At 34.1% G+C, this 102,893-nt stretch overlaps 4 protein-coding genes across 7 annotated transcripts; 1 reads left to right on the forward strand and 3 right to left on the reverse strand.

Annotated features, from left to right (window-relative positions):
• Positions 1 to 43,537: 43,537 nt before the first annotated feature.
• Positions 43,538 to 51,914, reverse strand: trdc (T-cell receptor delta constant). The gene is made up of 5 exons (XM_079379772.1): positions 51,909 to 51,914; positions 45,301 to 45,376; positions 44,674 to 44,952; positions 44,471 to 44,539; positions 43,538 to 44,353 (listed from the first exon to the last, which is right to left on the reverse strand). Exons 3-5 carry the CDS (start codon positions 44,846 to 44,848, stop codon positions 44,244 to 44,246), a joined length of 354 nt encoding a protein of 117 aa, XP_079235898.1. The 5' UTR covers positions 44,849 to 44,952; positions 45,301 to 45,376; positions 51,909 to 51,914; the 3' UTR covers positions 43,538 to 44,243.
• A 1,275-nt stretch (positions 51,915 to 53,189) lies between these two features.
• LOC306846406 (nonsense-mediated mRNA decay factor SMG7) lies at positions 53,190 to 76,116 on the reverse strand. 4 transcript variants are annotated; one of them, XM_079379774.1, is made up of 23 exons: positions 75,838 to 75,949; positions 67,307 to 67,338; positions 66,830 to 66,947; positions 66,605 to 66,737; positions 65,777 to 65,948; positions 65,537 to 65,608; positions 65,287 to 65,437; positions 65,060 to 65,195; positions 64,750 to 64,912; positions 63,646 to 63,802; positions 63,274 to 63,344; positions 63,131 to 63,191; positions 62,901 to 63,020; positions 62,179 to 62,596; positions 61,946 to 62,081; positions 61,470 to 61,843; positions 59,702 to 60,046; positions 58,023 to 58,169; positions 57,419 to 57,496; positions 56,948 to 57,104; positions 56,644 to 56,814; positions 56,114 to 56,268; positions 53,190 to 55,949 (listed from the first exon to the last, which is right to left on the reverse strand). In XM_079379774.1, exons 1-23 carry the CDS (start codon positions 75,861 to 75,863, stop codon positions 55,836 to 55,838), a joined length of 3,507 nt encoding a protein of 1,168 aa, XP_079235900.1. In that variant the 5' UTR covers positions 75,864 to 75,949; the 3' UTR covers positions 53,190 to 55,835. The 4 variants fall into 4 exon arrangements, with proteins under 4 accessions (XP_079235900.1, XP_079235899.1, XP_079235901.1 ...); XM_079379773.1 differs by having other exon boundaries at positions 61,946 to 62,087; XM_079379775.1 differs by lacking the exon at positions 58,023 to 58,169 and having other exon boundaries at positions 53,192 to 55,949; positions 61,946 to 62,087; positions 75,838 to 76,116.
• A 2,913-nt stretch (positions 76,117 to 79,029) lies between these two features.
• LOC306846409 (nicotinamide/nicotinic acid mononucleotide adenylyltransferase 2) lies at positions 79,030 to 87,457 on the forward strand. The gene is made up of 11 exons (XM_079379779.1): positions 79,030 to 79,242; positions 81,359 to 81,447; positions 82,578 to 82,645; positions 82,799 to 82,877; positions 82,962 to 83,079; positions 83,171 to 83,251; positions 84,080 to 84,124; positions 84,550 to 84,626; positions 85,732 to 85,833; positions 85,974 to 86,041; positions 86,118 to 87,457. Exons 1-11 carry the CDS (start codon positions 79,158 to 79,160, stop codon positions 86,218 to 86,220), a joined length of 915 nt encoding a protein of 304 aa, XP_079235905.1. The 5' UTR covers positions 79,030 to 79,157; the 3' UTR covers positions 86,221 to 87,457.
• LOC306846408 (laminin subunit gamma-2-like) lies at positions 87,333 to 99,064 on the reverse strand. Its single transcript, XM_079379778.1, has 22 exons — positions 98,899 to 99,064; positions 96,919 to 97,095; positions 96,219 to 96,342; positions 95,993 to 96,135; positions 95,774 to 95,905; positions 95,497 to 95,686; positions 95,152 to 95,264; positions 94,828 to 95,043; positions 94,563 to 94,739; positions 93,979 to 94,212; positions 93,490 to 93,623; positions 92,637 to 92,793; positions 92,350 to 92,555; positions 92,079 to 92,158; positions 91,493 to 91,630; positions 91,256 to 91,400; positions 90,917 to 91,066; positions 90,643 to 90,757; positions 89,782 to 89,978; positions 89,441 to 89,599; positions 89,249 to 89,348; positions 87,333 to 88,741 (listed from the first exon to the last, which is right to left on the reverse strand). The coding sequence occupies exons 1-22, from the start codon at positions 98,972 to 98,974 to the stop codon at positions 88,488 to 88,490; spliced, it is 3,417 nt and encodes a 1,138-aa protein (XP_079235904.1). The 5' UTR covers positions 98,975 to 99,064; the 3' UTR covers positions 87,333 to 88,487.
• Between the last annotated feature and the right edge of the window lie 3,829 nt (positions 99,065 to 102,893).

Genomic DNA, 102,893 nt, shown 5'->3' on the forward strand with positions numbered 1-102,893 from the left:
GGACACCATTAGTTTGAAAATATTAACTTTAAGCTTGGAAAACTTACTCTGTTGTACTTTGAGTTCTGTTCCTTTTCCAAATATTATTCGAACTCCAGTCACACAACATCTGATCCCATTACAAATATGTGCTAATGCTAACTTTGTCATTTTTTGTTCATTTAAAAATATACTAATACTAAGTTTGTTTTTTAATGATAATTGAAAGAATAGAAAGATATAATAGAAAGAATAATACTTTTTTAAAGTCTTTTAAAAACGATTTTAGAGTAGTTCTGCAATTGAATATTATAACGATATATTTTCATATTATAGTGTTAATAAAAAGCCTGTATAAATTATAATAAAATAACTTACTTGACTGAACAATTAATTTTGTCCCAGAGCCAAATGTGATCTTTCCAAATCCATCATTCACACAGTATATGTAGTCACTACATTAACTAGTGTACTATTGCTAAGATGAAGTGAACATATACTTTCTTCATTATATTTAGCATACTCCATTCTCGTTATATTAAGGTTGATACTGAATTTGCTAGATTATACCAAGTTAATCAGTGGGCTCTATATTTCCCGTTTCATGAATAAATAACCTGTTTTGCAATGAGAACTTGTTTTAGTTCATTTACGAGTAAGAGAAACTACTTAGGAATAAAATGGATTTGTTTTCCCTTTTATCGGATGTATTTTAGATTCTGTTTGGCTATTGAGGTCATGTTTGATTATTTCTTTAATGGACTTAAAAGTTGGATATCTTAAGACAAAAAATATGACTTACGTGCAGTGACAATTAATTGGGTCCCTTTTCCAAACACAATCTTATTGCCGGTATACACACAGCACTTAACCACAGCACAAAAACTGAATGTGCTATGAATGTGCTAATGAGCCATCAGTGGCAAAACATTGACAGAAATACTTTGCACATCATGTGTAAGTAAACATAACACAAATATTAAAATACTAATATGTTGGGCATTATACTCACTAATCTGAACTTTCAACCGTGTCCCGGCTCCAAATATAACTTTTCCTATTCCAGTTGATGTCACACACTGACATACACTCTATCAATAATTTATCATCTCTAAATAACTGTCCCTCTGTTATACTGCCAAATTTCTTGTTATAGCAGATTATTAAGCAAACATAATGCATTATATTTCTTGATATGGGTGGACTTTTAAAATACAGTAGTAAACATACTGTGCATAATTTGTGCTGTACTGAGTGATTTTTCAGTGATTCTATATTGCATTATTAGTAATTAGACGTAACAAATTAAATGATTTACAAAAATAATGAGCAGTGTGGTAATAATTTAAATTTTAAATGAATTAAATTTAATTTGATGGGGAAAAAAAATTATGCTTCTTACTGGATTCCACTGAGAGTAAAGTTCCACTTCCAAAAATGAGTTTGTATGTCCCGTCATACACACAATGCTGAAGCTCTCAACAAAAAGGGCATCCCAAGAGTCCCAAAAAACATTTAGAGTTCCAAACATATTATTTCTTATATAAGAGGATTATATCATATTAACGGGCCTAAACACTTAATGGGGTAAAGCGTATCATTTCTGAATTTCAATTAAATAATGTCTGTTTTCAAACAGGTTTCTTAAACATTCTCCATCATTTGCTATGCTTCATCTGTAGATATAAACAATTTTTTTTTTTTTTTGAGTTCATTGTTTCTAAAACAACAAACAAAGAAAACAAATGGACATTATTTTCAACTAAAAAGTAGTAGTTCTAATATAAGGGGAATAAAGTTATGTACAATGCCAACAATCGTCCACGATGAGATTTTGCCAAAATGTAGATGGGTTGGACATACACTATGTTGTTTTTAATATGTTCCCTCTATAGACAAGATCTCCTATAGCTCAAACAGTAGAGCATGTTGCATAAATTTATCAGCTGAATAAAGTGTCGTCCAAATGCTAATGCACATATAAGAGATTTAAGCCAACTATTAAAAAAAAAAAAAACATCACGCAGTAGTATAATATAGTAATGGTAAGGCTATATCACTCACTTGCTTCAACATGCACTTGTGTTCCTCTTCCGAAGATTAACTTGTAATTATTAGTCACACAGACAGTAACTGCATATCAAAAACTTCCTCAACTAATTGCAAATAACTGCAATCATAAGTGCAGGTCCACTATGGTCTTTTCTCAGTTTTTTCACTTAAATGAATAATATGATTCTGTTTTTGCCTGACTAATGTGTAAATGCAATTAATGAAACCGAAAGCTAAGGTTATAATGAAACCTCAGTGAATTTAAAGGGAATATAACAGCCCTAAATGGAACACAATAATTATGACTGAAATATTTGAATACTCACTGGCTACAACTGTGAGTTTAGTTCCTTCTCCAAAAATGATTTTTCTTGCACCAGTTGTCACACATTGTTATAACCATAGGCAATAACCTGTCCACCCTGTTTTTGGAAGCTGATATTAAGTACAATGCCTAATGCAATTTTACAATTATATTTCAGTTTCAATTAGTTGTTTTAACATCCTTAAATAGTACTTAGACTGAAATTTAAACATACATTTTGGATTGTCTTAATAAAATATAAATTAATCAAATTATGTTTTTGATTGTCTACTTTATAAGTGAACTTAAAAGGTTGAATGAGTTTGATGAAATAAATTCACTTACTTGACTCAACAATAAGTTGAGTACCACTTCCAAATATTATCTTTACTCCAGTTGTCACACAGTTATCTGGTTAACTACAAAAACTTGGTACATGACTTGGAAAAGGCACTGTAATACTTCTGGGAACATTATTACTATAAATGATTTCAAATTCATTTTAATTATAAGAAATAATACTGTATTAATTATTGTATTAATAACATGAACTCATAGAAAGAAATTAGTTTGGTCTTACGAGATTCCACAGTTAGCGTTGTTCCAGCTCCAAATATGATCTTGTTATAATTCACACACTAACAAAAGCCCCAGCAAAAACTCTCTAAGCACATTAAAAGAGCCGTGAAATGGTCAGTTTTGATTATCTTACAACTAAACTTCTGAAATTTTGGAAATTATTCTTGTTTTGTTTCTTTGTTATGATTCGTTAGATTCACAATTTTTTAATTTTTTTTTAATTATTCATTTATGATCTTGACTTTGGCATAGAAAGTGAGCCACTATACTGGTCACTCGCTTCGAAATGCCATTTGCATTTAAAATTATTTCACACCTTACCATTTTAAGCTTATTTTAAAATATTTTATAATGATATATTTATTAATATACCTTTTTTTCTTATCAGTATAAAAATTGCACTATCCTATCAATTTTGTCAATCAAATGCTGTCCTCTGGACACAAACAGAAGTATAAAGTAAGAAATTATGACCAGTCTCTTACTTGCTTCTACATGTAACATCGTCCCTTCTGCAAAGATGATCTTGTTTCCACCAAAAGTCACACAATATAAAGAGTCCTCACAAAAACTTACGGTTACAGTTTAGCTAATTACATCAAATACACACAGCTTCTTAGTGAAAACTTTAATTATATGCTCAATTGCTTTAATTGTAAAAAATATTATTATGAAATATTTATTTTATGTGTTTACACCTTATCAGTGCAGATTAGTAAAAGGCTTATTACTTTCAACTAACTAGAAAATATAATAATATTTAATATAATTTGCAAAACTAACATGACTTGTACATTACATATGTCACTTAATACAGGTCGGTTGTTTATTCTTTTCTTTTTTTTACTTAATTACTTTGAGCCAGATATTTAAAGGTAAACTAAGACATCATTCTAACAATGATAATTGGAAGATTATAGGGTCGGTTTTGCACATCTATGATATACTGATGAATAAAATTTGTCTTACGAGATTCAACAGTCAGTGTTGTTCCACTTCCAAAAATGATTTTGTTGTTCCCATAATTCACACAGTAACAAACACTCAGACAAAATGCTCTTCTGGAGGCCTTTCATTAAGTACAGTAGAGTACAGTTCAATTATGTGAATGTGATAAAAGATTATGTCTTGATGGCGGCTTATTAAGAAATAAATATAATTTTTATGAATAAATATTTTTTTTTAAGTTTATACTGTTTTAATGTCAATGTTTTAATGGCAGTTTTATCTTTACATATATTTATTTTTATTAAACCGTGGTATTAATCGCATTTCATTATTACTGAATGTATGTAAAAAGCTATTTAAAGATTCTTACTTGATTGAACTATTAAAGTTGTTCCTTGACCAAAAATGATCTTTCTCCCTCCAGCAGCATCCACACAACAGAAACAGTCATAACAAAAATGGGACCAGTTTCCCAGGAATTGGGACTAAAATACGTATTATGCTGTAGGTGCTGATAACACACTGTAAAACACTTTTAGTTCAATTATATTTTAGGGATTTAAATTTTAAGAGCATTTCTTTCATAATTTTAGCTCTAATTATCTTGTTTACTACTGAGTAAAGAGTTGAAAACATGTCTGTGTGGATGTTTATTTTGAATGGTCAAATATTGCTCATATGATTTTGAATGTGACTAAAACTGCAACATAATGTTACTCATAAATACTGAGAATGCCATTAATCAATATCCAATAAATGTGCTTACTAGAATAGACATGTATCTGTGTTCCCTGGCCAAATATGATTTATCAAATGATTTACAAATGTGTTTGTTATACATCATACTGTATCAAATAATGTAAAAAGTATTTATCTTTCTTAGCTACCTAAAAACAATATTAAAATGGGAATCTTACTTGCATCTACATGTAGCGTTGTCCCTTCTCCAAACAAGATCTTGGTAACCCCCATATTCACACAATAGAAATATCCCTCACAAAAACAAACTCACTGAAGACTCAGCAATAATTTTACATAGAAAGATAAATATTACTATTACATTATTAAAACTACGTATCAGGAATAGGCTAAATATACATAATCGCAGAAATAATAAAAAAAAAACAGATGTTTGTACTCACTGGTTTCAACAGTTAATTTTGTCCCTGTTCCGAATATGATCTTAACATTTGATTTCACACACTGCTTCGACCCTTAACAAATTCATGTTCCCCATTTTCAACTGCTGCCATGGCCATTGTTTTATTACTGAATTGAATTTCATCAATTAGAAATTGCTGTGTAATGTGTAACGAGTACTATGTGTAAAACAGAACAAAAGATTGTCCTACTTGGTTCTATGAATAGTCTTGTCCCAGATCCAAAGATGATCTTTTGTGTTCCATCATTCACACAGTAACAAACATCTCTTCAAAAAACTCTTCCTCAGAGGCAACAACGACTCTGCTGTACTTCAGTATTTTGCAACTAAATTTGAAGTTGTGATCAATTGCACATTTTAAGTTTTAATTTTAATTATCTACCACTGTTGATGTTACTTTAAAGCCTTAGATTTGTTTAGATGTGATCGTCTAGAGGTCAAAATGTGTTGCTATAAATGTTTCCATCTATGTACATGTGACGAAAAGCTTATTGATAAAGACTTGATCCAAATGTAATTTTACATTGCCTTCATAAAATATAAATGAACCAGATTTATTTTTTGATTGTTTACTTTAACAAATTGAAAGTACAGAAATAAGTGGGCTTAAGTTCAAATGTGGAATGAGTTTGATGAAATAAATTCACTTACTTGATTCCACAATAAGTTGAGTACCACTTCCAAATATTATCTTTTGTCCAGCTGTCACACAGTTATCTGGTTAACTACAAAAACTTGGTACGTGGCTTGGAAAAGCTTCTGCATTACTTCTGGGAACATAATTACTATAAATATTTTATTTATAAATAAAACCTACAGATTATATTAGTGTTTATTAATCAACATAACTAAACCCTACTAATTAAAATGTTAAATTACAAAAACTTTTTGGTATTCCATAATGTCAGACATGACAGCCATGAACTTTTTACTGTCACTTCGTTCTGTCTGTTACCATTAATTCTGTTGCTAACTTTTCTCGTTTAATAAAATATGTAACACTTTTTAAGTTTTATTCTTGGACTGTTACATGTCAGCTTAAGTTAAATGCAAAGCAAAAATTGATAAGAGTATTAACATTGTATTATTGACTGTATGAATTAATCCTGTATTAATTATTGTATTAATAAGATGAATTCATAGACAGAAAATGTTTGGTCTTACGAGATTCCACAATTAGCGTTGTTCCAGCTCCAAAAATAATCTTGTCATAATTCACACACTAATAAAAGCCCCAGCAAAAACTCTCTAAGCACATTAAAGTTAGTTTTGATTATCTTACTGATAAATGTCTGAGGTTTGTAAATTATTTTCGCAGATCATTTTTGTTTTTTAATATTTATGAATTTGACTTTGGCACAGAATGTGACTTAGAATTCAAATCGCACATCACAAACAGTAATGGATGCTATTTATACTTTTTAGACGCTTTTTAGACACTATACTGGTCACTCAGTTAGAAATGCCATTTGCATATACATTTTTAATTTCTTATCACTCTAAAAATTGCACTGTACTTACTGGAGTAAACATGAAGCTGTGTTCCCTGACCAAATATGATCTTGTTGCCATAATTCACACTGTGTTGAAAACCAGAGCAACAACGTCTGGATTCAACTGCAATGCCTAGGCGCTCATTATTTCTATGCATATTATTGCCTTAAAATCTGATATCCTAAGAATTCATTTACAATCTACAAATGCTGTCCTCTGGACACAAACAGAAGTATAAAGTAAGTAATCATGATCAGTCTCTTACTTGCTTCTACATGTAACATCGTCCCTTCTGCAAAGATGATCTTTTTTACACCAGAAGTCACACAATATAAAGAGTCCTCACAAAAACTACCTTTAGTACAGTTTGGCAAATTACATCAAATACAAGCAGCTTCTTAGTGAAAACTTCAAATACATGCTACATTTTTTTAATTGTAAAAACAATATTATTGAATATTTATCTTATCACTTTTTGCATGTTGTCAGTGTTAACACGTTAGTAAAAGGCCTACTATATTCAACTGTAAGTTAACTAGAGAATATAATAAAATGTTATCTAATTTGCTAAACTAACGTGACTTACATGGCACTTCATACAGGTAGGTTATTTATTCTAAATTTTTTATATCATTATTTTGACTTAAGGTAAGACAGATAGCCTACTTAGTGGTACACTAAGACATTATTCTAATAAAAGTAATTGATAAGGATTTTAAGGTCTGTTTGCACATCTATGATATACTGATGAATAAAATTTGTCTTACGAGATTCAACAGTCAGTGTTGTTCCACTTCCAAAAATGATCTTGTAGTTATCATAATTCACACAGTAACAAACACTCAGACAAAATGTTCTTGGGGAAGCCTTTCATTAAGTACAGTACAATTACTGCATGTTTATGTAATGAAAGATTTGATTATGTCTTGATGGCCTAATAATAATTAAATATAGTATTTTTTTTAAGTTTATACTGTTTCAATGGCAGTATTTGATTTTATATATTTATTTTTATGGTATTAATCGCATCTCATCATTTCTGAATTTATGTAAAAACTATTTAAAGACTCTTACTTGATTGAACTATTAAAGTTGTTCCTTGACCAAAAATGATCTTTGTCCCTCCAGCAGCATCCACACAACAGAAACAGTCATAACAAAAATGGGACCAGTTTACCAGGAATTGGGACTAAAATTTGTATTATGATTATGATATTATATTTTTGGGGACTGAGATTTATTTTAAGAGTATATATTTCAGAATTTCAGCTACAATCATCTTGTTTACTACTGAGTAAGCAGTCAAAAACATGTCTGTTTGGATGTTTATTTTGAATGGTCAAATACTGCTCATATGATTTTGAATGTGACTAAAACTGCAACATTATCCATTTTCATGTAAATTAAATATCACTGTATTTGAATTACTTTCAACTGCAACATATGATACTCATAAATACTGAGAAAGGCATTTATCGATATCAAATAAATGTATTGGATATCGATAAATGTCAATATCTTTGTCATACATCATACTGTATCAAATACCAAAGTAACAATCTTTCTTAAGATACCTAAAAACAATATTATCGGGAATCTTACTTGTTTGTACGTATAGCATTGTCCCTTCTCCAAACAAGATCCTGCCAGCCCCCATATTCACACAATAGAAATATCCCTCACAAAAACAAGCTCATTGAAGCCTCAGTAATATTTATCTTTCTATTATAAAATCATTACTGTTCCATTAGCTAAGACTACATAACAGGAATCATCTAAATATAAAAAGTAGAGATAATAAAATATCAAGATAGATGTTTGTACTCACTGGTTTCAACAGTTAATTTAGTCCCTGTTCCGAATATGATCTTAAAGTTTGATTTCACACACTGCTTAGATCCTCAACAAATTCATGTTGCCATTTTGAACTGCTGCCATGGCCTTTGTTTTATTACTGAATTAGAAGTTGCAGTGAAATATGTAAAGAGTACTATAAATGTGTATAAAACAGAAGAAAAGATTGTCCTACTTGGTTCTATGAATAGCCTTGTCCCAGATCCAAAGATGATCTTTCGAGTTCCATCATTCACACAGTAACAAACATCTCTTCAAAAACTCTTCCTCAGAGGCAACAAGGACTCTGCTGTACTTCAGTATTTTTGCAACTAAATTTGAAGCCATGATCAATTTCACGATTTGATGTGTTTATTATTATTATTATTATCTATCACTGTTTATATTACTTTAAATGTCTTAGATTTGTTTAAATGTGATAGTCTTGGAGGTCAAAATGTGTTGCTCTAAATGTTTCCATCTATGTACACATGAAGACTTGTTGATAAAGTCTTTTTTGAAACTGGTCTCTGAGGAAATTAAACAGTGGTAATAAAACCAGAAACTAAACGTCTCTTACTTGATTCAACTGTTAAGGTTGTTCCTTGACCAAAAATGATCTTCGTCGCAGAACCATACACACAACAGAAACAATCACAACAAAAACATGGCCAGTTTACCATGAACTGGGACAAACATGTTTGATTTGTGCGTCGAGTATAAATAGAAAAAATATTTAATAAAAAAACTATAATATTTTAGGATTTGCAAATTCATTTGAGATTACTTTTAGTAATTTTTAGTTACTTTCAAACATTTAGCCTATTATTGTTAAGTCTTAAAGGTTTTGTTATGTTTTAAAGTTATTGTAAACTATTTGAATGTATTTTACTCTACTTAAAAATAGCAATAAATGTCTTACTTGACTTTACATACAAAGTTGTCCCTTTTCCAAACTGAATCTTCCAAGACCCATCATTCACACAGTACCTGACCTCACCGCAAAAACGGTTTCATTCTCAAAACCTTATTTATATATCTATTTTTACCCAAGAAATATTTAAATATTCAATATGAATTTTTTATTTCAATTTATTTACCTGACAACTTTGATCACTTCCACATGTAGATATATTTATTTTTTGCCTTTGATTTTTTTAGTTGTGATAGTCTTGGAGGTCAAATTGTGTTGCTAATTGAAAGTACAGTAATAAGTGGACTTAAGTTCAAATGTGGAATGAGTTTGATGAAATAAATTCACTTACTTGATTCCACAATAAGTTGAGTACCACTTCCAAATATTATCTTTTGTCCAACTGTCACACAGTTATCTGGTTAACTACAAAAACTTGGTACGTGGCTTGGAAAAGCTTCTGCATTACTTCTGGGAACATTATTTCTATAAATGATGTGAAATTACTTTTAATTATAAATAAAACCTACAAATTATATTAGTGCTTATTAATCAACATGACTAAAACCTATTAATTTCAATGTTAAATTACAAAAAATGTTTTGCTATTACGTAATGTCATACATGACAGCCATGAACTTTTTACAGTCACTCAGTTCTGTCTGTTATCATTCATTCTGTTGCTAACTTTTCTTGTTTAAGAAAATATGTAGCAATTTTTAAGTTTTATACTTTTCAGCTTTTAAGTTAAATGCAAAGCAAAAATTGATGGTGAGAAGAGTATTAATATTGTATTATTTACAGTATGAATTATTATTGTATTAGTTATTGTATTAATAAGATTAATTCAAAGAAAGAAACTTTTTGGTCTTACGAGATTCCACAATTAGTCTTGTTCCAGCTCCAAAAATGATCTTGTCATAATTCACACACTAACAACAGCCTCAGCAAAAACTCTCTAAGCACATGCTTTGTAACGGTCAGTTATGATTTGTACTGATAAAAATTGAAATTCTTATATTTTGTTTCTTCTTTGGGTTTGTCACATTACATGTTTTTTTTTATGACTTTGACTTTGGCACAGAATGTGACTTAGAATTCAAATCTGACATCACAAACATGGATGTTATTCATACTTTTAGTAAAGATGCTATATTGGTCACTCAGAAATGTTGTTTACATTTTAAATTATTTCACACTTCACTGTTTTAAGCTTCCATGATATTTACAAATATTTTCTAATTATACATTAATTAATATACATTTTTAATTTCTTATCACTCTAAAAATTGCACTGTACTTACTGGAGTAAACATGAAGCTGTGTTCCCTGACCAAATATGATCTTGTTGCCATAATTCACACTGTGTTGAAAACCAGAGCAACAACGTCTGGATTCAACTGCAATGCCTAGGCGCTCATTATTTCTATGCATATTATTGCCTTAAAATCTGATATCCTAAGAATTCATTTACAATCTACAAATGCTGTCCTCTGGACACAAACAGAAGTATAAAGTAAGTAATCATGACCAGTCTCTTACTTGCTTCTACATGTAACATCGTCCCTTCTGCAAAGATGATCTTGTTTCCACCAACAATCACACAATATAAAGAGTCCTCACAAAAACTACCTTTGGTACAGTTTGGCAAATTACATCAAATACAAGCAGCTTCTTAGTGAAAACTTCAAATACATGCTCAATTGTTCTAACTGTAAACCGAAAAATATTAAAAAATGTATTTTATCAGTGTTTTCATACCAACACAGGTTAGCAAAGGCTATTTCAAACTATTTTCAATGGCTGGTTAAGTAGAAAATATAATAACATTTAACATTATTTGCATATTTAACTTAATACAGGTGGCTTTTTATTCTATTAACTTTTTTACGTCTTTACTTTGACGTAAGTTAAGACTGATATTTAATGGTAATCTAAGACATTGTTCTAATACTGGCAACTGGAGGATTTTACGGTCTAATTTGCACATCTATGATATACTGATGAATAAAATTTGTCTTACGAGATTCAACAGTCAGTGTTGTTCCACTTCCAAAAATGATCTTGTTGTTCTGATAATTCACACAGTAACAAACACTCAGACAAAATGCTCTTCTGGAGGCCTTTCATTAAGTACAGTAGAGTACAGTTCAATTATGTGAATGTGATAAAAGACTTGATTACGTCTTGTTGTCTATTTAGAAATAAAGATCATTTCATGAATGATTTTTTATATTGTGTACTATGTCAATGATTCACTGGAACTATTCTTTATCTCTTTTTATTAAACCATGTTAATTGCATCTCATTATTGTGAAATGTATGTAAAAAGCTATTTAAAGACTCTTACGTGATTGAACTATTAAAGTTGTTCCTTGACCAAAAATGATCTTTGTCCTTCCAACAGCATCCACACAACAGAAACAGTCATAACAAAAATGGGACCAGTTTACCAGGAATTGGGACTAAAATACGTATTATGCTGTAGGTGCTGATAACACACTGTAAAACACTTTTAGTTCAATTATATTTTAGGGAATGAGATTTATTTTAAGAGCATTTATTTCAGTATTTTAGCTCTAATTATCTTGTTTACTACTAATTAAGCATGTCTGTTTAGGTGTTTTTCCTGTGAATGAAATATTAATGTGTTTGTAGTATTCTTCAACTGCAACATATGTTACTCATAAATACTGACAATGCCATTAATCAATATCCAATAAATGTACTCACTGGAACAGACATTTATTGGTGTTCTTTGACCAAATATGAGTTTGTTATACATCATACTGTATCAAATACCAAAGTAATAACCTTTGTTAGGCTACCTAAAAACAATATTATTGGGAATCTTACTTGTTTGTACGTATAGCATTGTCCCTTCTCCAAACAAGATCCTGCCAGCCCCCGTATTCACACAATAGAAATATCCCTCACAAAAACAAGCTCAATGAAGCCTCGGTAATATTTATCTTTCTATGTAAAATCATTACTGTTCCATTAGCTAAGACTACATAACAGGAATCATCTAAATATAAAAAGTAGAGATAATAAAATGTCAAGATAGATGTTTGTACTCACTGGTTTCAACAGTTAATTTAGTCCCTGTTCCGAATATGATCTTAAAGTTTGATTTCACACACTGCTTAGATCCTCAACAAATTCATGTTCCCCATTTTGAACTGCTGCCATGGCCTTTGTTTTATTACTGAATTCTATCAATTAAAATTTCTGAGATAAATAAAGAGTACTATAAATGTATTTTTTTTTTAAAACAGAAGAAAAGATTGTCCTACTTGGTTCTATGAATAGTCTTGTCCCGGATCCAAAGATGATTTTTCGTGTTGCCTCATTCACACAGTAACAAACGTCTCTTCAAAAAACTCTTCCTCAGAGGCAACAACGACTCTGCTGTACTTCATTATTTTTGCAACTAAATTTGAAGCTTTGATCAATTGCACGTTTTGATTTTTTTTAATTATCTATCACTGTTGATGGTCCTTTAATAGCATTAGATTTGTTTAGTTGTGATAGTCTTGAAGATCAAATTGTATTGCTATAAATGTTACCATCTATGTACACATGAAGACTTGTTGATAAAGTATTTTTATTAAATTGGTCTCTGAGGAAATTAAACAGTGGTAATAAAAACAGAAACTAAACGTCTCTTACTTGATTCAACTGTTAAGGTTGTTCCTTGACCAAAAATTAACTTTCTTCCAGAACCATCCACACAACAGAAACAATCACAACAAAAACATGGCCAGTTTACCATGAACGTGTTCGATTTGTGTGTTGATTATAAATGGCAAAAATAAATATTTTTAAAAAAGCAATAACATTTTAAGATTTGATTCTTCATTTGAGATTACTTTTAGTAATTTTTAGTTACTTTTAAACATTTAGCCTATTATTGGTAAGTCTTTGTTATGTTTTAAAGTTATTGTAAACTATTTTAATGTATTTTACTCTACTTAAAAATAGCAAAAATTTCTTACTTGACTTTACATACAAAGTTGTCCCTTTTCCAAAATGAATCTTCCAAGACCCATCATTTACACAGTACCTGACCTCACCACAAAAACTGTTTCATTCTCAAAACCTTATTTATATATCTATTTTTTATATATATATTTAATATGATTTTTTTATTTTTATTATTTTAATTTTCTATATATAGCCTACATCTACAGTTTTTTACTGTGTCAATTAATTTTTTTTTACTTTATGTATATAGTTTATATAGTTTTAGACAATGGTGTTACAATATAAAATGTGAGCAATGATAAATGTTTAATGATTTAAATACTCACTGTAATTGACGTTCAGTTTTGTGCCTTGTCCAAATATAATTTCGTCACCAAGTGTCACACAGTAGTGCAAACCGTGGCAATATCTAATGCAGTTCTAGCAATATAATAAGGCCTTTTAATTTCATACCTAACACACAATTGTTACAAACAATTTATATTTGAAATCTTGAATTTCAAAGTACACAAAGCAGCTATAAATTGTATAGTGTTTTACTGTCCTAGAATAACTATACTCATATTTAGTACTTCAGTAGTAGCTTTCTTCGACTTCAGCAAATTTTACATTTATAAACTTGACTGTGCGATAAATACAGCTTTTTACTTTGTCAGTTAAATGTAATGGATTCCGTATACTTACTTGAATGAACAGTCAATAATGTTCCAGAGGCAAATGTTATTTTGTCCCCTGAATAAGTCACACAGTAGCTAATGCCTCAGCAATTACTCAGAGTGCTTTAGAATTAATCAAATCTATAGTCAAACATCTATACACAACGCAAACAATGTAAAAAAAAAAATTATAATAAAAAATAAAATGTAAATAAAAAGAGTATTAGTACATTTTACAGGAAAATACTACCTTCTTTGTATTTATGTGATGTTCACCAGCAATTTCTAATTGAAAATTTTTCTACACCAAATTGTTTTCAGTGTTGCTCTGAATAAACGCATGTTCCAAATGTGAACAAGATTTTTTTTTAAAGAATGAAATATTAAGTGTTTAAGTAGAAATGTGTCAAATGTTCATTTATATTTGGAGCAGGATACTATGCATGTTTTCTACATTACTTGATGCATATTTCTGCATTAGATGTCAGTAAAGTTTGGCAAAGTTTAAGAATATGTCATGCTATTAACTTTAAAAACTTTATATTTTGGTTCAAATTAAACAACATAGATCCAGTACACTTACTTGACTCAATTAGTAATTGTGTGCCTTTTCCAAAAATGATCTTGTCCAATCCCACATTCACACAGCAGGAAGAATCATTTCAAAATCTCAAGAGAATGGTTTTCAGAGATTGAATATACTTTCTAAAACTAATCCTAATCTCCAAACCTAATCTGAGACCAAAAATAGATTTATCAAACAAAACTCATTAGTAGGCAATAAACTTACGTGAATTTACTATCAATTTTGTTCCTGTTCCAAAGATAATCTTGTTAAATCCTCCAGTTTTCACACAACCAGAAACTTCACAACAAAAACTATCCGGAATGACGATGTAGAAATTTATCAACATGACTACAGAAACAAATACTAAAGCCTATAGCTGATTAAAAGATTATTACGAAACAGAACTGCCACTTTGATTTGGAAAGGAAATTTTATATAAATACAAAATAAGAAAATGAAAATGCTGTAATGATAGATTTGAACTATACCTGAATCAACAGTAAGTTTGGTCCCTTTCCCAAATATTAAACGTCCTACGTTGTTAGTCACACAGAGTTACACTGCTTTACAAAAATTTAAGATTATTAATAGTAAGTAATAGAGTGCCACTGTTTTAAACACATCTGCCACTGATTTAGTAAAACCTATAAGAACGCAGAAAGATTGATATTGCACTTCTTAGAACTAAAAGAGTTTTTATTTATGGAATTTCAAAGCAACTTTGAAAAGGTATTTTTAATGGTATATTTTTGAGGTTTTTTTTCAGAAATGTAAATGAAATGCTAAAAAGCTTGGATTATATCAAGCTTTTTATGTTTTGTATGTTGTTATTATGAAAATTAAGCACTACCTGAGTTAATGGTAAGTTTGGTTCCTTTTCCAAATATCACTTTCCATCCTCCAGCATCAGTCACACAGTTTTACATGGCAGTACTAAAACATACTAACTACTAATACAAAAAAAAATACAAAAAAAAACTCAACTTTAGACATCATGTGGATTAATGCTTTACTGAGTTCTACATATCAGGTCAAATGTTTTTTTAACTTTTTATTTATTTTTTGGTATGACTTTAGTATATGGACCAATTCTCACTATTAACTAGCTGCTTATTAACATATTGAGTGTTAATTATTATTTATAAAGCACATATTCTGCATGACCATTCTACATCCCTAATTTTACCCAATAACTAAACTTAACAACTGCCTTACTAACTATTAACAAGCAGCAAATTAGTAGTTTATCAAGCAAAAGTCAAAGTTATTGGTTTGTTAATAGCGATAATTGATCCTTAAAATAAAGTTTGGCCTTTTAATAAACAATTTAAACAAACTTACTTGTTTCAATGATTAACTTTGTTCCAGTCCCAAAGAAAATTTTGTTTGCTCCACTTCCATAATTCACACATTATTACACTGCACAGCAAAATCTATCAGACCTGACAAACAGGTCTTACAGAACTTTACAGATCCACAACTGAATTATATTACAAAACAGGACAATACTAGAATTATTTTGAACGGTGTGTCAATTGATAAATAAATAATTAAGATTGCTTTGTTTCTACTTACTTGAATTTATGATAACCTTTGTTCCTTGACCAAAGATTATCTTATTAGAAAATGACACACAGTGTTAGCAACCATACATATTACCTCTTTTGATTATTTCTACATTATACTGTCTGAGGAAAGGATTATTTTTAAGTTTTGCAATCAAAACAAAAAGATTTTTAAAAGAATAATGTTTCAGTTGAGTTTGTTTTTAGTTGGTTAGTTGTTTCTTATTCCCAGAAATGTAACTACAATACAACAATCTTTGGCAAATTTTATGTGTTTAAGTGTTTGATTTTTTACCTACAAACAAGCTACAAAACTACTTATGGGAAACTTATTACATTTCAGACATAATGTGTGTAATATTCTACTTAGAACCCAAGTATGATATCTAAAATGATATTTTGATGAAATTGACTTTGTGCCTGTCCCAAAGATTATTTTGTTAATTACACTTCTGTGTTTGTTAATGTATTTATCACTTACTTGTTTCAACATGAAGTTTAGTTCCAGAACCAAAATAGATTCTGTAGGTTCCATCCGCAGTCACACACTGCAGTCCCCCCTTGCAATTACTCTACACCCACAAAACACTTCATCTATATTCTAATAGACTGTGAGGATTCTACATATAAACAAGTGCTAGATTGTGGAAAAACTTTCAGAAGAAAAACAGCTAAAAGTATTGTTCCTTACTTACACTGCTGAATTTGTTCAACTTTTCTCTTTTTAGAAATTCATCATAGTAATTATTATTGACTTACTTGTTTCAACAGTAAGTCTGGTTCCAGAGCCAAAAACGATTTTACGGTTTCCACCTCCAGTCACACACTACATTTCCTCTTAGCAATTACTCTACACGATATTAGGTATTCAAAATTTTGCTATTGCACTTGGAAAATTAGGTGCAAATGCAGATCTATTTATTGTATATAAATTATCCTGATTGCTAAAGATTTTTAATAGAACAAAAATAATAGTCTTGAAATATAGATTAAAAAGATGACACAAGAAAGTTTGAAACAACAAATAAAATACAAATAGATGGATAATACGGATCTGGATACTCACTTGTGTGAATTTCTAATTTTGTGCCAGACCCAAAGATTATCTTTCCATATGAACTTCCAGAATCCACACAGTGCTAAACCTGATAACTAGAACTCTCTACAGAGGACTGTTTGACTCTTACCAAACTATTTAGCAAAAAATGTACGTATTATGTATTTAAAGCCCATGACACTTAGTCAAAAATCTATCCTCTATTATGCTTCAAATAAAATCATGTGGATTAATCATTGTATGATAATTTATAGCTTTTTACTGGCCGTTGTAATTTGATTTGCAAATATAACTGTTCTTTCGTAAACATTCTTTCTTTTTCCACATCATTTCATATTTGCTCTTGTCCAATTTTTAGTTTTTAACGACTTCCATCCCAAACATTGAAAATATTTTCTATATGTACTATGCATATCAAATAATGAATATTTTAGTATTGCAATACTTGCAAACAAAACCACTTACTTGTGTCGACAAGCAGATTTGTCCCTTGACCAAAAATGAGTTTCCCTCCATAGTTATTAGTCACACAGTGCTAAACTTCATAACATTTTCTGACTGCTCTTCCATTTCTCTCTTAATCGCCAAGCCCAGAGGTCAGTATCCAACTACACTGAACTTTGAAAGTATTGAAATTTTACAATTTCACAGCTTCATCTGGGAAATAGTGGATGTTTATTAATCAACTTCATGCCTCTCCCAAAATAAGCTTGTATATACCAGATGTATTTAGACAGTCAAAACTAGATGTACTCACACAATAAAAACACCTCAACAAATGTTTAATCCACACAACTAAACTACACCTGATAGCATATTGATTTACCTTCATATCCAGCATAAGAAGATGTCTCTAAACACTACCAAATCTGTGTACAATGAGAAATGAATATTTCATCTGATTTGAGGAGTTTGAGTGGATACTTACTAGAGTGAACATGTAATTTTGTGCCAGACCCAAAGATCAGCTTTCCAATTCCACCATCCACACACTGCTAAACTTCATACCTCTAACTCTCTCTATGTAGTGCGCCTAAGGGGCATTTGAATTAAGATAATACATCATTTTGTTTGACAATGCATGTATATCTACAATATCCATTATTGTTGTTGACATTCTTAAAGCAGGCACTTACTTGTATTAATAACTAGGTTTGTGCCTTCACCAAGTATAAATTTCCCTCCATAGTTTGTTGACACACAGTGTTGAGCGTCATAACATTTCATAACACTCACCTAAAGTTCTGCTAATAGTTTATTTTATTAACAGATTGTTTTTAATTTGTATATTTATTTGCATTAACAACCACATTAATAAAATGTTTAAATTTGTTGTTTTTTATTGTGTATTTTTTTTAAATATCAATTCAATTCTGAAACCAGCACATCTAACAGGATATTTTAGAGATAATATATTATTGTGCCATACCTGACTGTACTGTGAGCTTTGTTCCAGTCCCAAATATCATTTTAAATCCTCCAGTGTTAGTCACACAGGATTATATAGTTGCACAAAAACAACTCTGACTTCAAACTTTTGTAAAACGTATGTTTCGCTACATGCTAGCTTAAAGTGTAAACACTTAATACTAAATCAATTTACTTTTATTTTAATAGTTTTATTAAATTATTATTTTAAGACACATATGTGAATTGATACGTGAATAGGGATCCTAGATTTACCCATCAGGTTTAAAATCATTAACATTCATCATATATTTTAATAAAAATAAAAAGTTTTATTTCTTACTTGTTCCGATGATCAATTTTGTGCCTGTCCCGAAGAATATTTTATTGACGTTAACTCCAGAAGCCACACAGTATGTGACCACAGAACAAAAACTAATTAGCCTTAGAAACACACGACTATTAAGTTTAACGATCACTGTTTGTGCCTTAGACTAAAGATATTTTGCAGATTAAATACAGTGAACCCATAATGAATATGGGTTTGTTGAATTAACATTGGAAATACAATTTAATGTTTTCCAGTTAAGTTAAAAATGAGAAACAGGTACAGCTGCATGGAAACAAGGCAAGATTTTGAGGGCCATATTAAAGTTATTAAATGAAAGCATGCCAGAAACTACCATGCTGGCCTATAGACAATAAATCAGAAACATCTTCTTGAATGTGGACCAACATCATTTAGCTTGGAACAAATGTACCTTGAGAAGCTTTCCAGCAAAAAGACTAGCAATCATTTTTCAATGATAAACAAATGTGATCAATAAAGCTTTTTACTTTGTCAATTAATTCTAAAAATATATACACTTACTTGAATGAACAGTCAATGATGTTCCAGAGGCAAATGTTATTTTGCCCCCTGAATTAGTCACACAGTAGCTAATGCCTCAGCAATTACTTAAGAGTGCTATAGAATAAATCAAATCTATAGTAAAATACCAATACATAGCCCAAACAGTGCAAAAAAAATCATGGGTTCAATTCTCAGGGGATGCAAGAACTGATCAAATATATATCTTCAATACAACGACAATCAGTTTGAATAAACGCACTTGCTATATGTGCTTGTTAACTTTTTAGGCAAATACGTGTCAAACATGTTAATGTTTATTTTTTTATATTTGGAATAGAATACTATGCATGTTTTTCTACATTAATTGATGTGTATTTCCGCATTAGACTTCAGTAAAGCTTGCAAAGTTTAGTATCAGTAAACATCAGTGAAGCTTGCAAGAATATTTTATGCTACTAATTTAACTTCATGTTTTGGTTCAAATAAGACAATAGTGATACAGTAAACTTACTTGATTCTATTAGTAATTGTGTGCCTTTTCCAAAAATGATCTTCTCCATTCCCACATTCACACAGCAGGAAGCATCATTTCAAAAATCTCAAGAGAAAGTACAATCAGTCTCTAAAAACCTGTCTAAAACTAATCCTACACTCTTAAAAATAAAGGTGCTTCAAAAGGTTCATCAAGCGATGCCATAGAAGAACCATTTTTGGTTCCACAAAGAACCATTCAGTTAAAGGTCCTTTAAAGAACCATCTCTTCCTTACCTTTTTATAATCTGAAGAACCTTCTTTCACCACAAAGATCCTTTTGTGAAACAGAAAGGTTCTTCAGATGTTAAAGGTTCTTTATGGAACCATTTAGACAAAAAGATTCTTCTATGGCATCGTGAAGCACCTTTATTTTTAAGAGTGTAATCTCCAAACCTAATCTGACCAAAAATAGATTTATCAAACAAAACTCATTAGTAGGCAATAAACTTACGTGAATTTACTATTAGTTTTGTTCCTGTTCCAAAAATAATCTTGTCATATCCTCCAGATTTCACACAACCAGAAACTTCACAACAAAAACTATCCGGAATGAGGATGCAGAATGTTTTTAAGGACTATGAGAAATACCCCTGCCATTTCTTATAAATACATAAAATATGAATATGTATATGAAAATGCTGTAGATTTGAACTATACCTGAATCAACAGTAAGTTTTGTTCCTTTGCCAAATGTTATACGTCCTGCGGTGTTAGTCACACAGAGTTACACTGCTTTACAAAAACTTACGATTATTAATAAATTAATGAGTGCCACTGTTTGATTTAGTAAAACCTATAATAACTCATAAAGGTTGATGTTGCACTATTCAGAACTTCAGAAGGTTTTATTTACTGAATTTTAAAGCAACTTACTGAAAAGGGACAAAAAATATATAATATTATACGATCTTAACTGCAATAAACAGCCAGATTGTTCACTTACGTGTTGAAACTATCAGTTTTGTTCCTGTTCCAAAGATAATCTTCCCATATCCCGCATCAGTCACACAATAAAATACCTCGCAACAAAAACTAAGAATTAGAGACCGGCTACATCAAGATTTTACTGATGAATGTACTGACAAGCAATCTATTTGGTTCCAAAACATATATTTTACTTTAAAAATCAATAGAGAAAAGCAATTAACCTATAATAATCTTGAGTTTTCTAAATTACAAAATAGGACATTAGTATAATTAACATAAATGGTCTTATATCAGTATTTGTGGTGTGAAAACTACCAGAAAACAGACACTTCACTTCACATGAGAACTAAATAATTCAAATTAATTTGTTTACTTGCTTGACCTTATACTCGACCAAAGATCATCTTATCAGAATATCATTAGCAACTACATAAATTACCCTAGTGATTATCGGATGGTACTCTATGGAGAAACAATCCTTTTTAAGTTTTGCAGGCAAAATAAAATAATTTTAATAGTGCATTTTTAAGGTTTTGTGTGTGTGTTGAAATGCTGAAATCCTTCGATTATGTCAGAGCATTTTATGTTTGTTGTTGTTTAATATTGACTTATGAAAATAACCACTTATGAAAATTAGACACTACCTGAGTTGATGGTTAGTTTTGTTCCTTTTCCAAATATCACTTTCCATCCTCCTGCTGCATCAGTCACACAGTTTTACATGGCAGCACTAAAACATACTAACTACTAATGGGAAACATCCTAAACTTTACACATCATGTGCATTAATGCTTTACTTAGTCCTAAATACCAGATAAAGTTTTTTTTTTTATAATTCTCAACAAAAAGGAAAACAAACTTACTTGTTTCAATGATTAACTTTGTGCCTGTCCCAAAGATCATTTTGTTTACTCCACTTGCATAAGTCACACATCATTACACTGCACAGCAAAATCTATCAGACCTGACAAACAAGTCTTACAGAACTTTACCTGAATTCTTGTTTGAAAACGGCGTGTGAAAACAACAACAGACACTATACATCAAACGATAAATGAATAATAATTCAGGTCTGATTCTACTTACTTGAATTTATGATAACCTTTGTTCCTTGACCAAAGGTGATCTTATCCGAATATGACACACAGTGTTAGCAACCATACTTATTACCTCTTTTGATTATTTCTACATTGCATTGCCTGGGAATTACTTTATTTTTAAGGTTTGGTTTGGCTTTTTGGGTTTTTTCCCATTAATATGACGAATACTACAATCTTTGGGATCATTATATCAAGCATTTTAAGTGTTTATATATTTTACTAACTTTTACGATGCAAATTATTTATAGGGATGATATCGAAAATAATATTGTGATGAAAAGGTCTTAAACATTGAATGAAAAAACTTTTATTAATTTGTTGTCACCAACTTGTTTCAATTATCAACTTTGTGCCTGTCTCAAAGATTTTGTTGTTAATTACACTTCTGTGTTTGTTAATGTATTTATCACTTACTTGTTTCAACATGAAGTTTAGTTCCAGAACCAAAATAGATTTTGTAGTTTCCACCTGCAGTCACACACTGCAGTCCCCCCTTGCAATTACTCTACACCCACAAAACACTTCATCTATATTCTAATAGACTGTGAGGATTCTACATTTTTTGCAATTACGCTACAGAAAATGATTTAAATTTTATATAAATAAGATGAGTGCTGGATTGTGAAAAACTTCCAGAAGAAAAACAGCTGGTAGTACTTTGCCTTTCCTACACTGTTTCGCACTGCCCAAACTGTACGAGGTCCTTTTCTCATTTTAATTTAAAACTTATTATTACTGTAGTATTACTGACTTACTTGATTTAACAGTAAGTCTGGTTCCAGAGCCAAAAATGATTTTCCAGTTTCCACCTCCAGTCACACACTGCAGTTCCTCTTAGCAATTACTCTAAACGCGTGCATACACCCCCATAATCTACAAACATTCATATTCTACAAACATTTCTACTAGGAAATCTAAATTTTACACTTGGAAAATTAAAAAGATCGACTTACTGAATATAAATTAATGTGATGGATTTTTAATAGAACAAATAATCTTGTGCAGTTGTAACACAAGAAGTTTGAAACAACATACGAATAGATACGGATCTGGATACTCACTTGTGTGAATTGCTAATTTTGTGCCAGACCCAAAGATTATCTTTCCATATGAACTTCCAGAAGTCACACAGTGCTAAACCTGATAACTAGAACTCTCTACAGAGGACTGTTTGACTCTTACCAAAATATTTAGCAAAATATCTATGTATTATTTATTTAAGGCCATTAAAACACTGTTTTTAACATTACTGTACATCTACCAGGGTAAAAAAAATTACTACCCTTGGATTAATCATCATATAATCATTTTTTTATGGCCGTTATCTAATTTGATTTGCTAGTTTAACTGTCCTTTCTCATGCATTCTTTCATTTTTCATTACACACTTGTTATTGTCAAATTGAAACAATTTTTTAACTACTTCTATAACTTTGCAATCCTTAAAGCAAAACCACTTACTTGTGTCAACATGCAGATTTGTCCCTTGACCAAAAATGAGTTTCCCTCCAAAGCTATTAGACACACAGTGCTGAACTTCATTACATTTTCTGACTTCTCTTCCATTGTGCTCTCAATCACCAAGACCAGAGGTCAGTATCCAACTACACTGAACTTTGAAAGGACAGTTTTACAATATAACTTCATCTGAGAAATAGTGGATGATTATTAACTTTTTTTTTGTTGATAATTAATTAACTTTGTATGTATCCCAAAAATAAGCTTGTATACACCAGATGAAGTTACAATGCATAATTTTTTTTAAATTCATTTTTAAACATTCTTTGACAATGCATGTATATCCACATACATATATCCATTATTGTTGTTGACTAGGAATTTCAGTTTAACAAAATTACAAATTTTTTGTACGTTTCTTATTATTGACATTCTTAAATCAGGCACTTACTTGTATCAACAACTAGGTTTGTGCCTTCGCCAAGTATAAATTTCCCTCCATAGTTTGTTGACACACAGTGCTGAGCTTCATAACATTTTCCATTTTCACCCAGTCATTCTGCTTCCTCGCATGTTTTTTTTATTTTTATTAATTAATTGTTTTTAAATTTGTATATTTTTCCGCATTTACAATCAGATTACTTATTCAAAAACTATTTTTTAAACTTATGTTTTTTAATATCTTATAAATATTTAATATATGATATATAATATTTCATTTTAATTCTGAAACCAGGATATCTAACAGGATATTTTAGAGATAAATTGTGGAATATATTAAATTGGGGAATATATTATTTTGCCATACCTGACTGTACTGTGAGCTTTGTTCCAGTCCCAAATATCATTTTAACACCTCCAGTGTTAGTCACACAGGATTATATCGTTGCACAAAAACATTGCTGACTTCAAATCTCTGTAAATGTATTCTTTGGCACATGCTAGCTTAAAGTGTATAACAATAACTCAGTAATAATAAAAGTGAATTGTGTGCTTTTATGTGCACCCATCAGATTAATCAAAATCAACAACTTTCATAATATAATTAATAAAAGTAAAATAACTTTTTTCCTTCTTACTTGTTCCGATGATTAATTTTGTGCCTGTCCCGAAGAATAGTTTATTGAGATTAGCTCCAGTAGTCACACAGTATGTGACCACAGAACAAAAACTAATTAGCCTTAGAAACACACGACTATTAAGGGTAACGATCACTGATTTAGTAAACACTGAATTAATGTGGGTTTGTTAAATTAACATTGCATGGAAACATGGGAAGACTGATCAGCTTTTGATGGCCATATTAAAGATCATCAATTAAGACAGAAACTACTAAGCTGGACCACAGAAAATAAATCACGAACATCATCTTGAATGTGGACGGACATAATTTAACTTGAGAGAAATGTATTTTTCAGAAGTTTGAGCAAAAAGGCTAGCAATTATTTTTTCAATGATAACTAAAAACCGCTCAGAAGTCAAATCTGCACAAATACCATGCAACTGTACAAACATAAAATAACAGAAAAAAACGTACTTGTTTGAATTTCTAGCTTTGTGCCTGCTCCAAAAATAAGCTTTTGTCCACCTCCAGCATTCACACAGTATGAAACAATATAGCAAAATCCCTCAAACTATAACACTCTAGTTTTATCTAACCAAATTAATACAAATCTTCATGTTCACTAGTAATGTTCTCCATCATTATTAATCTGTTCAAAGTTACCACTGAAATTTTATGATTCAATATGTTTAATATCTAACTCATCATATTAAGTTGGTATTTCTATACTACTGTAAAATATATTGCTTTATGCATTAAACAACTTATATGGAGGAAATAATCATTTCCAACAAATCTTTCCACATTTTTCAGAAGTCACTTACTACTTTCAATGGTTAGTTTGGTTCCAGAGCCAAAATGGATTTTTGAGCTTCCACTTTGAGTCACACATTATATTTCATCTCTACACTAACTTCCTCAACAATATGTTGTACCTCTGCCACTGAAACGATAAAAGAAAGCTTATAAACTTCACTTAATGACCATGGTGTATTCATTACTTAATGTAAGGCAGGGTACAGGGTATCAGGTAAAAAAAAAAAAAAACAATATCTTAAAACTATGACCATCCTGCACATATGACCATCCCAGTACTAACTTTAAACTGAAAAGATTATTGATGCCATGTTAAATGACAGATCACAGATGAATTATAGGTTTACAATCATTATTGCTTTTGTTCTTCCAGAAACAAACTTTTTGGAACAAAGAAACAAGAATAAATAGCAAAATGGAAATCAGAACATATTAATTAGCACTGATAATCATGAACTTACTTGTTTCAACTATCAATTGTGTGCCTTTCCCAAAGAAAAGCTTGTATCCACTTCCAAAAGTCACGCAATGTATGACAACTAAGCTATAGCTTAAAGTGCATAACAATAACTGAGTAATAATAAAAGTGAATTGTGTGCTTTTATGTGCACCCATCAGATTAATCAAAATCAACAACTTTCATAATATAATTAATAAACGTAAAATAACTTTTTTCCTTCTTACTTGTTCCGATGATTAATTTTGTGCCTGTCCCGAAGAATAGTTTGTTGATATTAGCTCCAGTAGTCACACAGTATGTGACCACAGAACAAAAACTAATTAGCCTTAGAAACACACGACTATTAAGGTCAGTGATCACTGTTTGTGCTTTACTCTAAAGATATTTAGCAGATTTAGTAAACACTGAATTAATGTGGGTTTGTTAAATTAACATCGCATAGAAACATGGGAAGACTGATCAGTTTTTGATGGCCATATTAAAGATAATCAATTAAGACTTGCCAGAAACTACTAAGCTGGACCACAGAAAATAAATCACGAACATCATTACGAATGAGGACTGATAAAATTTTACTTGAGATAAACATACTTTTCAGAAGTTCTCAAGCAAAAAGGCTAGCAATTCTTTTCCAATGATAACTAAAAAAAACTCTCAGAAGTCAAATCTGTGCAAATACAGTGAAACTGTACAAATAAAAAATAACAGAATAAAACTTACTTGTTTGAATTTCTAGCTTTGTGCCTGTTCCAAAAATAAGCTTTTGTACACCTCCAGCATTCACACAACATGAAACAATATAGCAAAATCCCTCAAACTATAACAACTATAAGACTCTAGTTTTATCTAACCAAATCAATATAAATCTTCATGTACACTATTAATGATCTCCAATATTATTCATCTGTTCAAAGTTATCGCTAAAATTGTATGATCCAATGTTTTATATCTAACTCATTATCATATTAAGTTGGTATTTTTATCCTACTGTCAAATGTACTGCTTTATACATTAAACAATGTATATTATGGAGGAAATAGTAATTCCCAACAAATGTTTCAAAATTTTTTTTACAAATCACTTACTACTTTCAACGGTCAGTTTAGTCCCAGAGCCAAAATGGATTTTCCAGCCTCCACTTTGAGTCACACATTATATTTCACCTCTACACTAACTTCCTCAGTAATATGTTGTACCTCTGCCACTAAAAAAATAAATACATTTCAAATAAAACTAAAATAAATTTCACTTAATGTCCATGTGGTATTCATTCCTTACAGGGTACCAGGTAAATTTTGTTTTAATACCTTAAAACTATGACCATCCCAGTACTAACTTTAAACGGATTATTGATGCCATAATAAATGACAGATCACAGATAAATTATAAATTTACAGTCATCACTTGCTATTTCATAAACTTTCTATCTGGAACAAAAAAAAACAAGATTGAATCGTGTTAGAAATTAAATCAGAACACATAATTAGCACTGATAATCATGAACTTACTTGTTTCAACTATCAATTGTGTGCCTTTCCCAAATATAAGCTTGTATCCACTTCCAGAAGTCACACAATGTTAGACAACTAAGCAAAAACTACCTGACCAGAAACTTAATTCTCCTTAATAAATTTTAACGACTAATATGACAATTTGTAATTGATAAAGTATATTAAATATGCATTTTAAAGCATAATGATGAATGACTATTAGTAAACAGCACATTGGTAAATAAACATTTTACTGCTATATATATATTTTATCAGGAATGCAAATCTCATTTCATACCTTTTTACTAATCTCAAAAAACACTATGTATAAAACATGTTTTACCTCTTTACTAAAAAACACTTACTTGATTCAACAGTCAACTTTGTGCCTGTCCCAAAGAAAATCTTATAAGCTCCACTTCCAGAAGTCACACAATGAAAGACTACTAAGCAAAAACTATCTGAAAGACTAATGTGACAATGTGTATTAAATATACATTTCAAAGTGCATGACTTTTAGGAACATTTTGCCATTTTGCTAGCATAATGCATGTGAGGTTAAATATGGATTAGTTTCTAGTATGGACTACTTTATTCATATCTTAATACGCATTACTGATATATATATATATATATATATATATATATATATATATATATATATATATATATATATATATAAAAACGTTTTTACATCTTTACTCTCCTGTTAGCCTCTAAAAACACTTACTTGTTTGAACAATCATTTTGGTCCCAGAGCCAAAATAGATTTGCCTGACACCAGATGAAGTCACACAATAGCATTTACCAAACCAATAACTTTATGCTCCTGTAAAAAACTTGTCAATTTGTTAATGACACCTTCCCTTACTATATACATGAGAAACTATAATATATAATATAAATCTAACAGGACATTTCACATACTTTTACAGTAAAATACTATTAAGTGTACAGTTTTTGGAAGTGAAATAATAAGTAATATATTAGAGTGAAACATTTAAAACTGACAACCTCAGAATTCTTTGTGTGACACTTCGCATTTGATGGTTTTTCACTGTTTCTTAGTTTTTTCTTATCAATTATGTACATTACGATTATTATTTTTATTATTATTTTATGTATGTTTTGTATTTGTATGACGCCGTGCACCTTCTGTATATTAGTATTTACTTAACTTGTCCAAAAGCAACTTGAACGCAGATTCTACATGTGCTTTTTCATGACCACCTGTGTTTTATGGAGGTTATCAGTGTATTATAAGGGTAAAAAACAGATTTTAGTTCTTCAGTAGGTTGGTGAAATTAACAATCTATTACTAAATGATATATACATTGTGTGTGTGTGTACTGTAAATTAAAGTCCATAACACCTGAAATGTTGCTACCATATTTTAACTGTAAAGTTCTGTCAGCCACAGCTGCTGCTTTTTATTTTTTTTACAGTAATTTTATTTTTAATTTTTTAAAAGCCAAAGTAAAAAGCAAATAACAGCTCATACCAATAAACTAATATAATTATATAAATATAATATAATCATAAAATATATGCCTATGTATTAGCATTAATAAACTTACTTGATTCAATTATCAGGTTTGTACCTGCCCCAAAGATGATCTTATTTGCAGTTCCAGTCACACAATATAAGACCACAACACCAAAACCATCTAACACACCACTCTATTTTTATGAATCTACTTTTAGGCATTTTAAAGTTTAATTTAAAAAAGTTTTATCACATGCTATTTATATATGTTACACATGTTACAAAGTGAGTCAATGCTTGATTTTGTGTTATCTCTTGTAAAAAGAGAAATGAAAAAAAAAAGAAAGAGTTTTACCTGAATTTACAAAAAGCCTTGTGCCTTTCCCAAATATGACTTTTTTCACTCCAGTGTCAGTCACACACAGCTATATAGCTACACAAAAACATGCTGACTGCTTAAGGGAAACACAAATTCAATATAGAATTTAGTATAAAAATATAGAGCTTTAGTACAAAAAATTATTAGTTTAGGCTTCAAACCAATTTTATGCTCTCATGCTAGTAGATCTTGTCCTACTAATTACTAGAAGTTTTATCATAGATAAGAAAAACCAAGGCTTTCCGCAATACATGTCAGTGGTGCACTTGGAGTGTAATACAGAATAATTAACTTACTTGTTTCAATAATCAGATTTGTGCCTGTCCCAAATATAAGCTTATTGAATCCACTGTCAGTCACACACTACAAAACCAAACACCAAAAACTAGGGATACCTTAGATGCTTTAGATCACTGCGTCAAAATCAGAACCACTCTTTCCAGATAAAGGGAACTTACGGAAATTTTAAATCCCCTCTGATAATAAATTAGATGTGTGACCAACAAAAACAGAATCAGAATCTAGATCTATAATACTGGATTTGGGTGTAATGTGTAAAAAATAATATTTTACGTAGTGCATTTTTGCTGATATGATCCAATATTCCCATTGGTTTTAAAGTCAAAATAAATTATCTACTTATGCTGTAATATTCTTTAAACATCCATTATATTAACTGTCAAATAACTGCTTTCTTTTCATGATCAGTTTTTTTTTCTTTTCATATTCAGCTCAATGCTGTACCATCCCTCAGCGGTATAGGATTTTTGCTTCAAATTGATGACTGTTATAAAGGACAGATATCAAATATAATGAATTCATGACACATAATACTGAAAATCATGAACTTACTTGTTTCAACTATTAATTTTGTGCCTTTCCCAAAGATAATCTTGTCGTTTCCACCTCCATAAGTCACACAATGTAAGACCACGAAACAAAAACTATTTGGTCTGAGTGGCTCAATCAACCTTTCATAAATAAATAATTAGCAATGAACGGTTTTCACGTCACAAAAACATTTTTAAATCATTCTAAGCTATCCAGTATTGAAGTGCTGTCCAATATTTATGCACTATTTTGTTGGCATATTTTATATGTGTGTTAGTCTCTCGCAAGAATTAAATTGTCAAATATACTTAAGTTCTGTCAACCACAGCTGCCATTTTGTACTGTAATTTTTAGTTTTTTAGTTTTTTACAGTGTTGATTTGTAGTTTTTCTTTGTGTTAGTATCAGCTTCACCACTTGGACAGATTCTCTTTTACATTTTTTGAAGTGCTAGTAACAGTTAATAATAAATAACAACTAATCTAATTAAATATATATGGCTGAGAATACTACTTACTTGTTTCAATTATCAGGTTTGTACCTGCCCCAAAGATAATCTTATATCCAGTTCCAGTCACACAATATAAGACCACAACACCAAAACCTTCTAACATGTACCATCGCACATCGCACCGTTTTTATGAATCTGCTTTAAGGCATTTTAAAGTTTAAGTAAAAAATAAGTTTTATCACCTGCTATATATCTTATGTATTCTATTTTGTGGGAAAAAGGTTTTATTGTCGCTTTCTGTTTTTATGTAAAATTAACAACATTAGTACTAACAAGAAAATGTGGGATTCTGTATACTCACTTCCATTAACATATAATTTTGTGCCAGAGCCAAAGATCAGCTTTCCAAATCCACTTCCATCATTCACACAGTATGAAATGTCATAATGCTAACTGGTTAGAGTTATAAGAATATGAGGTTAGACAGTAATGTTCATCTTTAAGTTGATTTTTTTTTATTCCTCTCGTTCCGTTGACACAAATATATTTTACATTCCTTAAGTTTCTAACTGCATATATTAATTAATCTATGTCTATGTCCACTTTACTGTAAGTACTTGTAAGTGAGAGTCAATATTTGTTTGTGTCATCTCTTATAAAAAGAAGAAAGATTTTTACCTGAATTTACAAAGAGCCTTGTGCCTTTCCCAAATATTACTTTCCTTACTCCAGTGTCAGTCACACACAGTTATATAGCTACACAAAAACATGCTGACTGCATAAGGGAACCACAAATTCAGTATAGAATTTAACACCAAAAGAGCTTCCGTAATGTTTAGTTAAGGCTTTAAAGCAATGTTATGCTGTCATGTTAACAGATTCTGTCCTATTAATTACTTAAAGCATTGTCCTAGGAAAGAAAAACCAAAGCTTTTCTTAAAAAACCAAACATGTCAAACAACGTCATGTCAATTGTACTTCTGGTGTAGTGAATAATGATTAACTTACTCGTTTCGATAATCAGATTTGTGCCTTTCCCAAATGTAAGCTTACTGAATCCACCTCCAGTCACACATTATAAAACCAAACACCAAAAACTACAATTTCAAATATAATGAATTCAAGACACATAATACTGATAATCATGAACTTACTTGTTTCAACTATCAATTGTGTGCCTTTCCCAAAGATAATCTTGTTTCCTCCACCTCCATAAGTCACACAATGCAAGACCACCAAACAAAAACTATTTGGTCTGAGTGACTACAAGGCAAAAACTATCTGACCTGAATCTTAATTCTCCTCAATGAATCTGATCTAATATGAAGACTTTCAATTGATAAGGTATATTAAATATGCATTTTAAATCATACAAATTAATTACCATTACCATACACACTAGAGAACACCTCTTTAATAACCTCACTTACACTTACTTGTTTTAACAGTCAACTTTGTGCCTGTCCCAAAGAAAAGCTTGTAAACTCCACTTCCAGAAGTCACACAACATAAGACCACTAAGCAAAAACTAAGCTAGCGTAGTAGTAAATAACACTAGTTTCTCTTACAAGAACTTTCTATTTTATTCAATTTATATCTTAATATGCATTGGTGTTATGTAAAAAAAAAGTTTATTATATCTTTACTAGCCTCTAAAACACTTACTTGATTGAACATTCAGTTTAGAACCAGAGCCGAAATAGATTTGCCCGATACCAGATGAAGTCACACAATGCAGTTTACCAAACCAATAACTTTATGCTACTGTAAAAACCTGTCAGTTGTTTAATTGAAACTTCCCTTACTATAAAACAAACAAATAAATAGTTATAAAACTAATGCAATACTTTATGTACTTTTAAAAACATAATATTGTTAAATTTACAGTATTTTACAGCTGACGTTCCCCGAACTCCTTGCGTGACACTTCACATTCAATGGTTTTTCATTGAAAACTGTAAAGATAACATGCTTGCAATCATGCTATACCTTTTTACTATATCCTGTCAAATTAACTGCTTCCTTTTCATGACTTGTTTTTTTATATCCAGCTTATTGCCGCACCATTCCTTAATGGTGTAAACTTTGTGCTTAAAATGAATGACAATTATAAAAGAACAATATTAGATACAATGAATTCATACATAATACTACATTAACTTACTTGTTTCAACTATTAATTTTGTGCCTTTCCCAAAGATAACCTTGTAGCTGCCACCTCCATAAGTCACACAATGTAAGACCACCGAACAAAAACTATTTTGTCTGAGTGGCCCAATCAACCTTTCATTAATAAATCATTAGCAATGATAAAATATTATATCATGATCTGGGTACCTCATGTAGGAAAATCGATACTAATGATTTTGACTCATAAATTTAAGTTGAAATTTAGAGAATATGTCTTAAATATTTAAATTATTTGTTGGGATATGCAGATTTATTTTTATGCCCATTTCTCTTAAGAATGTATAAGAGTGGAAAACATATTGTTTACCTGCATTTACAGTGAGCTTTGTGCCTTTCCCAAATATCACTTTCTGTACTCCTGTCTGAGTCACACACTGTTATACAGCTACACAAATACATGCTGGAAATGATGCATGCTGTAATTATAGATTTGCAGTCATTATTACTTTTATTATTTAAAAAAAGCATTCTCTCTGGAACAAAGGAATAATAATATTTAGTGACAAAAACAAAATCGTAAAACCGATAATCAAACTTACTTGTTTCAACGATCAATTTTGTGCCTTTCCCGAAGATAAGCTTTTCAATTCCACTTCTAGTCACACAATATAAGACCACTAAGCAAAAACTACCTCACCTGAAACTTAATTCTCCTCAATGAATCTGATTAATATGACAACATGTAATTGATAAAGTATATTAAATATGCATTTTACATCACCTTAATGAATTACCATTAGTGAAATGCACACTACTAAATAACAATTTAGCTTTTTCTTGAGGACTGTATTAAAATACAATTAATTTTAAATGGATTAAAATTGTATATTGATATGCATTCGTTATGTACGTATAAAAATGTGTTGTTTTACTAACATTCCTCTTTACTAATCTCAAAAAACACTTACTTGTTTCAACTATCAACTTTGTGCCTGTCCCAAAGAAAAGCTTGAAATTTCCACTTCCAGAAGTCACACAACGTAAGACCACCAAGCAAAAACTACCTGAAAGACTTTCTCAGGCAGTCAAAGATTAAAGAGTAAACTTATCATTGCTAAAGGATATTAAATATGGATTTCAAAGTGTAGTAATAAATAACACTTGGCAAAAAGTGCATCACCAAATAACCGTTTTCCTAGCGTATTAAATGTATGGTTAAATATGCATTCATTTCTATTAATGATCACATATGATTAACTTATTAAATTGTTGTCTTAATATACATTGCTGATATGTAATATATAATATATGATAAATTACTCTTTAAATTAGTAATAACATAAAGCTATAAGGATAATGACAATATCGTGGACAGAACGTGAAGGACTTCCCAATACGAATGATCACTGGCTGTGTTATTTCAATAAACAATAGTATTTTTTAAGCAACATTAACCTAGATTCATAAATACTGTAAATTTGACCATGTTTAGTTTATGATGCCTAATGCTACCAAATTGATGTTATTGTAAAATGTTCCCATATACACTTATACCAATGCTCTCTTGAGCACATAAGTGTGAAATGAAATTAATTTTACCTGCATTTACAGTGAGTTTTGTGCCTTTCCCAAATATTATTTTCTGTAATCCAGTACCAGTCACACACAGTTAAACCGCCACACAAAAACATGCGGACTGCTAGAGTTTTAGAGTTTACCTATAAAATACTCAAAAGTTTCCCAAAACCAAGGTCTTTCTTAATTCACCAAAACTGGGACAATACTAATAACATCAGGAATTTGCTGTACTCTACTTGAAGATGATTATAATTAACTTACTTGTTTCAATGAGCAGCTTTGTGCCTGTGCCAAATATAAGCTTATTGATTCCACCAGTATTCACACATTACAAAAGCAAACAACAAAAACTAGTTAGACAACCAAAGTGCAATCGCTTTGCCAAGCTCTACAAGTATAACTAAAAAGTCCAACTTAGTCCTGTGTGACGGCTATACAGTTTAATATCCTTAATGCATTTCAACTTATAAGACCAAGCACATTTTACATCATTTTAACCTGGTATAGATTTTCCAGAGATGCTCTAGTCAAGCATTTATTCAAATGTTATACTACCTATTCCCTAACAACTTTTTAAATATTGTTAATTAAATGAAAACGCTGACTTCTGCCATTTTATTTCAAAAGAGAATCAGGAAGGTCAGTCGTTATGCATAATGATCATGCATACGCATAATGAATTTCAAATGTTCAGTAAAGTTTAACTTGATTTATACTAATTAGACTCAAAAATTACATTTGCATTTGATCAAGCAGAAAAATGTCCTTGTGTAGATCATTTTAAATGAAAAAAGACATGTTTGGGATTGAGCAAAAAACACTTTCTTCTTAACACAACTGCCTCGGTTTTAACTGCTATTTTCATAGTGATGCGAGTAGTGCCAAACATAATCAACTTACTTGAATCAACTGTTAATTTTGTGCCTTTCCCAAAAATAAGCTTTCCTGCACCTCCGGTATACACACAATGTCACACCGCATATCAAATTCTCTTGTCATATGCAACACATACAATTACTATACAGTGTGTTTTGTAAACACTCTAAAATTACATTTCTATTTAAACTTACCGCAATATCACTGAATGACTTTTTTTGCATAGGTTGCTTATGCTGTGTCAAATTAATTGCTCCTTTTATGTTTACACACTATAACCTTCCAAAGAAATGACTTTTTTCTGTGTTTAATCTTCAGCAATTTTTAAATGGGCAAAACACTTACTATTTTCAACTGTCAGTTTGGTTCCAGAGCCAAAAATGATTTTAACGCCACCACCTTGAGTCACACACAATATTTTGTCTTTACAGAAACCTCCTAAATGCTACTACATGAACTATAAAAGAAAGCGGTAACACTTTACAATAAGGTTCAATTCGTTAACATTAAGTTCATGCAATAGCTAACATGAAATAACAATACAAGTTAACAATACAAGTGAACAATACATTTACAGCATGTATCAATTTAGGTTAATGCTAAATTCTACATAAAAATTTCATGTCAACTAACGCTTATTTATTTAATGTTATTGTAAAGTGTTACCAAGCAAGCTTCAAGATGTCACATTTTCCAATAGTATTCATCATTTAGACAGTGTATACTACCAAGTAAAAATATCCAATACCTTCCCAAGTTTGTCAACAATACTAAATTAGAAATTTGAAACTAAGCGTTATTAAATGAGAAGTCATGGATAGAATGAATTATAGATTTTCTTTGAATCATGGGCTTTTCAGAAGAAAAAAACAATGAAAAATTTAGCACACTTTAAGCGGCAATGATAATCCAATATTAAAAAAACTTACTTTTTTCAACTATTAACTTTGTGCCTTTCCCAAAAAATATCTTGTAGCCTCCACCTCCAGAAGTCACACAATAGCAGATCACTGAACATAAACTGTCCTGAAAGACTCAAATCAATTCACCTGCCACAACCTATTAATGTTGAAGTGAAAACGAATCAATTCTAATAAATGTAATTTTTATAAATGTAATGAACTTTTAAAAAATAAAAATAAATAAACAGCTTGTAGCACTGGGACTACGAGTATGTCTAAATTACAGCAATTTCACTTTTATACCATGATCTGGATACCAAATGGTGGTGATGTTCTCTAATTTTTTATAGACACTTACTTGTTTCAACTATCAGTTTGGTTCCAGAGCCAAAATAGATTTGATTGAATCCAGATGAAGTCACACAATGCAGTTTACCATCACAATAACTTTCTACGTTTAAATAAATGATTTATGTGGCATAAAAAGTGAATGCAAACTAATGATGAAGATTTTACAAATATACCCTTGCTATTAATAATAATGTGAGGTTATAGGGTTATGGACTATGATGAACCAAAATTATAAGACATTTCCATTAAACAACACTGGATTTGCTGGCAACACTATTTTATGGATCTGTTTCATTTAGCACAAAAATGCACTAAAGTGTTTAGCATCTTTCCCCTGAATTATTGACTTGATTGTTGGAACAATTATTTTAAAGTGTTCAATGTCTAGGTAAAGACAAATTTACAAACAATAGTTCTGTAAGCAAATATGATAAATACAAAAAGGTATGCAAGTATGTACAGTTTTAATGTACGGTTGAAATGAATAAACTTACTTGTGTCAATTATTAACCTTGTGCCTGACCCAAAGAACATCTTATAACCTCCTCCAGTAGTCACACAACATGACACCACACAACTAAAACCTTCCAACACTACAGTCACAAATCTGCTATTTGATTAAGCTGCTTTCACATATTAAAAAGACTAAAGTCAGTTATCGCTTGAGTTTTATGACCTGACATAACTGGCATAACTTCTTTTCTGCATTCACATTACTAAAATATATCTCTTATACTGTCCATTTTACAGGTCAATGTGGGAAAGTTGGTAAAAGTCAAAACAAAAAAAAAGCATACTCACTTGTACTAACATGTAATTTTGTGCCAGAACCAAAGATCACTTTTCCATATCCATCAGTCACACAATGTGAAGCATCATAACTATAACTGTTTCACTGTATTTCACTGTAACAGTCAAGACTATAAACGCTTTATAAATATTTTCCTCATTTAAACTACACGGCCTATACATTTAGTTTTTAATACATTTGCTGTTTTGTTTTACACGCTTTCCCTAAGTTTTAACTCCAAATAAAGCACTTCTATGAGTAATAATGCAATTGGAAACAAGATTATTCTTGTTTGCATGTTGGTTTGAGTATTTAAGAGTTGTGATCTAAATCTAAGGTGCAAATAAAAATCATTTACCTGTATTTACAGTGAGCTTTGTCCCTGTTCCAAATATTAATTTCTGTGCTCCAGAATAAGTCACACACAGTTATATTGCTACACAAAAACATGCGGATTGTTTAAGGGAAAACAAACCCCAACTTCATTAGAAAATGGTCTATAACATACAGAAAAATATAGAGGACGACATCAAGAATAAACCTTATTTAAATATTCATAATAATAATACATAATAATAAATATTATGTCTTACAGCCAGGTTTTAATTAAAACAATTCTTAATCTAGAACATACTAAATAGAATAATAAAATGTAAACATCACTGATCCTTATGAACTTACTGCTTTGGATAATCAATTTTGTGCCTGTTCCAAAGAACACCTTTCCTCCGATTCCAGCATTCACACAATGTCAGACTACAAATCAAAAACCCTATGACTTTGAGCGTTATAATCTACAGGGAACTCTATGTGTTTTGTTAAACATGGAAAATGTAAATAATTAACATTGCAGTAATTTTCACTTGTGCTATGTATTAAGCACAATATTTTGCTTATGAGCATACTGAGACACTCAGAAAGACGTTTAGCAAAAGGTGATAAGTAAAATAATAATAGTAATACATCATGCATTTATGAAAATCTATACAAAGCACTTACTGGTTTCAATTGTAAGTTTAGTTCCAGAGCCGAAATAGACTTTCAAGTCTCCACTAGTCACACACCAATTTTGTCTTTAGCAATAACTCCCTGCTCTCTCAAAAATAACACTGTGTGAAATGCATCCAACAGTTACTACATGTTCTAATATTATAATATTTCTCTTTTATTAGAAACGTTATGATAAATCCATGGCAAACAAACTGATCAATAATTCAGATTTTACAAATGGATGAATTTAATGAGTTGGTATGCAACAATACGCCACCAGAGACCATTTTTTCCAATTGTTTTAATCTTCTAGAAGATCATTATTTTATTGCAATGCATTTGCTGCATAAAAAGTGATTTACGTTAGAATACTCATACTAACTTTCTCTTAGCATATGACTAAACCAAATAAAACAAAGGCAAAGCTTTTTAGAAGTGTTTTGTAACTTTAAGAAAGAAATACTTGCCTGGTTCAACAATGAGTTTTGTTCCGCTGCCAAATATAATCTTATAATTTCCTGTATTCACACAGAGCTACAACCTATACCAAAAACCCCATGCACATCTCTCTTTGCAGAGAACTGCCATTCACATTTAGAAGTGTTTTTACTAAAGAAGTAAAGAAAAAATAATGATTGCTTTTACATACGCATTTTCTGTTGTGCAATATTACAATTTGTTATAGCACATGTATACAAACATTTCTACAGTTTAGCAATGGTCAAGTTTTTATACTTCACCTGTTCAGATGATGTAAATTCTACATTACTAAAGCTGAATAAATGGATGTAATGATGGATTTTGATCTATTTTTTTTTCTTTTTACACAAACAAAGTCACTGAACTTATGCAAATTTAGATATCAAAATACGTGGCTACAGTAAATATATTGTATATTCATGATGATTTCATAAAATCTTTACTCTACAATTATTTGGAGACCTATTAAGATCAACCGATGAACTACTAAACAAGACTTAACCAAATAACCAAAACGCACCAGTCAAAGCTTTTTTAAAAGAGTTCCTATCCATTCACATCGAATATGCCTTGGATGATCATACTGTACTATAAAACTAATTAGATTTACATGTCAAAGACCTAATGATATAAAACGACTATGATTTGAACTTGCCTGATCATCACTAAATTCAATGACACAACGTGCACATAAAGTGTTCTGTTGTAAAATACTTAAATACAAATACCTGATTCAATAATGAGCCTTGTTCCACTTCCAAAAAACAACTTGTTAGTATTTGCATCCACACAGCACTATAACCTGCATCAAATACTCAATGCACTACTTATCATTGCAGAAAAATACAAGATTTAGACTTTAAAGGTAGAATTTTTCAAACTGATAAAGGAAATAGTCATTGTTATAATGTATTTTTTACATTATGGTGTTGTGTAATATTACACCTGTAGTTTCATTTGTTTTCCTTATATTGCCATGGTGGAAAATTTGTGCTTTCATTTTTTGTTTCTTTTTAAACAATGTGATGTTCTTCTAAACTATCATACTCGCAGTCCAATAACCAAATCAAAGAGTCTAAAATGACCATCCAATATGGGGGGGGGGGGTCTTCTGACCAAATAGGAAAATTGCACCTACTTTTTATTTTCTAGAACAAGTTTTGTGTCACTCCCAGATATTACTGTAAAAAGTTGTCGATTTACAAACTTCATTATTATTATTTCCTCAATGGCTATTTTTAAAGTTTAAACAGAAATTTTATAAAATCCCACCAGATGATAATGATCTTGGTAAAAGCTTCTCATTTTCACAAATTCTTATAGTTCAGCACATTTAGTCTATGCTTTTCTTAGGTGGTCTTCTGTTTCTATAACAGACATGATTTTTTTTACTTACTTGATTCAATGAAGAGTTTGGTCCCTTGACCAAAAATCAGCTTATTTCCAGCACCAACATTCACACAGCTTACTATCCTACTACAATAACCATTTCTACCCTACGATAAATGTTACAGGCTAAACCAATGCAGAAATGCACCACCTGTATTATTTAGGATTTAAAATGAAAAACTTTAACTTTGTCTGTCATGTAGTACATTGTTAAGGAATTTAACAACTGAAAATATTAATATTATTCATAACAATTTAGTTTCCATTGTCAAACATATAATTTTCATATGCATTCCACTTACTGGTTTGAATTAGCAACTTTGTTCCTTTTCCAAAGATGATTCTGTCTGCACTATTAGACACACAAAGTGACGCTTCATACCAAATACCGCCAAACACCGAAACTGCTATTTGTTCTCTCAACAGAACAATTTCTACTTTTATAATTAATATTTTAGTAGTATAGTTTATTAAAGCATATTATTGTTATGCATTCATTATCTTTTCTTTATTTTTCAAAGCATAGATTTAAATATGAAATGTAAGATTTAAGACTTTAATAACAGGCATGTTTAAAATAAATTCATTTTGAGAGAATTAAAATTTCATAAGATGCATATGCTTTTTGGCGTATTTGTTTCATGAAGAGAGCAACTCAAGATTTACTAACTTTCTCTAGGACTTTCACTCAGCAACCCTTCAGAATCACCTTTCATAGTTTCAACATTTGCCCAATTACTAAAGCAATACTAGCACCAAAGTAACAGAACTTTCTCGATATTTAAAAAATAATAATAATAAAATACTGCACGACTCTGAAGGTGTTTCAACTGCATTTTTTCAAAAGTGCAAACTTACTTGAATGGATGAAAAGTTTAGTTCCTTTACCAAAGATTATCTTTCCAAGGCTGCCAGTATTCACACATGGCTATACATCCATACATAAACCTATGCATCAGACGCAATCTCTAAAACTACATGCTGCCTATCAGATGAGATTTCATTATGCATTTTTATTTTTAAGCATTCTGTTAAATTTGTTTGTTCAAGAAAATTTGGCATGTTACATGTAACATATAGGATGTTTTAATTCTACCTCTGAAAAAAATCCCAGTGGAACCATCAAGAATGCTGTACTCATATGATAAATGTAGTAAACTATCACAAATATTAACTGTTTAATTATACAACATTTTTAGGTATGTTTTGAAGAAGTATGACAAAAATAAGTAGTTTTAAAATTCATACAAAATATATGTTTTATTATACTAAACTACTTTTTGCAAACTGCTTATTTAGTATTTAAAAGTCAGTTTTAAGATAAATATTTTTAGTGATTTTAAGATAAGAAAGAGCATCAACTTACTTGATTCCACAATTAGTTTCATGCCATTTGCAAAAATAACCTTGTCATTCCCTCTAGTCACACAGAGTTATACACCATAACAGAAACTCCCTGTAAATGCCTCAAACCCGTACCAAAAATAGATATGCTTTCAAATCAATTTCAATAATTCAATTAATACATTATATTGTCTTATTAAGCAACATATGACATTTAGTTGAAGTTTCACATAGATTGAAATTGGATTTAGCTGAAAGAAAAGTAACTGAATACTAAATGCTTTCAAATACAAAAGCCATGCAGTTGGATCTTTTAATGCAACATGACTGCAGATTTTACAAAAAGATTAAACCTTACCATTGCAATTACTCAAATTGTAGCAAATTGAAGCAAAACACTAAATAGGACCTGCAATCAATTGCATGTTTAATCTTACACATCTGAATTCAGTGGCCTATCAAGATATTTAGTTTGTCAAATAAATATAACTTACTTGATTCCACAATGAGTCTGGTACCATGGCCAAATACGACCTGGTTCACCCCTATTGCATTCTCACAGCGCTACACTGCTTAACAAAAACGCCTCAACATAACACTAACATAAATGTTTCTTGCATCACAGAAGACTTAAACGCAGTAAAGAATTATAAATCTCACCTGTTTCCACTATAAGTTTTGTACCGGTGCCAAAGATTATCTTATTGACTCCCTGGTCATTCACACAACACTAAACACCATATCAAATATCCTTCAGTGCAAACAACTGATCTACATTTCTACATGCAAACTCAAAACAAAACATTTAATTTATATGGTTTGAATTATAACATGTGATGATCATATGAAAAAATCATCATCACTCATGTCACTACCTTTTAAAAAAAAAACAAAAAAAAACAATAAAATAGTTTCAAACCTAAATTTCATGCTACAAAGCAACAATAAAAGCTATTTAAAATAATACTCACTGGTCTGCACAATTAATTTTGTTCCAGATCCCATAAAGAGCTTGGAGACCGAAGCAGACGACCACAGTGTTGCATTCTCAGACATAAAACCTCCGCACACAAGATACAGATAAAAAAGATAGTTTAAAATGGTATATCTTCAAATCGTTATTTACCAAACATTCAAGATCAACGATAAAAGCTTAAAATGCTCAAAACACTTTTTTTTATTTTTATATAAATTTCCCCTAAATTTTAGAATTATCAAATGCATGCCAAAAAAAAGTTTCAATTGAGTGATGGCATTAATAATACCATGCATCATCAATGATTTTGATGCTAAAACCTCTCTAATACATTTAAATGTGATATTGTAGTGAAACAAATCAATTCTGAAAGAGTTTAAATCCTTACCTTAGTGTCCCTACTCCCAATTTCTATCAGATCCTGGAACATGTTTACACATCCTCTGTAAGAAACAGTGTATTAAATGTGTCAGACACCTCAATCTCTACTAAAAAATTAAATGCCACCTTGCCCAGCACAACATTTTAGTTTAGGTGAAGACAATCATTCAAATGAGAAATATATGGTAACTCACCTCTTCATATAGACATCAGTGTTCTACTGGCCTAGTTTTAACGTTAAACATGGCCTTCTTTTTTGTTCATTTCTGTGAACCTACAGAAGCAGTCTCTGAAATAATAATATAGGTTAACATTTACATTTCATTTACTCGGTTTTGTTTTGTACATAAAACTATGTGTTTGTTGTCAATGCAGCTAAATGTCTTATTTAAGGCGTTTTAAGCTCTAAATTAACGTTTGTGCTTGAACAAAACACTTAATATTAAGTGCCTCTTTATATTTGGAGTATCAAGCAAAAACAAACGTTTAGGCTAGTTACCCATGCCACCACAGAAATGTGCTATTTGCAGAGCGCTAAGCTACATTTTATTCTGTGATAGAAAGTGTCTTCTAACAGTGGGGTAAAGCCAGACGGAAAACGATACATGGGCCAGGCCAGACTAGAATCATTTTTCCCTTGAGCCAAAAGCTTTAGTGAGTCTTGCATGTTCACACATGAACAAACGCTCATGTCAATGTCAATGCTCAGTCGGCCACTAGAGGTCACTCAAGTCCGCCTGTCAAAACAAACGGCAAAATCCCACTAACAGCCACTGGAGGGCAGCATACTCTATTTCACGGTCTCTGATGTGTGGCAAACTCAGCTCACCGTTTTCATGATGAAAGAGAGAGTGAGAACATCACTTAATATTCATTAATAAATAGTTCATAATGTGCTCTCAACAGACTTAGTAACTTATGTCTCACAAATGTAGGCTAATCGTCAAAACAGTGGTTTGACAAACTATTTTGAGGATTATTTATTTTTAAATCATTTTTTGTAAAAGTTAAGTAAAAAAGCTCCAAAAAGTGTAGCTGTAAGTTTACAGCTGTTTTTCTGTTTCTATGACAAGGAGGGGAATGTAGCAACAAACATACTAATTCTTGGAACCCAAAGCGAGCAGTAGATCTTTATCTGAAACTGTGGTTAGAATCTGCCTCCAGAGCGAATGTGCTGTTGAAACTGTGGTTTAGACATACTCACATGAAACTTCTCTTTTATCAAGACATTTTATTATTTTATATATTTTTGAAAAATCATATTACATACAAAGACCAGAGCCTCAGTAGTTAAGTCAAATAGTTATCCGTTACACAATTAGACAATGTAAAAGTCTTTAACAATGCAATACTGTTATGTAAAAAAAGAAAAAAGTTAAAAATATAAAAGAATACAAAAATGAACTTGTCTATACTTCTCTACAAATAAAGCCAAAAATACAAACACCATAGCAAAGCAATACGCGCAATATACCACTGAACTCAGACATGTTTCTAAAGGTTTGCAATGTTTGTCGATATTCTGTACATTTGAAAGACATTACTAACAATTTGGATTTTTCATTCCATGTAAAATTATTAGACAGAATATAGATAAATACTGACCCCGTGGCTGACTTTATAACCGCATTTGTTTGTTTGTCAGGGTTTGATCAAGTTACATTTAAAAATTTTGATTATTCAGATGATTTGGCTGAATTTAACTTTTAAAATATGAATGCCTTCACAGTCATCATTGCATTAACTGCAACACATTTAGCAAGCAGAATTCTCAGACCTGTCACAAGAAGATTCATGGCGTTCATTTTTGGATCACCTGAAAAAAATAAAACAATAAATTAATCATCCTTTGATATTAAATGAATTGAAATATTGTAAATATATGCATGTAAAGGATTTACACGTAGAATATCTTATGTATTTTATTACTAACCAGTGTTTATGAAGGCAGACGTACTAGTATTTGTTTCACAAGACAGTAGAGTTGGTATTTTGGGTTTATCTGCAAAATAAAAATTAAGTAGAACAAAACAAATAATTCTTAATATATATTTTATTTTAACAATACTTAAAAAATTGAAATCACATTGGAAAAAAAATCAAAAATACACAATAATTATCCATTTAAGTACAAACCTGTCGTTTCAGGAGTGTCAGGAGTTTTATCTGCAAATTTTCCATCCATTTCGCATTTTTGGATTTTCCCATCGTCTTTAAATCCAGCATAATAATAGGTTTTGGTCGTTTTGAACAAGGGTGCATTGCTGATGGCAAGACTTACAGGGTCTTTACCTTCCATAGTCAAAGTCATATTCTTTTTTTCAGGATAGAACCCGGCGGCCAGACAAATATCTTGTCCATCGCCCTTTAAAGGGGACAAGATGGACAGAAACGGAGGAGTTTCCGGTACATCTTCTGAACACAGAAAAATAAGCAGTTTTCATCAGTTTTTCAGTCCTTTGGCAAGACGATACTTTTTACATATGTGGCAGCTGCAAATCTATGCTCATGATGTCAGTGAAAAACTCTTGCAATCATCTATTCATGCACAAAACATATGAACAAAGGCAATTACTCTACTAGAAATGTTTTCTTTGGAGCAACAGCCCAAGTTAACAAGCATACCGTGCTCAGAAGCGGAACGCAGCGCAGCAGCACAACCAACTAACTAACCGTTTCAAGCTATTTTGCAAAGTTTTTCACTATTTTCTACAGCACATATGTTGGTGTAAAACCTCGTAACAGTTAAAAAGAAGTACTTACTTGGTAAGACCTTGAGGGTTATCGGCTTTCCGAATGTTAAGGTGTCAGTAGCTGAAAATGCACCGCTACCGTAACCCTTACAAAAACACTCCTGACCCTACATCAGCATTGGGACTGACTAAGTAACCTAACTGAGCCCTGCTAGCTACAACTAACTGACCAATGTTCACATTTTCACAAAATCAGGTGTATGGTTTGGAAAACTGCATTATGATAACATAGAATGTGGATTTACTTACTTGGCTTGACCGTGAGACGGATCGGATTTCCAAAAGTTAGTGGATCTGCACTTCATTCAGCCCCCTGACAATATCCTTTTGTAATGAAAAGTATCCGCACATCTTAAGAAATGCACTATAGACTCATCTGGACATTTGATGTGAAATACCCAGTCGAAGAAGTCCAGCTTGATATAATTTCAAAGGTAATTCCATCTGTCAGTCATCCTCGTGATATACCCATGTCTGCTCCATTCACATACAAACAGGTGTCTGGAACAAAAGCCTTCAAGGCAAAAACATCAAAATTGAGAGAATAGTTTTGTGATAGTTCAGTCTTTCAGTCAGATATTGGTTTACATTTATCAATACAGTTTATAAACAGAAATAACAGAGCTATGAGATTTTGTACAGCGCCTAATGAAGAATGTATCACTGTGGTAGTCCAGACACAATGAAAAACCTCAATACAAAAACCCATGCCCTCTGTTTAGGGGCGGTCTAATACAGAAGAGAGAGAAATGCTGTCATCTGAACAATCTTCTCAACAGACATATTTGACTAAACCTATGTTAAAAATCCATAGCCGTGAGATAAAACCCCAAACTGCAGTGGAAGTCTTTACGTCTAAGATGATAGAACCACCACAGAGGAACCATTCAATGCAGTGGCAGCCAGTTAACCTCTGTGAGGTTTTTGTATGAGACTAAACCTGAATTGAATCACTGTGGTACCCCAGTCCACACAATGACATAACTCAAAACAAAAACCAACAGTCCTCCTCTGTGCAAAAGAGCGAACAAAAAGACACATGAAATAGAATTACTTCAGAAAAACTGAAGAAACTGGCACCTAAATAACCATCTCAAAGAAAACTCTTTAAGAAACTTTCAGAAAATAATTTTTCTTACCTTGTATAAGGGCTGTTGTGACAATCTAAGTATCAAGCATAAGAATATCAGGAGGAATAATACTGAACTTGTACTTGGCATATTACTTTGTGCAGCTGTTTGTATATACATAACTACTTATTATAATTTAATGTAATAACTAGTTAATATTAATTTCATTAACATACTATTTGTAACACAAGCATTATAAAGTGTTATTAGGTTAATTTTAGGTTGTTTTTTTTAGTTGACAGATTTATATAACACTGCACATTTCAAGAATAATGCAGTAACAATGATTATTGAGTGGTTTCCATAATAATAATAATAATAACACATGAATGTTACACCATATACAATTTAAGTTCTTGAAATCAATACTTTCACCTTTATATGTGCATGTATGTATAGAAGATATAGGAGAACAATATAATAAAACGCAATACAATACATAGTTTATAACTCAATGTTCATAAATCCATTTAAATAGCAATGGAACATATATACAGCTATACATAAAAAATATATTTATATATACAGTCATGGTCAAAAATATCGGCACCCTTGGTAAATATGATCAAAGGCGGCTGTGAAAATTAATCTGCATTGTTAATCCTTTGGATCTTTTATTAAAAAAAAAAAATCACAAAAATCTAACCTTTCATTGGATAATAATAAATTTAAAATGGGGGGAAATATCATTATGAAATAAATGTTTTTCTCAAATACACGTTGGACACAATTATTGGCAACCCTAGAAATTCTTACGAGTAAAATATCTCTGAAGTATATTCCCATTCATATTCACAATTTTTAAGCACTCCAGGGTGATTATGAACATGAAATTATCCGGCCATGGCTTCCTGTTTCACAGAAATATAAATAGGAAGGAAAACAAAGCCCAAATTCCTTAAATCATCCATCACAATGAGAAAAACCAAAGAATATATTTCTGATGTGTAGCAAAAGATAATTAAGCTTCACAAATTAGTGAAGTGGCTTTAAGAAAAGAGCTAGATCAGTGACAATTCCCATTTCCACCATCAGGGTAATAATTAAGAGTTTCCAATCGACATAAAATGTTACGAAACTGCCTGGAAGAGGACGATTGTGTCTATATCGTCTTAATGCACGGTGAGAAGGAGAGTTTGAGTGGCTAAAGACTCTCCGAGGACCACAGCCAGAGAATTGCAGAAAATAGTTGTGTCTCGGGGTCAAAAAACCTTTTAAAAAATTGTCAAACAGCACCTACATCACCATATATTGTTTGGGAGGGTTTTAAGAAAAATTCTCCTAGCTAATGCAAAAACAAAGTCCAGCATATTCAGTTATCAGACACGACTGGAACTTCAAATGGGACTGGCTTCTATGGTCAGATGAAACAAAAAAATTAGCTTTTTAGCAGCAAACACAAGATGGGTTTGGTGAACACAGGAATAAAAAGTACCCCATGTGTACAATGAAATATACTGCTGTATTTTTGATGTTGTGGGCCTATATTTCTGCTGGAGGTCCTGGACATCTTGTGTAGACACATGGCATCATGGATTCTATCAAATATCAACAGATAAAAAAAAATCAATAAGTGACTGACTCTGTTAGAAATCTTATAATGGGCCGTGGTTGGATCTTCCAACTGTACAATAATCCAAACACAAACCTCAAAAACAACATAAAAATGGGTCACTGAGCAGAAAACCAAGCTTCTGCTGGCCATTCCAGTCCTCTGACCTGAACCCTGTAGAAAATGAGTGAGGTGAACTGAAGAGAAGCACCACCAACATGGAGCTGGGAATCTAAAGGGTCTGGAGTGATTCTGGATGAAGAAATGGTCTTTGATCTCTTGTCAGATGTTCTCTAACCTCATCAGGCATTATAGGAGAAAATTTAGAGCTGTTAAACTGGCAAATGGAGGTTTCAAAAAGTATTGAATTAAATGGTGCCGTTAATTGTGGCCAATGTGTATTAAAGAAAAACATTTGTTTCATAATGATATTTCCCCCCATTATAATTCTTATTATCCAATGAAAGGGTAGATTTTTGTGAATTTTTTCAAAGATCAAAAGGATTAACAATGCAGATTAATTTTCACAGCCATCTTTGATCATATTTACCAAGGGTGTAGATATTTTTGGCCATGACTGTACATATAAAAAAAAAAATGACAATACATCCGATATCCTATAAGCCATAGCGCTTTCAACGCTTGTTTTCACACAGTGCAAAATACAGATCGCGGAGCAAAGAGAAAACTGACAGGACAGAGCAGGTAACTTTAGGAATGAAATTAAGTCTCAGCTTTCAAATTTGATCTTTTTTTTTAAGTCAATAAATACTGTTTTTCGGCTATTTTTTGTCGTGACTCGTGACAGATCGCTGTACCCAGTTAAAAAAGGGACCACTACTGCAAACAGGTACAGTAATATACATAGATACAGTGGGGAAAAAAAACATTTTATCCCCTGCTGATTTTGTACGTTTGCCCAGGTAAGGAGTAAGGAGGTAAAAGGTAAGGAGCTGAGATTAGGAGCACTCTCTTAAAGGGAGTGCTCTTAATCTCAGTTTGTTACCTGTATAAAAGACAACTTGTCCACAGAAGCAATCAATCAATAAGATTCCAAACTCTCCACCATGGCTAAGACCAAAGAGCTGTCCAAGGATGTCAGGGACAAGATTGTAGACCTACACAAGGCTGGAATGGGCTACAAGGCCATCAACAAGCAGCTTGGTGGGAAGGTGACAACAGTTTCTGTGAATATTCGCAAGTGGAAGAAACACAAAATAACTATCAATCTCCCTCGGTCTGGGGCTCCATGCAAGATCTCACTGTAACGCAGTTCGTAGAATGGGAAGGAGGAGGCGGGAACCAACCGGCAAACATTTAAAGAATTTAATAACAAAATAAACAAACACAAAAGAAAAGCGGCAGCCCCTCACAGACGACTACCGTACACAAAACACAAATAATGTCCAGGCCTGGTCCTCTCTGGTCTTCCACTGTCGTCACTCCTCCTTTTCTCCTTCCGGAGCTCCTCCGTGGGACTCGAGACCGGTGAGTGGGGCAGGTGTCGCTCATTATCATTAACTCCACCGGCCTCGCTCCGCTCCCACGGCTCTCGGCCCCTCCACACTCACTACACTCATCTCATGGAGTTACAATGATCATGAGAACGGTGAGGAATCAGCCCAGAACTACACAGGAGAATCTTGTCAATGATCTCAAGGCAGCTGGGACCATAGTCACCAAGAAAACAATTGGTAACACACTACGCCGTGAAGGACTGAAATCCTGCAGCACCTGCAAGGTCCCCCTACTCAAGAAAGCACATGTATAAGACCGTCTGAAGTTTGCCAATGGATGATTCAGAGGAGAACTGGATGAAAGTGTTGTGGTCAGATGAGACCAAAATCCAGCTCTTTGGCATCAGCTCAACTCGCCGTGTTTGGAGGAGGAGCAATGCTGACTATGACCCCAAGAACGCCATCCCCACCCTCGAACATGGAGGTGGAAACATTATGCTTTGGGGGTGTTTTTCTGCTAAGGGGACAGGACAACTGCACCGCATCAAAGGGACGATGGACGGGGCCATGTACTGTCAGGGCCAGGGCATTGAAAATGGGTCACGGATGGGTATTCCAGCATGACAATGACCCAAAACACACATCCAAGGCAACAAAGGAGTGACTCAAGAAGCAGCACATTAAGGTCCTGGAGTGGCCTTGCCAGTTTCCAGATCTTAATCCCATAGAAAATCTGTGGAGGGAGCTGAAGGTTCGAGTTGCCAAACATCAGCCTCGAAACCTTAAAGGGGTGATATGATGATTTTTTAAAGATCATTATTTGGTGTATTTGGTGTAACAGAATATGCTGACATGCTTTATTGTTCAAAAAACACATTATTTTTCAAATACTGTACATTATTGTAGGTCCTCTATGCCCCGCCTCTCTCAAACGCTTCGATTTCTACAAAGTCCCTACTTCCGACAAGCACAGTCTGCTCTGATTGGCCAACTGGCACAGTGCATTGTGATTGGCCGAACACCACAAGCCGCGTCGGAAATGTAATGCCCCTTTCCAAAAACGCGAGATTCAGCTTTCAAAATTATAGTAAAGAAAGATAGACGTTTTGCTGTAGGCTTATTTATTGTCGTAAATTTGGTCTAACTTGTAGAAATTATAATAGATAATCTGTTAAGGGAATAGATTTTTCCCTAAAGATTTACAACAGTGGCATGTTGTAGCTATTGTCTCTAAAGACTGTTGTTTCTCATAACAAATGCTACAGTTAAGAACAATGGTACTTTTTCATAAGAGCAAGTACAAGTCAGAATCAAGAGCCAATGGGTTCTAATGATGAGTGATGGAAAAACCTTCAAATATTTCAATGATGGCACAGATTAAATCATTAAGAGCCTGGTGAACTGTTAAGGGGTAAGAAATAAAGAATATCAATATAAGAAAATGTTAAGTTAGATTGACTTCCCATGGCGTGTTGAATTAGAACATTCTGTCAAACTATAGCCTAAGTCTCTAAATAATATGAAATACATTATATATCCTATGTCAACAAGTAATTGTTAACTAGCCTATTACTTTATTGCAGTTACGCAATCAACCAACTTTGCATGTGTGGTGGATAGCACAAAAGACCATTTTACAAAAATAAACATTTAAGCAAACAAACAAATAAATAAACCTTAAGAGGGAGCATGACCCGGGGTCCACTTCCACTTGTTGTGATTGCCAACATGGGTTTTGCCTCTAAGTACTAAGTCGTGTTTTGCGAAGGGGTCAAATACTTATTTCACTCATTAAAATGCAAATCAATTTATAACTTTTTTGAAACATGTTTTTCTGGATTTTTTTGTTTTCTGTCTCTCACTGTTCAAATAAACCTACCATTAAAATTATAGACTGATCATTTCTTTGTCAGTGGGTAAACGTACAAAATCAGCAGTGGATCAAATAATGTTTTCCCCGATGTATGTATAAATATAATATACATATCTATGGTAGCATACAGTTACAAACACATAAGTACAACAGCTGTATCTTGCATGCATATTATAAACACTTGTTGCAGGACATAGTACACAAGCATAGTGTAGGTAATATCAGAATGTCAATTAAAAAAATGTATAGTTACAATATATAAACTATACATAATATCTACCAGTGACATTGTAGGAATCTGTACTTTATGATAGTTTGTAATCAACAACTAAGAAATAAGTTATTCAAAAATACACTGATTCTGACTTCAACTGTAGCTTATAGAATAAATATTAATATTACAATTTATATTATAATCATGCAATTTGACACAGTGCAAGTGATTTATGGCAGTGTGTTAAGGGCTGTCAGGCTATGACTGAGGGTCTGGTCAATCTGAAGCGTGCATCATAACAGGGTAGGAAACACACATGCATTCTGAAAACAAATGATTTGTGAGTTTTTGCAGGGGCTCAACAAAGAATCACACAACGTGCCCCCGAGTACACACTGAAATACTCTTTGGCAAAAACAGTTCAATAGAGTTTGCATTAAGGTGAGAGATGATAAGGCAGCTGGCGTATGTGGTAAGCAGATCTTCAACCACTCTGGTTTCCTCTCAGGAAGTGGGTGAGGAGCTGAGAGATGTTCTAAGAACAACCCCATCCCCTTCCATTTCTAGACAGTATCAAGCTCACAGTTCATTCCTCTGTGATTTACAGTAAAACCCATCTCCCCCTCAAGTAAGCAAATTTTGCACCAACTCAAATTTATAGTAATTAACTGCATAATGACAAAATAAAAATAAATGCTAAAGCTGATAAAATAGGGTGGTTCCATTTCTCTATACTAATTCATTAGTTAATTTTATATTAACAATTACAATTTTTACAGCATTTATTAAAATAAATTCATTTTAATTTCCACACACATTTCAGGTTGGTTGTATAAATCAACGATGCATAAAATTGTTTTTTAAAAAAAGGTGAAATAAAGAATACATTTATAAGTTTTACCAAAACAAACACGGTTAAGTAGTTTAGTAATATAGGTGGTGATGGCGCAGTGGATAAGACACATGCCTTTGGTGTGAGAGACCCGGGTTCGAATCCACTGTGAGACACCAATGTGTCCCTGAGCAAGACACTTAACCCCTAGTTGCTCCAGAGGCGTGCGACCTCTGACATATATAGCAATTGTAAGTCGCTTTGGATAAAAGCGTCAGCTAAATGAATAAGTGTAAATGTTAATTCATAATAACTAGTGTATTAAATAAGCCATGTAGTTTTTTGCATTTTCGCAACTTTGGATCCCCTACATTTAAGTGATTGGAATTCACTGTGGTAAATATATCACTAATTTGTCAGTAACAGTTGATTGATGTTCACATGCAATTGTTGCGGTCATAAAATATTTTTAAATCATTAAAAAAAATACAAGGACAATTAAATATCCATCAGCTATAAAAATAAAACACTGTCTAAATACAGCAGGTTATCAAGTCCCAATAAGCGATCTTCAAGTATGAATGTATACAGCATTTCTATGGCTGTTGCATTGTCAAAATCATGCTAGTGAATTCTGTAAAAATTCCCAGAATGCACCATAAAAACCAATGTGCACTGACCAGGGATTTTCTTACAGAGGTCAGAAATGAAGCAATGATCATCATCTTAATAGTACTCAAGGAATAATACCAGCTGTTTAAATGCATGACCTTGTAATCATGCGTCTATTCACATCATAAGAAACTGAAAGGTAGAATGAGAAAGTGAGAAAGACTCAAGTCTGCATATGAGGACATGGTTTATTTTATTAAAGGCATAGCTGATTCCAGCGTTTACAAGTGTCCACGAAGAGACAAGAACACAATAAATCAAGCCCATTATAGAAGGGAGATATCCTCAGCCCCAACTATTCCCTGACAAAATCCTCTTTTAAAAAAAAAAAAAAAAACGAACTTGACTGGATATCTCCCTCATCCAAAATACAAGGCATTCTGAAAGATGGATTTCATGCAGAATCAGTGGCAGACTAGAATTTAGGGTTGGGACAAACTTTTAGTGGTAAATTGAATGTAAAAAGCTGGCTGTTATATTTTCTTTTAGCTTTACTATTGGAATGTTATATTACGGCCCAGAGGCGCAAGGCTGTTGTCCTGTGATCAGCATTGTAATGTACATCACTGCAGAAGCCACAGTTAAAAGATGGATACTGGACAACAGGGGAAAAAATCCACATTTACAATGCAGGGTATCAAAAAAGCACATTCACACAAGACTGTGCACCACAAGTCCATCCAAAATAAAAGAATGTTAGGCGTCCACAGCAACCAATCAGAGCACAGGCTTCTGAAACTCCTTGCTGAACGATTCTAAAAGGAAAACAAAAGACAAACAAAATGGGGCGCGCAGCTCCCACTGAAAACTTTTTTTTCTTCTGCAATTGATATTTTGACCTAAATCAACTTTTAAGGTTCCATGTAATTATTTATTCCTCTATTTTTTAATACAATTTTAAATGCAACAAGAGAAGCACAATCACACGGCAAATAGACACATCATTTAAAGTTCATCTTTAATAAAATGTTCTCTACTCAAAAATAAAAACACGCTTTATTCTCATCATACAAGAGAGTACGTCTTTCATATAACCTTCGCAGAACAAAAACATCTTGCGTAACCAGGAAGAAATAACCACCGTGAACGCTTTATAGATTTTTCAGCCTATCCAACAGAAACCCCTGGCCCCAGAACATCTCTACCAAACAGTGGCACCCACACAAGGTCTCGAAGGCCTACTCAGTGCTATATCCTCTACTGAAAAGAGAACAGTTAAGTTTTCAAAACAACATTTGCTTTTGATTTCGAAGAAAAAACACGGTCTGCAAAAAGGGCGTCTACGATGATGTGACCCTTTTCTGGCTTGAGAAACACAGCCACGTGACGCTAACCCGAGGCAGCCGATGATATACGTTACAAGATTTCAGAACGAAGCAGTAATCGGGCTTGACGCTCTTCCTCAGAGACTACTTTTTAGTGCTAAGCATAACGGAAGCTGAAGCGTCCTTTCGGAGGTACGTTGTTCTGTGGTTTTTTTCAACCAAGTACAGTGGCTGTGGAGACTGTACCTGAAAGGAGAACAATTCAATGGCTGTGAGGTTGCTGTGGGAAAACGGGCTTTCCCGGTTCGCATCCCTTTCCGCCGAGCTAACAGCGCCACAGCTAGACCCGTTCGCCTCATCCCTACAGTGCCAACCGTGATAGCTATGCTATCGATTCCTTAAAACAAAAATAGAGAAAGAACAACAAAAGGAAGAGAGAAAACACAGACCAGGCACAAAGAGAGCTGATAAAACTATTAATAAAAAGGCAGAACATGAACAAAAGAAGCCGTTATGCGTTTAAGCTAGAGAATAAAGAAATGAGGAGAGGAGGGAGGAAGGGGAGGCACACATTTATAATCGAATGAACCCCCCCGTTAGCAGTAAACTATTGAACATATGTACTGAATAATATTTCAGAGAGCTAAAACTGCTACAGAACAAGTCACAAAATACAGTATTGTTAATAATTGCAGTCTCTATTGCAGCTAATGATACTACATCCTACATCTATAGTCTAACTCCCAACTCCGCTTGATACTGATTGAGCTATAATGTCGCTATGAGCTTCATAATGGTTCGAACTTTAGAGACCTTCCCTGTCCCGTTCTGCAAACTCTTCTTACAAATCAACAGACTGTACATGACAACACCATGATCCATGCCTGTGTCAATCTAAGTACTAATATCCGAGCATGTTCTCTAGAAGCGTGCGTTCACGCCGTTCGCATCTTCCTTCATTCGATTTTTTATTTTTTTTTAATGTTGAACACAGCGACACGAATCCCTCTGGGAAAATGAATCCAGACTTGGAATAAAACACAAAACCAGTCTTCCTTTTTTTTTTTTTCGTCCCTCGTAACATCACGTCTGACGTCAATAAACATCCCTTTCTGACACGCTCGCACCCTTAACGTGCGGCGATTTAAGCAGGTGGCATGAGGGTGTCTAGTCCAGAGTCTTAAGTCCAGATGAGACAGGAGAATGACCTTTGACCCCCAGAGGAAGCGAGGTGGCAATCAGAGAGAGTTTGTCCCCCTCAGAGTCAGTGTTCTGCAGCGGCTACGTGCTGAGCAGCGTGACAGGTCAGGTGCTTGCACGCTCTCACAGGGAGAGAGACAGAGTGAGTGAGAGAGGAGATAGAGGAGAGGAGAGGGCTGCACGTCCCTCGTCGGTCAGGCGAGCGGTTCGTTTTGAGCCTGTCGCTTCACATCGTTCGCCGTCTCCAGCCTCCGTGCGCAGGTAATGCCGGAAATTTCCGATTGGAGCTTGTGGTGTTTCACCTCTTCAGTTGAATCATGTTTCACACAAGTGCTTCTTCCCGTAGACTCTCAGTGTGGCGGGTTCATGTTGCCGTGGCCACGCTGCTGCTTCTGTTTCTGCTGCATCAGGAGCTGCTCCAGAGCAGACGGACCGGGCTGCATCATAGAGCTTGACCAGATTGACTAAGGAAAGAGAGGTAGAATAAAAGGGAATGTGAAGACTGAGGAAAAACAGCAAAATACATGTCGTTGCACACTTGCGATTAGAACGACAACCCTGTTGTTGGTCTGTGAATGTGTAGAGAATTGTACAACACTAAAATGTTGAAAAGAACATCCCGTGCTACCTTAAAACTGTCAAGGAGGACGGTGGAGGAGTCCTCCATTGGCATGTCCTGGGCTGCCCAGCTGCTGGTTGGCGCCCCCTGGTGCCAGCTGTTATTATCTGGCACAGAGGAGGTCGAGGCAGACGGCAGGTAGTCCAACCCAAAGCCGCTCACACCTGAGGACAGTCATACCAACCATTCACATTAACAAATATGATTAACAGATTTTTAATTACTACTTGTGGTCAATTTTAAGTTTGTAAAGCATAACACTTACTGCAATTAGACGTATATTTATTCTACATAACATTTACTAAAACATTAAAATCGCAAATAAATAATTTAAAAGTAAATCAATTTGAAAAACAGACTTGTATTTTAGCAACTTCTCGATTCTGTAATCCTGCCAATTTTAAAAATAATTTGATAAAGAAATATGAATATAAAGAAAGTAAGCATCATAACCAACACTTAAGAAAAACTGATCAGCCAGTGCTAATAATAAAAGTTGACCACTAGAAGAGACTCAGTATGGAAATTACCAGCATTACCAGTCTTATCAGCCTTCCAGCGATCGGTTACTCGGCGGTCTCTGCTGTCAGGCGTTCCGATAGGCCCGAAGTTGGAGATAGGTAGGGAGCTGTGGCTGTGGGTGGGTGGGGATGAAGGCAGGCTGCTTGGGTTGGAAGAGTGAGGGGACTGACTGGCTGGTGTAGAGTGATCTATAACAAATGATAGGAACAGATTATTAACAAACCGATGCTGCTAGTTCACTTGTACAATCTAAAATAATAGCTATGAACTAAATCATCATTATATGATATCTATAAGTAAATCAAAATCACAATATGGTACCTGAGCTAGCAGGAAGGGAGGGGGACCATGGAGTTCCTTCAAACAGGGAGTAGAGTGAAGGCTCCTGGTGCATCATGGGTATGTCTGGCTTAGACGCAGGAGCCATATTTTTACCATAGGCCTCGCTGAAAATGCTGTTGTTCTGGTAGGAGCTCTCCTGTAAACAACAAAATTGAATCATTATTTTGGCTTTTTTAGTACTTCTACATTTTATTGGCCTTTTGTCACTATTATTGAAAAATATAGTGGCGAGGGGAGAATGGTATCAGGAAATGTTGCAAGCCAGATTCAAACAAATAAATAAATAAAATAAAGATATTTTTATTTTAAGTAAAAATAGAGCAACTTCCAGCCCAGCAAACACAAAATCTGGTTATGTTTTGAATGAAAACACTGCCACCTGGTGACTTTTGATCTATAACGCAAGTGAGGACTAAAGTGTTCGTTTGAGAAAGAGCAAAGCAGCTTTACCTGAATGGAAAATCGAGGGAGAAGAGAGGACTGGCCAATCACATCAGCTCCACTGTCTAGTCGTGACTGATTTGGCAACTACAGAAGAAGAGAAGCACAAAAGATGAGAACTCTGCAATAGACATGCAAGTTCCAACAGATCAGTCATTTCTAGCAGACCATAGTATTAGGAAAAACTACATTTCCAGAAAGCCAAAAATTATTATAACAAATATAAGATACAGTACAAATTGCACATACAGTACAAATCCAACATTGGGCACATTAGACTGAATCTGATTTTTCTTACTAAATTACTGTAATAGACAAAAATACCAATATGTTAATAATGTGTATATGAACAACCTCTTTCAATATGGTTTAAAAAGAATCCCAGGATGCACCTCATGAAGATAGATGTGTCCCAAACATGTCTTGTTCCTTAGTTTCAATGACTTTTCTTACACGCTTATTCTAATATGTGGAAATGGTAATAATTATTGAGTAGGTATGTCCTTTTAACTGGTACTGTACACAGGAACCAGATTTTTTTATCCACAGAAGCCGATATGAAATCTCAATATTCACTGCCGCCTGACAACATGATAGGAGGAGAACTACATACAAACATGTTCCTTCCAGGAGCAGAATTAAGAGGGCCAGCCAAGGCCTGGTAGAAATCATGAGGTTTAGTAAAGAGCAATTCCTCCTCCTCAAAGTCCGCCAGAGTCTTTAACAGGTCTGGGGGCAGAAGAGGGGAGCTCTTGTTGTCCTAGTGAGAGACGAGGCACAAAGGGGAAGGAAGGAGAAAGAGAGGGAGGGAGGGAAGGAGGAAAAAGGGATGAGAGAAACAGGATGTAAGAAAATAGGAAGCGGTCTGAGAGAAAAACAGCCTGTGGAGATCAGTGTGATCGTCAACCTGAGAACGGGTCTGTTCATGACCTATGATGAAGCTGTTTGACTTACTCGGATGTAAATTAGTGTTTCAAACAACACATCACAGAATACTTCATGGCAGTTAAAGGTGGAAACGTGAAAGAAGAGATGAAAAATAAGAAAGCATGCACATATTAACAACCGCTGAGATCAAGTTTCAATAAAACCAAACATAGCTGCAAATGATACCCAGCTTATTCCGGAAACCCATGATAATCATAGAGTCATAACAGATATTGTACAGGCATTAAGCCTGGAGAAACCAAAAGCAAGTGGAAGGAACTGACTGAGAATAAGGACTGTTCGGAAAGGAATGCTTGCTTACTGCTTGGGGATCACTGCACTGTATCACTGTATTAATAAATAATGTGAACATTATGAAACAATAAACGTTTAAAACATTTATGAACTATTACATGCTTGAACTCGTGTTGTATGTTTTTAAATTCATGAATGATGAAAGTAATTCATTTGGAAATAAAAATATTTTACATCCAAATTTGTTAAAATGTCTTGAAATCTGGCAGTCTGAAATAAAGAATTTTGTTTAACTGCATTATGCAATTACAGTTTCTACAAAAACATTAAGCAGCACAACTGTTTTAACATTGCTAAGAAATATTTCTTGAGCAACAAATCAGCATATTAAACGATTTCTAAAGGGAAATGTGATGACTGGAGTAATGGTCTCAATCTTTGTCATCACAGAAATAAATGACATCTTAATATATATTAAAATAGAAAAGTTATTTTAAATTCAGTTGAATTAAAATTCAACCTGTCTACTTCCTAAATGCATCAGTCATTCAGTCTGTTTAAACCTTGCCCTTGAATGATCATTTTGATCTGCCTCTACTTTTGAGTGCAATGGCCACATCCCAAAATCCAATCCGCAGTCAGTCCATAGAACCAAGTTCCCAGCCTACATTTTTTTCTTTTCCAATGACCCGTTACACCGACGTGCATCACAACACAGAGGAAATGATTTGTCACTACTTATGTTTTCACAACATTAGTGCTTTTACTGTACTGATCAAATAATTGCAACATTGGAGACCATGAGGGACTTCTTTCAAAAACATATTAAAAAAATCTTACCGACCTTATACTTTTGAATGGTAGTTTATGCAAATACACGAATGAATGAATGAATGCATGCATGAATCAATGAATATTAACTGAAATATTTACAAAATATTAATGTTTCTCTTGTTATTTCACATTTTGTATGCACAGTATACATACTAAATACAGAGTAACAGGATAGTATGTTATTATTACATTATATTTAGCCTGACACTCATTTCTTGATCTGAAAGTTTTTAACTTCCTACAACTGTCTAAACAGAGAAGACAAAGAATGCTAACTTCGTATGGAGGTCCTCTGGGCATGTTCTCCTGGTCGGGGCAGAAGACTCCAGGCTGACGTTTGCCCATTCTGTCCACCATTCCGCTCCTTCCCTCTCCTCCCATGTGGTAAGAAGGCTCCCAATAGAAATCTTGCATTTTGACTTCCGGAAACTTCATCTTCTTGTCCATGCTGGGCTGAGGGGGCTGCATGCTCATGGGGTGTTCAAAGAGTTTCATTGGGTCTTGGGTGGGCATGAAGAAAGGCTGTTTGACTGGCATCTGCATGGGCATTTTCTGCATGGTGGGCTGAGTTTGGTGCTGGTTCCACATTTGACCAGGCTGTTCAGCCACCTGCATGTAAGACTGCAAGGACAAAATTAAAATGGAGAAAATAAGAGAGATTACCCAACAAGGTCAGCAACATCCAAGTTTCTAAGTAGTCTCCATGGTAATCGGACTTGTCAAGGAAACAGGAGAGCAGATATTGAACCTGAGCACCACAGGAGCCAATGAAATGGGCATAATAAACCAAAATAAAAATGACATGGTTACTTTCAGGCACGCGATCAGCTAGAGACAAAAAAAGAAGGAAAATCTGACCACGCCCCAAGTCATGCCCCCAGCATTTATAATTAAAATATATTTTAGCACATTAAAAAAAGATATGTCTTATATTGTAAGAATACATACTATTATCAGCATTAAATAATCATGATAACAATATAATAACATAATATATGGTTTAAGGATCATCAAGGTTTAATTTATTTGATCAAAATAAAAAAATAAAAAAACAGCAATATTGTGAAATATTATTATTAAAAAAGTTTTCCATTTTAATGTTATAAAATGTAATGTTATTCCTGTGATGTAAAGCAGAATTGTCTTCATTACTCCAGTTTTCAGTGTCACACGATCTTTTAGAAATCATTGCAATTTATTTGACTCAAGAAACATTTCTGATTGTTATCAATGTTAAAAACAATTTTGCTGCTTCATATTTTGTGTGGAAATGCATTGAATATTTATCAAAATGAAGTTTTTGATGAATATAAAGTTTAATGAACAGCATTTATTTGCATTTATAAAATATATTAAATTTGTTAATGCATTTACTAAATATAAATAATTTTAAATGACTTTTTATCACTTTCATGCATGATGAATAAAATTATTAATTTCGGTTGGTATCGTTTATACAAAAATATTAAGCAGCAAAACTGTTTTTAACATTGATAATAATGAGAAATGTTTCTTGAACAGCAAATCAGCATATTAGAATGATTTCTGAAGATCATGTGACACTGAAACTTCTCTTTGTGAACAACAACAGATTTATAAACGTTTCTAATGACGAATGTTGTGTTCCCAAATACAAATTAAAGTGGCTCAAACCAAGCGCAGCGCAGCTAGCAGTAACAGTGAATCGAAACTAAAAACAGTACTGTAACAGCAGACATGTAGCACGTCCGACTACAGCCTATTATATAATTACATCACAACCGTTGTGAATTTTATGACAGCACTAACAATCTCAAAAAGCGCTGATTCTACTTGCGTTTGGCGCTTTGAATCATTTGAACGCTTTTAAATGTCCTGCTGATGGCGCCGCGAGCTCATGCAACGCTCTCAGGACCATTATGATAATTTAGAAAACAATCTCTTTGCAGTTTATTTAGGTAATAGCTTAAGGCCATTTGCATTATTTCAGCCCCCCAGAGGTCGGAAAACACATCCCTGTTTATTCATGTAATACACCTTGCTTAAAATAAAAGCGTCACATTACCTGTTGCATGCTATGATGATGTGGCGGACTTTTTCCAAGCTGAGAGCTCTGCTTTGTGGGCGACTGCTGCTGTTGTTGTTGCTGTACTTGAAGCTGTACAGATTGTTGCAAGGCCTGTTGGGATGGCTGTGGAGGGGGAGGCTGTGTCTGCTGAGGCTGTGGAGGGCCTTGGTTTAGGGCTCCAGGGCCCGAGGGCCTCTGCTGGCTGTAAGGAATGTGTGAGGGTTTCCCCGTCTGCACTGGATTGGCAGACTGAGGGTGGGAAGCAGTCTGGAGGAAGGGTGCAGGTACGGATACACCTGTGGGGAAGGTAAAACCCGGGCTCATGGAAAACGCCACGGGAGGAGGAATCACGTATGCTGGCGGGGGGAAACCTGAAGGAGGAAAAACACAAAAAAAAGGAAGTGAGCACTGACTGAACGGCACACTTGTTAATATTGTTCAGGTGTGGCAAGTAGGAAAGTGTCTGAGGGTACCTGGTCTGCTGGGCAAAGGGGGGAAAGCTCCTGGGTGGTGGATGGGGATAAACTGTGAAGAGCATGTGGTTTGAGTCTGTGTGACTGGAGTCTTCCTCGCCTCAGACACTGGAGTCTTCCTTATCTCAGTCTGAGTCTTCACCTTGCAGCAAATCAAAGAGGAGATCAGGAGGAGTTTACACATTTAAAAAAGAATTACATCAAAATAAGACCGTTTCCTGTGCAAGTCTCACCTGTTTCCCAGCATCCGCTGTTTTATCATAACTGTTTTTCTTCACCTCGCTCTTCCTCTTGCCCTCTTTCTTCTGTTCATTCTTCCCTTGTATTCCATTTCCTTTAGTAAATCCAGCTCTGTCCTTCCCTGCCTCCCTCTGGTGTTGATTCCGGTTCTGTTCTCTACTCTGATCTCGAGGTTTGATGTTCTCTTTGAAGGTGACCACAGGTCTCTCGCTGCCATCCAGCCCACTGTTCTGGTTCTTTCCGGCCGAGAGGACCGACTTCAAGCCCTGTGTGCTGTCGTTAGGTGTCTGCTCACCATTAGATGACTCCTGGAGGACAGGTGTGTCTTTTTCCTGTGGCTCTTCCACAACAATCTCAGGGATATCAGTGATGAAGAGCAGAAGGCCATCACTTATGCGACACTGGATCAACCTGTTGGTGCCAAAAGTAAAAATTAAGTTTTGCACACAAAACCCTGAGGAACAAAAATTCAAACAGAAGTAAAAAAAAGAAAAAGAAAAACTACAGGAAAAGTTATGTCAAGAATGGTAAAAGAAGGAAATTAAAGCAAAAAAAAAAAAAAAAGGGAAAGTGTGCAAAGAAAACAAAAGGAAAAATTATAAATGATTTACTTCTTAAAGTATATTTTACTGCTGGGAGGAATTAAGGTGACAGACTTCAGGAAAGTCCAAGAAAGTCTGAGAAAGAATGAAATGAAAATGAAAGAACGACTCACTGCGGTTGGTTGTCAGCCACCCACTTGCCCAGGCTGATGAGTCTCTGGTGTCGGGCATGAATTAACAAGCTCTCTTTGCCAACCACAACACCCTGATGCCCTTTAGAGAAGTCTAGCATTCTGAAATCAATGAATAACAGCCTTAAGGGAACAGATATAGCTAAAATAGTCATGCTTGTGAAATAAAGAGTTAAAACAAGAACAGTAATCAATTAATCATGAAGAATTACCGCATAGCAGGCCGAAGGGCCAGAAACCCTTGCAGTTCAAACTCCTCGGGCAATGGAATCACTGTAAACAAACAATCATGACCATTAAGAAAACTAAAAGAAATGTTCATGAGCAAAAAGCGATGTGATCCAGTGCTTGCTACCTGACGCATTTGACACATCCTCCTCCTTTGGCTGAAAGCTGTTCAGAATGGACACCAGCCATGGCCAGATGCTGTGAGATGCCAAAGATGTGTCATTTTAACAAATACCTCAAAATCTTGGCTCAAGCAGAACCATTTTAAAAGTCAAAAACAGACATGTCGTGTAATGGATTGTGGGTATTGTCGCTGGGATTATCCAAATTGTGGATTAGAGAGACTCAGGCTTTTAAGAAACTACCACAAGTTCCCCATCAAATACAAACATATTAAAATGCTAAATCAACTAGCTTCAGTTTTGAAACCGAAATGAAACCTACAAAGACAAATAGTGTTCAGTACTATGGTGGAAGGAAAAAAGAAAGCCTTTCTTACTACTGTCGCTTGTCCATGGCACTTTCATTAAACACACTCGGTCGAAGCCTCAGCCAATCCAGAGACACTTTGATGGCAGGAAGAGGGCACTCTCCCATCATTACCTCTCGGTTCTTATTGAGTATAGCTCGGCTTAGCATCACGCCCAGGAAAGACACTAAGAAAAGACTATTACATTACAACACTGCACAAACTAGGGCTATGTTTTATCTATCACCACAGTTTACAAATTTTACAAAATGAGAAGATTATAATTTAGATTTTCTTCAATAGTCTCAAATCAGTTTTAAGATGGTTTTAAGATGGTCAACCCTGGTCATTCTAAAACACAAGTAAATATAATCATGGGTTATTTTGCACAATGTTTCACACTACTTACACTTTACCGAGGGTAAATAATTAATTTGGGTTGTCAGGTTTGATGGTTTCACATTATATTTCTATATTTATTAGGTCAATAAGCAAAAAAACAACAACAAAAAGTTTCATAATCGTTCAGTTAAAAGTGGTAGTACACAACCGTTCAAATGTTTGGGGTCAATTACACTTTTTGTTTAAAATAATGATTATTCAAGAACGCATTAAATTTATTAAAGCCACAGTAAAGTTATGTTTATGACATTAAGATTTATATTTAAAATAAATGCTTGTATTTTGAACTTTGTATTCATCAATTTTGAAACAAACTATCAGTTTACAAAAAGCGCAACTGTTTTCAATATTGATAATACAAAAATGTTTCTTGAGCACCAAATTAGCATATAAGAATGATTTCTGAAGGATCATGTGACACTGAAGACTGGAGTAAAGGCTGCTGGAAATTCAGTTTAGACAACAGAGGAAAAAAATTTATTAAATATATAAAAATCAAAAACAGTTGTTTTAAACTGTAATAATATTCACAACATTACTGTTTTTATAGTATTTTTGATCAAATAAATGCAGCCTTGGTGAGCACAAGAAACAAAAAAAAAATGTCCAACCTTAAAGTTTTGAGTGGTAGTGCATGTATCTTTTAAAATTACAAGTGGTAATGTGCTTAACCCAGGATTTAGTTAGATCGTAAGACATGGGTTTAAGAGCAGCATGATAAGAATGACATACTGAAGAGGCCAAGGAGTTGGATCCAGCTGATCTGCTCATCTGAGCTGTAGCTGTGCTCATCTGCCTCATTGCTGAAGTCTCTGAGATGGTGCAGTTCAAACAGGTTTATCACTGTGATGTGGACCAGCTGCTGGGAGCTGAAGGCTTTCTGCAGAATCAACCTCTGTGGAGCGAATTAGTGAGGAGAATAATGAGCATGCAAATTCAAACTAAGAAAGACTAATGAGACAGAAATCTGTTGAATAACTGCCACCTTAAGTTAATGAGGAAAAATGACATGAAGTGCTACAGCTGGTGGTTTTGGACTTACCTGGAACTGCTCCTCTAATTTCTCTCTCAGGGTGTTCAATTTATCCAGGCTTTTGCAGAGATAAACATGGCCGTGGAACTTGATGAAGGCCTTAATAAAATCAGACACGCTCCATTTTGTTTTGACCTCATCACAGCTGTGGGTTAAAGAGACAGGAGAATTAAGCACTGGTATCAAATTTACATGCGAGCAAAATATTATGATCTTCTAAATGTACATATTCTGACCTCTCAAGGGCCTTGGAAAGAGCTTTCTGTAGGTTGGTGGAGGCAGCAGGAAAGGGGAATTTGACAGCAATGCTCCTGCAGTAGTAGAAGATTGTTGTAAGGTGGTCCCCTTTGGAGGAAGCCAGGATGGCCAGTTGATTGTAAGGTTGACCTGAAAGCAGAGGGGGAAGATTTAATTTTTAATTAATTTGTTTTATATATTCAAATGTCAGTGGTGTGCTTGAGAATGTCAAAACAAACAGATACCAACCATTTGAGGGAACAAGTTGAGCCGCATGTCTATAGTACGACTCAGCCTGGCTGGTTTGGTTCCGATAACGTGCTGTGGATTGTGAAAAATAAACCACAACCAATTAAACCCTCCCATGCACAGCACTCTTCCCAATTTCTATGCTTCTAAATATTTCATATTCATAAAAGCAGCAAAGCGGTCTGCTGGTGTCCTCCACAAACTAGCTACAAAAAAGCAATACGTCCTGAGTGAGCTCACCAATATCTCCAAGATGGACAAGACAGTGCTGGCAGATGTAGGAACAGGAGCTGGGTTGGGGCTTCACTATGGCGCTGGTGCTGCTCTGTTTATTGCTGATGATGCCAAGCTGAGATGATTTCACACGGCAAGGCAAGTCTACATTAAACACCGTGCACAGCTCCTGCAACAGCTGAGGATCCAAAATTAGATTTTTTTTTTAATATATAAAAACACATTACAGCTCTGGCCTCAACAGGGCCCTATGATTTCCAATGTGCAGAAAACGCAGACGGAATCACAGAAACCAGTCATAAAAACGGAATTTACTGTATAACGCGGAAGGTCGTGGAATTTGCAAAATATTGATGGATACATCAAAAGTATGTCAGTACACTTAAATATTCACTCCAATACATGATATAGACTGGTGTCTGTGAATATTAAGCTGCAAAAATACCATTTAAATAAGAATCCTACAAGTTCTGCATGCGGTTTCGTTTACTACACACATACTTAAGCTCGTAAACCTTTAATATATTGCTGTTTAATATTGTAAGTTTCATGACTTCAATTAACTTGACATGTTTTTTGATTAATTTAATTTAACCATTAAAACGGAAAAAATACTGAATACAGAAAAAAAAAAAAGTAAAAAAAAAAAAAAAAAGGAATTTGGGGGAAAAAATTTAATGGAATTTGGGAAAAATTAAACAGATTTCATAGGGCCCTACCTCAATAAAGAACAGCAGACTGGCATAAAAATTGGTCATGTGACATCAAGCTTGTCTGTGGTTGTTTCAGCCACAATCTGCTTAACAATGAGCTCTGTACAGTAACGAAGCTTACTTGTGTGTAGAATCCACTAGCTGCCTCAAGAAACAGGGAGAGATTGGCCTGTACTTCACTTCGATTGGGGTTGGCCCTGTTCTTAGCTTGACTCTGTAGTGTGGTTATTTGATTCTTAAAAGCATGGTTCCAGCTGAAACAAAAGCGAGATCAGCATCAACCAGATCTTTTCAATAAAATCAGATGCATGTCAGTTATACAAAGGATTATTATTGGTATTCTTACAGATCTTGTTCCACTTTCTTGTCCAGGGCGTACTCCAGGTCCGTAACCAGCATTTTCTGGTACAAGTCCTGAAGAGCCTGCCGTGATGTCCAGACCTCCGCGGCACCAAGCTTTGAATCTGCATGACACGAGGAGTGGAACATGTTAAACAGGTAATGCTGCAACCGCACTGTATAATGTGACTAACTGTGTCTAACAGCGCCTTTCTGTTCATTTGGAGAAAGATCTGCACGTCTTAGGAACCACATTCAATGCCATGGTTACCAGAGTGACAGGGATAAGATGACAAATATGAAATAAGACTCCAAACAACCAAATACATCAGATCAATAATTCTAATAATATGTGCAACTTTTAACTATTGCAGTTAAAATATTAATATTTTAAAGATGACACATTAGATAAACACTTCAAAATACCATGCTAAGAGACTAAAAGACATTGACAAATATTTAAATAGACTAAACTAGCACATACCTGTCATGTCAGCCTTCAGGGCCTCTGCCTGCCTGCTCAAAACAAGAAATGAATATGTTAACGAGGAGATGATTGAAGAGAGAATCATTGGGCAAGGTCTGGTGAACACATCTCTTGAACGAACGAGACAGCATTGCAGTTCAGGGGCTTCATTCTTATATATTCTCAAACTTGAGAACAATTTGTACCTAATTTTTTATTGGTCAAGCACATAGTTCAAATGATGTGTCATGACAGACAGCAAATTTAAGGCAATGCTATTGGTTTAATTAACAAAAATATTGCCAATAATAATAACTTCTTGTTGGATATTTCAGTGGTCATTATGTATGATTACATTACATATACATAATTACATTTCAGGGCTTTTTTTTTTTTTTTTTGCAAAAAGTCTGCCAGTAGTTTACAAATTTGTGACCCTGGACCACAAAACTAGTCTTTAAGTCACATGGGTATATTTGTAGCAATAGCCAACAATACATTGTATTTTCTTTTATGCCAAAATAATTAGGATATTATGTAAAGATCAAGTTACATGATGCAGTGTTTCCCACACAGACGAATCTGTGGCGGTGCTCCACAGATTAAATTCCGACCGCCACATATTGCGTTTCGTTATTCTTTTGTATGCTATTTAAAACACGCAGCGAATTCGTTCAACTGCATTTCCTTTCCCTGCTCTCTCTTCATCTCTGTCACTCACGCGTCTCTCCCTCTCACACACACACACACACACACACACACACACACACACACACACAGCCCCTCCCCTCCGTGCACACCTGGATCATCTGTGGAGAGAAGACGGCTGGCGAAAGGTTGGTATCTCGTGAACACTTTTAACACACAATCACAGATTAAAAATGTGTGGTGATCAAAAATCAAATATCAAAAATTAAGTTTTGATGTGTTTACGGTAGGAAATTTACAAAATATCATCACAGTGTTTCCCACAGGTTTGAAGGCAATGTGTTTCCCGCAGACACATTCATGGTTATGTTTGCTGGGGTTTTTCAGTAAGCTTTAGCCTATTGCGTGCATTTGAACACAGAACTATTCAGCTGTGCTGAAGTCACTTGCGCACCTGCTGCGGGACACTAAACACCATCGAGCTGCTCTCAGACCCGCATGTCTCGTGTTGTTTCCACCAGCGCGGCAATTTTTTTCATCACTAATCGATGGATGTCTACAATACAAAAATAAAGAGAAACCCAAAACAGGCCCGAGGCCTGGCCCGCATCTGAACTATAGCAAACATCAGTCCTGACTCTTCAAATGTGTGAGGCACCACAATACTTTGTAACAGAAATGGTTTAACAGAATTATGACAGAACTATAGTTTATCTGCAATTAACTCATTAACAACAAATTTATATTCAAATATTTCATGCATAAAGAAATGCATCTATTCAACGTTTTTAGTGCACAAGGATGAGAAAGTTATATAGTCTTTAAGTCACGTGTTTTCAAATACATTATAAGAGGAGAGTGAGTCGAGCTGACTGACAAGAGTGCAGTGAAAAAGATAAGACGATGGCAGAAGAGTTTCAAAACGAAATGTAAAAGCGCCGGATTTTGAAAAGCCTGTTGACCTGCCATTTATCTAAGGTGATATTGGAAGGTCTATTTATTTATTTATTTTTTAAACATTCGTTTCTCATTTAGCCTATTTGGTTCCACAGTATTTGCTGATTTTTATTTTATTTAAACTGTGAAATTTTTCCCATTATTTTACATGGTGTATGCAGTCCGTGCCTCAAAACTTTCCATCTCACTAATAAACGTTCTACGTTTTATAATTATTTGTTCCTCAGTCTTTACTGATTTTCAGTTTTGTATAGGCCTACCATGCATATTTAAAATTTGTATGTAAAATTTATCTGTTATTTTATATTAGGCATATAGCATGGTGTATTTTTATTCGTTTTGTTAATAAAAGTTAGCTATATGTTCTATGTTGTATTTTGTTGTTGCTTGAATTGCATTCAAGCAATTGATGCCGAATTGCCGTTAATTTAAAAGTGAAAATAAAATACGCACGGTGCTTTTACAAGCTATGTAAGCAAAGGAAAGTGAGAAAACTCAAGAGAACTAAAAACAAACAACTGCTTGACGCCGAATTGCCACTAATTTGAAAGTGAAAATAAAACGCGCCCAGAGCTTACAAGCTATTTAATTCTGAAGGAAAGCGAGGAACAGAGAGAAGACTCAAACGACGTCCACCCCCATCCACCGAGGTGATACCGGTAAGGTGTTGACACACATCGATTAACCAGTGGGAAAATTTCCTCACTGTCACAACTTGATGCCTTTTTTCCTCCTTTCGGAATCCTTGCTGAACATGCGTTGGAAATAGCATTGTCCTCCTCTGCCACCGAGAAAAACGTAATGACGTAATGAGCACAACACATGCTGTCATGCTCACTGCAGTTTAAAGCTGCAATCACTTGCACCCGGAAAGAAGATGAATCTCAGATAAATCAGACCGATTGATTGATTTACCAGCAAGCATACTTTATTGGATCTAGTAATCGGATTTAATTTATTTACCGGAGCAATAAAAATCACGTCATTTTCTCTCATATCGGTCGATAATTTATCTGTCCGATAAATATCGTGCATCCCTATTCAAAATTTAGAATGTATTATTATTTAATGGAAATTTTATATTTTCATTAGGGATGCAACGATACCAGTTCTTCAGAACAGATCCAATCTGATACCAAAAATTCTGAGTATCTGCCGATTTTACCAGCAGTTTTTTTAATCAATGTAGAATTTCCACAACTGCGTGTTGTCCTGATCATCACTCTTATGCGTGTTAAACACAACCTGCTAAATATAGAAAACTTCATGTTAATGAAAAATAACAAATGAAAAAATATATAATCATAATCATAAACAAAAATACTATTATAAACTAGGTTAGTGGATAATTCAGCAGCAAAAAAGTTACTCTAGAAAAATCATGGGTGCACAAACTTGAGTTTTATAAAATCTAAACATTTCAGGGCTCCAGACAAAAAAAATCGAGTAAGGAGCCATTGGCTCCTATAAAAGAAAAACTTAGGCGCCAAATTATTTTTTTTAGGTGCCACAGAATAAAAGTGGTTTATTTTATTATTATCATTTTATTTTTCCCCCCTATTTTAACATTTCAATCATTTTGTCATGTGTTTATGTCTTATCTTTTCTAGGCTTTATCAGCATTTTAATCCATCTTGTAGATGATCAGGTCGACCGGGGGACTAAGGTTCACTTAAAGTGTGAATTAAATGTCTTTTACAACTTGAAATATACAGTCACAAAGAATTGTTCGTTACACAGAATCTGTACCAATATCATGGACCATAAGCATCACTTGGCAACTGAGTGCAGTGCATCCTATAAATGTTGTCACGTCTTTCACACATTCAGTCTGTTTTTCTTCATTAGTAAAATGCAATTTTATAGGAGGAGTTGAATCATGTACAACACAATAAGTAAAAATATTAATATGCAACAGCGCATAAATATAGCAAAACGCTCCTCTTTATAGTTATTTTTCTAGCTGACTGATGAGTTTATGGAGTGGTTATTCTGAGGTAAATGTATTACAATGCAATGTTTACAAGCTTTATACATTTCCTCAGTTTGAAACACTGAATGAGCTTTTACATAAAACATTTCAGTAATTTGTACTATAGGCTTTCTTATTGCCTACCTTTTGATCATGTTCATTTCATACTATAGTAGTAAATCGAAATATATAATGGGTTCACTTGCTGCTTTAACTGAGGTGCTAAAGAGATCGCGCCTGAGCATTAAGTGCGATACTCTCCACTCGCGCGATCCGGACGCATACACGGACCGTGTGGACGCGGGGTACTGGTGTTTATATTATCACCTTTCAGGTCTCTCTCACTGCGTTCAGCAGACTGTGCGCGGCAGAGACGAGGACTGTTTGAAACTCTTTTCCAGTAAAACTTTGATGCGCATCGTCTTATGTAAGTTTAATACGTGAACATAACAAAAGATGTGAGCACAAAACAATCGGGAAAAAAGTCCTTTCATGCAAATTATATATAGTCGCCAGTGGCGACCTCAGCAAAAACTTCACTCGCAAATTAATATTTTTGGTCGCAAATGCGACCATTTTAGTCGCAGTTTGGAGCCCTGCATTTAGTGAAACAACATTTAGTGGGTAACAAATAAAAGTGTAGAAATCTGGTAAAATGTTACATATTTCTCCTTGTATTGTTGTAAAATACATTCATGAAAAACAAGTAAATATTTATATATAAATATATACTATAAAATTAAAAGATTTATTTAAATGTATAGCACAGTAATGATGGAAGCAACATAAGACAGATAAGGAGAACAAGAAAACTATTAATAATCTATTAAAAAAGGCTATTAATTTTTGCGCAAAAATATTATAATATGAAATGCTCCAATACAGAGCGGCACAAAGAGCTTATGTGTATCCCATCCGCAGAATGATGCGCTTGAAGCAACACGGAGTCACAGCGCACAGCACTCCGCTAGAAAATTTCAAAGCACAAAGGGAAGAGATATTGATGCATAGTGTATTATATCTAGGGCTGTGCAAATAACCGAATGCGATGATCATGCGCACCTCGTAAAGCCAGTTCTGTGATTAGTAGTAGGATAAACGTACCCATTAAGCTCACTTCCATTTTTGAGATCAGATTATAAAAAGAAAAAATAATTTATTATCCTACTTGATGTCTTAACCAATTGATAGGTTTGTTACTATATACCTCCTGTAATTTCAAGTCAATCAGATCATTGCATGCTGAGATATGTTTGTCCATGTGTTCACACTGTCTGGCGGCCATTTTGAAAGCTGTCTAAAAACTTTCCCCAAACGTGGAGCTCCTTAAATGCGTTTTTTTTTTTTTGATGTTTAAGCCTTTATTTTGGGGTAAGTTTCACTACTTATTGTAAAAATTAAAAGAATATTATATTATGAATATTATATCGTGGAACTTGGATGTGGGAAATAATTACATTAGATCCAAAAGATAGTTTTAGCAACACAGCGCAGATGCTACAGAACACAGTTAGCTGACTAGCTGTATAAAATTGTCTGCTACGCTAACATATTACTTCACAGGCAATACTGGCTTGTACTTTTACTTACATAATATTATAAATTGACAGTTTATTGCTGGTCTGTGGTTTTACAGTGCTGTAATTTTTAAAGATTTCATATTATTTTAAGGTGAGCTTAAAGGGTAAAACCAATATCTTGTGCACTAAAATGTCTCAATGTAGATTTTGGTGAGCTTAATAGGTACGTTTACCCCTAAATCTCCATCACGTGCTTTCAGATGGAGTGGCATTTAATACATAAGATCCGTAGTTCACTGACAAACTACGCAATATCACGTTCATTATCGGCGATGTATTATCGATGATGTATTGTCAGTGAACTACGGCTCTGTGAGCTGGGTGTCATTCGATACCAATTTTAGGAGATCAATTTTACCAAGATTACCTTATCTAAAAAAACAACAACTTTGGTTTTATTTTTCAGCTTGTTGAAGTTTATACAGACTCAAAGACTCATCTCCTGAGCCACTTCACAAAGGAACAAAATACAACCAACAAAAATAGTTTTATTTTACACATCAGTTAGGCTACATTTACACTATGCGTGTTCAATTAAAAATTTATAGCTCAGACAGAATCATAATTTCTATTCATTTTCCACTGATTTACTGATGAGCATTAGCAGCTTCCAGCGCTGTCTGCCTGTGTTCTCTCTTCCATGATCGTGGTTCTGTCTCAGAGGTAACATATTTCAGCAACATTACATGGCCAAAACACACACTTAGACAGCAATCGGAAGTTATTACAAACACTCGCTGGTGGTTTAAAGTGAGTTTTGAGTAAAAGCGGAATATAAATCTTATTTATTGTCTTATGTAGCATGATGCATGAACGGTCACGTAACACGCGCTTTCGGTCGTGTAGTATGAACGGTCATCTGCATATAATTGGAACTCCATGTAGCTCCTGCACTACTCTCCATTAGAAATGAATGACTTTCAGTCTGTCGTTTGTCAGAGATAGTGGAAAGTATGACGAGGATCGTTTTCATCAACAAAAAGGCACCAGTGTAAATGTAGCCTTACATCTAAGGGGGCGGGGACGCATTCACACTACAGCCTCACGTGTGAGCCACATCTCTGAGTGTAACAGGTGTAAACTAGTAGCTGTGTATTCATCTGTACCTCACACTGAACTATGGAAGAGCTTAACAATAACACAATAGTATACGCACAATATCGGAATTGGATCAGTCTCATCTGACCGATACCCAATCCGGCAGAAAATGGCAGTATCGGATCGATGCCTCCCTAATTTTTATGAAATTTTCTTTTACAAAAACAAACAAACAAATAGGCTAAACAAACAAGCTAAAATTTCAAAGCAGACTTTTCCTAGAAAATTATATTTTTTATCAATGCAATGCAAAATATTATTGATTGGTTAAGAATTTTAATCCATTCTAGCAGATGCTTGCAAGACCATCCAAAAGCCAGCCTGATAATGCTACACTGGTAATATTCACCAGTTCACACACAAATCATCAGCACAATAAAAATGTAAAAAACGTCACAGAAAATATCACACAAAACTAAATATTCTGTACACATTGTACAAGATCAGTGGATGTAAAATTCAGTGACAGTGCAGCACTGGACCAGTTGGGCAAGTGACAGTTTAATCAGCTGAAAAGTCTCTAACATATGACTACAACTGGACTGTCAACTTCATAAAGCGGTCTCACTCATACCAACCGGTAGATCCCCTGGTATGGATGAACTGATGTCTGAGTGACTTTTCTTTCTGAATTCTTAACGGATTTGTTTTAATAAAAATTTCTCTCTCACATTATCCTACAGAAATCATTCTAATATGAAAGTGTTCAATTTTCCTTTTTTTTGTTTTAGCCAATCACATGCCTGATTCAAGAAGGGGGTTTCAAAAGCCAATTTTTTTTTTTTTACTTATTAATTTTAAATTCAATTGTGCTTTGATGGTATAATGTCTGCTAGCACGTTAAAAAAATGTTCAGTGTTAAATACCTAAAGACAAAACAGTAAAAAGCACATTTTGGCTATTTAATTTATGCAATGGTAAACAAATTGGCAAAAAAAATGGGGGAAAATGCGAACAAACATGTTTGGTATTTGGCCTTCAGCCCAATGTTTCATTTCAGCTTCAGCCAAGAATTTTTATTTCGGTGCATCCCAAATTTTTAAAAAATAACATGCATAATCTTTTTAGGGGAACTTGAAAAATGTTTCATAAAGCAACTGTCTAATGTTGTCAAAAAGCCCCTGTTCATATTTGTGGGAATGTACACTAAATGAATGTCACATCAAAACAAGCAGAATGAAACCACACACCTGCTTCAGGTTGAATACTGTTATCCAAGCTCTAGATGACGCTTCAGATTACATTAAAGCATAACTTTTCTGTTTTCTCTTATACGCATGTCAGCAAGTACAAAACCAGAGTACTAAAGTCATGTTCTCAGCTCACTGTCAGTTTGGTGCTGAAATGTGCACTCTGACCGTCATCACAGCACCATCATTCCTTCACATCTCTCCTCAACAACAAACACATCTACTCAGCACACTGCTTACAAACTTCCACGATTAAATGGCCTGGATTTGTCATTACCAGCCACTAAAATCATTTACAAACTCCCTCGCTCGATTCATGTCGCACTGTTTTGAACCAACGCAAGGTTACTGAGACATGTCAGATGCAAAAACATTGACTTGCATACCAGACAATCACAAAGATAAGGTCTCAGAAAGCCTAAAGAAAACTCCTCAAAAATATGTGTTGGTTTTGTTCTGAATCTCAACGTTATCTGTCCAAATCGAAATGCCTGCTAGAGCTAAAAGTGAAACAAACTTGTCAATCGCAAAAAATAACATAACATTTATATAAATGTATTATACGAGTTCACTGTCACCATTGGCTCATCACTGTAATATATTATTCAACCTGAAACGAACTGAAAGGAAAATGAAATCTGTATACAGCATATGCGCCACATATGAATCCTTGACATTTACAGGTGATTAGTCACTTGAAACCGTATATGACTAATGTAGCCAGCGTGTGTAGATTGTTTTCTGACCATCCAATGGTATGTTTGTATCTAACGCGGGCTAACATATCACAGCATCTTGCATACCCTCCCACAACAGCTGCTATGTAGACACGAATTACCGTTACATAAAGTAAATGTCCGATTTGCCCGACCGCCCATCTATAAATCATTTTTTGCTATATCTGGGGCAAAATGTCAGCCACTTCTGCTTGTATTCAGTTTCGTGTTTCGTTTACTGGCTAGCATGCTAACTAGCCTAGCGTCTAGCACTAACAGGCAATGCTAGTCGAACAACATTCCGATAAACCACAACCATTCGGCCTCAATAATAGAAACACGGACTCAGTCACCAAACCGAGCCTGAGAATCTCCGGATTTTACTCACCGTAAGTATTGGGCGCAGAGGTTCATCCTGTCGGATCGCCAGTCTTTTAGACAACGACAGGTTCACAAGCTAAATCTACTCCCGGCGCCATATTGTCCATCACATCGTCATTGGTAGAAAACGGTCCAGACGTACACACAGGAGCGCGCTGAACTGCGTCACAGACCCCGCCCCCTCGCTCACGTAGGCTACAGTAATTACTTTTCATAAATATAGCTCGTCCAAATCCAGACGGTGCATCGTAGCAAGACTAAATACTTGAAAGACTAATGGGTCCATACAATTTGACCTTTCAGCGCCTATCTAAAACTCTACCACTTCCAGTTCTCAAAAGTCTTGTCAACAAATGTGTTTTATGGCCTTATTTCAGTGACTTCAGTGACTTTTTTTTTTTACTAACCAAGCATAAACTTTGTATTCTCAAAAACACAAATATGTACATTCATGCTGCTACATATTGTAGCCCAGTTTGTGCTGATTACAGTGTAATCAGACTTTAGCCGTTAATATATTCTTAAGATACTGAAAAAACACAAATTTCAGGGCATGTCAAAACTTCTCCAGGGCCCCAAACACCCCTCAGACCCCAGAGGGTTAATTGTTCCCTCCTGGTGGAATGACCTGCCCAACTCCCACGAGTCCTTAGCCATCTTCAAGAAACGGCTAAAAACTCATCTCTTCCATCTTTATTCGCATCTTTTATTTTTAGCTGGCGAAAAGGGGCTGTTGCCTTTGAATTCAAGAGATTCATTCAAAAAGACTAAATTCATCCTGTAATGACACAAGTAAATCTTGAGTGAGTCATTCAGTCATTCCTTTCAAATTCCACGAGATTTTGTTTAGCTGTCTAATATTTTTTCTTTATAATTATGAGAGAACTACAACCTCCATTAAAAAGTCTCAATTTATCCAGAATCCTGCAGCTCTATTTGCACAAAAACAGCTCTTAATCGAGTCCAGTTTTTATATAGCCGGCTCATTTTTATTCATGGTGTTCAGCAGCAAGTAAATGTTTCACAAAAGGAGACACAAATAATTAACACATTGGAATCGAAAATGGGAATCGATAAGAACCAGAATCAATAAGCAGAATTGGAATTGATCAAATTCAAAGCATATCCAACCCTACACTTGTTTTCTCAGAGAAAGGGCCTCTGACACTAGCTTTCTCTATTCTTTTTCTATTCTATTTCTTAATTCTATTCTTTTTCTTTTTGTTATATGTATGTGCATATAAATAAAAAACAACCTAACGTTACTGCGTTAGGCTAACCGAGACTTGTCATAGCACTTGTCTATTGTTCTTTTGTTGGTTTTGATTTCTTCTATTGTCATGATTTGTAAGTCGCTTTGGATAAATGTCTAAATGTAAATGTACACTGAAAGCAATACAAATCTACTACTGTGAAATGATTTCTACTGAGTTTAAACTTCTAATATATATTTTAAAGTGTATTGTCAGACTAAAAATTAAAAAAAGTGTAACAAATAAAAGTATGCTGCTCAGGGTTGCCAGATGTACATAACAAATCTAGCCCACTGGCAAATTAAACAGCCACAAAACTGTCCAAATTCCAAGCCTACAAATTGTATTACAGACAATTTCAACCAAAAAATGCATAATACCTCATAATGATTTGTTAAACTGAGTTGTTTTCCCCATTTGATAGCTTTAGAGAGCTTGTTTTGCAATTGATGAGTCATACTGAGACTGTAGTGCTTCCATCTTCAAATGCTTGTCATCAAGGACAGTGTTTGTCGTGCTGATAAACACATTACTGATGCAATGCCAAATATGTGAGGAAAAATTTGAAATCTAATTCTTTACAAGACTCAAAATGGAATACAGCTAAGGCTGAACTAAGGAAAAATGGCATTGATTCAAAACTGCACTGAGGTGTAAATTTCTATATTTGCTGTCAACTAATTCATTACATTTATTCATTGACTGTAGCAGATGCTATTATCCAAAGAGACTTACAGATGAGAATAATACAAGCGGAAGAGATTAGTCCAAGCTTGGTTTAGCAGCTGGACTTTTAATTACATTTGCATAATATATTGGACAATATTTTCTAATGACTAGTTATGATTGGTATGAAAATAGTCTGAGAGAGACAAATCCAAATTGATCAATGATTCACTTCTTACAGCCGTCGGATCTTTAGTCTGAGACAGGCCGCAGTGTTAATGAGGGCCATTGACTTGTCTCTCTTGGCTGCTTGTATGCACATGTGTGTACTGAATGTATTTTTAGTGTTGACAAACATGGGGTGCAAATGCAATTTGCCCACAGGGGATGCCATTCTGCTGTACACTAAGAAAAGTCTGTGAAAAGTAAGGCACAGTGTTAAAGGAATTTTCCATATTGATTTTTTTACTGCATTTCAGATAATGCACTGTTGTGTTTTAGAGTCAAGTAGATAATGTATAAAATTAACATATCTTTTCCATTTTTCTACAGGCTTTTTCTTGCAATGTTGACATTAATAAATTATCTTTTTTTATTTATTTATTTTTTAGAAGCTGCGTAGGATCATAGACTTTTATAAAAGGAAAGCTCTGCAGCTGTTCAGAAATAACTGTTTGTATCCATTTCTGGCATACGATTTTACAGCCTATATTTTTTTTAAAGGTTCATTTTTGGAATTTTCTGCCTTTTAAATACATTACAGTACAACACTCTCGGTTTGATTCTGTAGCATTTTTCATTTTTAATCAAATAATTTAATAATCTATCTATCTATCTATCTATCTATCTATCTATCTATCTATCTATCTATCTATCATTTCATTTTAAAATTAATATGAATTTATTTATAATCTATTTGTTTGTTCTACTGCAATAACAAACCCTGATTTGTGTGATATTGTAATTTTCTAGGAATAAACATAATGCAATGAAATCAAAATATGTATTTTTTTTTAAATGGGCACAGGTTTGCAAGTAACAATTGCAAATGTCTGTGAAAAAGTTGCACAACTTTTTTTTCAGTAATTTTATTAATTTATTTTCTGATCTGTCATATGTTCTTTTTAAATCTGAAAATGTTTGTCATGTTCTAATGTGACTACTGAAATAAGAAGTAGGCTACTAGAAGAATCGGAATCGTTAAGAAGAAATAGAATCTTTAAGATGAACCGAAAGCGTTGATTCGCATGCTTACGCGCATGTGCGCAGGAACTGCTCTCAGTGACGCTCTGCCTCTCGCGCCTGCCGCAGCCTAATGAACCTCGCCTCTTGCTGCGGTCTCACAACAAAACAAAAGGCCTTAAAATCCGCGACATATGTTAAAAAACGATAGATCACCACGACCAGAATGACGGAGACCACTAAAACGCATGTCATTTTGCTGTCATGTGGAAGTTTCAACCCCATCACGAAGGGACACATTCATATGTTCGGTAAGTGTTCTGGAGGGAGTGGATGATGCGCGAGCTGATTTTGAATTTAGCCGTGTGTTGTATGTGTATGTAAAGGGGTTCTTAGTGAACGTGATGATTTCAGACATTGCAAAGTCAGGCTTGGTGATCGATTAGATGTTTCTGTGACGAATTCTTCTAATGTCGATCGCTGTCCAAAGCGAAGGTGCTGAAATGGTCGACGGCCTCAAAACCCAGAATGATCAAATCACCTCTCGGTTCAGATGATGGTTTAGCAAAGAAATCGCTCTATTCATCCACGGTTTTGTGGACGCAAGCAGTATAGGCTAACTATGATTTATGATATTTCAACAAGTGTAATTAATCATTACTTCTGCGAAAAATGCTTGGCAGGGCGCTTATGTGAAGACAAATAACAATCTACATTGTACATTTAATGTAATGTGAATGTGAATAAGTACATTGAAACTCGAATGTAGTTTACATTTTACTTTAAAAGAAGGCAGTTAATTAAACATTCAATTGAATTTTCAATTCAGTATTGTGATGAACGGTGTATACCTTTATTCAACAATATAATTGAACTGATATAGTCAAAGCTTGAAAAAATATTATTTTATAATTATTAAAATTATTAAGACAGAAAGTCACTGCTCCATAAACAATTTTGACAAATTTTTTTTAATAATAATAGTAATACAAAAATAAAAGACCACCATTTTAATAAGCCCACTCTGTGTAGTTAAAATTAAAAAAATCATCACATAAATGAACCTGTATATGCCCTTATGTTCCATTTGGGTAGCCCTGGGGTCTTGCTCAGAAATAATGGTTTGATACTTCATGACTTCAAAGCTTGATTTATCCTTCAAGTAATACTGATATGTGATCCATGTTTTGGGACTTCAGGTATAAAACGTGAATAAATGCAATGAATTTTCACATGTTAAGATGTTCTATATCTCAGTACACTACTGTCTGATGTTTATTTTGATTTGTTTCATTGTATTTTCTATAATGACAGAATATTTAAATAATGTTAAGAATTTGTCTGAAAAATGCATGTCTACTTTGTGATAACAGTTTCCCTATGGGTTTGATTAGGTAAGAGGAACATGTTGACATGTTAGATTTAAATTTGTTTTTTAAAACAACGTCAAGTAAAATTCAAAAGAACATAAGGGTTAAAGCTTGGCTGTTTGCACTGAAAAGCATGATTTATACCATTTTACTGTTTGTGATATAGAAACTAAGAGTGCATGTGTGAAAGTAAAAGACACTCAGAGAGAGATTTCTTCCATTGGCTCATCCATCTCCACATTTCAGTGTGCTAATAAACATAGCAGGGGGAAAAAAACAACCTTAGGAGCTTTGTACTTTCCTTAATTCAGTTACTGCAGCTGTATTTCTCCGAGCGTAAGCAACACAAGGAGTACCACCACCACAGTTTGATCAATACAATTCCACTGTTTTTCCCTTGAAGCAAAAGCATCTGTGTGTCCGTGACCTAATTTTTAAGCCTTCTTCTCCTACTGCATGCCTTTGCATATTTTGAGGTACAAAAATAAGAATGGGTTTATGGCTTATTCTGAGCAATGCTTCTGACGGAGATCAGTGGTATCATGCTGAACTGATTGGATATCTGATAAAATACAATTAAAGGTAACACATTTAAATGGTAGCATTTCATTCAATATTTCAAGTATTGAATATCTTGGTTTCTGTTGCCTCTGCTTCTCGTTGTGGCCTCATTTTTCCTTTCTTTGTAGTTTCTTTTGCACACTAGAGATATTTTCTTTAGAGATTCGTTCAGATTATTTAATTTTATGCCTGCCTCATATTCCCCAGCAGGAGATCTTGTTTCTGACATTCACTTCTGTCAATATTTTAATGGGGCTGGGGGTGTGAGGTTATATTATACAGATGAAACATATTGCTTACATTGTGAGAGAAATCAGATATCAGTCATCAGAGTTAAAACAGAGGTGCTGTCCTCACTTAAAAGGCATTGTTTCGCTTTTTTAATGTCTGTAAGAGAATTCCTTTCATCCAAGATAGCTTTAGAACAAGGCATAAAGTGTGTTACAGAAAACCAAAAATGCTCATGAGATAATAAGCTGAACTGTTTGGTTTTCAGAAAAGGCCAGAGAGTACCTACACAAGACTGGACGATTCATTGTGATTGGGGGTATCATCTCACCAGTACATGATTCCTATGGCAAACCGGTAAGAGAATCTGTTCGTTTTAAGGTCTAAAGTTATTTTAGTATTGTATATTTAAGCATTATATATTAAGCAGAGTGCTATTGGTTTTTATATTGTAGATAATCACATTCATTCAACATGTAGATGTTGAAGCCAACGTCACATGTAGAATTGCAGTTCAGTGAACAAAAAGTTATAGTATACAGTATATTGAAAAACTTGCATTTTTATATAGATACATTACCAGTTGCTTTGTCTATTTTTGCTTCGCCAACTAACATAGCCACAACATTGCCCCATTGCGAATCTTTGAGGAACACAAGTAGTGGTGTTCCTAAATGAATCAGTGTTTTTGAATGAAGAAATTATTCAGTGACTTATTTATAAAGACACTTGTTTCATGCCCTAAATGAATCAGCATTGTTGAATGTATTAGTTAAGTAAATGATTCCATGGCTCACTCATCATTTATTATATGGTCACTTAACGCCATCTACTGGTTTATCTATGTAACCTGCAAAAAAGAGTCACTTAAATAAATGTTGTGGTCAAAATAGGTCTATTATAGCTCTATCACACAGTTATTACACAGTAATAGGTCTATTATACAGTTAACATAAGTCACTTTAAAACCAAGCAGGATTCTATTGGTAAATGCTGCGAATTTGCATGACCAACTTGAACCTTTTGCGAAATCGGTGTGGAATCTGAGATTGCATATCACATGGAACTGTATTGCTTTTAAATAAAGCTTTTAATCTGAATCATACGAATCATCTCTAATATTATCAACAGAACTCTAAATTAAAAAGAACTTTGGCCTAGTTTTCTTCTCTCCTGGCAACAAAATATGAATAATAAATGCTTTAGAAAGCAGGATTCAGTCATTTCAAATTAAATCCTTTGTAGTGGGAGGTATGACACGTGTGAAAGAAACAATTCTAGAAATCATTGTGTTTTGAACCCTGATTATCTAAAAAAGGCAAATGTTTGAATAATGGCTTTTATGTTGATCAAATAGGTTTTCCTTCTTTCAGCAATTAGATGTAATCCTAAGAATATTGTTTGAAGCTCAGAAATTCTCTTTATTGGTAGGTGGATGCCTTGAGGACTCATTTTGCCTTGTTTTGGTTTCTTTTCTGCTTTTCTAGGGCCTTGTACCAAGCAGACATCGTCTCACCATGTGTCAGCTGGCAGTTCAGTCTTCTGATTGGATCAGGTAACTGTCAATCAGTCAATGCATCTCAGCTACACCCTCATAAGAATGCTATGCAGCACTTACATATAGGTCAGCAGCCTTGAGTTATATAGATGATGGATATATATTGTAGAATGGGCATAAAATATTTGATGGATTAATGGTGTTCTGCAGAGTGGATCCTTGGGAATGCTACCAGGACACCTGGCAGACCACTTGCAGCGTTTTGGAGCATCACCGAGACCTAATGAAGGTTAGTCCTAAATTTGGTCTAAACGCTATCAAATTTTTACTTGTACTCAATCTCGAAGTAATAAACTGTATTGTTCCCCCGCAGAGAGTCACAGGGTGCATTCTGTCCAACGTGAACACGCCTTCCACAACCCCTGTGATTGGCCAGCCCCAAAATGAAACTTCTACTATTTACCAAAACACAGCTAACAAGTCTGTGGCTAGTAAGTGATTTTTAAATGTTCAGATGTTTGTTATGTTTGGGGTTCTGGAGAACAGGCATTTGGTGATTGACTTATGTCTCTTTTTCTCCAGTTAAGCTTTGGGGAAAGATGAGCGAAAGCCTGGGCAAAATTTGCTGTGTTCGCCCACACATGGAGCGTTTTACCTTTGTTGGTAAGTTTGTATATTAATATACATATTAGGGATGTGTGCCATGACACATTTCACACTAATTTTGTAACTGATTAGTTGACTAGTCTAACAAACCCCCAGAAGACTATGCTTGTTTCCGTTTTTGTGAGATGTAAACTAAAAAATCAGAATTGCGAGATATAAATGCAAAATAAATGTTAATTGCAAGAAAGTAAGTCAGAGTTATAAATAAATTTTAGAGTAATTTCAGAGTTATTTAACATTTTGAATTTAAATCTCACAATTCTCATATCTTGCAATTCAAAAGGTCTCAATTGCTTTTTTATTTTTTACTCTGTTGAAGAAACAGTCCTTCATATGTCATTTAATTTTTACAATGGCTGAAAAATTAATTCAACATTTGAACTGTATTCATTCCATGAAATGCAAAGTAATTAATCGCATTGATCACAATAAAACACATATACAAATATTTGTTAAAAACTCCCAGATCATTCAAGACTTTACATTATTATGACAAAACCACTGAATAGACATTACAAAAAGTCTATTTATTTTTTTATTGGATTTTTTTATAATTAATCACACCAAATGAATGCATCGAGCATGTAATTTTAATGTCACCATTTCAACCCCTTTTAATTTGTGTCAAAATAAAAAATGTCAGTAACAAAGATATGCCACAGCTTTGTGGTTTGGTTCATGTAGAAATCACATAATTCCGTATAATTATTTTGAATTATTCACAGGCTTCACACAGAATGTGTATCAATTTTACATGACTCCTGTGACTTCCAATGAATCAATCATCCCTGTGACCTCCCATGCTTTTCTGATTTTTCTGAACAGACGAAAATGCCAACCTTGGTACTGCAATGCGCTATGAGGAAATTGGTGAGACGATGTGATTTTCCTTGCCTTGGTTTTTGGTTTTCAAATCAGTTCTTGCTTGTCACTTTGAGTCATCATCAGAAAATACTGAGTTTGCTCAGGGAGAGAAAAAACTCACTGTATATTTCCCCTCAGGAAAATATAAATAACATCAAACAAGACAAAGACAGACAAACGGCTGTCAGAGAAATAGACAAAACAGTCTAAATCTTTCTATAAGTCATGTGATGGTGTTTGTCTATATACTGTGAAGAAGGCATCTGTGTGCTGTATAGTGCCTCATTCTTCCTCCTCATGGGGAAAATGTGACTTGTTTCTTTATCATCTTATCAAAGCTGTTGTGTTTACCCCCACAGCGGAAGAAAAACATCTCAATACTGTGTCTTAGTTGTGTTTTATGGTGTGATGTGTAACTGTGGTTTGTTCAGAGTTGCGTATCCTGCTCCTTTGTGGCAGCGATCTCCTGGAATCTTTCTGCATCCCTGGCTTGTGGAACAAAAGTGATGTAAGACATAATTCCTTTTCTCTTTCCCTGTGTTTCTTAGTCACAAACCTCAAAATATAATCAAATATATTATTCTAGTGCAAATTTTGTATGTTCACCTAAATTAAGCAATATCAAATGCAAGTCTCAAATAATCACACCTTGTATATTCAGACCAACAAGGCACAGTTGCCATTATGATACTGCTTTTATTTAATAGCCAAATAAGTAACAAGTTAATACTGAATGACTTTCTCCACCTACAAAATAGTTCCAGTCGAAGCAAAAGCAGAATCAAGTGTCACGAAAGCAATCTTTTAAGTGACCAATTTGGTGACTCAATCATACACATAATCACTTGATTTGTTCCCAAATGAATTTGTGTTTTGGTGATGAATTCAGAACAGCATACTAGCATAATATTACTTCTTTTGCCATAGAAAGATAATAAAATACTAGGAGTAGTATGCTTGTATGAGTCAAGATACGTGTCACTTGTCTCCACCTACTGGCAGTATGATATAACTGATTTCCACACTACTAAGTGTTATTTTAGTATCATTGAGATACTATTATAGTTTGAATCAGTGGTAATTTGTATATTTTCTGTTTTAATTTTAGTTTGTGTTAAAGTTTTAGCCATTTTGTTGTCTTTTGGCATTTTTATTAGTGTTTTCTAAAAAGAAAATCTCTGTAGTTTTTGTTTGTTTTTATTTCAGTTTCATTTAGTACATTTAGACTAAAGTTAAACTAAATAAAAAATGAGAAATGCTGCTTTGGCAAATAAAATAAAATAATTAAGTTTATATAGATTTTTTTGGAGTAATAAGTAATGCATTTTTCGTAGTTTTAGTTTTATCTAACTATGCTACTCATTATACTAATGTATTAATGTTTGTATCAAAATTATAAATATAATACAAAAGATACTACATTTTTGTGCACGATATGCACTGATAACACAATAAGACTATAGGAACATATAAATAAAGTAAATAGCATTTTTTGTTTTGATTTCTAAATTATGGCACTAACAATGTATATTTAGCATACAAAATATTGTTAATACAAATCCAGCTATGTTTTGTTAAACTGAACTAAATATGTGATTATTATATTTTTCTAGATGGAAGTGATTGTGGGGGATTTCGGGATAGTGGTGGTTCCTCGAGATGTAGTTGACACAGAAAGCATAATGAACCATTCATCTGTGCTTCGAAAACATAAGGTATTATTTAGGGAGTGTGGGGTACAACCTAGTAAGTTATTTACTGTGTAGTAGTTGTTTTAGTACACAGTAAATGCATGCAGTTTAGAGCGTGTTTGCTGTTTGGTGATATTTATATGGCTTCGGTTTTCCTCTCACAGGACAATATAATCGTGGTAAAGGATGAAATCGACCACCCAATGTCTGTCGTCAGTTCCACCAAGAGCAGGTGCGTGCTCTCGCCGTCTACACATAATTCATCTCTCCGTTCTATACTCTAACCCTCTTGCTTTTCTCCTCACCAGACTGGCTCTTCAGCACGGCGACGGTCACGTGGTGGATTACCTGAGCCAGCCTGTCATCGACTACATCCTGCAGAGTCAGCTCTACATCAATGCTTCTGGATAGGCTGGGGAAGTCCACTTCCGAGCCATCAGTCATCCCTGTCTGTCTCTCTGTGTGTAATCTAGAGTATAATCCTCCTGTGCTACCACTGCTTTTCCATGTAGAGGAGCATTATTCTGTCCTCCCCTCTTACTCGTGTCTCATTGGGATGTACAGCACTGTGCCTGAGAGAACTGCTCCACCAATCAGCTTTAAGGGACTGGGTGGGCTTTGGTGCCCAATAGGAGGAAGAGGAGAGAGCCTCGTTGCCACTATGACAGAGAAAGAGTGTTTTTGATTGAATTAGATAATTCATTGCCTGCTATAATGTCGGTCTTTGCTGTTGATTTAATACTCTCTGTTCTTGTAGTTGCATGCCTAAGGGGTTTTTTTCAGCGCATGAGTGTTTAAAATACCACGTAGACCGTAGTCTGTGGTTGCAGTGTTTGCAAAAAAAACTGTGCTTCGACTCATCTCATCTCTAAATACATTTTCTACTCATCAATCAACTGTATGTACAGAGAACATCTCATATACTGTATTATGCCTCAATGTTTTGTCTTCAATGTGCATTCATGTATACGTGGAGTATTTGGTTGCACATTAAAGAATGCCAATTTCATTTCATTTTGCTTTCGTGCACATTTACTTCTCCTCAGCTCCTTTTGCTCAACATTAACCTGCTAACATGCCACAGATGTGATGTCTAGTAAAGCCGGTCACTGCCTGTGCATTAAAAAATTCGTTTCAGGATGAGATTCTTTGCGCTTCCGCTTGTTTTGTGAAGAGATCACAAAAGAGATTACAAAGTCTATGCTTTTAAACTCGTTGGAACATCTTTTAAATGATTCAATTATGATTTGAGCTGACATGAAACGTCAATCTGCTGCACATCTAACACAACCTTTATAAATGAATCAAAGTGTATTTGATGAGAAGAATAACAGATTCAGTGAATTATGTATATTGTGCATAATTGATTTTGCGAGTTTATGGGAGGCTCTGGCTTTACGATATGAAGAAGACTTGTGATTATTGTTTTTCATATGATAATGCTTTAAGTCTCAGGTAAAAAATTGTTTAATTTTGATCATTTTAACCAGAGACTTTTCATAAATGAAACTAGAAGCCAGAATGGTAATCTTCAAAATTGTAAAGCCTTTATTAGATATTCCTTGTTTAACCACTTCATACCCAGCGTTTACTGGGTTTACTGTACCTGCTGTTGGGTATGTCCATTGTCACATTAAAGGAGAAATCTAACACCCCATTTCATTTTTTGAATGGATTAAACTTCTCTAATATACAGAGAACTATTAAACACACACTGATACCTCACTGTTTGTATCAACATTCATTTTTTCCATTTTCATTGAGCAGTCACTATAGCAACTAGTGTATCAGGAATAGGAAACTGTAAATTCATAAAAAAAAATAGTGGGAAATATACCACAAATAATATAGTTTTTCATGGTTTTGACATGCTGCATTTTTCTGTAGCTCTACAATCTTCACTGCTTCCTTGCATTCTTCATGCCTTCATTCAAAACCACAAGCAACAAAAATAGATATTGTTGATGATATTGTTTGTTTCTTGTATTTTTATTGCCTTCTTGCTTTTAACTAGTGAAAAATCTCCTTGTATACATATAAAACAACACCATGTAACATTATAAGGTTCTGTTTTTAAGATGCTAAAACTGTAGATCTTAATTTTAGAGGTCAATATTATTAATTTTTTAGTTGTCTATGGTGTAAAGCATGTGTAAATGTGTCTGCATAATGTCTCATGAATATATTTCTACTTTATAGTGGCTATTCGATAAGCATAAAAAAAACTAAAAAAGTATGTTGCCATGAAAATCACTCATGTCCTTGATGACAATACTGAATTTAATGAAACAAAACAGAACACAAAAGAATGAGAATTGTTAGTTTGTGCATTTCTTTTTGTGCAATTTTCAATAGACGCTGAAGCAGATAGAGAAGCAACTGGATGTTACTTCTTATCTAGAACAATTACAGATATGGTATGTATTTATCTATTAATCACCCAAAATGAAATATATTTGGCACTCATGCAAAACAGAAATATCATTTACCTCATTTCATACTTCACAGTAATAATTTTTGAAAAAAAAAAAAAATGAAAAAATAAATACTAAAAAATTCTCACACAGTACAAAACCGTGTTATGACAATAAACTCTCTTTAGTTAAAAAGTAGTGCCAGTAATTTCATAGATTAAACTATGTAACATTGTGATTTGGCCCTGCAGTAACCCAAAGACTTTACGGCCTTTCAATAGGTGGTATGTTGTAACAGCCATTGGGAATGCTTTTACGGATCTCCTCTAAGTTGGCAATGTCAGCCAGGATGGTGTCAATGTCACTGATCATGCCTGTAATGGTGGCTCTCTGCTGGGCTTCCTTCTCCTCCAGCTCCCTGAGTCTGGGCCTCAGCTCCTTCTCCACGCGGCTGCGGCTTTTAGCGACGGCGTCCTCTAGCTCGGCCAGTCGTGTGTCGTCAATTTCCCCAGAAGTTCCTGGAAAACAGTATTACAGTTATGGTGAATCCTTTGCTCATCACTGGGATAAAAAATTGGATTACCTTTATCATGTTTTAAGTGATATTTTACAGAAAAGACTAAGATTCTCTGACAAAGCTTGTCACACTTAACAAGTGTTACTACAAAACGTTTTTTATCTTACTAAAATAAACTATTAAAATTGTTTTTAATTGAAATAAAGCTAAACTAAAATATAAACAAAAGAGAAAAAACTTCAACAAATTCAAAATGCTGCATAGTCTGAAATAAAATAAGTCGAAGTACTAAAATGACTAAAACTGAAGTAAAAAAATTATTTAAACTAAATAGAAAATTAACAAAAAAAAAATGCTAAAAATGGCAAAAGCACATAACAGAATTACAAACTAAATAAAATGAAAGCTAAACATAAACACACTGAACAATAGCTAATTCAAAATATCAATACTATAATATTACATAAACTAAATGTGTTGCATGTAGTGAATCATTGTTGTAACGCACCTAGTGAGCTCATAATATCAGTGATTGTCTTTAAAGTATCACTAACAGCATCCTTGGCATTCTTTGCATTTTGAAGTGCCCCAGTGGATTCCATGACAGCCTGATTTAATAACAAAGAAAAGAAAATTTAGCATACATCTCCACATTTACATGTCATTTCTCAAAGAGTTTAATGTAAGCAGATATTCTTACATTCTTTGCTTCAGTTATCTCTAGTTTTGCCTTGTTTTTCTCTTCATTCAGTTTGTCTCTAGTTATAGAGGTCCGTTTATTCAGTCCATCCACATCCTTTTTCAATTTAGTGGCAGCTTCCAAAATATCCAAAGAGGGCGGAAGAGCAGCTGACATTCCCTGTGGAGACACATACAAGCACCCTGTGAGCACATTCAAAATGTTCTATTAGTAAAGCTAGTGACAGATTTTGTGAGAAAGTGAACTGGACACTCTGTGAAATCTACGTAATAATGGCAATGGCACAAATACTGTTTTTACGAAATAAAATGGGTAAGCACGAAGGTAACAGGTCGCCATACCTCCAGTTTGGTTGCAGTGCTTGTAAGAGTGTCGATAGTATCCTGAGCATCTCTGTAGTGAGTAGACATTGCATCCAGAATGTCCTGAGTCTTAATGTTGTCAGCTATGGCCTTCTGGATGGTGGCATTGATGGCAGGAAGTTTTCTAATAGCAGCATCTGCCAGATCCTTATTCCCACTGATCTGGTCATCAAATCCTGAGTAAAGACACAACAGAGAAATGCATATTTTTAAAAAGGGTTAAGGTTGATTGTGTTGGATAGTTTAAATAATGACAACATCATCTGGAGATATATACACTACTGCTCAAAAGTTCAGGTAGGTAAGATTTTTTTTCAGAAAGGATGCATTAAAATGATCAAAAGTAACAGTTAAGACATTTATTATGATACAAAAATTATATTTTCTATTTCTAATCACTTCTTCGTGACAAAATCCTGAAAAATATATCATGGTTTCCATAAAAATATTAAGCGGCACATGTATTTTTAACAAATCATGTAACACTTAAGACTGGAGCAATAGCTAGTAAGTAAAAACTCAGCATCACAGAAATGGATGTATTAAAATAGAACACAGTTATTGTAATAATGCAGATTAAATGATTAAAATTAATTAACAGATTAAAATCTCTTTAGCTAATTCTGGGGCAGTCATAGACTGTCCATTGTGAAAATTTAAATAAATAAAAATATATATTTTACAATATTCCTGTTTTACGGTTTTTATTCAATTAAATGCAGCCTTGGAGAGCATAAGAGACTCCTTCAAAAATATTAAAAACTTTTGACTGACAAACTCTTCAACTGTAGTGCATACATAATATTTAATAGCTTGTAGAATTCTAGTGTTCATCCGTACCTTTGAGCGTCTCTAGTGTCTTATCCAGACTATCCTTGTTGTTGGCAAAGATTTCCAGAGATTTATTTTTAACTGCTTCAGCTGCATTTGCCCTGGCAAGAAGTTTATCTTGAACCTTAAATAAAGCAAAAACAAATGTTAATTTGCCAGTTGACCCATGAACAACTATGAAAGGTCATTGTTTGCACAGAGATGCATAAATCTTGTTCTTTGTAATCATCGGTTTGAACATCTACACTATCAGGGATAGTGTTTAACAGAGGATCAGGTTTACCTGTTGGAAACTCTTGGCCTTATTTAACAGATCAGCTGTCTCTTTCTGCTCCTTGAGCATAACCTGCTGAAAGTCCTGATACTGTGATAAATTCCCCTCTACCATACCCTTCAGACCATCGAACTTGGAAACCACACCAGCAATGTCCTTCTGCAGAAACAGAAAGATAATAGTACACATAGTTCATTTTATATTGTGTATTTTTGTAGACTCCAGTATGAACAGCAAACATTTTGTGGAAGTGAATGGGGGTTCGAACAAAGACTTGCATCTCCTGTATTCCCCTATTTTTTCCTTAAACTCGTCTATAAACATAAATATTTAATTCAGATTGACTACCGTCAGGGGCTTTGGAAGATTCTTCTCGAGGTCAGATAACTGTTTGAGAGTGTTCTGAGCCACTCCGCTCTCCTTTCCAGCTGCATCAGTAATTTGAATGGCCTTCCTATCCATGTCAAGCACTTTAGTTACATCTGCTTCATACCTGAAAACAACATCATTAGAAAGTAAAGTCACAGACTTAATCTCTGCACGATGATCTGGTTTAACAGTGTTTCTAATACAAAAGCAGCATACTGTTTTTTGAGGTCCCTGAGCTCATCTTTGACTATATTTTCTCGGCTGATGACACCACGGATGAGGTCTAGGGCTTTCTCAGATTCTGCTAGAGAATTGGCTGCAATGGTCTCCACTGTCACTGCCTCACCTTGGTGCCTGGCAAGAAAACACCCTTCAGTCAGTCTTTTTTTTCAGTTAGTCACATATCTTGGATGCACAACAAAGATGAAATGTAACGTGGAAGACTAGTCAGTGGTTAAAGGCATTTTTAATGTAATGGCTCTCGACTATCTTACCATGGACGGCAAGAGAAACAACAATAAATACAAATAATGCAACAAATGTAATGCAAATAAATAATAATGCATAGTTAAAATAGCAAATCCAATCAAATTCTAGACTTTAATAAATACACAAATTTCAGTATTTGATTTATGACTTTATTTTGTACAATTAAAATTACTTCACATGTATGAAACTGTTGGAAAGCTATTAATGCTTTAGTTGGCTAAGCAACTTCCTTATTAGTGCACATGCAGTTATAGATCACAGCATGTTGTGTAGTTTCACTGTTTATGGCATTTGAGAATAACACATGACTTACTGCTCAGCAAGATCAGCAGCTCTCTCAACCAAATCAGACAAGGTATCAGCGCCTGGCACAGCATCACCTGAGGGAAACTCCTGAAATAGACATACAGGGAATGAGGGAAATGCTGAGAATTTTCAAAACAATGATTATACTTTTACTAACCCTCTATGTGATAATTAGGTGGTATCACCTCTAAACACTGAAAACTTAAAGCTAAAAAACACCCATATTTATATATATATATATATATACACCCACATAACTATAATAATGAAATACTCACAGCCTGTTGGATGTCCCGTTTGGCCTGTTGCAGTTTTAACCTGATCTCACCGATGAGTTTACGGATTTCTGAAACTTCTGTTCTGTACTGCTGATCCTTGTTTCTGATCCCATCCACTGTTGTCAACAAAGCCTCCATTTTTCTGTCCTCTCTCAATTGGGATCGGCTAATGCTCGCCAGTTTATCTTGAAGCTGTTTCTCAGTATCTATTTGGTATGAAAAAGCCAGTATTAAATAAACTAGCTAGACACAATGAATTAAACAAGATAAATAAAGGAGTTTCATACTTGTGAGTTCATTTGCTCTAAATTCCAGGTTTTGCACCATGACCTCTGCGGCCCTAATAGCCCGTTCCATCTGAGCATCATTGACTGGAGCATCATCACCTCCAATTCCTTTAAATAAATCCTCCATTTCTTGCAGCTGTCTTGCATAAACCTCTATCTGATAAAAAAAAAAAAACACAGTGTTTGCCATTTATTTACCATCAACATTTGCTCATATATCTCCACTTTAAGGCAGGGACTGGATCCAACACTACAGCAAATGCCATCATTTAATGTTTCCAATCATTTTTAACCTTGAGTGAACAGGCTTTTTTTCTCTTGTTATACATATTTGGTAAATGTACTAGAGTTAACAGCAGTCAGATTCTGTACGTGCTGGTCCCTGGGAAAACAGCACATTTATTTCCACCCACACAGGCAGTGTTCAAGATCAGCGCCAAAGCAACATACCGTTATATCACTCTCCAGATAATAAACAATCATCAAATCCAGCAGGACTCGCTCATTTTTTCTTTCACACAGCGTAGAGTGTAAAATGCTTATTTTGACATGATATTAAATGATCATTATTTTCTCATGGTTAAATTGCCCACTCATACACACATTTTATATTAGATTTATATATATTAGATTTTAAAATATATTACCATAGTTATTTTAATAATATTTAACTAAATATCACTGTTTTTAATATATTTCATAAAATTCAAGAATTGAAGACTTGGTGAACATAAGAGACTTCATTCAAATGTTTTTCATACATACATTTCATGTACATTACGTCTCATATCACATAAATATTTTTATCAGTTTGTATTTCTTTATTTTTGTTTTGAGTTCTGCAATGTCTTACCTTGTTCTTGACTGGGTTAAAGCAGGAAGGACATGTTGATTTGTCACACTTGAGTCCATCGTAACCTTCCTTACACTTGCACTGTCCTTCATTGCATGAATTTGACACAGAACCCTGTCGGTTGCAGTTACAAGCTACAGGAAGAAAAGAGCAAAACTGAGGTGACTTTTACTATTATGGATTTTGCATTTCACTTCTTTAGCAACATTATATTCCAACACATTCTCACTCCCAACTTGTCACATATTGACACTTAGTCAGGACCCTTTGGCGTCACTTTTTGATGCACAGGGTACCCCTTTAGCATAATTTTTCGACATGCAGGGTCCTCCATTTCTTTAAATAAGAATAAACCTAAAGGGGTACCTTGAGCATCAAAAAGCAACGCCAAGGGGTCCTGACAAAGTGTCAATATGTGACGAGTTGGGAGTGAGAACATGTTGTATATTCAGGCTGAGGCTTGTGACCGTTACAGTTATTTTTTCATACCCTGACATGGCTCTGTGGGGTAACTGTGGTAGTATCCATCTTCACAGTTCTCACATTTGGGGCCGGTGCTGTGATCCAAGCACTTCCGACACTCCCCTGTCCGGCGGTCACAGCTGCTGACAGCGTTCTGGTCCATATGGCCATAACATTGGCAAGGCTGGCACTGTTTGGGAGGGCCATACTCTCCCAGAGGATCTCCATAAAAACCATCATCACAGATTTCGCAACGAGAGCCTAAAAAAATGTTATTAGTAAATATGGGGGATCCCTCCATTATGATTAACAGCACAATAATGTAGTCTAAACTCATACAGAAATAAGATTCACAGTTATTTTATAGTTCCATTTAAATTTCAACTAATGTTTTGACTTTTATAATCCTACTTTTAGGATTATAAAAGTCAAAACACTTTTAGCACTTTTAACACTTTTAGTACTTTTTGACATTTTACAAATCAACAGAGCCAATTATTTTATTATACATGTACATTGTACATAATAACAGACTTTTCAATTTTGGGTGCACTATCCCTTTAAGAACATCTGCGTCATGTTTCCTAGTTCTTTTACTCTGTGTTCCTCACCTGTAGTCCCCTGGGGACAATGAGCACACATCACCTCCTGGGTTCCTGGAATAACATAGCAAGACTCTCCCTCGGGACAAGGACACTTCTGGCAGAAGTTGGACTGTTGGCGGCTTACATAATAACCTTTAGGGCACATCTGCAGATTTGGTATCTCATCAGCCGAGTAACAGCCTCCTGTAAACACAACAAATCCACATTTCTCAGCTCAGACTTTTCTTCATAACTAAAACACCCACATGCGTTAGACGCTAAAATAACCAACCTGTTTCTGGATCACATGTTCCACCTTGACAGGAGCAGGGATCACATGGGCTTTGGGGGCCTTGCCCAGGGAAACGTCTCCTGTATCCAGTAGCACAACGTTCACAAAACAGTCCATCATAACCAGCAGGACATCTGCACTTTTCTACCCAGGTGGCAGGGGTGCCGGGGCCCACTTTAGCTGACACCAGAGAGACATCATCCAGATAACCACGTCCTGTTGTGAAAGCAGATAATACTTCTTTTATTCTGTATTATTATGTTATGTGTGCACTTGTTTCCAACAATGCAGCTCAGTGATAGAGTGGAGAGATTAAACACTCACCATTTTCACCAAATGTTCCTCTGATTTTAATGGCTGTAAGGTTGCTCAGAAGTGTTTGAAATTCTTTGGATGAGAGCTGAGGTTTCCATTTGCTGCCAGGCTGTTCGTCCAGTCTATGAAGTATGATATGCATTAGAATATTTATTATATTTATTATTATGACTTGTATAAAAACAGAACAATCAAAACACCTCTAAAATTGGCCAATAACTGATATGATACCCATATACAGTACCACATAAAATTCATAGACTTAAACAGAAGCAGGAACAAGGACAAGGTAAGCACCACTCACATTTCTTTAGAAAACACAAAGATCAAGTTATTAAAAGTGATGTGACTCACCTGAATGTGTAGGTGACTTTCTTGCCACAGGGAACCACAGTCCTCAAGTCTCCAAGCGAAGCAGACACCTTAAGACCTGCTCCTTCTAGGATAACATCAGAGATGGAAGGACGACGGACACCTCTGTCCAGTCGCAGAGAGAAGCTGAGCGTCTGACCGTAGCTCAATGCTTGATTTCCCAGGTAGGATGCTACATTAAACACAGAAGCACAGGAGTCAAAAAATGTCAATACATGACTGATTGTAATGAAAGTAATAAAAAATGTAATCAACATACCTGGAGCAAACAGATAAACAGGCAGGATCTCCTTCGAGATAACCTCAAGGTCTTTGTGAGTAGGAGACCACCTGAATTGCACTTGAGAAGGGTTCACACCTTGAACAGTGGCAGCTCGCCAGCCCTCAGGTCCTGTGGGATGAGACAAACATTTGATTTAAATCAACAACTAAAACCAAACGTGATTTACTAAAATCAGAGATTGCACATCAAGCTCACCATTTTCAAAAGTTGAAGTGATGTTGTGAATGGAATATCCCTCAGCTGAGGAGCACGCATTTGAATGCCCATTGCAAAAGCAGGGCAGGCACTCGTCTGTATTATACGTGAGACGGCCGCTGTTACGTGACCGACAGATTAGCCTGCATAAGAAGAACATTGATTGAACCATCCTGCATAGTAATGGTTAGATCCCAGTCAGAGATGTAAGGCTCACTGTTCTCACCTCAAAGGTTCACATCCACTGGCAGTGACTGGAGAGTCATCACGACAGCGGTCACATTTGTCTCCATAAACTCCTTGTTTACAGCTACACTGTCCCTCTTTGTTGCACCCTGGTCCTTGAGAACCTGAATAGAACAAAGTATATGCATTTTATACATCTTTACTATATAGAGTGGACCCACAAATATTTGAAAACTATTAAGCTCTGGTATCATTTGTTTGCAGGTGCTGCTTGGTTTGATATTTTGCATTCTAATACAATGGAATTGAGACATTTTTAAGTGTGAGTTAAATATTTTTGGAACATTAATAAAAAAAAAAAAATGACATCTGTAAAATCATCCACTGTGCTTATAAACATTATGCATCAGAGAAACAAATGTGCAGCCATCTTTAGAATTTTTTCTTTCAACTTTAATTTTTATGGTAGCTCTAGGTATAGCATCACTAATGTTAAAGAGCTGGTAAAGTGGATTTACTTATTGCCATCAAAGAACCATGAACATGCAAATGTGTTGTTAAATTACTGAAAAATTAACTTAAATTCTCAGGGGGCACTTAAAGTAAATATTTGATGTCTCAGGGGTTCATCTTTTCCTGTATGACTTGGAACATAAAAGGAAAGTAAATGCATTTTTGTAAGAACTCTCTTTTAGTAAAAAAATAAAAAAAAGACACTTTGTCTTAAAGTAGCATCTCACCTGCAGTGTTGCAGTTGCAGGGCACACAGTTGTCTCCTGCCCTCTGGTGGGAGAATCCTTCCTTACAGTTTTCACAGTGCCGCCCTTCAGTGTTTCCCTGGCAGTTTAAACAGTAGAGTCCCAGGTGATCTTCACTGCAGTACCGTGCCTTACCATGACATGAACAGGTAGAGGAGGCTGCAAGACAACATGCCAAGATGGGTTACTTGGTGTCAATAACTTTTCCCTATTTTAAACAGGCACCTATAAAGACGTTCTGTGGTTAAGGAATGTGCTGAATAAGTATATATTTTACAGTCTTTGAAAAAATAGTATCGCTGCACATTGTCAAAATTAACTGGTGCCAGTCAAGTTGTTAGTGGTATTGCCGTGAGCATGGGAAAGTAACATCTAAAGACCGTCTTCTACCTATAAAAACAAACAATTAAATGCAGAAAATTACACCCCACCCTAAGGTATATTCACTCACTCTCCAGAATATTATACAGACAATTACTCAAAGTCACGAACCATAAGCTATCGGAGAATACAATAACAAAACCATGTCTGAGGATCAACAAGTATCTGAAAGACACTCCGGACATCCAGGGGTGGACAACTTTTAAAAGGGAAGCAGAAATAGCCTCAGCTGTGTAAACACTTTAGATCATGTAGGATTACCTGCAATAAAACAACCTAGTCCATGTTCATCCAGGCCTACAGTGTGTTTAGCACAGAGACGATAATGGATGTTAGATAATAGACTAGCTTTGAGGGAAGGACAAGCTCACTCTTGTAAGTAATTTATCGCAAAGGTATAATGAGGTAATGTGAAGTGTGCATGAACCAAGCCTCATCCACTCAGAACAGACATTCCATTCCTCCTAACGGGGCAACATCAGGGTCCCTCACAGGTGAGCAACACAGGCAGGCAGCAACAACAGCCTCTCAATGAGAGACAAAACTACCCAGCTGTTAGACAACAGTCATCCTTACAGGGCTCCAGGACTTTTTTTTTTCACATAGACTGTGATGTTGTGTTCCAGTTTTGATAATTTTTTTAATTTTTTTATTATATGTTCTTTTTTTATTATTTTTATTGTACATTACAACAATACTTTGTGATGTATTACCTCGTCTAAAAAAGCTAGAAGAAAGCTACACTGCCTCAAGGGTGTAAGGGAGTGACTCTGAATTAGATATCTTTTTCTCTTCTGACTGCCAAAATCACTCTCAGATTTTTTTCCACTTTTAGAAAGTCGTAAAAACGCTATCGTAAATTTGAATCTTTTGCTAAATGCAAAAATCAAACTTGCTGTAATGTTAGTCTCCTGTTCACCACTAACGTTATAGAGATTTACCCAAACACGACGACTGAGATCCCTCGAAATGTGAAGAGATGTTTACGAAGAAATAAGATACAATTAAATTGTCCTCTAACAAATACTTTTTTTTATTTATGATTTTTGGGGGAGAAAGTTGCCTAGATGTAGGCTACCCTAGACCAGGACATTCATAATAGAGGATTATCATTATTACCATTTCAATCATGCTGATTTATCTGGCTAACAGATTTTCCCCCTGAACACTATGATGAGTATTATGGTTATGATTAGATTATTATTATGATCTGATTGGATGTATGAGTCAATAACTAGTTTATTACACTGTACACTCACTGTAAATATAATCTACAGTAAATACAGGCCTAAAATGGGATTTCTGATCACTTAAAATACGATGACAAATGGATTAACACCTCAATACCATACCATTTTACATGAAGAAATGTTAAATAAACGTATTTTACTAGCTGCCCCACTTTCACAGTTTAAAGTAGCTTTGTTGGACTGGATTTATTATTAAGTTAAATAAAATCCCTCAAGATTTTAGCAACACTTGCAAAGCAAACTAGTACTATTCTACTTAACGCACCACTTGTCAACACACTATCATAAAGACACAAATTAATTCATAGGAAGGCAGAATAACTTCACTTACATCGCACTGTTCCGTGAACTGGAGACCAGATGCAAACTGCGCAAAGAAAGATCCAACTGATCTTCATTTTCCACATCCAAGAAACAAGATGTACTGCCGCGTTCTCTGTTTTATATTGTCTGGTGGATATTAAGGATGTCGGTCAGTTAGTCCTCAGCTGATACCTGCGCGCGCATTTAAAAACTTCCCACCTGACAAGCGCGGGCACGCCACGCTTCGTGTCTCAACTGTTCATTTACTCACGAGTGATTCACACACTATGTGCCTGATAGGAAATGTATCATGCCAGTCCTCTCATAAAGACGTGTTTGATTAAATGCCTTTAACCACAGCACCAGAACAATTAAACCCATTGTTCATCAATGCTTCAGATTATTTGGTTCTGAGTGTGCACAATGATGTTAAAAGACACATCTACTGAAATACAATAAACTACTTTCAATACATCAAGTGAACTTGAAGAACACACTACATACATTAAAGGCCCTTATTGTGAGCTTTATATAATTTTTTTCAGTGTTTGTGGTTTACAAATGATATAATGTCTGTACTGGCACTGAATTACTGTAGTGTTGAACTGGGTACATGGATAATGACTTGAATCATATGCCATTTGGAATCTTTTTAGTTATTTACAGTATCTTGAAAATGAGTGGCAAAGATAAAAAAAATATCAGGCCTCTTTGACTGTTGCTTAGATACCCAAAACTACAGCTGTCATCAAAATACCGGCACAAACTGCACCGCACTAGTAGAACAGCACTCATGAAAAATCCAAGGCTTGAGGGCAGTGAATTTCTGGCTACGCCCTGTCAGATGGTGGGCTGAGTCAGAGGTGTCTCAACTACGCATTACCAAAACACACCCAAACATCCAGCGCCACACATCTTGATCTTCCACACCTTGTTCCTCACACAGACGCAGCGAGCCCCACCTAAAGCTCTCCAGGTAAACATGCTCATACCCTTCCCCTCCGGCCCCAGAGAACGGCATGGAGTAGTGTGAAGCACACCCTGTGTGCCGCTCGCAGGACGCTGCCAGCACCACACCCTCACACACACACACACACACACACACACACACACACACAGACAGTGTGACAGTACAGTGAAAGACAATGGGAAAGTCTCATAAGGCCTCTCATAGATCACTGAGAATAATCAAAATACAAGAAATAACCTTAGTTATTAAATCAAGAAAACACTGCAAATTTCATTGGATGTCTGATGTGTATTTATTCACTCCAGTGAATATACATATATTTTTTATATTCACTGGAGTGAATATATAACATATTAATGTCATTTGATTAATATATAATGTGTCATATTTAAAATAACATAAAAAGTATGAATGACATTGCATTAATGTATATTCTGGCATCTATTTAAATATTATAAAGTAAATAAATATGCATGAATGTCATTGAATTAAAAAATAAAATAATAAAATAAAATAAAATGTCATTGCTTTAATTTATATTGTGGCATATATTTCAAATAAAATTAAATAATAAAATGAAATAATAAAAAAATTAAATAAAACAAATCAATGTTGAAAGTGGTGCTTAATGTTTTTTTTTTTTTTTTTATAGAAACCATAGTTAATTTTTTCAGGACTCTTCAATGAACTAAAAAGTTCAAAAGTTTCTAATATTTGAAATGTCCTTAATGTTACTTTGGATCTATTTAAAAATAAAATTAAGTAAAAAATAAAATGAATTAAAATAAAAATTATCTCATGCATTATGTATTGTGGCATATATTTTAAAAAAAATATAATAAAATGAAAACAAAATACATATATATTTTATATTATTTAAAGAAAAATACAACACACTTCTTTTTGGACCAGTGGGCATTTGCAATAAGTCAGTTATTTTGTAATAAAGATTTAAATGAAGTTGAATGACCATAAAAGTTATAATAAACTCATTTGATTGGACTGATTCAAGGATTTGACCCTGCAGATTATAGTTCACATGATAGCTCCTTTCAATCCAGTCATCAGTCTGGTGGATTTTGAGAAAAACCCTCTTTATTTCTTTTTTTAGGGTCATGACTGCCAGCATATTAAAGAGAGCCCCTTATGTAAATGACTTTTGGAAATCCTGTTAAGGCCAAAACTGGCACAATGCTTTTCATTATGTGTCTAGTTCACATTTTGTACTTTCTGACTTGTGGAAGAGAAAATCACATTTAATCGGATATGAAATGCAGCCGCATATGATGATGGCCGCTGAGTCATGGCGAAGTCTTACCAAATGTATTTAGGAATGATATTGGTAATAGTGCTGATTTAGTGTCAGATGAGTGAATCTGTTTGTAATACTGACCAACTAGATTTGGTAATGAGTCTGTGCCATTTCCTGCACAGCGATAAAGACACAGACAGGCCTACACAATACTGTTTACTGCACTGCAATTATTATATGAATATGGTTTAAATATGCTGTACACTATAGATTTATTATCTGAAACATATTTTTGACTATACATATAATTGGAGTATTTTATGTTTAATTAACGTACTGTAAATAATCTTCAGAAGGGGTTTTCAAACAGGGTTCAGGGACCCATAGAGGACAAGAGGGTGCTATAGAACATCCATGTATAATTTGAGACAAAAAAAAGAAAAGATTTTACAAAATGTATTTTTGAAAGTCATAAAAGTTAACTGTACAGTATATACACTATCGTTCAAAAGTTTGTGGTCAGTGAGATTTGTTCAGGTTTTTGAAGGAAGTATCTTATGCTCACCAAGGCATAAAAATGTGAAATATTACAATTTTAAGTAATGGTTTTCTATTTGAATATATTTTAAAATGTAATTTCTGTGATGGTAAAGCTAAATTTTTAGCTGCCATTACTCCAGTATTCAGGGTCATATGATCCTTCAGAAATCATGATTTGGTGCCCAAGAAACATGTCGGGAACATTTTAGATTAGGATTCTTAGATTTTAGGACTATTTGATGAACTGAAAGTTTAATTGAACAGAACTTATTTGAAATATGTTTTTCCCCCAACATTTGAAATACATTTACTGTTACTTTTGATCAGGGGCACCGCTATATTTACTGGGCCCCCTTGACTCATATGTATATATATACATATATTAATTCCTTATTCAGTATAAGTATTTATGCTGCAGGGAAAGCAAGAATTGATCAAATGTGTACATTGAATGCAATATAAGTGACTGCCAAATGCATAACTGGAAAAAAAGTAAATGTTTTGTACAGTTTAAAATTTTTCATCGTCATAATATTTGGGGATTCTTAACTTGTAAAACTATTGAAACCTGCTGTTCTGGGGCACTCAATCACACACACAGTAATATAAAAGAATAGAAAATGAAGCAGAACGACACATTGGAGAGTTCTGTAATAACCAGTTTATTATTCAAATGTTACAATTGAATTTACAGGCAAATGGGTAACGAGCAGAGGTGTGTCAGGTCCTTTGGGTGTGTGTTTGTGAATGATTAAAACAGAAGGAAGGGAGTCTTTAAAAACCATTACACTCTCTAGAACCAAAGGACCACATGAAGACTGTGCAGCAAACACATACTCTAACTGCAGAACAACAGATCACAAATACTTGATACTTTATAAATTAAAAATACTGTTTTATACATAAACGTGTACGTGTTGCACTTATGTCCACAGTGGTAGAGAGGGGAGGTCTATATCTAATCTAATGCTTTATAGTGGCACTTTCCACAGTTGAATCTCCCAATATGGTCAGCCGATGAACCGCTTGATTTAGCAAACCTGTTCAAGTAAGACTGCAACTGAAGGAACTGCAGATGCGGTAACAGTAAGAAACAAACAGTGAAATGTACTAAACCATCAAAGATCTCTTTAACTTAAGATGCGACGTCCACATTTAGAGGATTACATCCAAACGTTTAGGCACTAAAAAAGATGGTTAACTAGCAAGGTGCGATTAAGCTTACCATCTCAAGTAAAGCAAATCATTCAGATAAATATGA

This window comes from Barbus barbus, assembly GCF_936440315.1.
Source record: "Barbus barbus genome assembly, chromosome: 26".
Lineage (NCBI taxonomy): Eukaryota > Metazoa > Chordata > Actinopteri > Cypriniformes > Cyprinidae > Barbus > Barbus barbus.

Excerpts from the sequence above, each read along its gene's own strand:
- LOC306846406 (XM_079379773.1), bottom strand. The coding sequence starts at position 75,863 with ATGAACCTCTGCGCCCAATACTTACG. Across the intron at positions 65,196-65,286 it reads CTTTCCAAGGCCCTTGAGAG|CTGTGATGAGGTCAAAACAA; the intron begins GTCAGAATATGT and ends TTTAACCCACAG. Across the intron at positions 56,269-56,643 it reads CTGGAAGGCTGATAAGACTG|GTGTGAGCGGCTTTGGGTTG; the intron begins GTAATGCTGGTA and ends GACTGTCCTCAG.
- trdc (XM_079379772.1), bottom strand. The coding sequence starts at position 44,848 with ATGACTTTGACTATGGAAGGTAAAGACCCTGTAAGTCTTGCCATCAGC. Across the intron at positions 44,540-44,673 it reads TGACACTCCTGAAACGACAG|ATAAACCCAAAATACCAACT; the intron begins GTTTGTACTTAA and ends TTTATTTTGCAG. Across the intron at positions 44,354-44,470 it reads GTCTGCCTTCATAAACACTG|GTGATCCAAAAATGAACGCC; the intron begins GTTAGTAATAAA and ends TATTTTTTTCAG.
- LOC306846409 (XM_079379779.1), top strand. The coding sequence starts at position 79,158 with ATGACGGAGACCACTAAAACGCATGTCATTTTGCTGTCATGTGGAAGT. Across the intron at positions 79,243-81,358 it reads GGGACACATTCATATGTTCG|AAAAGGCCAGAGAGTACCTA; the intron begins GTAAGTGTTCTG and ends TTTGGTTTTCAG. Across the intron at positions 85,834-85,973 it reads CTGTGCTTCGAAAACATAAG|GACAATATAATCGTGGTAAA; the intron begins GTATTATTTAGG and ends TTCCTCTCACAG.
- LOC306846408 (XM_079379778.1), bottom strand. The coding sequence starts at position 98,974 with ATGTGGAAAATGAAGATCAGTTGGATCTTTCTTTGCGCAGTTTGCATC. Across the intron at positions 95,044-95,151 it reads AGGAACATTTGGTGAAAATG|GACGTGGTTATCTGGATGAT; the intron begins GTGAGTGTTTAA and ends CTTTCACAACAG. Across the intron at positions 94,740-94,827 it reads AACATGTGATCCAGAAACAG|GAGGCTGTTACTCGGCTGAT; the intron begins GTTGGTTATTTT and ends TTGTGTTTACAG.